This window comes from Tachypleus tridentatus, chromosome 9, assembly GCF_004210375.1.
Source record: "Tachypleus tridentatus isolate NWPU-2018 chromosome 9, ASM421037v1, whole genome shotgun sequence".
Taxonomy (NCBI): Eukaryota; Metazoa; Arthropoda; class Merostomata; order Xiphosura; family Limulidae; genus Tachypleus; species Tachypleus tridentatus.
Genome location: NC_134833.1, coordinates 70,175,859 through 70,306,658, shown reverse-complemented (window position 1 = coordinate 70,306,658; position 130,800 = coordinate 70,175,859). Strand labels below are relative to the sequence as shown.

Here is a 130,800-nt window from a genome sequence, read left to right as displayed (position 1 = left end):
CATGATGAAAGAAAGAAGCATTCTTCAAACATAGTCTGAAGGACATCCCTAAAGAGTAGATCCTTGTAGTAGAAGATCAATAATGGGAGACTGCACCACTTCTGTACCAGCTATACTCTTTATCCATTGAGGAAAGATGTTGCATATATAGGCAGAAAGACAAAGGAACACATCAAAGTAGCAGAGAACTATAACAGGACAGGTATTTGAATCATACAGTATGATTAAACTCAATCCCAGGAAACATAAAATTGGGTAAAATGAATAGAATGGGCATCTTGATGTAGAACGACAGCACATCAACTGTATATCCCAAACCCATGTTACTGGGGACTGATGCCCACACAGGTTTATTAGGATGAGTATCATACCACTGTCAAGTTGACTGCAGTTCAAAATCCAGATAACAGAGAACTGACATTCATATGGGAGGTAAGAAAGAGGGTCATGCCATCTTCACCTCAATTTCAGGAGACCAGAAAGAATCTTATATCCCCCAAGCCATAAATGGGGCATATGATAACCATGTGAGAAATTAATTGGACAATCTGGAACCCAACATATGGCATAAAAAAGATATCTGTGTGATTTAAACCATCATATTCAAATTTCAAATGACAGGAACTATCCCAAATGCAGTAACATCTTTTAATAAGAAGAACATCAAGGAATAGCAAAAGGAAAGAACTGTATTAATCTGAAAGTACCTTCGTCATGCAACACAACATGGAGGTAGTAACAATAATATAAATTAGTGAGGTAATAGAGAAATATGTGATACTTGTTCAATGACTTATGTTGATTGTTTTGCTCTAAATCAAAACCCAGCCACGGGGAAACAACATTCACGTAGGTATAGAATGGGGTTTTCAATTGAAGGGGTGAACTACAATTTTGATGGCACACTCCATTGTTACATAGTGGAGAATATCTCATAATATGCACCTGCAGAACACCACTGCATATTTTATAATCATTTATAAGTGTGTATGTGTGTGTGTGTGTGTATATATATCTGGATTTTATTGACACATTCAAGAAAATGCCTTCATGGTCCACCATCCCAGCAACATGGAACTGAAAAGTGGTAAAAACTTCCAAACTCCACTAGAAGAAATGGGGTAAACATCGTGGTGGAAAGTTCAAAAGAACAACAACCACACGAAAATGTGACTATGAAGACCTGTTTTGAAAAACACACCATAACAATTTATTCAATACAAGGCATGGGCAGATATCTTCTTTTTCTTTACCCTTGTAATCCATGGATGAGTACAGTCCAGAATGGGCAAACTAATAAAACAAACATATCATGATAATAAACACAAGCGACCTTGTGAAACACCCTATCTTAGCAGTATGCATATTTTGGCCAGAGAAAGTATATGTAAGTCGACTTGACTTTACAGTGCAAATTTAAATATTATGCCTGTACAGTAACCATTAATCACAGAGTGGGATTCAGAAATAAAAAGTGGAATATACTCTGAAAAATAAGGCATGACTTATGACTAAAAATTATAGTCTCATAAAGGAGTGAATGATGGCAACAGGTGGATGAATGTACCCAGACAAGGAAGAAACAGGTACCTAAACCAGAGAATGAGATGTGAATGTGCCTGAAACGAGAAGGAGACAAGGAAAGAAAGGCCAATACAATCACAATTCAAACCAAATGGCTAAGGGAAGAATAAGTGGAGTAAAAGAAGGAAACCGTGGAAAATTAATTTAATGGGAAAAAAAAGCATCGAATACAATAAAGCAACCTACAGCATGTACTGAACAGAGAAGGTCGTCTGTATCCCACCAGGAAAAAAATGGAGAAGATGGTAAGAAACGAAAACGTCAAATGAAATATAACACATCAGCCACGAAAAGTAATGCAGAAAAAAGAAACAAATTGAGCTGAAATAGTTAAGGAAACTAATATAGTGCTAGCCAGGAAAGATCAATCAAAAAGGCCTGAGTTGGAGAAGTGGAGTTGAACAAATATTTGGAGAAAAAAGAAGGCTGATGGAATGAGAAAAAAATAACATTACAAACTGGATGTAAACCTGTCTGAACTTAATGACAGTCAGGGCAAGTGGATGATGAGCCACAGACCAAAAACAAAAAAGGTAACTAACTGGAAAGTGATAAAAGATTGATAAATATCACATAGAGGATATTGCACAGAAGGCAGAACCAGCAAAAATAAGGAGAATCAATTGTCACTTCTGTGGAGAAAGTACCGCAACTAGAAAGTAAATTAGAAATAAGGACAAAGCATATGGAACACTACCCTCCAGAAGGCGTATGTCAAAGTTTTTGGTTCAAAAACGGAAATCTACTGCTTACAACAAAGAGAACAAGAATGAGTGTTCCCTGGCGAGTAATATAAGCCACTACCGTCGAAAAGAAACAGGATTAGTCAAATGCGGACAGCAGGAAGAGAGTGAACTAAAGCACCTTGGACTTGTGAAAGTGTCCAAGTGTAAAGAGGATAAAGATAAAACCTTTCGTCTGTAACTATTGTCTTGCAGCCTCCTATTGATCAAACCACACACCCCATCTTTGAAGATGGCATCAGGAAAGAGATACAATCCATAAGCAGCAAAAACCGATGTCGTGGAGGATATGTTCAACTCTCAACGAATATATTTGAAAAGGGATGGACGAAATCTAAGAGGATAACTAATAGTTTCTAAAATCAAAAACTCCCTCGAAGCCATTCGAGAAGGAAAAGAATGGATGGTCTCGATGGAAAGAGTGTTTACAAATACTCCCGAGAGACTAGAATGTGAGGTATATAACAGAAATATTCAACTATACAAGCTGACAATGAAATGTGTATATGAGTATGTTAAGACTACCTGTGTTTGGAAGGAGCTAACCAAAGATAGACATCCAGTGAATGGTACAGATAAAATCTTCCAAAATGCGGAAGGCAGGTAGAGTGCAGACTGCCCCACAAAAGACATATGGAATCAAAACGAGTTGAGAAGTCAAGGCGCGAAACTAGTACCCAATCACATGATGAAAAAATCTTCAAAGCTTGTGGCACGCAAAAAATGTTTTTGCATAGAGAGACCAGCACTGATTGAGAATATCTATTTAAATGAGAGGAGGTTATGTACCGTATCGGAAATGCAGAGTCTTCAGATTGTCAATATTCCTTTTTGGGTTTCCAGAGTCCATCTTGTGTACAAGAGCAGAATTTTTCCACCCATTTCAACAGTCCACGTTTACTGAAATCCATGAGCTCTGCATCCAACAATTTTACCAGGATGTGATTTTATGGAGCAGCGTAAATACACACCTTCTTATCTAACTTTTTAAGGTTTAAATAACATACTTAACCCTCTTTATGGCCAAGCGTGTTAAGGCGTTCGACTCGTAATCCAAGGGTCGCAGGTTTGAATCCCGGTCGCACCAAACATGCTCGCCCTCCCAGCTGTGGGGGCCTTATAATGTACGGTTAATCCCACTATTCGTTGGTAAAAGAGTAGCCTAAGAGTTGGCGGTGGGTGGTGATGACCAGCTGCCTTCCCTCTAGTCTTACACTGTTAAATTAGGGACGGCTAGCGCAGATAGTCCTCGAGTAGCTTTGCGCGAAATTCAAAAACAAACCCTCTTTATATTTGTGACGGTACTTTTGTGCCAGCACAAGATCTTTAAAAGATATTTAATGCTAATTTAACACAAATTTTATACTGAGCATGTCTGAATATACAAAATTAAGTTCAGTGAAATAATATATCTTATTTTCTCTTATAAATAATATTAGGTATTATAAAACCTTTTTTATATTTGCTTGTTTTTGGAATTTCGCACAAAGCTACTTGAGGGCTATCTGTGCTAGCCGTCCCTAATTTAGCAGTGTAATACTAGAGGGAAGGCAGCTAGTCATCATCATCCACCGCCAACTCTTGGACTACTCTTTTTACCAACGAATAGTGGGATTGACCGTGACATTATAACGCATCCACGGCTGAAAGGGCGAGCATGTTTGGCACGACGGGGATGCGAATTTATATTTGCTTAAACAACAGTCGAATTCAAATTTTTTTTCCTGGTTTTTGTTTTTTTCTTGATATAATATATCCGATGGATAGGAGGTTTGTGGCCTTAAGCCGTATAAGGAAGAACACCATGCCACCTTTATGAAACTTCGGGCTTTATTGTTATTTTAAATTTTGTTTTTAGTTTTTCATAAATTCACATTAAAAAGCTATTTTTTTATCAATAATCGTTATATGAAAGAAATACGAAACAAAAAATAAACGTGTCTATATTATATTTTAATTCTCTTTATACCCAGCATACGGCTCAAAAGGTGAAAACTTAAAGTTGACTTTTAATACAAACTTTTATTAAATAGAAATAAAGTAAGATTTATTTGTAAAATAACTTATTCAGCCCAAAGGTTTTAAAACAAAGATTTTGTACTTTACGTGAAAATACTAAAATACATAATTTTATTCCAATAAAAAATAAAACTAAAGAATAGGGTGTGAAATTCAAAGGTGGTAAATATGTGAAATCCTTAAAAATGAGTTAAACTTTATTGCAGTTTTTATCATATTAGCATATAAAAAGTAAAATAAAAATATTAAAACTTTGCTTATAAATTTTCGTATATTTTTTTCATGAAGACTAGTAGTTTATGTTTGATACTTTAACGTCAGTTTGACCACGAATTAATTGCAAGTTGTTCACAAACACAGATCTTTGGGTTGCATATAATACTAACAATATCACCCAGTGACTTTTCTTAAATGAAAATTACATATACGAGAAACATCTGTATATTAGGTTGTATAAAATAACCATACAGTGTATTTGTTGAATAAGAACTAAGGAGCACGTGAGATTTTGCACATAGTATGCCAGTATAAATAACTATATACACTGTTTATTAATGTACTGAAGTATTGGCCTCTTTTATCGTTCTTATGAAACGTACATTTCTTGAAATATTTGCAAGTACATGGGAAAAACGAAAATTCTGGGCATCCTGCAAGATAAAATATTTTACTTAAAAGTTTGTTGTTGTTTTTATTTAACATCATTAAGCAATTAACCGATGAAATGATAACCTGAAGTTACATCCATAAATGTTTTTATTATTTTCAGCTCTAATGGTTAAGTTTTTAAATAATAAAGTAACAAATAACAGTACCAAATTTAATAAGCATGATTGTTTTTTTTCGCGTTTTTTTTCATTGTTATTTATAACGTTAGATTACTTCTTATGGTGGTTACCGTGAGATGTCAGGACTATAATTGACAGTGTTACCTGTGGCTGGTGTTTATGGTATTACTGAATTGTAACAAATAGTATTTTATATAGAATGTTTTAATGTTTTGTTTTTTTCAAAAAATATAAACATGACAATTTTGCAAGATACTTTAATTATTTCGGTCAGTCAGGTAATAACTGTTAATTCTATAATTTTATAAATGAAATTGTATTATTTAAGGTGTTAATTTAAACGTTGAAAATATATTAACAATTATGGATTAAGGAAATATTTAAAGTATATTCACTTAGAAAACATAAGTTACAAATCATACTGCAGTGCTCTCTTAATTTATTCACGGATTACCAAAGCTTTGAAGGATGGGAAAAGAGCCAGTTTCATTTCAGGATTTAAGCTCTTGGAGAGAAATAAACTTATATTATTGTAGAATTAGAATATTTTGGATGCAGTGAATGAAAGAGCCTCAAACTTTTAACTGAATGTTTGAAAGTGATGAAAAAGAGCAAATAGGTTTCTGGGATTTTTTTAACATAATTCTTGGTGATAAATGGAATTTTTTAAGAAATTAATTTTAATGTTCTTTAATTAATTACATGCATCTACTAAATTATTTTTCACATGACAATTGGATAGCTGGAATAATCAAGAACACTAATGGGTCATGCCATGCCAACTCACTCAGGAAAAAGAACTTTTCCCAGTTCATGTCATAGAATTTCTTGAAAAAATTCAAGCAAAAGCTTCATTCTAATTTATCCAGCTATGCAAAATCCTAAAGCTCTACTGCATGGCTGAATAAATCAAAATTAAGTTTTTGTTTAAATATTTTTTCAAAGAAATCTATGACAAGAACTTGGAAGTTCTAGGGAGCTAGCATGGAATGATCCTAGTTTAGATTAGTTGATTATCTTTATGGTTTTGATTGAGTGCTTTATATGACTAATCAATGCAATTGTAAGTAACTGATTAATCAAATTTATCACCTGTGAAATTCAGAAGTGCAAAACTTTGCTAAGGTCTCATTAGTGAATTGTGTTCAGTTTCTTCATTAGGGGCTTGGATAAACGTAGCAGGTTTGTTGGATAATTTTGGGGAAGAAATTCTTAGTGTTAGAGGAAGTAAGAACATATTATAGAAGCTTTAGTCTAGGCTGGTTATTTTGAAAAATACATTTTCTAATTAGAACTAATAACTAGGAATAAGTTTGTCCCTGAAGAAGGTGGTTTGTCTTTTGTCATTTTGCATTAATTTTAGTTACTTGTGGCATTGGATTAACAGTTCAACCACTTTAAAATATTTTGCTTCACAACAATGGACCATTTGATCCTTAATGGCTGCTCTTGAAAAAAAAAAGTAAAAAGTTTACAACTTGCCTTGTATTTTTTAGGAAGCCATCAATACCCCTTTTAAACTATAAAATGCTGGCCTCCACCACTGCTTATGGCAATAAATCAATTACCCTGTGAAAATAAAACTGTAATCCTGGCTGCTTTTTTTCAAATCTGAAATTTGTGGCCTTTTATCCAGATATCTTCTAAACACAACAGAAAGAAACCAGAAGCATTTGTGACATGCTGTCTTCTGAACACAGCAGAAAAAAATTGGAGGCCTTTATCATATCTCTACTGGAAAATATTTTGAAGTTCAATAAGATCATTTGTTTTCCTTTTCACAAGAAAAAATGAGACCTCAACCTGTCCTTATAAAATAACCCTTCCATCTTCTGAACTTTTTTGAATGAGTCAATATCCTTTCTCAGATAGGGACACTAAAACTGTTCACTGTATTCTCAATTAAATCTAACTAGTGACTTTTACAAAGATATAACAGGATTTGAAATTTATGTTAGCAAATCAATATGTTGCTGTTACTGTTGTAGTAATGCTAGTAAAACACATTAGAGAAACAATTGCCAATACACATTTTTGAAAGATTTGCAGGTTCTCACTGTCAAGTATCTGTTTACCCATGTACCCGTGTCATTTATATTGCAATATTTAGTAAACTGAGGGTTACTAATGACCTGATTAACATGTACACCATTTGAGTTACTTGGCAGTGCAGTTTTGTCAACATCATGGCTAGAAATACTATGATTGCACATTAAAGGTAATAATAAAAATTGCAAATTGTAGATAGTTTATTTTAATATTCTTTTTAAATTTGTCCATGATTAATGTAAATGCTAAGGGGTTTATAATACTTCACCAGCTTTCAGTATTTATACCATAACTTTTATAATGAAATAATGTTTTTCAGTATGGGATGGCTCTGTCAGCAGTTGGATACTGTTGACTGTTGATTCAGGTGTTCCTGGACTAGAAGATACAACAGTTTCTGCCCAAATCAAATATCTTTTTTGAAATAGTTAAAGCACTGTTATATTTTATTAAAATGGGTTTTGATATTCAAAAATATTTGAAAAGAAAATGGAAGATGTGTACATTTAAGTACAATGTAAAGGATTCCCAAAAATTATAGAACCATGGATACTTCAAATTTTACATAATGTGTTCTATGTGCTGTCGTCATAATTAGAAAGAAGGTTGGATTAACTGGATCTCATACTGAGCATCAGGGTTGTTGTGTTTTATTCAGAATGCTACATTTGGTTGTGCTGGAGAACTGATGCATTATTTGTGAATCACAGTTAGCCGCAAAATGCTGTATTTGTTTGTTTTGAGGATCTAGTGTCCACTGTTTGTGCATCAAGACCATAAATTTGATTGGTCTCAGTTGATCATGTGGCCAGAAGAGGACTGGCCTCAGTTGGTTGTGTAGCCAGTTGCCACTTCTCTCATACTTTATTTCTATAACACTAATGTATGAAATGTATACTTTGTAAAATATTTTGTTTTTTTGTATTTTTAAAGATTGTGTTCTTTGCTGGTGGATGGGTGTTCTTTATGAAGCAGCTGTTTAAGGATTATGAGGTCAGTGCACATTCTAAATAAATTAGCTGCATGTATTACACTTAGTTATAAAATTGCAAATTGAGTACATTAAGTGATTTAATAATAAGTGATGTAGGATATTTAAAGTACTGTGTATAGACACTATGGTTATTAATCTCACGTAAGTTATTTTGATAGGTCCATCATCGACTAGTTCAGTTGATTTTTTCCATCACCTTTGCACTTTCCTGTACAATGTTCGAATTGATTATCTTTGAAATACTTGGAATTCTGGAGGCAAGGTATGCTTTGTAATTTTATGTGATGTTCTGAACCTTAACATTTTAATATTATCATGGTATTATGCCATCTTTCACTCGTTTTGTAAACCATTTTGAATATTAATATTAAATTTGTAACTTAAAAAATTGTCGTATTTAACACAGATTTTGTTCTGACAGAGTCAGGGTTATTTGAAGATTAAAGCAAATAGCTTTTTGATAAAATCCTCTAAATATGCACAGATATATTAATTTTTATCTGACACAAAAAGTAATGAAATACAATCTTGATATAACCTTTTACTTTTCCTTAACATGTGAGCAACAAGGAAACCTTTGTTCCTTCAAGGTTGTCATTGCAGTTTTTACATTTACCCTTGGAGAACAAAAAGCATATAAAGCCATCATTTACTCTTCAGGATGTCATGGATTACCTTCTTAAGCTCCTGTAATATGTTGGCCTCCATTACAGATGACAGCAACTCATTCCATAAGTCAGCCACCCTGTTAGAAATACAACTTTTCTTAACTATATTTTAGTCTGGGTTTCTTGATTCTTAAAACTTGTGTTCCCTCATTCTGTTTTCACAGTATAGCCTACAGAATGAGAGATGTCAATTTTCATTAATCCTTCTCCTAAATAATTTTGTCAACTTCAATAAAATCCCCTTTTACATTCTTTTCTAAAAAAAACACACAAAAAAACCATTTGTCTATGGAACCATCCTAGTAGCTCTCTTCTTAACATCTTTTTCTTCAATAATTCGGTATCCTTTTTCAGATAAGTAGATCAAAACTAGATAGTGTATAGCAAGTGAGGCCTAGGAAAAGGATCCAGTCATTCATTTAGAAGACCTCCCACACATGAATATCTAGGGTTTTGAAAAACATATCAATACATCTCTATCTTTCTATATCTTAGACGATTATATAATCCATGCATATGACAGCATTTTAATCTAACAATATAAAACTGATGGGTTTATTTTCAACTATTCTAAACACATACATTATAGAGTTGTTTAAATATATGTATTCAGGTTTTTCATAACATCTTTATACAGTTCCAGGCTTTTACACTGGAAGATTGGACTGTATGCCATGCTTTTTACACTTATCTTCCTGTTGCCTTTTTACATTGGATACTTTATCTTAAGTAACATCAGATTTGGTGAGTGAAATAACAGTTTTTTAAATCAGTACTGTATGTGTGAATGATAATTAGTGGATAAAGAAACTAGATAAAAACGAATGAGGGACTACTGGAATGTGAAAATTTTGGGAATGAACTTTGGGTAAATAATTAGTTTTGAGATTCTTGTGGGTACAATTGTGAGAAGAAGAGTCACTTGGAGAGCTATATTTATTAATTATTACTAATTATTCAGACTTTAGAGGACACCAAAATTTACTGATTGCAATAGAGAGATAAAACTGTATTTAAGGTTTTTCTGTGTGGTGAATTATTTATGAATACATAACAAATAAAGTAATAAATTCAAAGAAAAAGAAACAATTTTACTTCTGTATATAGTACATTTAATAGCTTACTTTTATGTATTTATTCTATTCTCACTAATTGAATTAGTGTGAGCTCCATTTGTGTAGCCTGAAAGATAGAGATATTACTGTTTATTGAAAGAGTATTTCAAAGTTTATTTATTAGTTAAAATTATAATGTTTGATCTTGGTTTAAACATCTTTTCAATGATGATACTGCAAGCAGATGTTTATATTTTTCTGGATGTAACTGTACAAACATCTTCTTGTGTTTTCAAATTGTTCTTAGTCAAACAAAATGTCCTCAAACTCCTGTCAGTGGCAGCTTGGTTATTTTTCATGTACCTCTTTTGGAAGATAGGAGATCCATTTCCAATTTTGAGCCCTAAATACGGTAAGAACTATTCCTATAATCCATGAATTATAAACACATGAAATCGGCCAACAATTCTACAAATTGAGTTTCAAGATTAATCAATGATTTTCCCAAGTCTTCAAATTTAATGTAACAAATATTTAGAGTGGAAGATTTCAAACAAAGTAAATTGTATTTCTTTAGTTGTACAGGTTGGATCATACGATTGTTAAATTATTAGGGAAAGTTTTGTATTGAATTATAAGATCATTAAAATTATCTTGACGGGTTTTTATGATAGACTGTAAGACTATTAGATTACCAGGACAGGTTTATATGCTGTAATTATAAAATCATTAGATTATCAGAACATATTTATTTGTTGGATTATAAGATCATTAGATTATCACAACAGGTTTATTTGTTGGATTATGAGATCATTAAATCATCAGAACAAGTTCATATGTTGGAATATAAGATCATTGATATTACTACCCCAATATTTGGGTCAGATTATAAGAACGCTAAATTAGCAATATAGATTTGCTGGACAAATTATAAGTACATCAAACTAACAGTATAACTTCTTGAGACAGATTATAAAAATATAAACGTGCCAATAAAATAATTTACACTGTAACAGAAATGTTACTTGTAAACACTTCAGTGTTTTGGGTAAAACAGCTAGCAAAGAAATGTTACACACCAATCAATGTTTGTGGATACACAAGATGCATCCAGAATTAAATGTATTTGAAGATCAATACAACAAATTTATTCCCTGGTTAAAGGTTGAAGGAAAATATTAAATTATAATTTTAATACTAATTTAATCTATAGAATAAGTTATAATTTATAAATAGTGATTCAGATGTTGACATATAGATTATTATGGTTTATAGGTAGTGATTCAGATGTTGATGTACAGATTGTTACAGTTTATAGGTAGTGATTCAGATGCTGATGTACAGATTGCTAAAGTTTAATTCTTCTTGGTTAGATTTTGTTCTGTTGCTAAGGCACACAGAATAAAGAATGAAGTTAGTGATTTACCCTTGCACTTTGTGTGTGTGGATAATTTAGCCTCATACTCTCTTACTAGGTATATTCTCTATTGAACAAGGTATCAGCAGAGTTGGAGTGATTGGTGTGACACTCATGGCATTATTATCAGGGTTTGGTGCTGTAAACTATCCTTACACATCAATGACATACTTTATGAGGTAAGGTACTGATCCAAAGTAACCAGAGCTAGGGTGCTGTTTCACAGTAACTAGAAGAAAGATGCTGATTCACAATAGCTAGAGGTAGGGTGCTGATTCACAATAGCTAGAGGTAGGGTGCTGATTCACAATAGCTAGAGGTAGGGTGCTGATTCACAATAGCTAGAGGTAGGGTGCTGATTCACAATAGCTAGTGGTAGGGTGCTGATTCACAGTAACTACAGGTAGGATGCTGATTCACAGTAGCTACAAGTAGGGTGCTGATCCACAATAGCTAGAGATAGGGTAGTGATCCACATTGACTTGAAGTAAGGTACTTAGCCATGATAAAAATTAAGCAAGGTACTTAGTCACAATATCTATTGTCAAATAGTTACTTGTATTCTATTTTAATTGATGTCTTATTAAGTTATATATTTAAAGTGTTAGTTTGTTTAAAGTTTTCTACGTATTTGTTTAATAACTCCATCTGTGAAACTAAAACAAAATGCATGTATGTTTTACCAGTTTAAACAATTTAAACAATTCAATAAAATATGAACTGTACTATCCATAGCAAGAATTGTGATATTTTTATATGTATTTTGAAAACAGTTTCAAAACTGAAATATTCAAGCAGTGTTTTACTAATTTTTACAGATATTTTTAGAGGTTAAAACAAATGTATCAGGAAACTGCTACATATTTAAGTACACTAGATCAATAAAAATTTTTCTTTAGAAATAATTAGCATTTTTATATGGAAAACATTTCCATTAGAATGAATTTGGTTGTACTCTAAAGTAAAGGTTAATTACATGCACTCAGAATTTATGCATAAGAATTAAACAGTCAATAGTCAATTATTTTTCTCTGACTCTGTAAATGAATATTGCAAAAGTTTATAATTAACATAAGATTTATTCAAGTTTGTAGAATACATATGCAACTAAAGTTTTCTGTATTGTTATAGAAATTTGAGTTTGTAAAAGTTCGCAAATGTTATCTCTACATGAGTTTTCAAATGTTTTAACTTTTAACTTTCTTTTTCCAGACCAGTAACACCAAGTGATACTCAGTGTTTAGAAAAGAAGGTGTTACAGACAGTGGATATGATAATAATGAAGAAGAAAAGGTTTGTGTTAGTGTTAATGATATAAATGTGTATGCTCAACAAAAATCCAAATATATGTCTGTAAGCAAATGCTATGTTATTAATATTATTTGTAACTCATTTCAATTTACTAAATATGGGAGGCCCAACTGTTAGTGTCTCTAGACTGTGGTTCACATCTCATTAACACAAAAAGAGTGCTCCATGTTTTGAAGCCATGGATGGATTATAACAGGGGTCATAAAATTTCCCTGTTTGGTGAGATAATCTGGTTATGGCTATTCTTGATTGTCTGCTTTCCATCTAGTCTGTAAGATCTAAATTAGGGACATTCATAAGCAAGTAGCCCTTATGTAGCTTTATGCAAAAACTTTAAATGAACTAATAAGAAAGTAAAAGCAGTACCTCTTATATAGTACAACTAAACAATGAAGAGATTGAAAAGATAAATAACTTACATTTTAAAAAAAGTGAGATATGTTTAGTATTTTCAACTTTATGACACCCCATAGAGCCTCCTGTGGGGTTTTGTTTGATAGTTTGTGAATCCTACACAAATCTATCATTTCCAAATTATGGACAACTATACACATATAGCCCATTTGTAGGTTTTAATAAAATTCTGAAGCAAATATTAATTTTGTGGTGGATTACAAACCTCCCACTATTTAAAAAAAATATATATATAAAGTTATTTCTTATATACAAAGAAAATGTATCAATTTGTTATGAAACATCAATAAACTGGATATTTTTAAAAATTATCAATGTTAAGAATGTTGTTATAGTCTGTTTTCATCATTATAAATTTGTTCTTTGTCATAACTTCTTGTTTAGTTCCATTACTAATACAACCTATGTAAGAATGGTAACTAATTAGTTACCTTGCTAGCAGAGTGTAGTTACTGGATGAATGTTTTAGAATTAGCATTATTAAAATGTCCATGTTGGAGTTTACAACTTGGCTGTGAACCATTGTACAGTCCCTCTAGTATTCTCATAAAAATAACTATTTACTCTAAGGATAATTTTGTGTAGTTAAAAAACAGCATTAACCCTCTCACCTCCAGGTATCTTTTACTGCACATGACACAATATTTTAGTGTCTTATATTTAAAATTTTATTAAACTACTTTGTTTATATTATATCAATTAGTATATCATAAAACCTGAGCTAATAATACATATTTTAATGGTATATAAGATTTAAATTCTTAATTCTACAAGGCAATATTTTAAAAAAATCCAGAATTTCTCCTAGCATGAGAAATGTGATATATTTTCTTCAGGCATCCTCTCTTTAATTTATTCATCACCCCTTCAAAAATGTATAAAAAATGTATTAATTATGATAAAAATCATCATTGCTCAGACAAACCATATTTTTTATAGTTTTCAAGTTTGTTTTAGTTACAGAGCTATCAAAGAGAAAGTCAGACAATTCCTGCTACACCCACATGTCACATCCTCTCTTTTAGGACTTGTTAATTCTCTCTTACGTTTAATTTTATATTACTTTTAACCAATAGAAAATCAAGGTTTTCATGTATCCAATGATTTACCATATAGCATGGTGTTCTGAACACAGAATAGTCAATTTTACTTGACTCTACTTTGGTTCCTATGCTAATGACACTGGCTAGCTTGGATGCACTTGTAATGGCTCTTGTTGCTTAAGTAGAAAGTCAGAAGAATTTTGATTGTCTGAGGAATTTATCTGCTTTTTGTGTGTTATTAGTCTATGTTCTTTGGTGCATTATTTAATTAAACGAAAGTGATTTAATCACTACTACCATTAGTTTTAAAAAACTAGGTTTAACTGTAATTGATAGCTGAGAACAAACAAAAAGAACACTCAAGTAAGTACTTTATCTCTTGTTTTTTATGTTTATTCTTTACTGATTATATAAAAGTGACTAAAATGTGAAAATAGAGATCCCTTAGGGTTAGATAAGGTAAAACAAACAATAATTATAATCATGTATTACAAAGCACACATGAGTTGCTAGTAGTAGTGGGTAATGTAATTTGATAGCATAATGTGAGCTGCATGTTACCCAAGTGATTTACAGTGTATAATGGTGTGGATAGTAGTAAGACATGGTTCAGAGAGCCAAGAAATAAAACAATAAAACTTAATTTTAAGTAGAGCTTATGAGCTTAAAGCTACTTAGGATAAACAAATACAGTTTCATGCTACATTTGAAGTCATTCTAGGAAGAAAAGGAATGTAATTGAGATACTTACTAGGTCATTCAAATTGATCAACCTAGTATGGAATTAGGATAGAGAAAGTAACATATAAAATATAAACTTTTACTGAAAACAAATATTTGAAATGGATTTAGGAGGTTTTTAGAGTGTACAAATGGAAATGAAAATCACTTTGGCTATGGACTATTCAACACAAATACTCAATATATTAAAGGACAAATCTTTTTTTAATTTATTAAAAGTACTTCACTAAAAAATATGGTTGTTGAATGTGAAATACCTATGTTTACTGAAAGTCTGCCAAATTTCATGAAGATATACACTCTATATCAAAAGTTAATAGTGTTAAACTTATAAAGACTGAGTACAAAGAGGTCACACAGCCAATCAGACTGACTGAGCTCATGTAGAGAAAGCTAATATTAGACATTTAAATTTAGAATATCTTAACGATTATAATATTAATATTATATAGAAACCATGTCTGTGTATAAGTTAGTTTCTCTTACCAGTTTAGGAATGTTTGTTTGTGTGGTCAAAACTGATAACATATAAGAAACATGAACTACCAGTAGTTTAGAACCAACAGTATGTGAGAAGTATGGTGAGTTTAAACTGTCCACAAGTTAAAATTTATATTCCTAATCTGTTAAGATTTGTGGTAAATATAATTAATCAGGACACTTTACAAACAAACCATAAAATAATCTGATTAGTTACTGAAGTAGTGCAAAACTATCTACATCTTCTTGAGATATGCTCTCCTCAATACACTTAAAAACTTATAATTCTAAAAATTGAGGTTCACTAGCAGTGTTTAACACAGCACAGATTGTGTAACTTAGAGCTTAAAAACAAAGAAACAGTAACTAGTGAAGAGTTTCTCAAACCAGAACTTCATGCCTGTGTCCTCAAGTATTGCTTCTATTTTTACATTTCTGAAACTAAGTCATTACTCTTTTGATGGTAATTTGTTGGAATTCAGTTTTTTCAGGTAAATTCTATACAAACTAGAATACATATAAAAGCAATAACACCAAGATGTCATGAAATTAATATATTGTGATAACTAAACTCACTTGCCAGTCAATGAGAGTATTTAAGTTCTACTCTTTTAACTTTTTATTTCTGTAATCTTTATAAACTGTCCTTTCCAGTGTCAAGTTTATTTTTAGACAATAACAAATTAGACATGTTTTGATAGATTGTTACATACCTGGAACTGGTAACTGTTGATAAGTTTCAAGAGGAATACCCTATCTTCATGGTAAAACAAAATTTACAGCTTACGTGATGGTTTATATCAGATTGTTCAAAGCTAAAGTAAAGGTAATATAGTGAGTTCCATGTATGTGCTTCTAACACTGCCTAGAGGGAAAGCGTGTATTCATGATGATGTGAGTTAACCTTCAGTATTTGCTATTCTGCAAATGTACTTCAGAAGAGTAGCCAAATATAAATAGCTGAGAAAAAATGTTCTCATTTTCAGGATTGCTCTAGCAGAACGCGAGAAGCTTCTACAACCTGGTAGTGGCAGCCAGGGATCAGTTATATGGAATATGCTGAAGAGTGTGACCACTTCACAGTATGGATCATCTGAAAGTATCCTTGTTCATGTTGTTACTAGGTCTCATATTCCACTCAACCCAGCTTGACTTGTGTACATTTGATATTTAACAATATGTAATGCTAACATGTATTATTTGACATATGCTGTCTTGTTACTTGTCCTGATGTGATGCAGTATTATTTCAATGGTGATTTTACACTCTATACTGTGTTTAAACACATACATCTGAAGGTTCATATACTAAATGGTGTTGTAGAGCTGATGTGGACAGTTTGTTTTAATGAAACATACAGGGTGGTTATTAATACTGGAATATCTTGGTTGATTTTGATACATATCATAATCGGTATAAAAACTTAATTTCAAACTAGATGTCAGTCAGCTGAAACAAGAAGTTGCTGCATTAGAAGAATTAAGTAGACAACTGTTTCTAGAAGCTGTTGACATGCACACAATGCAGGCAGGTATTTTGTATAATATGTCTTATTATACAAAAGACCAGTGTGTACCTAACTTGTTGATACAGTCTTAGCTTTACTGTCCAGGTGGTTTTAGTCTGTAGTTACTTATTCATACAGTCATGTTATAGGTATCCACAGGAGGCAAGGATTTTTAAACACTTCAGTATTAAGAAATGTGTTGCATCTTTATGTTCAGATGAAATTTGAATTTTAAATTGTAAACTATTTGTTTTGATGTTGTTAAAGATAATTTTCAATGTTGAAATATACATAATTTGTCACTGTTTTTGGAGATAAGACCCAGTTTTACACATTGATCACTTGTGACCTACTAAATAGCTTCAATGAAAAACAATATTTGCCTTAATAATGAGATAAATGAGGTGTTGTCTAGTTTGGATAATAACTCAATCAGAAACACTCAACTAATTAGAAAAAAACTGTATATTTAGTGTATTGTTAGATACTGGAATTATTATGTAAAAGGACAGGCTTCCTATGATATTGTTAGACATTGGAGTTACTACATAAAAGGATAAGCTTTCTGTAATATTATTAGGCACTGGAGTTTCTACACAAAAATACATAAGCTTCCTGTGATATTGTTAGACATTGGACTAACAAGTAAAAGAACATAAGCTTCCTCTGATATTGTTAGACATTGGAGTTACTACATGAAAGGACATAAGTTTCCTGCGATATTGTTATCTAAAACAGAAGGAACAGTACTCTCAGTTGATATTGTGTTTGTTAGTTTGGTTTTGAGAGTGTCTTTATATTGTGTAACAAGATGTACACTTGTTTTAATCTACTGTTTAATGTTATTGTTATTAATAGATGAAAGTCATGTTAATGTTAGTAGATTAAGTATAAACTTTATTTTCAGCTAAACATGTTTTAAGAAGCCTGCATATTTTAATAGTCAGAGAAACAGTGATACTGTATGAAGCAAATTACTAATATTGTGTGTTTCACTAACAGTTCTGTTTAAAATGTTCGTTATATACATGTTATTAAGCTTAGTTTACAAATTTAGGATTAATTTAAATATCCTAAAGTGGTCCAGACCTTATGAAATATTACTGGAATTACAGCAAGAAATATTAATAGCAGTAAGAGAACCAAAATGTTAACTACAATATATTAATTATTGTAAATTTTGTTTAAAAATATTCCATAATCACTTTAGGCTTGTACATAAAATTAGCACCATTATTTACTGAGTTAAGTTTTAGTCTATGTAGGTAGCTTGCTTTGATCAGAAGTTATTGGTAATAATGGTTAAATATTTGTCACTTGTTTCAAGACTACAAGGTGAGATATGGATATTTCTTCTATTGTTATAATTAGTGTTTTTCTTTTTGTATTCCAGGAAAGAATAGAATGGTCAAAAACCTTGAAAGGAAAGTACTTTAACTTTCTTGGATACTTTTTTTCCTTGTACTGTATCTGGAAGATATTTATTGTAAGTTTTATACTAGATATCTGTCTGTTTCCATTAAAAAGTAATAATAAATCTGAAATACGCTTTCATACATTTAATGTAAAATAGTTCAGTATCTTGTAATAGTATTGTTTTCATATTTTCTAACTTTTAAATAACTTGTATCCCTATTCTTAACATGAACATATTTTCCAATCTTTTCATATTCAAAGTGGCAGCCAGTGTTTAATGTTTCAGCTAGAAAATGTCAGATAGTAAAGTTAGAATATTTATAATTCTTGTTGTTTAGATGAATATTGTATTTAAAAACTGTTGCTGAAATGTTCTAACATTGGTGTGTAAAGAAACAATAGAATGGTAAGCTTGAATGGTTTCCACTTTTGTTATATAGCTAATAACATTCTATCAGCTTATTCAGGAAACATAGAGTTGTGGGTTATTAACCCCATTAATAACAGATAATAGGAATAAATTTATTTGGCTGAAATAATATTTCTCTCTTTTAGTCTACAGTAAACATTGTATTTGATCGTGTTGGCAAGGTGGATCCAGTGACACGAGGAATAGAGATAGCTGTAAACTACATGGGGATTAACTTTGATGTAAGTGTAATGTATTACCTCATATCTACCATTGTACTTTGTGTGCTGTAATGTGATTAAAGTGTAATGTATTACTTTATGCTTACCACTTATAACAAGATCAAAGTCATGTGTATTACCCTACATCTACCACTATACCATGTATGCTTTAACATAATCAATGTATCATGCATTATGCCCCCCAGTGGCACAGCAGTATGTTTATAGGCTTACAACACTATAAACCAAGTTTTCAATACCTGTGGTGGGCAGAGCACAGAAAGCCCATTGTGTAGCTTTGTGCTCAACTTCAACACAATCATGTATTACCCTAAGTGATTTCATTCATGCTGGACACTCCATGTTCAATTCTTCTAATAGCTCTTCTTGGCTATCTCAGTTGTGGTTTCCACATCTTTTCCTGCTCTAACTTCATCCTCCATTAAGTTTTTCTTGCAAATTGTTATGGTTCTTTTCTTTCCACTATCTCTCAGTGTTTCTTATTCTAAGAATATTAATATGCTTGTGGTGGTTCTTATCCATTTCATTTTTGAGGGAGATGGTTTACATTATGCAGACATCTTTTTGAAATCAGATGTCAGATCTATCAGTTCATCTTATGTGCACTCAGTTCATTAGTCAAGGGGTACAAGGTTCCCTCTGGTCTCAAGAACTTCAAGTGAAGATGGTATGATCCTCTTTCCTACCCCCATCAGATGGCTGAGTTTCAGATTATAGTTGACTTATTGAAGGTATGATCTTCAACCTACCCCTGCATGGATGTCAGTTCCCAGTGGCATGGGATTTGGATATAGTTGACGTGCCATGTATGGTATGTCATGCCCTGACCACTTTAGGGGCACATATTTTTCATTTTACTCATTTTGTAATTTTTGAGATTGAGTTTCGTAAATGTTGCCTGGTATGGATCACTTTCTGACCATATATCGCTCCCCTTTGGATGTGCTTCTCTGTTTTCTTTCCATATATGCAACATCTTTCTATATTCTATAACAGGCAAAACATATACCTGGTTCAGAAGTGGTGTGGTTCCCCACATCATATCCTAGCATCTCTCTCTCTTATCTTAGGGAGTGTATTTTGGATGCTTTTTTTTCTTTCTCTTACATTGGCCTCTCCACTTGTTCGATATGGGATTATAGCTATTTATGTGAGAAGAGGTAATGCATCATATCGGAAGTTATAATTTTCCTATGCTTAAAATGTATTTATGATAGGTACCTACTTCCTCCTCACTGAAAACAAAAGCTTCCAACTTCTCCCTAAAGTAAAAGCGATAATTCGGTAGAATTGAATAGAGGAAGTTAAATGCATCAAGAGAGTATGTCACACCTTTATTGGTGGAGGGTTGATGCATGAGAGATGCATTGGAATCAGTCATTTCTAATGAAGGGGAGATAGAAGGCTTATCTATATAGAGGGCAGCACTAAACAAGAATAGCTAATTATTTCAGCAGAGGATAAGTACTTATTGGAAATAAATATATTTTCAGTGTAGGAAAATTATAATTTGTGGGCTGTAACCTAATAAAAAATACATGTTATTACCCTACATCTACCACTATACTCTGTGTGCTGTAACATTATAAAAGTATCGTGTATTACCCTACATTTACCACTATGCTTTATATGCTGTAACATGATAATTGGCTTATTCTTTTTATTCATATAAGCAAAACATAACAAAGCAGTTTAAAAAATGTTAATATCATTTACATCAAGGATCAGTTTTGTAGCTACATTAATTCAAAAGCTAATTTTTCATTGCATGATATTTGGTTTATTCTAGAATTCTAATGGAACAAACTATTCCATGATATAATTTCTTTTATTAAATATATATTACTACTAAGGTTAGTGATGAATTATAAGTTAGATGAGTTCTGACTTGGTGTATTTCTTCTTTACAGGTTAAGTTTTGGTCACAACATATATCCTTTATTCTGGTAGGCGTTATTGTTGTGACCTCCATCCGTGGTTTGCTCATCACCTTAACAAAAGTAAAACCTACTTCTTAACTTCAATATTCAAATTGTTATGATTATTTTAGTAGAACTGAATTAATTATTAGTTATTTCATGATCTTTCTAACCTTAAGATATGTTGTTCTCTGTTGTTGAAAGACTTTACATTTTTAGTTCTGTTGGTTTACAATAATAAATTTTTCTATTATTTTTTTCATTTCTGTAATGCACAGAAATAAGTTTACTACCTTTTTGTGTCCAAATGTGTTTTTAAAGCAGTTAAAACATAACCAGTATCTAATGGTTTTTTTTTTTAACAGAAAAGTCCTGACCTTGTTTTCTAAACTTCTCAAACTTTATGTAGGTTAGTTTCTCTTAATGTGTAGCTGTCTGTAATCTTTTTTTTCTAAACTTCTGTCCAAGTTAGTTTTCCTTAATGTAGACACCTATAATCTACTGTTTACTAAACTTCTTTGCTACATGTGCACATGAGTTAACATCAGTAATAATGTCATTATTTCTCTATTCCAGTTCTTCTATGCTATTTCTAGCACCAAGTCTTCAAACATAATAGTACTGGCTTTAGCCCAGATAATGGTAGGTGGTAGTTTATCACTTTGTAGCCCTAGCTTCATCTTTTAGCTAGTAGATAACATTTGAGCCCTCATATTAAGCCTCATTTTCAAGAAAAAGCTACTAGAACTTGAAACAAGTTGATGACAACATGTGACACCAGTGTTTATACCCACTTTAAACAGTTTCAGTAAATTGTTTTTGTACCATGCTGCTACAAGACAAGCAGAGTAACAACATTAAATTTGCTGTAAACATTGTGGTTATAAAAACATTGTTAAAGAAGAGTTTGTCTTTCATGATGTCATATGAACATATTAGTGACATCTGTATGAACACACTGGTGAAGACTTAACTAAATATTATGTAAGAACCAATATTAATAATCTAGTAATACTTCTTTGTTAGCAGCACAGAAATAAATCTATTTATTTATTTTGTATTGGTTCTTGATTTCATTCAACACAGGAATATATATTGTAGAAGGACTTAAAATTAGAAATCAAATCAGTATTTCTAAGGAAACAGGTACAATTGTTGTGGAATAAACCTATATTTCTTTTAATTATTTCACTCACAAACACTTCAGAAATCCTATTTTTATTACTATATATTTTCTTTGGAGCAAAAACTTACCAATAGAGGTTACTTGAAAATTCCAAACTAATAAGACTGAAATCAGTTAAACATAGATTTTAAAATATAAAATAAATATCTGTTGCATGTCATATATTCTCTCAGGATGTTCTGCGTTTGCTCATTTACGGTACAGATCAAAAAAGAGAATTTTAACATAATGTTATTGTATGATTCGCAGAATAAAAAAGTAGAGCTAATATGCCTAAAAAAACCTAAAAAGTAAATAATTTATAAAAGCCAACAATTTTGACAGATGTGAAATTGTTCAAGTGTAAAAAGCATCAATGATTTCTTTATTCCCAAAATAATTTTTTGATATTAGTTATATGGCAACATATAAACACTTCTGGTTTCTATACCTTTTGATTGTTGAACTAATCCCTTTCTATTTAGGCCCGATATGGCCAGGTGGGTTAAGGCACTCAACTCGTAATCTGGTCCCATTGCACCAAACATGCTCGCCCTTTCAGCCATAGGGGCATTATAATGTGACGATCAATCCCACTATTCGTTGGTGAAAGAGTAGTCCAAGAGTTGGTAATGGGTGGTGATGACTAGCTGCCTTCCCTCTAGTCTTACACTACTAAATTAGGGATGGCTAGTGCAGATAGCCCTCGTGTAGCTTTGCATGAAATTAAAAAAAAAAACCTTTCTATTTATTTTCTTCTTTCATTCAGAAATCTTTGTCATTGAAAAAATAATAAGTGGACTAAGTTACATGAAAGAAGTTTTGTTCAGGCAAAAGTTCTTAAAAACAATCTGTTTAAATTACTATAATATAACTGTCATATAGTCAATTCCCTAAAATTTGTCAAATTTTTATTTGATATACATTAAAATGGTAAAAGTAGTTGTGATGTTTTATAAGTACTTACACACACACCCATCCATGCATGTACACAACTTAAATGTTTTAAACAAAGACAATCACAAAATTGGTGTTAGAATATATATGTAAAAATATCTGGTATGGGTAGAGAAAACTCTATGTAAAGGAGCAAACAATGAAACGTTTGCTCCTCCACATAGAGTTTTCTCTATCCATACCAGCTGTTTTTACATATATATTTTTCTCTACAAGTGGGTTTTCTCATCATCATGCAGTGTTAGAATATTTGAACTTTATATAGCCCCTTAGATTAATCTAAAAACTATATTGTTTTATACCCTTATTTTCTTATTATTGTTTACCAGAATGGAAACCAACTTCTCCCTCCTAAAGCAATATTTGTTGAGTGAAAGTATTTTAACACTGTTGTATTAAGGTTGGTGTGTTTTACAGGGGATGTACTTTGTATCATCTGTTCTTCTTATGAGAATGAACATGCCTCCAGAGTACAGGTAATTTTTATTGAAACTTGCTACAATAGTTTAGGGAAAGTAAGCAGTTTTACTCTATTCTTGAATTATTAGAAAACTGTTCAGCATATTAATTTACTGCTGAGAATCCCAGTGTGATAATGACATCTACATAGCATGTATACATTTGTGTTTCTATTATTAAAATACCTCGTTTTACACAATTGTGTTCCTTCTCACTGTAGCTTAGTGAGCTACAGAGATAAATTTAATAACTAACATGATTTATCCATAATTGGATTTAATAAAAGTAGCTTCTATTCAATGGATGTTTGTTAGCAAGATGACATATCTTATCTTTTGAATTAAACTGAAGTATATTAAAGACTTTGGAGAGAAACATAAACATTATATATATATATATTTAGGCACTCACGTACACACGTATATAACATATATACACATAACATACTGTGTAGATGTACATACCTAACATATGGATATGATTATGTATATATAGACACACACATACACAACATACTGTACAGATATAGCTACCTAACATGGATATGATTATGTATACACACACACATACTGTGCAGATATACATGCCTAACACATGGATATTATATATATGTAATCTCCTATGTAGATATACATACATAACACATGAATATTATATATATACATTATATAGGAGTAAATGCATAAAACATGAGTATTATACTTACATAGCATACAGAAATAGTACATACTTGGCTTCTTCAGAAGAATACATGACACTAGAAGAGGCACGTACAAACTAGTTTCTACAGTATCAAGATTTCTGACACTTTGTTCCATTTACACTAAAGATTTTGAAATTATCTAATAATTTTAAGGAGTCTGTATCTATATGCAAAAAAAAAACAAATTTAATTAACTGTGGTAAGTTAAAAAAAAAGTCTAAAGATAAAAATATGTAATGTTTGAACAGGATTTATGTATGTACTAGTTTTATGCTATTCTTATTTTAAATGATTTTTTATTTTTCAGTGTCGATAACAGTAATACGGTTTTGATTTCCTTTTCTAAGGTCTATTATAACACAAGTTCTGGGTGAACTGCAGTTCAACTTTTATCACCGCTGGTTTGATGTGATATTTTTGGTTAGTGCACTATCAAGCATTGGATTTTTGTACTTGGCACACAAACAGGTTCCTGAAAGAGATCCATTTTAAAGTTTAAGAAATTGTTTAGGTTGCAGCATTATTGTGCATCTAAAATCTTTGTTGTAAGGTGAACTAAATATATTGGAGAAACTACAGTGTTGAACAAAGTCATCAATGGTGAATTTTTGTGGTATGTTTAGAAAATGGGAACATTGTTTACTGTATCTGTATATATATATATATATATATATATGAATAAAATATATTTCTCTCTTTCCAAATGTAAGGCCAGTGTACTTTGTTGTAGTTTGCTCATGCTCACCAAATGATACAGTGATAATCCCAGTACAAATATGGAATGAAACATGTTACTGTACTATTCATTTTGCCTCAATTGTATTTTTATCACTTTTTTTGTGAAGAGTGACTAATGAGTAGTCTGTTTGTGTCATTTGTACAACCTTCATAATATCTGTGCAGAGAAAGTGACCATAATCACTAAAGTGTCGACTGTGGAAGTGTACAAAGATGGATAAAAACCATTGTAGGGTAGGCAAGTTTTTGTATTATCCAAACATTGCTAAGGCATGTTCATATAACAGATAACACTTTGACCTAGTCCCTTTGTATATATGTTGGTAGAAGCTGTTTGAGTCCATGTTGAAAGAAATATAATAGTATGTAATTAAATCAAAACAATAGGTTACCTGCTCTACATATAGGTAGCATTTAATATTGCAAACTAAGCTTAATTATGTACTAACTCATGATTCTAATAGCGTGTTATATGTTTCCCACCTTCACACCACACCTACTGCAGTGAAACAGTTCTTTTGTGGGTGTTTCAGTTCTTGTATGAATTATCACACAGGTACTGTTAAAATTACTATGTTTCTCTAACTTAAGCCCAATTGTACAAGACTTTATTGAATCTTGTATGCTCATATAAAGTAGAAAAAAGGATATTTGCACTGATAAGAATATCACGTAATTCTTAATTGTTTTATCTTAGCTGTAATTATCTGTTGACTTTTCAAAACATTTACACATATGCTCTCCGGTAAAAACGGAAAGGAGATGTCTGTTTTATCATTGTGTTCTTTTTTTTTTACAGTAATTTATAGGCTCTTCAGTGAAACTGTGATGAAACACTTTAATTTTCTAATTAGAAGTATTTTATTAAGTTGTGAAATTAAGTGATGAAACACTTTAATTTTCTAATTAGAAGTATTTTATTAAGTTGTTTTAAAACTTCCTTGGCACTTGTGTAATGTTCAGTGTTAAAACTCACGATTATTTAACACACAATTCCAAAAATAAGACAGTTTTCAATTTCAAAAGTACAATAAATTATCAATGAGTTATTACAGAAGATTGAAATCAATAAAAACCTGATGAGACTAAAGAAGTCTAATCACTCTATACATTTGACTTCAGATCGATGCGCCATCTTCAGGAGTGTAATGTTCAGTAGAATATAACCCTCATTTATACAATTACCAGCCAATCAATTTGCATATTGAAGAGTTTCACGCCATCTACTGGCGATATTTTCTTCAGGTCCATCATCTCAATTTAATGGTTTAAATTTACTCTATTTTTAATTATCTCAATAAATTAGCATATATTTATGCAAATTAAATTTCCATATTGTGCTAAAATAAGTTTTTCCCATTGAATTGTATATTTAGTTTCACTTATTAGTTCCGCTAACTGTGAAATAGTAATATTGTTTTAGCATTTCTTTAGTGTTCGTTAATTCTGAATTTTAAACTTCTTCTACATTATCTTATGAAAGCTATTTTATATGTGCCAAATTTTTATATTAAATCAATCTTACCTAACTGTATAAGAATTTGTCTTTGTTTATCAATTTGTCTACCCCAAAAATATTCATTTATTTTGTTTTCATTGTTTTATAAGATAAGTTTGGTATAAATGTTTTGTTTTCATTGTTTTACAAGATAAGCTTGTTATAAATGTTTTGTTTTCATTGTTTTACAAGATAAGCTTGGTATAAATGTTTTGTTTTCATTGTTTTACAAGATAAGCTTGGTATAAATGTTTTGTTTTCATTGTTTTACAAGATAAGCTTGTTATAAATGTTTTGTTTTCATTGTTTTACAAGATAAGCTTGGTATAAATGTTTTGTTTTCATTGTTTTACAAGATAAGCTTGGTATAAATGTTTTGTTTTCATTGTTTTACAAGATAAGCTTGGTATAAATGTTTTGTTTTCATTGTTTTACAAGATAAGCTTGGTATAAATGTTTTGTTTTCATTGTTTTACAAGATAAGCTTGGTATAAATGACAGTACCAAACACTTTTTTTTTTTTTACTTTTGCAGCATATAGTTTTAACTTAATACTTTTATTCCTGTTTCTTATGTTTTCAACAGCTCTGTTAACAACAACAGGATTAAAACCTCTTTCTACAGTCATGTGTTTAAGTAATAATAACTCATTGTGAGTATTATCCTGCTTACAACATAATTTTAATATCTTATCCATACAAGAATAAAACTAACTAGTTTTTTTTTAGATTTAGTGTGACACGATTTTTGATGTGGCAGAATGATTGTAGAAAAAGGTTTGTGATAAATAGTAATTTCCAATTTATCCTCATTTGTACTCATTAGAACATCCAAGAGAGGTAAACCACTTGTTTCAGTTTTCTAATTAAATATTACAGAATTATCAGTGCCGTTAAGTAAAATTAACTAGTTCATCTATACCATGCCAATAAATCAAAGCTATGTCGGTGACACATTTTTTTAATCGTGAGTTTTCAACATTGATTAACTTATCGTTAATATTATATGGTGTGAATATACATACCATGTACATTATTGTAACCATGTAATCTAGTGCTATTTAAACAACCGTTATATCGTTGTTTGGCTAACATTCGTCAACAGGAAAATCGCAGTAGACCGCTGTTTACCGAGTAGAAGTTGTAAACTTTGTAAAGCTTCAGTAGAAGAGTTTTCCACATTCACATGTACCAACTGAAACTCCATTAAAAACAGCAAGAAAACGAAAATGATATAAGTCCTTCAACAGTAATTTATTATAAAACCTTAAAAGCGTCTTTTTTTTTGTGTTGTTGTTGTTACATGTACACATCTTCTCAAATGCGCTTTATCAACTTTCTTGAGTGTTCTAGAGTTTAGTACTCTACCACGGCTCGATATAATTGATGTAACGTAATTTTAGCAACTCATTATAAAAGAAATTGTAACGAATCGAATACAAAATCATTCCGGGAAAAGGAGCTTTGAGGTTATTTATCGTATTCTGGACAAGTCATGAAACATATATTTCAATTTAAAAATAAGTTTCGCATATTGAATTACTTTTAAAAAACTGTTTACATAATTCAGCCAAAAATCAAGGCCTACCAAAATCTGAATAGTTATACATACGTCACATTTTGACGGTGTATGGGCATGGCATGGTCAGTCTTCTATGTTATTATAATTGATTATAGTTTTACTAGCCGCTACAGAAAGGAAATAGCTACGAATATTTTACTGAAACCTGGAAAACAGTAATAAACACAGTATTGAGTATAGTACAGGTAGTTTTAAAATTAGTTCAAGTGCCTTAGTTTTTTCTCCCCTAGGCCCGGCATGGCCAAGCGTGTTAAGGCGTGCGACTAGTAATCTGAGGGTCGCGGGTTCGCATCCCCATCGCGTCAAACATGCTCGCCCTTTTAGCCATGGGGGCGTTATAATGTTACGCTCAATTCCACTATTCGATGGTAAAAAGAGTAGTCCAAGAGTTGGCGGGGGGTGGTGATGACTAGCTGCCTTCCATCTAGTCTTACACTGCTAAATTAGGGACGGCTAACCCAGATAGCCCTTGAGTACCTTTGCGCGAAATTCAAAACAAATGATCTTGACGGTGGACGAGTTTGTAATTACGATTTAAATCTTTTATGGCGTACTTTTCCTCGTAAAAACTTGCGAATGGGCAATAGATGTTTTTTTATTTTTTCAGTTGTCTTTTATTAATTACATCAGTTATGTTTCCTGGTGGGACAACGATAAGCGTTCTGATGTACAACGCTAAAGTCAGGGATTCGATTCCTTTCGATGGAGATAGCAGACAGGCCGGTGTGTTATGTTACGGTTCCATGGGTGGCAACAAAAAAGCAAATAAGTGTGGTTATTTCAGGGGTATTACTTAATGCAAGAAGTAAAACAGAAAATATTGGTAAAAACTAACTAGATTAAAATGATTTTATTAGCAAAACACAGAAACGTTGTTTTAAAATTAACAATTATTTTATTACTATAACTGTTAGTAGAACAAAAGGGGTGAAAAAGAAAAAGTAGTACGTGGCTCGAGAACAAGACCCTTAGCTACAAATGAGGGAAGTAACGTACAAAGATGATTAAATAATTGTTAATTATTCGATACAAATATAATAAATAGACATCGAAGAGAGTATAACATGTAAACAGACAACAGTGTAAGTCTTGTAAGAAAATAACTCAAAAGTTATGCGAACAAAATGTAAGTGTGACAAGATGTATGTTGGAGAAATGGAAAACGTAGAGTCATTATCAAAAAAACATTCATTCCAAAGGGAAATACAGTGCTGAATTCAGTCATTTTTTCCATCACATTAGATGAAGCAAACGGGAGTCGACATATGGAAAAGTCGGACATGCATTGTGAAGGATTACAAATGCAGATTATAAATCTGTGTTATTAATGGGATAAATAGAAAACCATCTTAGCCCTAAGTGTAATTGTCTTTGTATAATTGTACTTACACAGGCCCGTTAGCCGCAAAGAACATTTAAAACTAGTCACAAACAACTTTTAAAATAAACTTAAAAAGAGAATCTCATCAAAGGGAAGGGTTACAGTAACGGGCTTGAGCAATATGCCCATAATATTTTGGTAATCACAATGACTAAAAAATGTCATATTAACTGTTTCCATACATGTTAGACAAGGAAAAGTTAGAGAGGACTTGTTCCTAATACATGTGCAAGACTAGAAGGTCGATGTTAAGCCTGACATAAAAATAATGTATTAAAGGACATAATTAAAGCTATTCAAGCATTATTCGATAATTTATTATTATGTATATTTTGATCTCGATACGATATAAAAGCACAGAACTAGTGCGTTTTGTCTTAATAGATTAAAACCAAATTATTGAGAAGCTAAACCTCGCAACGGTTGTTTTATTTTTGTGGCTACCAAGTTAATTTACACAATACAAATGTAAAAAAAACAAACAAAAAACATGCCTTAGGTTTTGAAATCAACTATATCGTGAACATAATAAGTATAACTGTTTGTCTTAAAGGTTATGGACAACCCAAAAAACTTTCATATCTCAATTTCGACAAGATTGTTAAAGAAATAAAGGAAAACGATGTTTTAAATATACAAAATTTATTTGAAAATTGAGTTTTGAGGCTTACAAACGCTTACTATCAACGTGAAATATATATAAATATCTGTGTTTTATTTTTATCTTGGAAGTTGATTTATTAATCAACGGTTTTGTTATATAAATACCAAAAGAACAATGATATCCAATTAATATATTATGATTATATACTTTATATAACTAAATAGTAAATTAAAATGGCCTACAGTTTTCTACCTGGAATTAGTTTATATTCCAAATATACGATAACTAAATATTACACACATACTAATTATCATGTAAAAAACTCCACATTTTAGTATAGTTACTGACATCTCTTTTAGATTTCAAATTAATCATCACCAGCAAAGGTTGTGTCTCGATAAGAAAGACTTAATAAAAGCTAAGTCATGTCAACTGGTAAATAAATACAATATTGAAAATTACAACCAGTGGGCCTTAACGGTTCTCACAATTTCCACCTACACCTTTATTGCTAATTTCTTATATTTGTTCATTTTTCTGTAAACTGTCTAAAATATTCCTTAAAGTAAACTGTCAGTTCGTTGAAAGTGCAAGTAAACAGAATGCCCATCTGGTATGAGAAAATGTTATGAAATACAGTTGGTAAATTTTGTAATCTGAAAACTAAACGTCATCACATGTATTTCGCTATTCTCGAACATCAGAAATGAACAAGAATGAAACAGAAACCCTATAATCGAAAGTCTATAGGGTTTTTATTTCATTTTTATCAAAACTTATTGGAAATACTTACTTTTAGAAAATCACGAAGAAACGAACAGGAGTTATTACCCACAGCGCAAAGCTACAAAATGGGCTCTCTGCATTAAATACTTATTATTTAAAAGTAGCAAATTTATAATACGTATTGTTATATCAACGCAAAAATTAATGGTGTAATAGTTGCATCTACTTGTATTTTTTCAGTCTTGAAATACTTAATGTGACTAGTTTGTTACGACTCATGTATTTTGTAGAGAATATGCTATTACACTAATATTTATTAGTAGTAATAATTAAACTTTATTTAATTTTTATTTTATGATTCAAATAAAGTAATGTAACAATAAAAAATGGTAGTAAGACAAAAAACAATTTGGTAAAATGTAAATTCCCCAGGTGAGGCTCGAACTCACAACCCCGGCATAACTCACAAGTACTGTCTTATAAGTACCGTGCGCTAACCAATTGCGCCACTGGGGATATTGTCATATCTTTCAGTTAATATTATACATAACAAATATTATTGAATATTATAATATTATATAATTTACTTTATTTTTTATTTATTGTAAGTACATTATTTGACCGTTTACTTGTTCAAAGTATATTAACTAGTTAATTCAAGCACAGAAATTCAGGAAATACACCCGTCTGTTGAAGGTATGTCGATAGCATAGCATACTTTATTAGCATGCTAGTATTACCGTTCCAAGCTCTTAAAATTAGCACTATTACAAAATAACTATAAAGTTATTTTAGATGTAAATAACACAGGTCAAATCATATTAATGATCATTGACAAGTAAGAGCTAACTCAACAAACACGTACCGACGTATCTATATTTATACTAGACACTAATGAATATCAAATGATGGCCCCTGTAAAACATGATTTAGTGAAGTATACTATTACACATTTTACTTACTCAGAATTCTAGGTTTAACTTCTTTTTTTTTTTTTTTTGATAGTTTGTTTATCTCCGTGTGACTTTAAAGCAAGTTAATAATAAATATTTTGTATAAAACCCAACTCTGCAAAAATCTGTTCTTGACTGGTAACACCGATAAAACATTGATTTTTCCAGCCAGCATTGTTCAAGTATCTTGGGGTTAGGTAATTTTTTTAACGTTAATTTAAAATATCTTTTGTACTTACGAGCTTTTGGTGTGATGTGTTTTCGCCAATAACTAATTAAGTTGCGTCAGATATAAACAGAAGAAAAAAGTTGAACGATATATGTAGTTTTAAATAAACAGAATAAAAAAGTTGAACGATATATGTAGTTTTAAATTATCTCATTGCACTTCTTTTAAAGCTTGGGCATTATAAAAATGAAATGTAACAAAAGGATCGTCACTAGTTTAAAAAGTTCCATCGAAGGTCATTAATTTTTCATGTAATACCACCAGAATCCATACTCATTAATAAACGAATATGTCGGCTTTTAATGTTGTTTAAAACCCTTCACATTTTATAATCTACCATACTTTTTTTTTGGCGATTTTGTAATTAAAATACATTATGTGTCATAAGGATTACCAAAAATACTTAAATTAAGACATCAATTATTATTCTTTAATTTTTTTTTCTGCAAAAGTTCTCCGTTGGCATAGAAGTAAGTATGCTGAGTTATAATACTAAAAGTATTACTTTACTAATACTTTAGTAATACTTTACTACAAACAAACAAAGTTTTTTGTTGTTTTTTTTTGCAAGACATAATAATCAAATATGCATCGCTAAAGAACATTTGTGACCTGCATATCTCTGCTGAAACCAGTTTTATTATTGTAGTAGTAGAGTGATTAAGCTAAATTCTGTTTTATCTTTGGCCAACATACACTACATGGCCAAAATATGTGGAAACTCGACCATCACAGCCATATGTACTTGTTGAACATCTCACTCCAAGGCCCTATCCAAACTGTTGACACAAAGTTGGAAGCACACAATTCTCTAGAATAGCACTGTATGCTGTAGCATTAATATTTCCCTTCACTGGAACTAAAAAGCCTAGCCCAAACCATGAAAAACAGCCCCAAAAAATTATTCCTCCTCCACAAAATTTCACAGTTGGCACAATGCATGCAGGCAGGTAGAGTTCTCCTGGCATCTGCCAAACCCACATTCATCCTTCAGACTGCGAGATAGTGAAGCGTGATTCATCACTCCAGAAAACGCGTTTCTATTGCTCCAGAGTCCAATGGTGGTGTGCTCTACACTACTCCAGCTGATGCTTGGCATTGTGCATGGTGATCTTAAGCTTGTGTGCAGCTGCTCGGCCATAAAAACCCATTTCATGAAACTCCTGATGAACAGTTCTTGTACTGACGTTGCTTCAAGAAGCAATTTGTAAGCCGGTAGTGAGTGTTGCAACTGTAGATAGACGATTTTTACGCGCTTCAGCTCTCAGTGGTCCCATTCTGTGAGCTTGTGTGGCATACCTAACAGCACTTACTTACAGTTGACTAGGGCAGCTCTAGTAGGGCAGAAATTTGACGAACTGACTTGTTGGAAAGGAGGCATCCTATGACAGTGCTACGTTGAAAGTCACTGAGCCCTTTAGTAGGACCCATTCTACTGCTAGCGTTTGTCTATGGATATTGCATGACTATATGCTTGATTTTATGCACCTGTTAGCAATGGATGTGGCTGAACTAGCCGAATCCACTAATTAGAAGAGGTGTCCACATAATTTTGACCATGTAGTGTATATGGTGTTAAGGTGCAAGATGGTTATACTAAAGTTTTGACTTTTTTGGTTCTACTTATCAGTTTTGGTTTCAGTATGGCAACTTACATGGGAATTAGCTCCATTGAGGTAACAGGTCCAAATTAGGGTCAAACAGGCAATCTGACCATTTATCATTTCGTTTATTGTTTGTTTTGTTTCGTTTGTTAAGATTGAAATGAAAGGGATGTCAGAGTTTTATGTACATAAGTGGGCTGTAATTCCTCTATAGTAGGTGTTTGTGACTCGTTGGCGATAAATTTCAACAATAAACGGACAGCACCAAATCCACTTGTTTTAAAATAATGTATTCAAAACAAATCCAATGTATGCACAAACGCATTTCGCTAGTGTTTACCAAAGCTGTATCTAAAGCTTTATATAACTGTCAAAAGTCCACGCAGAATGATGAAATTACTTCAGACTACAATTGAGAAGAAAAAATATTTTTCCTGTCTCTGTTTCTTGCTTTATAATTTGCGACAGATTCACTTACGTTATTCCATGGGTTATCACATTTGTATCTTGAACCTTGAATAATTGTATCCTTTTCGTCCAAATCTATGCAGATGGGTTCTATTACTTTATAACACTCTCTACAAGACAAATTATTCTCATAAACTCACTTTACAATATTACCTGTTACAGTTAAATTAATAATCATGTACTTTACTTTTTCTGACTAATTTTATTGGTTACCAGAGTTGTATTCAGTGCTTTAAATAACTATCTGTCTTATTTTTTAGCCAAAACTATGCACAGGCTGATTTAGTTAGTTTAGAATCAAATTGACAAGACACGTTATTTTTCTATCTCCGTTGTTGCAATACAGTTGTGAAACACACTATAGAAGTCACCTGTTACGGCTATTCACTAGCAATCAAGTTAAAGGTTTTCTTTCACTAACTAATTTTTTCTTGATTGAATTTCAACTGACTTACGCTTGCTTGGTCACCTATGTATATCTGTCTTACCCCACTGGGATATGGTAAAAACTGTCTGCTCTTCCTTCCTGTCTTTCTGATTCTGTGCATTCATACAGCACTATAATTTCTTATAAAAGTTTTATACTGGAATCACGGATCACTTTTATAAATAAAGTCTGGCATGTTATATTAGTCAGGACGCTCGATTTGAAATCTGAGTACAATCCCCGTCACCGAAGACGTTCATCCTTTCAGCCATGAAGACATAATAATGAACGGTCAATCCCGCTTTTTGTTGGTGAAAAAGTAACCCAAGAGTTGACGGTGTGTGTTGTTAAATGAGTGCCTTCTTTCTACTCTACTTTAAATTAGGGACGACTAGAGCAAACAGACGTCTAGTAGCCATGCGCAAAATTCAGAACAAATGAAACTATTCTTAATAAATTTTATACAATTGACATGAATGCCATAAAAAACATTGCCAACATGAAACGTTTTCTGGAAAGAATAAAAATAGTTTGGCTAAAAAAGAAAAAGAAAAGGAAACTACGATCATTCACTTACGGCACGTGTAAAGTGAAATAACGAACGTAAGAAATATCTAAATGTAATCAAATAACGTCAGAAATGTGTTATATTTTCAATATTCTGATTAAGTTTTAAGTAATGTAATTTGTAATATAACTATGTCAGTGTCTAAAAACTGTTTTTCATTTCATACACCTTTAAGGAAAGTGTACTAAACTCTCTGTCTTCTTAAGCGGTTCATTTTAGTTTGTAATTATCTTGAAATAATGCTTCTAATAATAAAATTTACATGTCAGATGTTTTTGTGGAGTTTGATATTTATCTAATAGCTAAACGTGAAGGAAGTTTATTTCATTATATTTTGTAAGCGTATGAGAATATAACGCATTATAATATATGCACGTAGAACTATCTTCATTACTTTCTAATTTTATAAGTGTATGTTAATATAATTTACAATATACACAAAACTGTTTAGTTATTCCCAAATTCCAATAAAACATCTAGATACCAAAAAGAGAAAAAAGGTTTAAATATATTCAGTGCTACTAGACGTGACTAGGATACCGATTGTAAAATATATACATATATATAGGAAAAATGTTTTTCGCTATTACAAGATACCGCTGTGGACAATCAATGGCCACATAGAATGTACACTAATAACATAAAGTTTAATTCACTGTTACCAGATGTAACTAAATAAGCTAAAAGCCAGCGTAAAATACGAGCATGTAACAGAGGTTCTTTGCACTGTGAATAAAAAAACGGAAGTGGAATAACACGATAAAAGTGCAAAAAAAACAACAAAAAAAACGTGACAATACCTCAAAATAGACTCAGACTTAGCTGCTATGTTGTTCAACATTGTATGTTTTATTTTCTTCGAGAAGGCATGTGAATGTGTTCTTTGAACTAAGGATTTTTCAAATATAAGTCATACAGTTTTGGCACTAGGCCTACGTCAGCTAAAGTATAACGATTAACACTTGAAATACCAAGCTCTCTCCAAAGTTACAATTCCCATTACTATTGTTTATGTAACAATAGAGTACCATCAACAATAATTTCTCTTTTTTTTTGTAATTTCTGTATTTACACATATTAATGGGCGTGTTTAGTGTCGTACCTATTCTCCTTTCGCCAAAGTAAAATAATACGCGCATCTTAGTGTTATAATTTCAATAACGTAAGATCGTTTTCACTTCCCCATGTTCAGTGGCAAGTTTGTAGAGTTATGACGATAAAAATCAGGTTTCGATGCTTGTGGTGGGCAGAGCACAGACAGCCCATTGTGAAGTTTCGGGCTTCACAACAACTAGAATTGGTTTCATCTCCACAAGATGCATTATGTTAAGGAAACAGGACATAATGAAAAATACTGTCACACCCACTACTGTCAGTTAATATTATTAGTAAATCAAATACAGCAAATCCTGTCTTAACAATGTAACATGGTTTGTTGTTGTTAAGGTGTCGCGCATAATACGTGTTTACCAAGGTGTTTAGTTTCTGATATGATTCATATTGTGATTAGCCTTCGTGTTTCCCTTGAAATGAAATAGGTGCTGGTTGAACACGATTTTATAAGTCACAAAACTGAATAATACATGTATGCATATATATTCTACATTATATAACATATAACACTGTACAAGTTAGTAAAATTAGTGTGTTACACTTCTATACATAAGGGTTTAGATTACTTTACGTGTCAGCTTTTTAACCTCAAATAATATGCATCGTTTCAAGAACAGTTACTTGTCTTGACCCGGATAAAGGATTTCGAAGATAAGAATGTTTTGAGTAATGTATTTTGAAAACCAGAAACGAATTATTCATTTTCACTCTTTTTTTCATGCTTAGGGTTAAAGAAACATTTTTAAAAAGGGTAAAAAGCGTTCCCTATGATCTAAAAAGATTTATTTATTTTGTTTCCTAGAGTATTTTACATACAGATCGTAAAACTTTCAGAAGATAAAGACAAGACCAATCTTTCCTCATATTTACTCTCTTTCTGGATGTGCGAGTTTTAAACAGTTTCTTTTACTTTCGACGTTTTTATTTTATTTTTTATATTCAGTCTCACAGCGGAGCTCACAGTTTTGGCACAAAGCCAAATGACCATATTCCGCTATGGTTCCTATGGTTATACACTTCGTTGGAACCTTATAAAATTTCCAAAGACACACGAAACAGCCACAAATAAGGCTACAGCTTTTTCACGAAGCATGTACATAATCAACATTTAAGTGAATGTGATGGGAAACAAATTGTACACAGCTATAACTAATAAAGAAACTGTACACACAATTTTAACTAACAAAGAAACTGTACACACAATTTTCACTAATAAAGAAACTGTACATACAATTTTAACTAATAAACAAACTGTACACACAATTTTAACTAATAAAGAAACTGAACACACAATTTTAACTAATAAAGAAACTGTACATACAATTTTAACTAATAAACAAACTGTACACACAATTTTAACTAATAAAGAAACTGGACACACCTATAACTAATAAATAAAGTGAACACACCTAAAACTAATAAAGAAAGTTAACACCTACAACTAATGAAGAAACTAGACTCACGGGTAATCAATAAAGAACTGTATACACCTATAAATAATAATGAAAGTTGACACACCTATAACTAATAAACAAACTGTACTCACCTGTAATTAATAAAGAAACTGGACACACGCCTATAACAAATAAAGAAACTGTATACACACCTCTAACTAATGAAGAAACTGTACACACAGCTATAACTAATAAAGAAACTATACATACACCTATAACTAATAAAAAAATTATACACACACCTATAACTAATAATGAAACTACACACACCTATAACTAATAATGAAACTGGACACACCTATAACTAATAAACAAAGTGGAAACACCTATAACTAATAAAGAAACAATACACACACCTATAACAAATAAAGAAACTACACACACACCTATAACTAATGAAGAAACTGTACACACACCTATAACTAATAAAGAAACTATACACACACCTATAACTAATAAAGAAACTATACACACATCATATAACTAATAATGTAACTGTACACACACATATAACTAATAAACAAAGTCGACACACCTGTAACTAATAAAGAAACTATATACACCTATAACTAATAAAGGAACTGTACACACACCTATAACTAATAAAGAAACTGTACACACACCTATAACTAATGAAGAAACTATACACACACACCTATAACTAATAAAGAAACTGGACACACCTATAACTGATAAATAAAGTGGACACACCTATAACTAATAAAGAACTGTACACACCTATAAATAATAATGAAAGTTGACACACCTATAACTAATAAACAAACTGTACTCACCTGTAATTAGTAAAGAAAGTGCACACCCATCTATAACTAATAAAGATACTATACACACACCTCAAACTAATAATGAAACTGGAAACACGTATAACTAATAAAGAAATTGTAAACACCTATAACTAATAAAGAAATTATACGCACACCTATAACTAATGAAGAAACTACACACACCTCTATAACACAAATACACAAATCTATAAATAATAAAGAAATTATATGCACATCTATAACTAATAAAACAAACTATACAAACACATATAACTAATAAAGAAACTGGACACACCTCTAACGAATAAAGAAACTGTACACACCTGTAACTAATAAAGAAACTGTACACACCTGTAACTAATAATGAAACTGGCACACTTATAACAAATAATAAAACTACACACATCTATAACTAAAAAAGAAACTGGACTCACCGGTAATCAATAAAGAACTGTACACACCTATAAATAATAATCAAAGTTGACACACCTATAACTAATAAACAAACTGTACTCACCTATAACTAATAAAGAAACTATATGCACACCTCTAATTAATAAAGAAACTGGACACACCTGTAACTAATAAAGAAACTGTACACACACCTATAACTAATGAATAAACTATACACACACACCTATAAATAATAAAGAAACTGGACACACCTATAACTGATAAATAAAGTGGACACACCTATAACTAATAAAGAAACTGGACTCACCGGTAATCAATAAAGAACTGTACACACCTATAAATAATAATCAAAGTTGACACACCTATAACTAATAAACAAACTGTACTCACCTGTAATTTATAAAGAAAGTGCACACCCATCTATAACTAATAAAGATACTATACACACACCTCTAACTAATAATGAAACTGGAAACACGTATAACTAATAAAGAAACTATACACACACACCTATAACTAATAAAGAAACTATACACACACCTATAACTAATAAAGAAACTATACACACACCTATAACTAATAAAGAAACTATACACACACCTATAACTAATAAAGAAACTATACACACACACCTATAACTAATAAAGAAACTATACACACACCTATAACTAATAAAGAAACTATACACACACACCTATAACTAATAAAGAAACTATACACACACCTATAACTAATGAAGAAACTATACACACACACCTATAACTAATAAAGAAACTGTTTTCACATCAATAACTAATAAAGAAACTATATGCACACCTGTAACTAATAAATAAACTGGACACACCTGTAACTAATAAAGAAACTATACACACCTATAACTGATAAATAAAGTGGACACACCTATAACTAATAAAGAAACTGGACTCACCGGTAATCAATAAAGAACTGTACACACCTATAAATAATAATCAAAGTTGACACACCTATAACTAATAAACAAACTGTACTCACCTGTAATTAATAAAGAAAGTGCACACCCATCTATAACTAATAAAGATACTATACACACACCTCTAACTAATAATGAAACTGGAAACACGTATAACTAATAAAGAAACTATACACACACACCTATAACTAATAAAGAAACTATACACACACCTATAACTAATAAAGAAACTATACACACACACCTATAACTAATAAAGAAACTATACACACACCTATAACTAATGAAGAAACTATACACACACACCTATAACTAATAAAGAAACTGTTTTCACATCAATAACTAATAAAGAAACTATATGCACCTATAACTAATAAAGGAACTGTACACACACCTATAACTAATAAAGAAACTGTACACACATCTATAACTAATAAAGAAACTGTACACACATCTATAACTAATAAAGAAACTATATGCACACCTATAACTGATGAAGAAACAAAACACATGAAACTATAAAAGAAACTGGACACACCTATAACGAATAATTAAAGTGGACACACCAATAACTAATAAAGATAGCTAACACACAAGAAACTAATAAACACACTGGAATCACCTGTAATCAATAAAGAACTGTACACACCTATAAATCATAATGAAGTTGACACAGCTATAACTAATAAAGTAACTGTACACACCTGTAACGAACAAAGAAACTGGACAGACCTATAACTGATAAATAAAATGGACACACCTATAACTAATAAAGAAAGTTAATACACCTATAACTAATAAAGAATGTTGATACACCTATAAATAATAAAGAAACTGGACTCACCTGTAATCAATAAAAAACTGTAAACACCAATAACTAATAAACAAACTGTATTCACCTGTAATTAATAAAGAAACTGCACACACCTCTAACTAATAAAGAAACTGGACACATGCTTATAACAAATAAAGAAACTGTATACACACCTTTAACTAATAAACAAAATGTACACACAACTATAACTATTGATAAAACTAGATACACCTATAGCTGATAAAGAAACTGTAAAAACATATATCTAATAAATAAAGTGGGCACACCTGTAACTAATAACGCAACTACACACACCTATAACTAATAAAGGAAGTGTACACACACCTATAACTAATAAAGAAACTGGACACACCTATAACTAATCAAGAAACTGTAAACACGTATAACTAATAAAGAAACTGTACACACATCTATAACTAATAAAGAAACTATACACACACCTATAACTAATAAAAAACTATACACACACCTCTAACGAATAATGAAACTGGACACACTTATAACTAATAAACAAAGTGGACACACCTATGACTAATAAAGAAACAATACACAAACCTATAATTAATAAAGAAACTGGACACACCTATAACTGATAAATAAAGTGGACACACCTATAACTAATAAAGAAAGTTATTACACCTATAACTAATAAAGCAACTGGACTCACCGGTAATCAATAAAGAACTGTAGACACCTATAAATCATAATGAAAGTTGACACAGCTAAAACTAATAAAGTAACTGTACTCACCTATAATTAATAAATAACTGGACACACCTGTAACTAATAAAGAAACTATACACACATCTGTAACTAATAAATAAACTATACACTCACCATATAACTAATAATGTAACTGTACACACACATATAACTAATAAACAAAGTGGACACACCTATAACTAATAAAGTAACTATATACACCTATAACTAATAAAGGAACTGTACACACACCTATAACTAATAAAGAAGCTGTACACACATCTATAACTAATACAGAAACTGTACACGGATCTATAACTAACAAAGAAACTATATGCACACCTATAACTAATAAAGAAATTTCACACACCTGTAACTATAAAAGAAACCAGACACACCTATAGCGAATAATTAAATTGGACACACCAATAACTAATCAAGAGAGTGTACACACCAAAAACTAATAAAGATACTGCACTCACCTGTAATCAATAAAGAACTGTACACACCTATAAATGATTATGGAATTTGACACAGCTATAACTAATAGAGTAACTGTACTCACCTATAATTAATAAAGAAACTGCACACACATCTAACTAATAAAGAATCTATACACACATGTATAACTAATAAAAAACTGTACACACATCTATAACTAATAAAAAACTATACACACACCTATAACTAATAAAAAAGTGTACACACACATATAACTTATAAAGAAACTAAACACACACCTATAACAAATGAAAAAATTGAAAACACCTATAACTAATAAAAAACTATAAACACACCTATAACTAATAAAGGAACTGTACACACACCTATAACTAATAAAGAAACTATATTGATACCTATAACTAATAAAGAAACTATATGCATACCTATAACTAATAAAGAAACAAAACACATGAAACTATAAAAAAAACACAACACACCTATAGTGAATAATAAAAGTGGACACATCAATAACTAATAAAGAGAGTGTACACACCAAAAACTAAAAAAAGAGACTGCACTCACCTGTAATCAAAAAGAACTGTACACAGCTATAAATCATAATGAAAGTTGACACAGCTATAACTAATAAAGTAACTGTACTCACCTATAATTAATAAATAACTGGACACACCTGTAACTACTAAAGAAACTATAAACACATCTGTAACTAATAAAAAACTATACACACACCTATAACTAATAAAGAAACAACACACACACCTATAAGAAATGAAAAAATCGTAAACACCTATAACTAATATAGAAACTGGACACACCTGTAACTAATAAAGAAACTGTACACACCTGTAACGAATAAAGAAACTGGACACACCTATAACTGATAAAGAAAGTTAATACACCGATAACTAATAAAGAATGTTGATACACCTATAAATAATAAAGAAACTGGACTCACCAGTAATCAATAAAAAACTGTAAACACCTATAAATAATAATAAAAGTTGACACACCAATAACTAATAAACAAACTGTACTCACCTGTAATTAATAAAGAAACTGCACACACCTCTAACTAATAAAGAAACTGGACACACGCTTATAACAAATAAAGAAACTGTATACACACCTCTAACTAATGAAGAAACTGTACACACACCTAAAACTAATAAAGAAACTGTACACACACTTATAAGTAATAAAGAAACTGTACACACAACTATAACTATTAAGAAAACTAGATACACCTATAACTGATAAAGAAACTGTAAAAACATTTATCTAATAAATAAAGTGGGCACACCTGTAACTAATAACGCAAATATACACACCTATAACTAATAAAGGAAGTGTACACACACCTATAACTAATAAAGAAAGTGGACACACCTATAACTAATAAAAAACTATACACACACCTCTAACGAATAATGAAACTGGACACACCTATAACTAATAAACAAAGTGGACACACCTATAACTAATAAAGAAACAATACACACACCTATAATTAATAAAGAAACTGGACACACCTATAACTAATAAACAAAGTGAACACACCTATAACTAATAAAGCAACTGGACTCACTGGTAATCAATAAAGAACTGTACAAACCTATAAATCATAATGAAAGTTGACACAGCTATAACTAATAAAGTAACTGTACTCACCTATAATTAATAAATAACTGGACACACCTGTAACTAATAAAGAAACTATACACACATCTGTAACTAATAAAAAACTACACACACACCTATCACTAATAAAAAACTCTACACACACCTATATCTAATGAAGAAACTGTACACACACCTATAACTAATAAAGAAACTATACACACACCTATAACTAATAAAGAAACTATACACACACCATATAACTAATAATGTAACTGTACACACATCTATAACTAACAAAGAAACTATATGCACACCTATAACTAATAAAGAAATTTCACATACCTGTAACTATAAAAGAAACCGGACACACCTATAGCAAATAATTAAATTGGACACAGCAATAACTAATCAAGAGAGTGTACACACCAAAAACTAATCAAGAGAGTGTACACACCAAAAACTAATAAAGATACGGCACTCACCTGTAATCAATAAAGAACTGTACACACCTATAAATGATTATGAAATTTGACACAGCTATAACTAATAGAGTAACTGTACTCACCTATAATTAATAAAAAAACTGGACACACCTGTAACTAATAAAGAATCTATACATACACGTATAACTAATAAAGAAACTGTACACACATCTATAACTAATAATAAACTATACACACACCTATAACTAATAAAAAACTGTACACACTCATATAACTAATAAAGAAACGACACACACACCTATAACAAATGAAAAAATTGTAAACACCTATAAGTAATAAAGAAACTGGACACACCTGTAACTAATAAAGAAACTGTACACACCTGTAACTAATAAAGAATCTATACACACACGTATAACTAATAAAGAAACTGTACACACATCTATAACTAATAAAAAACTATACACACACCTATAACTAATAAAAAACTGTACACACTCATATAACTAATAAAGAAACGACACACACACCTATAACAAATGAAAAAATTGAAAACACCTATAACTAATAAAGAAACTATAAACACACCTATAACTAATAAAGGAACTGTACACACACCTATAACTAATAAAGAAACTGTACACACATCTATAACTGATAAAGAAACTGTACACACATCTATAACTAATAAAGAAACTATACACTCACCTATGACTAATAAAGAAACTGTACACACAATTTTAACTAATAAAGAAACTATATTCATACCTATAACTAATAAAGAAACTTATCTCACCTGTAACTAATAAACAAAGTGGTCACACCTATAGCTAATAAATAAAGAGGATGCACCTATAACTAATAAAGAAACTGTACACTCATGTATGAGTAATAAAGAAACTTTACATACACTTATAACTAATAATGAAACTGGACACACTTATAACTAATAAAGAAACTGTAAACACCTATACCTAATAAAAAATTGGACAAACCTACAACTAATAAAGGAACTGTACACACATCTAAAACTAATAAAGAAACTGTACACACATCTATAACTAATAAAGAAACTATATACACACCTATAACTAATAAAGAAACAAAACAAATGAAACTATAAAAGAAACTGGACACACCTATAGCGAATAATTAAAGTGGACACACCAATAACTAATAAAAAGACTGCACTCACCTGTAATTAATGAAGAACTGTACACACCTATAAATCATAATGAAAGTTCACACAGCTATAACTAATAAAGTAACTGTACTCAACTATAATTAATAAATAACTGGACACACCTGTAACTACTAAAGAAACTATAAACACATCTGTAACTAATACAAAACTATACACACACCTATAACTAATAAAAAACCATACACCTATAACTGATAAATAAAGTGGACACACCTATGACTAATAAATAAAGTTAATACACCTTTTACTAATAAAGAAAGTTGATACACCTATAACTAATAAAGAAACTGGACTCACCGGTAATCAATAAAAAACTGTAAACACCTATAAATAATAATAAAAGTTCACACACAAATAACTAATAAACAAACTGAACTCACCTGTATTCAATAAGGAACTGTACACACCTATAAATGATAATGAAATTTGACACAGCTATAAGTAATAAAGTAACTGTACTCACCTATAATTAATAAAGAAACTGGACACACCTGTAACTAATAAAGAAACTATACACACACCTATGACTAATAAAGACACTGTACACACAATTTTAACTAACAAAGAAACTATATGCACATCTATAGTAATAAAAAACTGTACACACACCTATAACTAATAAAGAAACTACAAACACGCATATAACTAATAAAGAAACTATACACACACCTATAACTAATGAAAAAATTGTAAACACATATAACTAATAAAGAAACTATAAACACACCTATAACTAATAAAGAAACTGGACACACCTCTAACTAATAAAGAAACTGTACACACCTGTAACTAATAAAAAAACTGGACACACCTATAACTGATAAATAAAGTGTACACACCTATAACTAATAAAGAAAGTTAATTCACCTATAACTAATAAAGCAACTGGACACACCGGTAATCAATAAAGAACTGTACACACCTCTAAATAATAATGAAAGTTGACACACCTATAACTGATAAAGAAACTGTACTCACCTGTAATTAATAAAGAAAGTGCACACCCATCTATAACTAATAAAGAAACCATACACACACCTCTAACTAATAAAGAAACTGTAAACACCTATAACGAATAAACAAAGTGGACACACCTATAAGTAATAAAGAAACAATACACACACCTATAACTGATAAAGAAACTATACAAACACCATATAACTAATAAAGTAACTGTACACCCACATATAACTAATAAACAAAGTGGGCACACCTGTAACTAATAAAGAAACTATATACACCTATAACTAATAAAGAAACTGTACACACATCTATAACTAATAAAGAAACCATATGCACACCTATAACTAATAAAGAAACAAAACACATGAAACTATAAAAGAAACTGGACACACGTATACCGAATAATTAAAGTGGACACACCAATAACTAATAAAGATAGTGTACACACCAGAAACTAATAAACAAACTAGACTCACCTGTAATCAATAAAGAACTGTACACACCTATAAATCATAATGAAGTTGACACAGCTATAACTATTAAAGTAACTGTACTCACCTATAATTAATAAAGAAACTGGACACACCTGTAACTAATAAAGAAACTATATACACCTATAACTAATAAAGGAACTGTACACACACCTATAACTAATAATGAAACTGCACACACCTATAACTAATCAAGAAACTGGACACACCTATAACTAATAAATAAACTGTACACACCTATAAGTAATAAAGAAACTGTACACACATCTATAACTAATGAAGAAACTTTATGCACACCTATAACTAATAAAGAAACTGGACACACCTATAATTAATAAATTAAGTGGACACACCTATAACTAATAAATAAACTGTACACACCTATAATTAATAAGAAGCATCGATGCACTTATAACTAAGTAAGAAATTTGACACACCTATAAGTAATAAAGAAACTGTACATACCTATAACCAATAAAGAAACTGTTAACACACCTATAACTAATAAAGAAACTGGACACACACCTATAACTAATAATGAAACTGGACACACCTATTACTAATAAAGGAACTGTAAACACCTATGACTAATGAAGAAACTGGACACACCTCTAACTAATGAAGAAACTGTACACACCTGTAACTAATGAAGTAACTGGATACACCTGTAACTAATGAAGAAACTGTACACACTTACAAGTAATATAGAAACTGTACACACATCTATATTTGATATAGAAACTGGACACATTTGTAACTAATAAAGTTGACACACTATAACTAAGAAAGTAACTCCACACTCCTATAACTAATAAAGGAACTGTAAACACCTATCACTAATGAAGAAACTGGACACACCTATAACTGATAAAGAAACTGGACACATTTGTAACTAATAAAGTTGACACACCTATAACTAAGAAAGTAACTGCACACTCCTATAACTAATAAAGTAACTGCACACTCCTATAACTAATAAAGTAACTGCACACTCCTATAACTAATAAAGTAACTTCACACTCCTATAACTAATAAAGAATCTGTAAACACCTATAACTAATAAAGAAACTGTACACACTTATAAATAATGAAGAAAGTGGACACATCTATAACTAATAAAGAATGTTGACACACCTACAACTAATAAAGAAACTTGGCAAACCTATAACTAATATATATCACGTGTATTTGTCCCTGTAATGTTTAATTTACATAATGATTTTCTCTAAATGTAAACCAATCTGTATTTTCTGTAAAGTATGGCTTTTAAGGAGCTCAAATACACGTATACAGCATTGCGTAATTAATATGAAATATATCTTTACAGGTGTTATGTAAATCAGATTATACATACCAGACCACAATATACATAAAAAGACATTTTCTGATCTTTAGAACAAACAAACAGTTTTTTAAAATATTTTTTGTAGTCTTCGCTGGAACAATCTTTCTACTCACGATGCTAATGTCAGGGGTTCGAGTTTCCTCGATAGGCGAAGCAAATAGACACACGTGCCCTTGGTATAAGAAAAACACACACACACATCTTTTCGTTTCGTTTCTAATTTAAGAAATATGAGAGAAACTGCCCACTCACAACTGGCTGTAGACAGTGAAAGATGGTCGGAATTGAGACGTAGTGGGTGTAGGTGTCAGCTTCGTAACTTTGTTTAATTTTCCATGACGGTTGACTAGATAAACATCAGTGTTGGATGTTGTCTGATATCCCTAACGCACTTGGGTCTTATTACCATGGACATTTTACATTTTGACAGTAAGCTTACAATCTGGACCAATAACGGTAATGTAATATTTAATTAATTATTGTTTTATTAGCTGATTCAATCGCCTATTGGGCCTGGCATGACCAAGCGCGTAAGGCGTGCGACTCGTAATCCGAGGGTCGCGGGTTCGCGCCCGAGTCGCGCTAAACATGCTCGTCCTCCCAGCCGTGGGGGCGTTATAATGTGACGGTCAATCCCACTATTCGTTGGTAAAAGAGTAGCCCAAGAGTTGGCGGTGGGTGGTGATGACTAGCTGCCTTCCCTCTAGTCTTACACTGCTAAATTAGGGACGGCTAGCACAGATAGCCCTCGAGTAGCTTTGTGCGAAATTCCAAAAAACAAACAAACAAAAAAACAAACAATCAATCGCCTATTAACAACTATCGTAACTAATATTTTGAAAGCTATAAGGTTGAGGAATAATTCGTGAGCGTTTTTAAATAATTTCATTCAAGCATTACATGCAAGACTATACAATACTTCAATGCATGAACACATTACACCCAAAACATTTATTTTGATACTTTATTTCATGTAATACCTAGGTATATAGTATGCATTGTTTTAAACAAAATTGCAAGAAATTAAATGCGAAAAGCAGATGGTGTCGAAAATGCTCGATTTTGTCCACTTGACAGTCCATTTAATGAGCTGAAAATGAAAGCAAAAATTAAAGACATATGAAAATCAAACACACCATCTATTAGAGCAAAAAATTATCTACCAAATGACATGAAATATTTTGCGAAAGCGTTTCATTTATGAATATATTTGTTTAACTTGAAAAAACGCTCACGAATTATTCCTCAACCCAATATTTATATATGTGTGTGTCCATCAGTCCTCAATAAATATAAAATAAAACATCTTTCCAGGTGTTATATGTTGCATATATAGACACCAGTCTACAAAATAACATGTCTTTATGTTTTCTACTTCCGATAATTGTGTTTATGTTGTGTAAATCAGTCCGTAATAAACTGTTTTTAATTTTTACAAGGTACATCTTTACACGTGTCAGGTATCTAAACTAATTTTTTATACATCAGTGCACCTCCTATACAAAATTCATTTTTACGTACAGCTCAGTTCGTGTTTTTTAAGGGATCCGACTTCCCACCGTAAAAAAAAAATATTTGGTTTGTAAATTACTTTCTTACTAATCTGGGGAATATACAAGATATGGATTCTTTCTGTCACTCTAAAACAAGCTTGAATTATAAAGTCACTCACTGTACACTCACACAAGGAACAAGTGAATCAAGTAATATTAGTTTCCTTTCTTTGAAAACAAATTTGTGATAACAAAGACTTTTCCCAGAACAAACGATTTAGAAAAATATATGTTATTGGAAGTTCAGAAATTATACTTTTTGTTGTGTTGTGATGTACATACACAGAACGTTGTAGTTACTGTATACTTTTCTTGTGTTGTGATATACTTTGTTTGTATTTGTATTTGCTTGAAGTTAAGCACGAAGCTACACAATGGGATATCTGTGCTCTGCCTACTACAGGTATCGAAATCCAGATTCTAGCGTTGTAAGTCTGCAGACTGGAGGGCACTGTGATGTACATACCCACAAAATATTGTGGTTGCTGGATGCTTCTGTGTGTTCTGATATACACATACACAGAAAGAAAACATTGTGGATTCTATATACATCCTGTTGAGTTGTAATGTGCACATTGTAATGGATTTACTATTGTATGTATTTATATTTTAAAATCGATATTTCTTTTACTTAAATATATATTTAGAAATATACATAACTTATACTTTTAAATGTGTGTTGTGAAATTCTCGCCCATTCCTTAAATGTTTAGAAGATTCTCGAGTGTATGTAAATATCAGTACTGTTAACAAGAACAATTTCAAAAATCTCACCTGAAAGGTAGCCATCCCACATGTGGAAAGGCAATGTATATTGTTAGTTTGCTGCAGTTGGTATACTATAAACCTCAGAAGTTATAACCATGACAAACGCTTATTAATTGGAAAACCACAAATATTTGACCAGGAAAGTTTATGTGTCTCGAACATTACTAACCGTTTAACTTCAGACGTTAATATTCTACGAAGACATCGTATAACTTCAGCAGTGAAGAACTCACGTGCGATCAGAAAAGCTAGCTGACTTCCCATTAAGTGAAGTGTACTAATATCAACTCAGAATTAATTTGATCATTGTGAACCGTCGATAAAATATTCAGTTTCAGACCAGATAGAAGGCTCAGTATTGTTTGTAACTTTGTAACACTTTTGTATATGAACCAATATTTGTAATAGCCGTTATTATAAGTTGTATTGTTGTTTGTACATTAAAATATATTTGTGTTAAGAAAGAAAATTATGTGTATCAATCTTGTTGTCAAATATTACAAATCTGATACATATTAACATCTAAATTCAAATTTCGGCAATTTGAAATCTTAATATGTAACATAATAAATAGGAGACTCGTTCGGGATAGATTATGATACCTAGCAACACAGACAGAACCTTGTAACTTTTGTGTACTTTTTGTTATGTTGTGATGTATACAGACAGAACATTGTGAGTTTTGCATACATTATTTTACGTTATGACACACACACGCACAGAACATTTTGAGTTTTGTATACTTTCTTTTACGTTGCGATACATGCACACAGAACACAGATCATTTCAAGTAGAAGTGGTATAATCATGTTGATGAAACAAATATTGAAAGGAGTATTTTGAGGTGAAATATTTTAAACAAACTATTAGAATCCACTGGAAGTGTCTTTTTTATGATCCAAATATAGTAATTATCGTTTATATTTTGACCTTTAATATTCTAGGTTAAGGATCTTTAAGATGACAAAGACAGAAATGTTTGTTTTTAAACATGTAAAGTTTAGTTGCTTATTACACATGTAAAGTAAAAGTTATGTTCATTCATTTTAAAGCTTCCAGGTTAGAATGTGGAACATTAGAAGAAGTTATTTTTATTCTGTCGTTAAAAACAGTGTCGAGACATTTCCTAACGTCAGGCTTGTCTGATAATGCGTGCATGTCGTTTTGCGAGGCGTGACGTCAGGGACATATCATCTTATGTACTTCACGCTGGAAGAATTTGGTAGTGCCGCCTTGCTGCCTCATGTCGCAGACGTTGCAAGAGTGATAAGGAAGCCGAGAGTTTTGGACAAGTGATGCTGTGTGTCGTGAACTTTTATTTGTAAGAAACCAGGATGGAAAGAACAGAGGAAATGTTTAAACTGATCGAAGGAGCATACAAGGTGAGAAAAGGTTTTTTGTAGAAACCGAGGAACACACGTCAATCAACTGGCGCCAAGTTCTCATATAGAGTTAAGTTTGTAGCAACACTTTAACTAGTGTTAGTTCTCTCTCTATAAATAGTAGAAAAGTAAAGGATTGTCATATGTTACAACTATTCATACTTGGGTAACGTTAGAGGATTGTCATATGTTACAACTATTCATACTTGGGTAAAGTTAGAGGATTGTCATATGTTACAACTATTCATACTTGGGTAAAGTTAGAGGATTGTCATATGTTACAACTATTCATACATGGGTAAAGTTAGAGGATTGTCATATGTTACAACTATTCATGCATGGGTAAAGTTAGAGGATTATCATATGTTACAACTATTCATACCTGGGTAAAGTTAGAGGATTGTCATATGTTACAACTATTCATACATGGGTGAAGTTAGAGGATTGTCATATGTTACAACTATTCATGCATGGGTAAAGTTAGAGGATTATCATATGTTACAACTATTCATACCTGGGTAAAGTTAGAGGATTGTCATATGTTACAACTATTCATACATGGGTGAAGTTAGAGGATTGTCATATGTTACAACTATTCATACATGGGTGAAGTTAGAGGGTTGTTTTAGGTTAACTAAATGTCAAGTACTGTTAGTTATCCACCTTAGAAAGCTCTCTTAAGGAGATACAAGTCAAGTATAATTTAGCAGTAAGTACTGCTATTATCGACCTTGGTCACCTCTCCTACAGAGCTAACAAGTAAATTGTATAATGAGAACTCGTAGTTATTGAACTTGGTAAGCTCTCTCACACAACTAACAACTTAAGTGTAATCTAGTAGTAAATGTATCGAGCTGCTGCTCGAAAGGTCCAATATACGATGCGTGACTTTAGTAGTGGATGCAATGAAAGGAACAATTAGTTTTACTATTCTGTTTGTTAAATTTGGCAGTGGATGCTGCTAGCTGCCTTTTCTCTTATTAGAAGTTTAAAATTAGGAGCAATTATACCTGAATGTTAAAGGTCTCTGACCTGGTTGTTTAGTCCGCGTGCTACTTAAGATGCTGTTGAGGTTAGGAATTTCGGTTCCTCATCAAACTAATATTAAAATAAAATAGTCTTTTGTCGATATTGAAACAAAGTACGTAAAATCACGAAATCTCTTGGCGGGACAGTGTAAAGTCTACGAACATACAACGCTAACACCCGGGTTTCGATTATCCACAATGAACTTGTCCGATAACACAATATGGCTTTGCCCTAAGACAAACAACCAAAGAACCTACAAGCGCATTCATATATTATATCCCATAATCTTATGAAAAATTAAAGTATAGAAGAGTACTTTTCTAAAATGTACTCAGTCAGATACGTTCTGTAAAGGTGGTCGTATTCACTAAAAACGTTTGAGTGTCACGTGGAACACTGAACAAAGTGAATTAACGTAGTGAGTTCACTGCTCTTAAAATCTAGGTATTGTTTTGAATTTCGCGCAAAGCTACACGAAGGCTATCTGCGCTAGCCGTCCCTAATTTAGCAATGTAAGACCAGAGAGAAGGCGGCTATTCATCACCACCCACCACCAACTCTTGGGAAACTCTTTTACCAACGAATAGTGGGATTGACCATCATATTATAATACCCCGACTGCTGAAAGGGCGAGCATGTTTGGTGTGACGGGGATTCGAACCCGCAACCCTAGGACTGCGAGTCGAGTGCCTTAATCCACTTGACCATGCCAGGTCCAAAATCTAAGTATTTTTAAAACCTGCTTATCGAGTTCTTTGTTGAGAATGACTAAGCCTATTTTTTTTATCACGCATTATATTTATTCGTGGCTACTTAACGTTTACAAGTTATTGTAATGTAAGTTTTATTAGCCAAGCTATTTTTTTGCAGTAGTTAATGTTACGTTTGTATTATACAGTTATAAAACGAAACAAAAACAACAAACACTGATGATTAACCACTTCCAGACTTCTTGGTTAAATTCCAAAAAACGTTTCCTAATATTTCCTCAGTTTAAATATTTGACAAAGACTATACTGTACAACATGAAACTTTTTAATTCTTTTGAATCGTTGAAAGATTAAATATCTTACTTGAATGAAAAATATACAAACACACAATTTAAAGAAGAAACATGTTGAGTTGAGTGAAATATCTTTAAGCTATAAAGAACAATATATAATTTCTGATTTATTTAAAATAAACTACTGCCATCTGAGAAATAAAACAAGTCGTATCAGAAGAAAATATTAAAGAAGTATAAATTATCTTAATGATATTGAGGCTAGTATTCAATATCCGGTTTGGGAAACTGATTCTTAAGACATGGTTAACGTAAATAAATTGGCTCAGTTAGAGGTCATTGTGCAAATAATGCAAAATGTTTGTAAAAAAAAAAAATCTACAGGTTTCAATACGTAGGCATTCTTATCAAAATTCAAAACAGTTTCTGGTCAGACGTAATTTACATTTAAATTTCATAGTTCCTTATCGGGCATACGCTCAGGTTTCATTCAAACACTGAACTGAAACTTGATTTATTTTCAGACCTCAACGGTTTTAATTTTCAAAGTATTTTATTATCAGATTTTGTTGTTGTTTTTTATCAATGAATACACAGACAGTATACAAGATTCCAACAGTATATATGTGTTATGTGCTATTTATTTGTGTTTTTTTCAGAACATCTTAGACAGATTCAACCCTTGTGCTAGACAGTTGATTTCAGCAGGGAAGTCCTACCTGAAAGCTTTACACGGTAAGTTTTGTTATTCAGGTATATGTTAAACTGTAACAACTAACAATAAATTTAGATATAAAAATATTTCTTTTTCAAACTTGTTATGGTACGAATAGCACAGCTTTGTCTGAGTATAAAGTTTTGAGCTCTAAAGAATAGATTTTTTTATCTTTTAATTTTTTTACATTGTGAATAGCACTTGTTGTACTTTAAGTTTTCAAGTGTGAAGAATTTTTATTACATCTTTGACTTTTTTACAGTCTGACATTCGTAACAAAAACGTGCAAAAAGACAAAACTTGTACAGTTTTAGCAAATGTCGAATTAAAAATACAATTTTAGCTAAATTTTTTAAGACGAACAAAAACCTGTCAAAATCAGTGTTTCCTACGTTAAGCAATTGGATCTTCCCAAACTTTGGCGTTTCGTTACGTTCATAGTAAAATGCTTCGTTCAGTTAAACATCGGTAGTGTTTTACATATTACTATTTCCTACAGACAGTGACGTAGGATTAAAAGTTGTATGATACACTTGTTTTCCTCCTTTTTTCCGTCCATGATATACATTTTGGCCAGATTTTTCAGAACTTCCTATTTCTCTGAAGTCGATAAGTACATGTGTAAGTCTCTCTTTGCTAAGTGCAGTTTCAGCATGGATTACTAGCGACGACTTCGAGTACATTAACTTCTACAATCGTAGTGGAACAATTGATGAGGCTGGATTAGTTAGCAAGAACCAGATGGCGTTGCTCAGGAGTAGAATGAAGAATGATGGCTAACCACTGCGATCAGAAACTGCAGTAACTTTTTATTTTGCAATAAAGATTTGAAAGGTAATCTCCAAAAATAACAATAAGAAGGTAGGCGTCAGGATGATGCAAAATGTAAAATAAATGACGTGCTAGATACCAGGTGATGTATCTTTTCCTGTCAGACACTACATTTAAAACATCGTATTAAACTATAAGACGAAAGAGAAAGAAGAAAATACTTGCTGACACCCTACGTGTTGAAAAAAAAAAAAAAGTGAAGAGCTGTTAAAAGATAAGATACGTGAGGTACTTTACTAAATCTATAGATCGGTAAAGGTTTGCAAGAGATAACAGTGTCTTAACAAATGTAAATTGAAACATGTTATGTGACACATTAATCACAAACAGAGTCAAAATTAAAATATTATTATGGAAACTTTAATAGCATGGTGCCCTTAATATTAAAAATAAGCTATGCAAAGCTGGATTCCACATTAACCATACTAAATTTTTGAATTTTAAGGCCTCCAGTTTTGTTTGATGTTGATGAGTTGCGTGTTTCCATGACATGGACTAAACACCATATAACACTGTAATGATCCCACAGCATTGATATCTACACTAAACACCATATAACACATTAATGATCCTAAAACAATGATATCTACATTAAATACCATATAACAATATTAATGACGCCACAACACTGATATGTAAACTTAAAGGCCACATAACACATTAATGATCTGGTAACACTGATATCTATACTAAACACCACAAAAAATATTTATGATCAGACAAACTGATATGCAAATTCAAATACCATATAACACATTAACGATCCGATAACACTATTATGTGATCCGACAATACTTATTTTTAACCTAAATATACAGTACTAAACAAAAGTAGTAGGACAAGAGAATAGTTTCTCATTCTTTCCATTTTATGTTGCTAATACTTTCATACCATTACAGAATGTAAATTTCAACACTGTGCTAATGCTTCACTGATCTATGTTTACAACTGAATGAGCCAGGGTGAGAATATTTATCATTCTTTAGAATTCCCATATACTTGTACCAAGGGCTTGTCATAAGGGTTCTGCTTGAATGAACATACTAATCAAATTTAACGACTGAAATAACTGTCATGGTACCCCATGCAGTGTCTTAACTGTATAGAAAAAAAGTCAGAAAGGAGCTAACATTTGGTACCAGTTCGTGTTAGAAGAAATCAGTTTAATAGTACTCCACAAATAAAGCTTGATAAAAATAGTGTTTAACACTATATATTAAGTTCTGTTATCATGTTACCCCATGCAGTGTCTTAACTGTATAGAAAAAAAGTCAGAAAGGAGCTAACATTTGGTACCAGTTCGTGTTAGAAGAAATCAGTTTAATAGTACTCCACAAATAAAGCTTGATAAAAATAGTGTTTAACACTATATATTAAGTTCTGTTATCATGTTACCCCATGCAGTGTCTTAACTGTATAGAAAAAAAGTCAGAAAGGAGCTAACATTTGGTACCAGTTCGTGTTAGAAGAAATCAGTTTAATAGTACTCCACAAATAAAGCTTGATAAAAATAGTGTTTAACACTATATATTAAGTTCTGTTATCATGTTACATTTCAAAAATTGCAAATAATTGTCATTGGAGCAGAGAACTAATATAAAAGCTTTACCTAATGTTGATCAGACAAGTAACTTTGAAATTATGAAAGGAAGAGGCAGAAAAACTCAACTCAACGATACTGATGTTTATACAGCCTTCAGGACAGAAGGAAGACTGCCACTGATCTCAAGCATGAGATAAACAACCATGCACCAAATGACAGAAACGTGTCCAAATCTACAGTCTCAAGAAGACTCAACAAGAATGGATTATTTGGTTGCGTAGCAGTTAAAAACCTTTACTTCGATCTACAAATATTGTCAAGAGACTGAAATGTGCTAAAACGTACAAAAACTAGACAATTTATAACTGGAAAAGGGTACTATGAACGGATGAGTCCAAGTTTCAAATATTGGATTCAAAGTGTAGGTTGTACGTCTGGCGAAAGAAATATGAAACATACTTACGTCAAAGCATAGCACCTACCATGAAGCATGGGAGAGTGAGTGTGATGGTTTGGAGGTATTATTCTGCTGAAACGACAGGAGATGTTTTTAAAATAGATGGAATAATGGACCAATGCCAGTACCATCAGATACTGATCCGTTATTATATACCTTGCGGTTTGAGAATTATTAATAAAGGATTTTACTACCAAGAAGGTAATGACCCCAAACACTTATCCAACCTATGTAGAAATTAATTAGCTTAGAAAAAAGCTGCTGGTCATGTAAATGATACAATGGTCCCCACATAGGCTCGATCTCCATTCAAATCAGCACGTCTGGGATTCGACAAATCAAAAACTTTACAAACCAAAAGGTTACTTCCAAAGAAACTTTATGTAAATATATTAGATAATTTTGTGTACAATCCCAAAGGACACTTTGATTAATTGTGTTGCAGTAATGCCTGAAAGTCTGTCTGCAGTTATTAAAATATAAGGAGGCACAAAATATTAACTGTTTGCTGAACTCAAACACTTCTCACAAAGTTTCTGTTGTACTAAATATGAAGAATAAGAAAATTTTGATGTTTCACCTGTGATTTATCTTTCACTGTTCTTTTAAGATATTCTGAAATCTAATTTTTGACTTTATCCTAACATAGTACTGTAATACATGGCATATTAATGATATATTTTCCTTAACTGTAATACAAAGTTTGTGTGAACTAGTATCAAATAATGGTCCTTATGCTATGTAAAAGAATCCAAATTAAACCGATGTCAGTACCTAGAGACATCAATAACTCTTTTATATAACCTTACCTATCACCGACAGGTATTTCAACAGCAATAGAAAAGACTTTAATATGAATCATGTTTGTTAAAGGGCTTTAACATGAAACGTGTTTGTTGATACTGAAGAAATTTAGCTGAGAAAGAGTCTTTTGAAACATTGAGCATATATTTCCCACTACCCACTTAAGTAGGTCTAGAATGTTATATATTACTCATTTTATAGTTACATGGTAGGAGTTATATCTATATTTTTACTGACTATATACTGAATATTTTCTGGTTTAAATGTTAGAAGTTTAATCTCATTAACACGGATACCCAATCCACATGTCGTTAAAATTTACCAGATTCGTGGGTACTATTTGATGTCACTAAACAAAGATAACCAACCCTCATCAATGTGTACAGAGAAGAAAGACATGTTCTCAACTGAGAAAAAAAAATTTGATAAAATTTCAGCGTCTCTCTGCTAGGTGACAGGTCAGATAAAACGACTAGTCCTACAGGTGTGAAATCATTTTTATCCAGCGTCTCTCCATTATGTGACAGGTCAGATGAAACGACTAGTGCTACAGGTGTGAAATAACTTTATCCGACTACACATAACTGTACCTTAGATTTTAGAACCGAAATTTTAGAATATCTTTTTCAATGAGATTTTTGTTTTCTTTAGGCTCTGTGGAAGCTTCAAAGGTTTACATTGATACCATTAGAAAACTCGGAAGACAAGCGCAATTTGGAACTTGGGGAGGCTACACAGACATTGGTTAGTATTCTGTTTCTGTCCATATCTTAACATTATCAGTTTATTTCCTCTTACGTTTCAAAATGTTTGCGTAGTTACAAAAAGGACATCTGTGCATAGTCGTACCTAATTCAAAGCTGATAGTCTAACGGGATTGGATCTTTACTTTTAAAGGCACTCACGATCCCAAAGCAAGGAGTTTTTTTTTTCCTTTTTTTTTTTTTTTGCAGAAATGGGTCTTGAATATGGTGATTCACAGTCGGGACACACAAACTACTAAGCCACGCCCGGTCCTCCAGTGTACTTAAAATGGAAAATAAAATAAACTTAATGTGTATAAACATTAAACAAGTGTCATAAACAGTGAGTGATTTTAGAGTAAACACTATATAAGATGTGTTTTCTATTGATGAAATAGCAACAAAGGTATGTGCATCCAGTAGATCTTACTGCCAAATTGTGTTTTATATTATTTATCACTTGCCACCAAGCAACAGCGTTTTTCATGTTATGTTGTTTGGAATCTTATATCCTTGTTCCTTTCATAAACTGTTGAATGTTCATATTTCTTAGATCTGTAAGTACTATAGTTTTCTCGCTGTTTTTTTTGTAAAATGTGATAATGTGATGACAAGCATTTAATTTGGGAGGTTGTGTTTTGGTTCATAGAATTAACTTAATTTTTGGAGTACGTGTTTTGGATTGATGAAACCAACTTAAAAAATGAGTAGATTGATAGAAGGAATATATTTTTTTCTAATTTTAATATATTGTTTGTTTGTTTTTAATTTCGCGCAAAGCTACACGAGACTATCTGTGCCAGCCGTCCCTAATTTAGCAGTGAAGGAAAGACAACTGTTGGGTTACTCTCTTACCAACAAATAGTGGGATTGAGCTTCACTTTATAACACCTCACGGTTAAAAGGGTGAGCATGTTTGGTGTGACGGGGATTCGAACTCGTGAGCTTCGGATTATTTTAATATAATATACAGTATCGTATAATATAATTTTGAATGGTTTGGTAAAACAGGTCTAGCTTTGAGGTTTAAGTTTTGTTTGGTAAAAGAGGAATAACCCTAATATGTGTTTTGGTTTTATATAAGGGATTTAAATATGTTTGCTTTGATAGAAGGGATAATGTCTGGGGATGTTATGATTTTTATACAATGGCAAGGACTTAAGTAGGAACAGTAGTTTTTGGATTGATTAAAGTCACTAAATCTTAAAGAGTTGTGTTTTGATTTCATGTGAGAAGTAAAACTCGGTGTGAAGATATAACAATAAGTTACTTTCTTCTACTAGTTATGGATGGTTTGAGCTGGACTTTACACGATAAAGTTATTTAGATACGTTACACTTCACCCGTTTGATAGGTCACTGCTGTTATGAACTCACCAAATATCCAAATTTGTTGTGGACCAGTAAAAAACCTTTCTGAAAACATTACAGAGTATTTTGTCAGCTTTGGTTCTTATGTTTGATTCGTAGCACTCGTTAATACCAACGTATTCTTTCTAGCTATTCTACCCGTGATTGTAAACTCAAACATTCACTTAAAGGTTGTGGAAACCATACATAAATGTGTTTACATTTTAACGAAACGAATACAAATGTTTTATGAATCGACCGTCTATTGAAGTGAACCATTTATCTTATGTTTGCTTTAGAAAGCCTGGGTTTCTTGAAAGCAAAAGCTAGCTATTCACAGATTGTATTGATTGCGAATATCAAGGTATGAAACTTCGGCAAAGGAAAGAGACATATGAACCAGTTGAAATGCAGGGTACGGTAGCAGCGTTATTAAACACATGTCTTGGTATATGAACCAGTTGAAGTGCAGGGTACGGAAGCAGCGTTATTAAACACATCTTGACATATGAACCAGTTGAAGTGCAGGATGTGGTAGCAGTGCTATTAAACACGTCTTGACATATGAACCAGTTGAAGTGCAGGATGTGGTAGCAGTGCTATTAAACACGTCTTGACATATGAACCAGTTGAAGTATTTGTCTTAACTATACTTAGAACTACCAGGAGACGCTTGTTGTAACTACCCATCTTTCCGTGAATGATCTCTTGCAATGTATCTGTATTGAAGTGAATACAAGAAACAGAAAACTCACGTTATGTAAAACAAACAATAGTTTGGACTTAATATTTATCTGTTGTTGTTTGTTTGTGTTCTCAGCTCTCCAGATGCTCATTGTATAGATTTGCGCTGAATAATAAAAAAAACAACTTATTCGTGAGATAGGTTTGATGTTTCAAAGGTGTAAGTTTAGAAAATTTGTTGTAGCAACTATGACACATTCATCCACGTTATTATTTTCTTATAAATCAAGACTATTAAACATTTGTCATCATCCAACACTAACTGATGGAGGAAGTCAACATTATTGGTTCGTTCTTTCAGAAATTCTGGTTTGTTTGTTTTTTAAGGAAAAGAAACAAAAGGTTCCTGTGCACAGACATTTTTTTTGAAAGTCATAAACCATACAGATTTTTTTTTCTGTCTAAGAATTCCTCCAGTAGAGTCCGATTATAAAATGTGTTCAGTGTGAGCGGAATCAAATGCCTGTATTAATTTTTCTCATATTAAAACTACACAACACAAATATTTACCGACGTTTTTATAAAAATTTAGTTTACTCAATTTTGAAGTTCAGTTGTTATGAAATTTTCACCCTTACTGAACCAAAACGACAAAAGTTTAGTACGTTATACAGTAAAACCTGTCTAAGCCGGAAACTGCAATGAGGCGAAAACCTGTACAAGCCGAAACTATCAAAATTTTGCAGTATTATCGTAAGATTTCCCTTATAAAAGGCCCTCTATATGGCAGAACCTGCGTAACGCGGACTGAAAACTATCTTTCACTTACCTCATATCAACAAGTAGGATTAGAACCTAAGTAAGGCGGAAAAATGTTTTTGATTAAATATTAATTTCTTATTTAATTAACAATTCTTTAAATATTAATAAATTATTGTTTAATTAATAATTTGTTTAAAATTTCAAATGTTCGTTTAGTCTTTCTATCTTCATGTGCAACATTAGTTTCACAGCCAATAGATAATGGAATTATACAGTGTATAAAATTGAAATACAAAAAACTGATGCTTCAGCATATTATTGCAAACATGGACGACTGTAAGAGAGCATCTGAAATGACCATGAACATTGACCTGTTAGATGCAGTTGCATTTTTAAGTCATTCAATAAAATGCATAAAAGATTAATGCATAATAAAGTGCTTTTGAAACTGTGGATTTATTCTTGATAATGGAGATTGTGGAGAAGTTGTTTGTTATAACGATTCAAGTGAAATTCAAACTCTGACTGAGAAGATTAATGCAGATGATTCTGTGAACACGAAAAGTTTTGTGAATATTGACAAGAATGTTTTAACAGAAACTGATGAAACTGATTTAAAATCTATAACAGAATCACAAGATGGTAACAGTGTGAGAGATTCAGAAGATGAACAAACTGGAAAAGTGTTAAGTTATGTGAATGCTATCAACTTGTATACAAAAATGAACTTCATGAAAAGGCCATAGAATTGACGTTCTCTTTTAACCGCATGAGAAAGTCCATTAAAAAACGAAACAGTTGAAATTGGACACTTTCTTCAAATAAATTTAATTGAGATTTTGTAAACCTATTTATATTTTGAATGTCTATTTTTGTTCTTATTCTAATAAATATAGCATAAACAGTATAATAATTTTATTCACAAACGTCTTACTTCTTTTGAGTCAAACAAGTCTAACGTTCCGCTCACAAATTATATATAATTAAGAAATGCATGTTTACTATGTCTAAGCCGAAAAATCTGCTTAAACCCGAAATTTTACTCAGTCCCGTGCGATTCCGCCTGAGACTGTATTTAAATGGTTGTAGAGCCTCACCACGTCATAACAGTCTATGTCGCCACGCCCAAAAAGATTGTACTTCTGGGCAATATCCTTTGCAGCATAGTTTCTATTGCACAAATCTTCGTCTTAAAGCTTTCATGTTCAAAGCAAACCACTACTTCCTGTTGACTTTCCATAATTCATTTAGTTTACAAGAGTGACGTTTTCTAGCTCCTTCTTCAACAGTCTGATTGCATAGCAATCCACAGACGTTTCATCTGGCGAATTGACTGGTATGTTTCAAGGTATGAATATCTGTTTCATTCTTCAAATTAGCTGTGTTTGAACTGGCATATCTTGGATGACATGTCGCTTTTCCAGACCCATATTCTTCTGGATTACCTGTGTGCTGGAGACTTTCTTGCCATTAGTCTTTGTGTTCGTATATTCTCATCTGTCACAAGACGCTCCATTTTGCTTACCTTAACTCTTTTCTGGATGGTCCAGTTTCCTAAATTAATCAGTATCCCTTTTTTTTACCAATGTCATTAATAAAAGAGGTATATCTGTATTGGAAATCTTCATTCCGAATGCATCTTTATGATATGAATGTAAGAATATTTTGTATTCATCAGGTATCTCTGGGACAAATTTTGTAACATGTTTGTTTTATATAAGTTTATGTGTATATCTTGCGTGTATGGATAGCAAATTGTTTGATTTGCTTCAGATATTAGCGCAAAGCTACATAAAAACTATATGCACTAGAACTGCACTAATTTTGAACTGACAGCTAATAAGGTTTTGTTTGTTGTGTTTTTCTAATTTCGTGCAAATCTATACGAGAGCTACTTGACTTAACCATCCTTAATTTAGCAAAGACAAGAGGGAAGGCAGCTAATCATCACCACCCACCGCTAACACTTGGGCTACTCTTTTACTAACGAATAGTGGGATTGACAGTAACAAAGAGCGAGCATGTTTGGTATGACTGGGGTTCAAAGCCTCAGCCCTCAGATTACGAGTCGAGCGCCCTAACCATCTGGCCATTCGGGGATTTAGCCAAGCAGGAAGAAGGTCTTGAGCTATTCGAACCTAATAGTTGGATTTGGCCACCTTTACTCTTATAATGAAACCAGGTCTAAAGTTCGGAGCGCATTTAGGGGCAACGAGAACACGAACAATCATATTGCGTTAGAAAGTGTCCATTGTTTTGTAAAGTGTTATACTTGAGAAAACTAAGATAAACCTTTGCTTATTTCTTTAGTTTTTTCTAAGATATATCCATTTCAATACCATCTTACTTATTTCTTTAGCTTTTCTAAAATATATCCGTTTCAATGCCATCTGACTTATTTCTTTAGTTTCTATCTAAGATGTATTTATTCCAATATCATCTGATTTTTATTTGGTTGTTTTATTACTTATTGTAATTAGCTCCACATATTAATCTTCAAAAATATAGGGTTTTAGTGTTTAATAAAAAAAATCGTTAGTCAGAAAGAGTCAAATGCGACTTACTGACCCAAGGTCAGAAGTCATGATGCTTTTCCTTTTTTTTCTTCTTCTCAGCTGTGGGTGCGATACAATGATAACGGTTAATTTCTTTATTCAATTCAAACAGAAGGGAAAATCATTATAGTTACATGGTGGTGGGTACAACTGTTGGCTAGTAAAACATTATAGTTACATGATGGTGCGTACAATTGTTGGCTAGTAAAATACTATGGTGATGGGTATGGCTATCGACCAACAAAACACTATAGTGATGGGTACACCTGTTGGCTAACAAAACATTATGGTAGTGAGCAAGACCGGACTAAGGATTTTATTGGCCCTCGGCTTTTCAACTTATAGAGGCCTCCTTGAGACAGAATCTCTTCATGCAATGGATTTCTAGTTACAGCTTGAGGCCTCCTAATTAGTGTGAGGCTCTGTGCTACAGCCCGGTAAGCCCATGTCTTAATCCGGGTTTAGCAGTGGGTACAGCTGTTGGTCAATAAAACATTATGGTAGTAGGTACAGCTGTTGATCAGCAGCAGTAGTTCAAATTAATTGTCTGAATTCTAGAGGACTATGATCAGGTCATTTAACCCACGTGAGCTGATGGTGTTTTTCTTGTACTGTTTTTAAAATATCGTTAAGATCACCATATCTCGTAATAGTTATTCTTCCAGACGTTCAAGTGAGATACAGGTCTCACTAGTATCGTTCCTAACATCATTAAACTTCAGCACTGGTAATTCGTGGTTCACATGTAAAATGTTTTCATCTTCCAGGCACAGCCCTGATGCAGCTCGTGGATGTGCAGAAGGAAATGCAAAACCAGCAGTTAAACATTGTAAGTAACCAGTTCAGTAATGTTGAATTGTTCATGAGCTTAACTTTGAAGAATAAATAAGTTGTCAGTTGAGCCTAAAACAATAAGCATGTTATTAATTGAACTTATAACAACAAAACTTTGTCAATTTAACTTATAACAACAAACTAAATGTCAGTTACACCTAGCACAACAAACTGGTTTGTTTGGTTTTGACGCACAGTCCAGTCCTTTATTCACTATACTATAAATCAAAACGAAAACAGAAAAGTACTTACTTGCCATCGCTATATTAGGTCTAATATGTTTACTTTGCTCTTTCAAGCAGCACTAATGAGATGTGAATTCAGCAACACTTGTATGCTGTGCGAAAGTAGCAAACTAAAGGATAAATTAAGCTTCTGCTGTCTTTTCTTTATTTAAATTTACGTTTTGATAGGGAAAAGAAATTTACAAATAAATTCAACAAGCTTTCAACTTGAACTTAGAACAACAATCATTGTTATGAAATGCAGTTACTTAACCCACAGGTTAGATGCTTATAATCTTTTTTATGTATTTACTTTCCAGTGTTTTTTTGTGGTTTAAAATTTTTACTTAAGATATAAAATTCTTTCAAATATCTAAACCCTGAGGATTGGAAATGAAACGGTTGCTTAAGTGATGTGAAACCGATTAGTTCAGTTGTTCATCACGTGGTGAGAAAGTTTTAGCTGTAAATTTAAATATGCCATTTTACATAAGTAATGTGCATTTAATATGAAATTAAATTATATTCTGAAGATGTAGGTTTATTTGAAATGTAAGAACACTAGTACGACATTATACATTTTAACGTTTTTAGAGAAACAGTGAAAATGCTCTCTGTCTAAATGTAATTTTTAATAAATGTATCTATTTCTTATTAGTTAAAAGCATTCTATGTTGACTTGCTGGTTCCCCTGGAAACGAATTTAGAGAAAGACACAAAAGTGGTTGTGGTAAGTTCATTCCTGATTTTCGTTAGTTTGGATCTGTAGAAAGCTTAGTAACTGAAGCGAAAGCTTGTGCATTAAATAAAAGTCTATATACAAAAAAAAAGTGGTAGTTGTCCAAATATAAATTATTTAATACAGGTACGAGTATTTTCATTAAAATTGTTTAATGTCTTTTAATTGTAGTCAGCAGCAGCGTTATGTATTAATTACGTATTTAGTTCACGTGGCAACCAGATAACTATCAAGTTAAATATGTGCTGGATTTGTACATGCTGTATTTTTTGAACAAACTAATAGCTTAATTTTAAATAAAAACATAATACTGATCACAAAATGTTTTTAAACAATACATTTAAGTAAATTTATTTCTTTTACTTTCAGGTAACACTTGATTTGCTACCATTATGAATATTTTAAACAATTTTCTCAGAATTGTTGGGAAACTTCTAATGCTTTATTCCTCTACAACTACAAGGTTATAATCATTTCAGTAGAGACAATAATTTATAAACTTTCACATTAGAATAAACTTTTATTCTTATTTAACATTTCAGACATTATTTTTAACTTTATTTTATTTAGATATTTCAACAAAGTACACTGAAATGGTTGTTTTATGCTAAAACACATAGGCATTTACATCGAAAATTATGTATTAGTTAAAGTAATACAGCTCTTTAAAAGTTCACTTTTTGTATGTGGATAGAAAATGCCATTATCTGTTTCAGAATGAACAAAAAAAGTTTCAACACTCCTATAAAAATCATCATGAGGCCTACGTTAAGGAGGCTGCTTCTGTTAAAAAACACAGAAAGAAAAATCGTGCCAGTAGAGGATCCAACATAGACAAAGAAATAAAGGTAAACACACCCTCCAGTGATGTTAGTTTAAATCTTCATTTAAGTCTTTAAGTTGAAAGTTTAAGCCTATGAATGTTTGGTTTGATTTAAATTTTGCGCAAATCGTTGGAACATTTTGGCAGACCAAAAATTAGCTAGTAACTTTACTGTTCTAATATTTCTTGTGTGCGTTTGTTCAATTTCATGCAAAGCAACTTGAGAGCTATCTGCATTAGCCATCCCCAATTTAGCAGTGATAGACTAGCGGGAAGGCACCTAGTAAACACCACCCATCGCCAACACTTGAGCTACTTTTTACTGACTAACAGTGGGATTGACCATAAATAATAACGACTTCACGTCTGAAAGAGCGAGCATATTCTGTGATGGGGATTCGAACCTGCTGCGATCCTCAGATTGCTAATCGTCCACTTTAACCATCAAGCCACACCAGGCCTAAATGAATAATAAGAAATGTTTAGACGAGTGTATGTGTGTGTTTCCTTATAGTAAAGCCTCATCAGTGTATCTGCTGAGTCCAACGGTTTAGATGTGGAAGTAAAGGCGAAGGCCCTTGTGATTTTAGAATAAATCTATGTCTAATTCTTTTAGTTGAAAGGTGAAACATAAATTTAAATGTGAACATGACAGTAAAAACAAAAATATTTTTAAGCACCAAAATGCACAATGAGATAGCTGTGTCCTCTTCTCTCAGTTTTAGTGTTATAAGCCATAAAACGTATTGCTGAGCCGTTAGGGAGCACCCAGAACAGGCAGTTTTTGTGAATATAGTACGATTTTTGTTGTTGATTTTTACTTACTGCTGTTTGTGTGTTGTATATCTAATTAGAAATTTATTGTTATTCTTCACCCTTTCCAGTATTTTTTCTGTGGATAAATTTTTTTGAGGAAAAAATGGCTTTTTCTATTAACGTTTTTGTTTCCTTAGCTCCAGGTTGAACAGCTGAAGTGGTAAATTGTTTGAGAGAGATGAAAAATAAATAAATAAATAAACTTGAAATCACTCACAATTCTTCATGCATTAACTAAAGAGCAAGTTGAGCAGATATTTATAACATAATGAATTAAATTTTACTTTTAATTTTAGCATATACATGCTTTGGAAGAGGAAAAATTTCAGTTGCAAGGTTTTTGTGACACTAGTCTAAAACAGGTAACTATGGATATTATTTACTTTTGTAACTTTAGTTTCTTAATAAATATAAAAACATTCTTATTCAGCATACATGTTTCATAAATTTCATAAAATTTTAAAGGAACAAAAAGGTGCTTATTAGGTCATCAAGGATGTTCCTTCTAGTTTCAAACTATAACCATTCTTTTCTACACATGTATTCATCCAATCTTTAATTGAACTCAGTTATATTTTCTACCTCCTTCCAAAAGTCAACCACCCTGTTTGAAATATAATACTGTCTAAATTGCAGATGATTCCTATGCTGTCAAAGATTGAATTTATGACCCCTTATCCTATTATTATCAGTGCTAAACACAAAAATGTTTCATGTTTCTATATTAGTAATACCTTAATAATCTTAAACACTTCAGTGAAATGCCCTCTGACCCTTTTCCTCTCTAAAGAAGACAAGTTTAAAGATCTCTCCTCATACAACAATCCCATGATTCCAGATATCATCCTAGTGCCTCTTCTCTAAACCTTCTACAACAATTCATTGTCATTGTTGAGGAAGGGAGCCCAAAACTGTACACAGTACTCTAAATGAGGCCTTACAAGTGATCTATGCAGTTAAACAATAATATCTCTTGTCTTATATTCATTATTTTTATAGATGCTACTTAAAATCCTTTTAACCTTGTTGCTAGCTACAATATGAATGCTTTTTCAGTCACAACACAATGATTTTCTTCTTTAATTACAGTTTTTAATGTATTCTTGTTTAAATTGTAACAATAATTTGAATTGAGAAAACCTACATGTATCACCTTACATTTTGAATAGTTAAACATCATCTGCCACGTACTGGCCAATGCATTGAATGATCTAAATCTCCCTATATGTCTAGACCATCTTTGACACAGTTAGCCACCCACAAAATCTTAATGTCACCTGTAAAATTTAAAATTTTGTAACAAATTCCAGAGTTAATATCATTAACATAAATCACAAACAGCAGTTAGGTTTAATTCTATTTATTACTACTCTTTGCTTTATACTCTCCAGTCAATTTTCTATCAAATTTAATAACATTTATCCCCACACCCACAGATTTAACTTTGGTAACAAGTCTTTTGTGAGATACCTTATCAAACACTTAACAAAAATCAAAGTAAGCCAAATCCACAGTATTTCCTTTATCAACTCTTGCAGTAACATCTATAAAGAATGTGAAAAGGTTTGTTAAATAAGACTTTCCCTTAATAAAACCATACTGGATCTTTGATCCTATATCAAACTGCTTTAAGTGACTCTACAATGGAACTTTAATCACACTTTCCAAAACTTTCCCAACCACTGATGACTAACTGGCCTATAATTTCTTGGACAATGGTTATCACTTCCTTTAAACATTGGACTAGCATTAGCCAACTTTTAATCTTCTAATACTCTTCCACTACTCAGTGTCCTATAAAAAACATTAGCTAGTGGTTCACAAATAAAATCTTTAAGGTCTTTTGAAACTCTAGGATAAAAGTTGTCTAGTCTTAGGATTTATCTATTCTTATATTTCCCAACTTTTGTCTTGCAGTTTCAGAGCTTAAAATGATATATTTTATATCAGTATTATCCATGCACATTAAGTGCTCTGATTACTTGTTGCTTGTTAAGATACTTGTATCTTCCTTCATCAAAACTGAAGAGAATATATAATTTAATAATTTTACTATCTCACAATCTTCTGAGACCAGTTCCCTACCATCATTTTTAAGAGGCCCAATCCCCATCCTAATATTGTGCTTACCCATGATATACCTAAATAATTCCTTATTGTTTGATTTAACTCTCTCATCCAACCCTCTTTCATATAAAGTTTTGCCCTTTTAACTTTCATTTCAACTAGCTCTCTAGATTTCCTATAGTACTCTGGGTCCTTATTATTTCAAGTAAGTTTAAATTTCTTCAATTTATTATGTTTATCTCTTATATATCTCTTAAACTTTCACTACTCCATTGCCTTTTCTTTTCTGTAGAAAATATTTATGTACTGTTTACATATCAATTTCCCTAAATACTTCCCACATCTGTTCAAGATCCCAGCTATTTAGTCCTATCTACAGAAATCAAGTGATGTTTCCTGCCACCAAAACTGACTTTCCTAAAATTTGGAATAGGCTACTATTCTCTTCAATTCTACATGGAGTAAAATCCCAAACATGACAGTACAATGGTCACTTGTAATTAAATGCTTGCCAGTCACAACCTTGTATCATATTAATATCAGATGCTAATATTAAAAATATTATAGTTTTCTCTCTTGTGGTCTCATGATCGATTGGTGTATAGACGTATTCTCATCAATTTTTATAACCCTATCCCCTTATAGTGAGACTCAAATTTTCCTAATCAATACCCCCTAAAATTAAAACCTCCAATAATAACATCTTTTCAGCTACCATTCTGATCTCATTACACATTTTCTCATTAACTTCTGCATTCTGACCTAGTAGTCCATAACAAGTCCCAATTACAAGACTTTTTCTTTTATATCCACTAACACTAACCCATACTAACTCACCTTTATTGGAGTTATCTTTAATATGCTCTAACTAAACATGACACAATTCACTCCTCACATATAAAGTTACTCCACCCTGTTGTTCAACATTCTATTCCTAGTAAATAATCTGTAGCCTGGTACTTCAAAAAAAAAAAAATCTCTCATCAAAATTGTTCAACTCCAAATTTCAGTAATATCAAAATCTTCAGTTTCCACAACTGCGTTGAACTCATCAGTTTTATTTCTAATACTCTTAGCATTATAATAGTAACAATTAGTCATAGATTTTTAAATACATTTATTATGTTTTACTCCTTTTGTACATGTTTTTCTGTCAGATATATTTCCTATTTTACCAACATCATTGCTCTTACCTCTGTCTAGCCCTAGTTTAAATCTACTACTACAGCTGAGTTATTAACCCATACTGTTATGACAATGAAAACAAAATTCTGTTAGTTTTCTAACTTCTTTATATAAATATGTTTGTTCACTTTTAACTCCAGTTAAGCAGAAATATATTTATTACCTCTTCTAACTCCAGTTGTAAAGAGAAATCTCCATTTACTGTACTCTCATTTCTCTCCTAACTGTAGCAAGCAACTTCTACTAAATAAACAGAAAACTATTAACTCATTCCTCATCTAACTGTGGCAAGAAGCTTCTACAAAGTAAACAGAAAAATATTAACTCATTCTTTATCTAACTGGAGCAGGCAACTTTTACCAAGTAAATTGACAACTCATAACTTATTCTTCATGTCTAGTTAAAAACACAAAGAACCCTGTTCACTTTATTCACTATTCTTCTAACTGTATTTACTAAATAGGAAACTTTATTTTCTAATCTGATTAGTTTGTAAAGAATAAAACCTGCTTATCTAATCTTCTCTTTGGCTTATCTTTCATAACTTTCTTATAACTAGTGTGGTATTAAAGCTATCATTCTAATTATTCACATGGAGTTATACTTTAAGAACATACAAAAACGTTAATAGACATTATCAATGGATAGAAAGAAATATATGAAAGACCAAATTATATAAATAATAAAATGAGTGTTATTTAATTAGTACTAATTCTTAATTATGACACAACTATTATTTAATGAGAACCAGATCCTCACTGTGAGATAAATAACTAATGTTAAATTAGTACCAAGTCATTATTTGGAGATAAACAACAGTTCTTCAATAAGTGCAAGATGTTTACTATTGGATAACTACCAGATTTTTACTGTGTGATAGCAACTATTATTTAATGAGTACCACATTTTTACTATGTATTGATTAAGAAACTAATGTTTAACCAGGGTCAGGGCCAAATTATGGGCTAAAAACTATTGTTTAATAAGTGTCATAACTTGATTATGAGTTAAAAAACTAATTCTTTATTCTAGATCATAGCTTAATAATAAGTAAAAATTAATTTTTAACCTGTGTCAGGACGTGACTGTGGATTAAGAAACTAATGTTTAACTAAGGTTAGGACTAGATTATAGGTAAAAATATTGTTTAATCAAGGTCAGGATCAGATTATGGGTTAAGAAACTGATGTTCATTCAGTATCAGAACTAAATTATGGATTAAGAAACTAATATTTAATTAGGATCAGGACTAGATTGTGGGTTAAGAAACTAAAGTTTGTTCAGAGTCAGAAATTGATTATGAGTTAATAAACTAATTTTTAATCCATGTCAGAACTTTTATGTGGGTATTAAGATGTTATACTGAACCTATGTAGTATATTAAATGTTTATCCTAATTATGAATCATTTTTTTATTATTCCAGGCTATAACACAGGAAAGGCGACGTTATGGTTTTGTGCTTGAACGGCAATGTTCCTTAATGAAACATTATCTGGCATATCACCAGAAGGTAAAAATAAGATGTAGTTTATGGAAAAGGACATAATTGTGAGGAAATACAATAATGTATAATACAGATTCTACTTTTAGTAATTGTTGATGTCTTAGTTATCTGTATTAAATTACATTGTGAGAAAGATACTACATAGATAGGACAAATGGCATTCTGGGAAACTTACTGTACAACAACTTTACAAATAGTATGATATTCTTACAAAGTTTATCAGACTTTACATAAACTACATCTGTTATTCTGATACATTTACTCTGACTTCACAAAACCTGCAGCCTTTATTGTTAAGACTTCAACACATATCAGACTTACAAAGAACAAAATACTCCTCACACAGTCATTAATATTTATACTGGTAAAAAATACTTTGTAACTCATTTTGCTGTCGTCTATTTGATTTCAAGTCCATCACACTTTCTAAATGATAAATTATAAAATTTTATGTTATTTCTTTATTCTGTGTAGGGTCAAGCTCTGCTTCAACACTGCCTAACAGAATGGCAAGAAATTGTGAACACCAGGGAAAAACTGCCTAAATCAATTGAAAAGATGTTTTCTTCAGATACTGATGTTGAGGTAAGAATAGAAAGACTAAGGAAAAAACAAGCAAAGACATTAGAGAATGGTTAGAGTTGTGAATGAAAAAGTAAAGTATTACAGAATTTAATCAAGTTGAAAATCAAAATAAGAAACATTTAAAGCATTGCCATTGCTATTAGAGTTGTTGGCATTAAATTTGTTTGTTTTACTTTGTTCCAATTGCATGCTTAAATGATAAAACAGCTTTAGGATAACTTGCCTTATGAAATTTTATGTTGTTTATAGTTTTGTTTTGAATTGCACCATATTTACAGAGAGTATGATAACATGACTCAGATCTTCAGGCTTTGCTTAGCCTACATCTGTTTTATAGAGAGTATTATAACCTGACACACTTCTTCAGACTTCAGTTAACCTATATCTGTTTCATAGACTATGATAACCTGACACACTTCTTCAAGCTTCATTTAACCTACATCTATTTTACAGAGAGAATGATAGCCTGATACACTTCTTCAGGCTTTACTTAACCTACATCTGTTTTATAGAGACTATGATAACCTGATACAGTTCTTCAGACTTCAATTAACCTACATCTGTTTTATAGAAATTACAATATCCCAACACAGTTCTTCAGGTTTTACTTAACCTACACTTGTTTCATAGAGGGTATGATATAATGTTGCTACTATATCTCCTTCAGGGTTAAAGTCTACTTCAGCACTTAACCTGTAAAAAAAATTCATGTAATTAGTCTTATTTTCTCAAACTTTGAATTATTATATACTGTAAATACACAAGTACCATGTTTATAATTATACTTTTCATCCAAATATTAATATTAGGCCTACTACAGTTTTTAAACACAAAATGCTTTATTATTTTTGTATCAAATAGCTTATATTTATAAATATGTTTTTGCCACTACTGTAGTTGTTGAATCCAAGCTGGTTTCAAGAGCTTTGAATTGAGTGAAACAAATATATAGGTTTTTATAAAACTCTTCTTACTCTTAAAAACCCTAAAGGACTAAATAGATAATGTAGTGTTTAAAAATGCAATAAGCCTAATATTAATGTCTTATGACAAGTATGATTGTAATCATTCTTTTCCAATTTGTAAAAAACGTACGCACCATAAGTGCTATCTTGTTTGTACTTGTTCTTCTTTTGGAAATGTTTCATATTCTGTAGATTGGCACTGATTGTGGTTTATACATACTTTTAATTTTTTATTTTCAAACTGTTTCACCTTATGTTAGTCATATGTCAAAACCTTGTTGATAGTGTTTTCTCTCTTACACTCTCTCTACCATAATTGTAACAATGAATCATTGAGTTTATTCCCTTGTTTAGTCTCTGAGTTTAAATATTTCTCCTTCACCTTTAATAGATTGGGAATGAGTATGCTAGTTCCAACATTTTGATCCGATTTCAAGCTGACCAGGAAGATCGGATGAGTTGTACATCCAGAACCAGTCGGTTGAGAAAAACTCGCAGCATTGATTCCAGCTGTTTAGATATTCGGGAGCTGCATGATGATCCCTACCCTACTCCCCTCTCTCGTACTAAATCTGATGTCAATTTAACTTCATCCAGTGCCAGTTTACATGATAACGACTATGGTTAGCTAAACTATATTCATATTTCTTTGAACCTTAACATTGACACATTTAAGGTTTTTTTAATATAACTTTTAACAGAAAAAACCTTAGGAATGAGATACTATTTAAGTGAATTATAATCCTCTAGCTGTCAATCGTCTGAATTATTTAAATTAATGAAGTAACTGCATGATCATTTAGAGAATAATTTCATTACAACAACCATATCAGTATTGTTCTCCTCTCTATATTTGAGTGTCACATCATCCACTGTGAAGTTTCTTCTGAATAAAATATCAGGCACAAGTCTCCAGAACTTTTACAAGGTAGACTAATTATGAATACAAGTATTACTATATCACTCAAGATCCTAAACTTACACTCATATATGTGTATGTATGTGATGTTAAAATGGTTTTAGGGCCTCATTAATTCATTACAGTCCATGATTTATCTGATGACTTTGCAGTGTAGTTTTTATTGCAAAATGATTACATCATAAGGATATTATGTTCCAACCATGACCCCCTCTCTGCTGGCTTTCCATAATCCATCTATTGTATGAGGAAAATGATTTCCAGTGCATATTTCAACATAATTATCACATATAAATTTATAGATGCTACACCCAATAAATTGACTTGTATGTTTTATTATGAAATAGCATAAATATTCTTGTCACTTTTGCAGCTGCTTGAAGTATGTGGCAATTTGGCAGACATATCATGAAAACAACTCGTGTACATGTTATTTGTGACTATTTTTCACAAGCAGGTTCTTGGTTAACCTCCATGCTGTCGCTTGATATACATGGACAGCTTTTACCACTGACCTTAGTGTTCATGAATTATCAACTGTCACTAGATTTCACACTTTTCTTACTAGGGTAGGGTAAAGCTTGTAGCACATCTCTTTCTGGATAGTTCTAGTGTCCTAGGCTGATCCATATTCTTTTGTTTTTCAATGTCATTAAGTGCAAGAGATAGCTCCATCTTGAAAATTCTAAATCCCCAGCCTGAACACATTTTATGATTTAACTGTATGAAAATTAAATTGGAAGAGGCCTGTTTACAAACCCTTCTGAATAGCAATTAATTTTTGGTGATATCATAGTAACTACAGAAAGCTAAATAATTCTAAAATGTTTTTGTATCGGCTCTGTTTGTCACGTGGCATACTGATTTACATATTCAATACTGTCTTTATATAATGTACTCAACTCTCAATATAATCCTGTTTTAATATAACACTCTCTACTGTACATTGATTGTAAGTGTGAATTAGTTAATCAGTACTTATATCTGCATTTCTTTCTTCTTCTCTCCATCTTTGTGTATACCATAAAGTAATATTCCAAGACAGTAAGCAATTCATTATTAAGAGAAGTAATTCTTTCTTCAACTTATTAAATTGTGTATTTTTTTATTTTTTTCTCCTGTTGATTTTAAATGCTCTGTCTGTTTTGCTGTGAACTCTTTAAGTGAATTAGATGTATTACCTATTTTCTTATTTGTAAACAGGCAGTCCACAGTCTTCTAGAAGATTGCTGGGCACAGACGATGGACAGTCTGGAAGACGCCAAGTTCAGGCAATCTATTCTTATTTATCAAGTGGAGAGCATCAATTAAGTTTTCACGAAGGAGATATTCTTGTTTTGATTGGCCAAAGAAACAAGGGTTGGCAGTATGGTGAAAACCTACGAAATCACAGGTATATTTATTATAAGGTATTTACAGATATCTATACACTGTTAGTTACTTAAAGGAGAATAAAACAGGAGACACATTAAAACAATATCTGAACATCTTCCATGAATGAAATTTCTAGGACTTAATTTTACATACTATGTCATTTAAAAATGATTATCGTTTTAAATTATTTCAGGTTATTTTGAAAGCTATCTTTAAAGATTCTAGTGCAAAATATATGTACATTGTAGGTCTATTCTCTGTTTTGTTTGTTCTACATAGCTTCAGTATTAATAACAGATTCTAGTTCAAAGATATGTACATTCAAGCTTCTAGCCAGTGTAGTTTGGATGGTGTAAAAGAACCCCACCTCATTTCTGTTGGAGTTCCCCTTACCTATTAATATTTATTTTTTCCCTTTCTTTGCTGATGGCCACTCATTATGCAATTGATTTTGTAACACAGTGCAAAAATGTGCAACTGGCATTTTCACTCTTATCAGATGAAGTTTTCTACAAATATTTATTGGCAATAATAAAAAAAATCCAATACATACTTCAGTAATTTATTTCTTCATCTCTGGGTATTAAAGTTACAAATAAAACAAGTTCCATTTTGGACCAAAAAACCTTCTCATTTCCAGACTAGATAACATGGTTTCTGTACATTGTAGGTCTATTGTCTGTTTTGTTTGTTCTACATAGCTTCAGTAACAATAACAGATTCTAGGTGAAAGAATTTAACACATTTAAGAACTTGAAAACTGTAGTATCTTAGCCTAATTTACAGTGTTTGAGATGAATAATATAATTAACTGACTAATATGGTTAGGTGTGGCTGGTTTCCTGTGGCCTACACGACCCCAGTCTCTGACAGAAGTGACACATCAAGGTAAGAGGTTTTTGTAATATGTTTAACCTTGTTTAACCATGCATTAATTCATTAACTTGAATATATTATGTAATCAGATTTTGAGCAAGAAGTAATTAAGCGTCTTTTAATATAATTACAATTATCTAAAAAAATTCTAGAAGATTTATGATGCAATCCTGGTTATATAGTGCAGAGTTATGTCTAAAAATCACATATATCCTCATGCTGCCATTTTTTACATACATTTCTTTCCATCTCATGAACTTGTTGTGGCCTTGTGATTAGTGTACTTTGAATTCGTGGTTTATGGTCCGTTTCAATATAAATTCACTCCACCCTGTGTGATCAGATCCAATTATTCAGATAGTCAATAATGCAGCCCAAAACTGGGTCTGTACTGATCATAATAGTCTTTTCTATCAATTCATAATTAGAGATGACTATACATAGACAGCTCTTTGTGTGACCTTGAAAGAAAATTCTGAAAGAAATATAATTTTTAGCTCAACCATTAAAACATTGAACTTTCATGATAGCATTCACTTGAAGATTTATACTAAAAGTAAAACAAAAACATCTGTTATAAATATACATTACTCAATTCGAAAATTGCTGTCTCTTTTTTCTCAAAGAGTACATTGTCAGTTATTAAAACAGGATTGAAACATTTGTATATATGATATATATATAGAAAATAAAGATACAAATCACACCTTTTTAAATATATATATAGTTCCAGAAACAATATTCATTTAGATAAATAACTATATGTTCTGTTGTTCTGGATCACATGTTAGTTCTTCAGAAGGCAAGCGTAGAGCATCAGACTTATATATGACCTCTAGGGAGGAAGTATCCAACAATGTGCCTTGTACAAGACCTTTCAGCAGTTCTACCTTGCATTCGGGAAAAGAAGTGGGGTCTCCACCTCCTGCCATCTCCAGTGGAATGAGTACTTTTGGAGATGGTTTCCACATTAAACTGACTGAAATGTGCAAGGTGAGGTTTGTTGCAATCAATAATATTATATTCATGGCTATTTCTTTAATTCTGTAGAGTGTATGCTGACAATGATGAATTTTATTGTTGCCAACTGGTAGCTGTAAAACCAGACATATTATAATTTTTACAGCTTTTTTTACAGTGAGCTTACTCATAAATGAATTTAACAAAATTTTTCTGGCCATTTCAAATTGAGATTTGCAGGCAGTTTTACTCAAACAATCACCCCCATTAAATGATTAAATATTATAAATATTCGTTAGTTATGTATACTTCTTATATTTTTCTAAATTCATACATACACATAGTTGCAGACATTCTGTGTTACTTCAAGCTGTAGAAAAGGCATTAATAATCCACTTTTTTATTAAACTAGGCTGTATGTATGTTATTTTAGTTACACGTTGCTTGATTTATTATGTAATCAAGTACAATTTATGTTGTTACTCATTAAACATTATATTAGTGTACTGATACTAAATAGTAATTTACATTTCTCTCTTTAAGACTCCCACTGCTTCAAACGTCCCAGAGAATCATGATGGTTTGAACAATGCTCAACATGAAAGATTTATTTTTCAGCCCATCTGTAGATCTTTAACATCTCCTTTCCCACAGTCTATGCAACCATCCTCTCCTTCTCCTGTTGTTCAAGAAAGTGGTGTGAAGACAACAGCTTTTGGGTCTGAGGATATGAAGCAAAAGTAAACCAGTCACCTACTTTTCTTTGTGTTATGTTAAAGAAACGTACATCAGTTCCCTACTTTTCTACGTGTTGTGTTTAACATAATAAGTCAGTCACCTACCTTTCAATGTGTTATTTTAAACAAAAGTAACTCAGTTACCTACTTTTCTATGTATTGTGTTAAACAAAATAAGTCAATACCCTACTTTTCTGTGTTGTATTAAACAAAATAAGTCAGTCCCCTATTTTCTGTGTTGTGTTAAGCAAAATAAGTCAGTCTCCTACTTTTTTATGATATGTTAAACAAAATAAGTCAACTCTTTACTTTTATTTGTGTTGTGTTAAACAAAAGAAGTCAATACTCTACTTTTCTATGTGTTGTGTTAAACAAAATAAGTCAGTCTCCTACTTTTTTTTATGATATGCTAAACAAAATAAGTCAACTCCTTACTTTTATCTGTGTTATGTTAAACAAAGAAGTCAATACTCTACTTTTATATGTGTTGTGTTAAACAAAATAAGTTAGTCCCCTACTTTTTTATGATATGTTATACAAAATAAGTCAGTCTCCTCCTTTTCTACGTGTTGTGTTAAATAAATTAAGTGTATATAGCTTCTAGCAGATTTTATTACAAATTATATGAGAGAAGTATATGAAAATATCCCTGTTGAGCCTGGTATGAACTGCTTTATAATTGGGTGTATTAGTTTGGTAGTCCTTTTCTGAACCAACTCTAGTTTTATAATTGGGTATACAACTCTAGTATCACTAACTGCCTATATAGAATGAGTATGTTATACTGAAATGAGCTTCAATATGCAAATTAGCAAGTCATGTAATAACGTGGCTGATATAAAATTGCAGTGGAATCTTATGTCTAAGAAATCCTTTCTTTATATTCTTTAATGCTATGTAGTTAGTGTGATATTTTCAGAAAGTTATATAATAACCCTTTGCTGTGCTAGAAGATTTTGAGTTCAAACATGGGGATCTAACTCTTACTTAATGGAGAAAAAAAAGGATTATTGATCAACGTGGGAGAGAAACATCGAGAGAGAGATCTGCAACATTTTATATCTACGCTGTGAGATGCAAAGTGTTGTACCTTCTAACAGGTGAGAATTCACAAGTGTCTGTGGTAAAATCTATCCATGTGACCCAGGTAAGAGTATGTAATCAGGAAGGATATTAATTTGGAAGATTGACACAAATGTTGTGTACACAAATTGTTTCCATGACATATCCAGGAGAGAAAGATCATCTGTATGAAGGTCTAGGTGAACTCTGGGATACTTGTACCACACAGAAATACTGACTTTGTACAGAAATGAGGCCAATAGGTTAGACATTCACCAAGATAATGTTTTCATTCATACTATACAAATACTTACTGGTCAAGTTACCAAATATAGAAATATAAGATTTATGTGCAATCACACTGTTGGAATAGCCACTTGGAACCATCACCTTCATACACTATAAAGATTATGGAAAACATGCAAGGAGGAGTGGTATATTTTGATCAAGACAGTTTTAGGAAAGAGACTATTGCGATGGAAACTAAACTACTGGGTTATGTTCCAGATTTTTAATTGTCAGATAAAGCATGATCAAATCTGATGACATGAATATAGTAAAGCTTCAGAATCATTATAGTATAACATACCTAACTTTATATAAAACTGTTAAATACTCTCCAGCTCTCTCCTTGATAATTTTAGAAAAACTTGTGTAACTCTCTTCAGTAAATTAATATTTTCTGTATAATAACAGTCCCAAATCTGAACTAATGTTCTGAATATGTGCTAACAAACTATAGCCTAAAACAGCATCTTTTAATTTAATATTTTTTGTAAAATGCAGCAGCTTGGATGAACTAACTCTCAGATTTTTTTTTATTACAAAAGAACTTTTTCCATTCAAGTTATAATCAACATTTCTTAAAGTTCATTTGCACCCTCAGTGGTTTAGGTTTCAATGCCAGTGTTTGACACATAGCCCATTGTGTAGCTTTGTGCTTAGATACAAACAAACAAAATGAAATGCGTGTACACGTTCATCTGAACTTCAAATTTCATATTAAACATAGCTATTTAATAAACACTCTTTTCAACCTTATTCAATAAAATCCAAAACTCTTATAAAATGCCCCAGACTTCGAATGTTTACAAAACCACAACCCTAAAATCCGTGGTTCAATTTCTTGAAATGTATAGAGCAAAGATAATTCGTTATGTAGCTCTCTACTAAAACAAACAAACTTCAGTATCCCATCGTGAAATGTACATGTAGGAACTTAAACTCAGCTACTTAAAATATTTATATTAGGGGATAAAAGGGTTTACTTACTTGAATGGGTCCATGCTCCTTACTTGGAGATACATTCATATTAGAAAATCACACAGTCGTTCCCCGTTTGCCCATGAAGAAGGAAGGACTATCTTTTAAGAGATCTCTGACTACAGGTATTTTATTATTAACTTGATTTCTTCTTCGAAGCCCTTATGTAGCTTTGCGTGAAATTAAAAAAAAATTCTTTAAACTACATATTTTCTAAATGCCCTGAAAGAGGCCTGAGTAAGTGTGTGTTACTCTGGCCCTCGTGTACCATATATAAATGCACTCAACAGTTGTAAAACCAAAATTTGAAGGAAGGAGGAAGAGGTTAACAAAACCTGACCCTTCTGGGTAAATAAACATCAATACCAAATACCGGTACAAGAGAGAGAGGCATTTTCTAACATTATAAATGTAACTCCACCTAAGGAACATGGACTCTGAGATAAGTATACCGTTCTATTTCCTAACATAACTATTTTATGTGATTGTGTGTTCAGTTTCCTACATGAACATTTAACATTTCTTAATAGACACTCAAAACTTCTCTTTCCTATCATATTAGGGCCCAGTATGGCCAGATGGGTTAAGGCATTTGACTTAATCTGAGGATCGAGAGTTCAAATCCCCGTCGCACCAAACATGCTCGCCCGTTCAGCCATGAAGGTGTTATAATGTGACAATCAATCCTATTATTCGTCAGAAAAAGAGTAGCCCAAGAGTTAGCGGTGGATGGTGATGACAAACTGCCTTCCCTCTAGTATTACACTGCTAAATTAGGGACGGCTAGTGCAGTCAGCCCTTGTGTAGCTTTGCGCGAAATTCAAAAACAAACAAACCTATTATATTATAACCACCGCTTGTTGTCCTTATTCTTCACCTAAACAAACCCTTTTGTAACCCTTGTATGAGTTTGTTTTGTTTTGAATTTCACGCAAAGCTACACGAGAGCTATCTGCCCTAGCCGTTCCTAATTTAGCAGTGTAAGACTACAGGGAAGGCAGCTATTCATCACCATCCACTGCCAACTCTTGGTCTACTCTTTTACCAACGAATAGTGGGATTGACCATGACTCTATAACGCCCTCACAACGAGTATGTTTGGCGAGACGGGGATTCAAACCCGTGACTCTCAGATTCCTTGTTTGAGAAACACCTAAATCCAATCCATGTTTATCTATAAGTAGGTAAACAATCACTTGAGTGATTGAACGAAACTTCTGTTATTTGTTTTCTTAGTACACTGTTTTCTCAGTTCGTTCTATGTTTACATGTTTTAGTGCAAAGCTACATAACAGGTTACCTGATTCTGTCAAACACCAGGAATCGAACCTTGGGTTATAGTGTTCTAAGCTCAATAAACTAACTGTTGACCCACTAAGGTACTGCTTCACTTCTAATTAATTGTTTTGTGGTATTATGTGGAAATCTCATATTACTATTGTTTAAGCTTTTCCCAAGTTAGTGCCTGTTTTAACATTTTACACCCTTACTTTCAAGTTAAAAGGGCTCGGCATGCTTAAAGCACTCGACTGGTAATCTGAGGGTTGCAGGTTCGAATCCCTGTCACACCAAACTTGCTCGCCCTTTCAGCCGTGGGGACGTTACAATGTGTTGGTCAATCCTACTATTCGTTGGTAAAAGAGTAGCCCAAGAGTAGGCGGTGGGTGGTGATTAGTTGCTAAATTAAGGAGGGCGAGCGCAAATAGACTTCGTTTAGCTTTGCTTGAATTCAAAACAAATAAACTGAATCAATTTAAAATAATTAAAAATGCAAGTTTGTAACACTAAAATTACTTTATTATTGGCAGGATGCTGGTTTCAGTATATTCATGAATCCTAAAACCTTCATCGATGTATAATGGACATATTTTTTCTTACAGCGACAACGTTTTTGGCAGTGTCAAGCTGCGACGAATCATGGGCTCAAAAAAGACCGACAAAGACCAATCGTAAAGTTAGCGATATTTTATAATACACAGTTAATTATCTGTATCTTTATTAAATGTTATTATTATTATTATTATGAGTGTTTGTGCCTAATATATTAGTCAATAATACTCATGAACAGTGCTTTACATATTATTACCAAAAATAATTTTGTAACCAACCACGTGCTACGTACAGAAAGAAACTAAAATCTGTGTAATGGCAATGAAATAGTAACAACCTGATTCTACAAAAATCAAACTTTAAAATATTGGTAAGTGTTCATACAATAAAGGTTTCACTTATCACATCTGCACATCAAAAGTTGGATAATGTATTTGTTGGAATAAGGCTATATTTATTTATGGAGATATATGAGGTATTTATTGGAATATGGAGGAAGTATTTGTTGAAGTATATTGGCACATACTTATTGAATAATATGGGTATACGTCTATTGGGATGTCAGATTACATGTGTATTAGAATATAGGAATACATAGTTATTGGGACACATGTGGAGTTGTAGGGGCACATATATATTTTAGAATTGTACATGTTTACCGGAATATGGGACACTTGTTTATTAGAACATAGGAATACATGTTAATGAGATATAGGAAGCATTACGTCCATACAATTTCACCTGGTTAAAGATCACCGAGAGCACAAGAGGTCATTCAAGTGAACTTGAATGTCTCAATGTTGTTGGTGACATACATTAAAGGCATGCATGTTTCCATGACTAGAAAATCATTGCTAAGCTCTGAAACACAATAAAACATGTGATATTTTAAGTATGAAAATATTAACTGTTCAAGAGGTTAAATATTTACTATGACATTTTAGAACTTGCCGGTAACTGACCAATAAACATTTTGCTTAAATTCCAGCATTCTTAGTGCATCTTACCATTTTCGTAATTATTATTATTTTGTTATTGCTGCGTGTGAGAACAATAGGTATTTCTTTACTTGTAGTTGGCTTATAGACAGTTTTTATGGTCGTGTTGTTATTTAAACCCCATCTGCAGGCTGCTTTGTCATTACCCCCCTACAGTGTCAGAACGATAAGTCTGCGGACTTACAATGCTAAAATCCGGATTTCGATACCAGTGGTGGGCAGAGCACATATAGCCCATTAATTAACTTTGTGCTTAACTTCAAAACAAACAAACGAGTTTTGCCATTATCTTTGTAATATTAAATCACCATTACATATATGGAGACGTGATTATTTGATATCTACGTCTAGTTTACTGTATCAGCTCACCCAGTTTTTCTTTGTTTTTCAAATGTAAAACAAACAACAACAAAAAACAGTTGGTTAGCTGTAAAATTGTGTTCATTTAATTTCACAATGAGATATTCGAGGACAACATGCTGGTACAGAGAATGTCATTATTTTATTTCATACAGTAATAATATTCAGAATCAACAACGTGCTTGGTTTTACTTGGTTTTAATAAACCAGCTGAATTGTAACTAACGCTCAGTGTTATATAACAAAAAAACCATTATAAATGTTATTTCATATAACATTAACAGGGGATAAATTATTAGGTCACTAGTAAATAAATACATTAGCTTAACCTTTTGAAATAGTGTCTCGTTCTTATTGTATAAGCATGCATCTCTTCCACAATTCTATAACCCTCGCTCCCGCTAGTACAGCAGCATGTCTCCGGATTTACAACGCTAAAATCAGGGGTTCGATTCCCATCGGTGGGCTCAGCAGATAGCTCGATGTGGCTTTGCTATGAGAAAACACCCCCTCTAGTGGCTCAACAATAAGTCTGAAAGCTTATAACGCTAAAAACTGAGTTTCAATACCCGTGATTGGCATAGTATAGACAGCTAGCTTATTGTGTCATTTTATGCTTAACAATAAATAAATGAACGATCCAAAAGAGTGACATTTAAAAAAGTGGAGTATGTGAGAAAATTTTCCAACAGAAATTTCTGAATATATTTTAACTATTTATTGATTTTATCAATCTTAAATAACATGGGCAAATAAATAAATAAACAACTGAAATATATGTTTAACAATAATTAAAACAAACTATTCAGGCACGTTAGTTTCATTGCGTGAAAAATAAAAAAAAAATGTTGAAAGTTAATGCCCAGTGAAGATTTTAGTTACACAGAGAGAAGCTTCCTAAAGTTCATTATTAATTTTGTTACAACTTGTATTTAGTGTTGAGCGACTTTTTTTTGTTGTTGTTGTTGTTTTGTTTTGCTATTTCAGTCGATTGTTTAATTCGCACGTTTACGATAATCAACTATGTTAAGAAGATTATATATTGAGGCAATGGCTATCTGTGCTCTGCCCGCCATGAGTATTATACCCAACCTTTAGTTTTATAATCCCTCAAACATAAAATATTGTCAACAGGGAGCAATCTTCAAAGCAAAACAAAAAATGTTATTGATTTATTTTTATTTTGTATTTTTATAATCGTGCCTTGAGAAATGTTTTTACTCTTTCTCACTAAAGCCAGTAGAAACTGATAATTGTTTTATTGTCATGGTTACTTGTCTATACGGTCACCTAACTTTAATTATAATTATTTTTTTTAGATTTCGTTAAGCGAAAAGCTACACAAAGGGCTACCTGTGTTCCCGCTATTACGCGTAATGAAATCCGATATTTAGCATCGTAAGCCCAAAAACATACCGCTCAATTAAACTTTATTTTGAGGAGCTATAACATGATATAAAAATAGCTAAACACAACAAATTTTAACTAAATTTGATAAATAAGTGAAAGTAGTTTTGTATTTATAGCTTCTACTTAACAGCATTAGTTGTATCACATGTACCGAGTATCGTTTTACTTTCAAATCCTTCCATTGAAAATGTGAAAATCTGACAACTTCAAGTGTAAAATTAACCTGTCGTTTACTTTGTCACCTGGAAACAAACAAAACTCTGTTTTTACATATGTCCCAAGAAAAGGTCGCTTATCGTATATTAAATATTTTAATGTTTCTTTAGTGTTTCTTTCTTTCTGTAGCCGCCTACAGTAAGTATGTGTCAGGTCATGTGCAGGTGGCGTAATATGTAATTTCGAATTCCTTTTTTTTTTAGATGACTACAAATAACATCTGGCAAAATGTTTATGATATAATACGTTTCGATAGTCAACTAAGTTTATTAATTTAATTACATCGTATTTTAATGTTATTTTAAATTTTGTAATATGCTTTCACAGATATTGTCCCCGTGACTGAGCGTTAAGCTTAAAACTTATACCGTTAGACGTCGGATTTTGATCGAACTCAAAATTATCCGATATTCAAAACGACTTTGGGAAATTTAGACAAACTACAAACCACCTAATCAGATTAACTGAAACAATTAGCGATAGTTTTAATAACAACGAATACACTGTCGCTGACTTTCTCAACATTCAGAAAGTATTCAACACTGTCTGGCACCACGGATTACGATACCGCTTAACAGAAATGAATATACTCCAGGGAACTATTCGCTGGCTATCTAACTTTCTGGACAATAAAACGTGTAAAGTTGGTATTAATGGGGCCTAATCAGAGTCTTTTTCACCTGAGACAGGTGTCCCACAAGGATGGGTAGTTAGCCCTATCTTATTTATCACGTACGTGAGTAATATCCCACTATCGGACTTAAACTTAGGTTTTGCGTCACAATTTACTGACGATATAGCGGTCTGGAAAAGCGCCCCCACTCCTTCAATAATAGCAACAAGCCTCCAGCCAGCCATGAACAACTGAGAAGAATACTTTACATAGAAGCCGTTTTTGCATATAAATTTCTCAACAAGTGGGTTTCTCGTCATCACTGAGAAGAATACTGTCAGAAATATAGAATAAAAATAAACATACCGAAAACCAAGTAATACTATTCACCAGATTAAATAAACCAAAAAACGATCCACCGAAGTTATACACGAACGGATCACTTTTACAGGCTGCTACCTTGGCAAAATTTTAGGTTTATTTAACCTACGATACTAAGTTAACGTGGATACAGTATACTACTGACTAGAATCTGAAAAAAAAAAAAAGCAAATTATGCAAGAAGCCTATCGGGTACAAATCAAGGCACTTCTCCAGATAATATAATAAAAATCTACAAAACATACATTTGACCCATTACAGAATACGCATGATCAGCCTGGTTTAAATGTATTACAAAAACAACTACACAAAGTGTAGAAAATACCAAATTTAATCATAATCACAGCATATAAAGTATAACGCAACACTTCATCAACATTCATACACAAATACGGAAACTTAGAAACATTATTTGATAGACTCTTGCATAATGCACTAAATTATTTTACTGAAAATTGGTATAAAAAATATTTATTGTGTGATCTCGATAGTTACCACGTACATGACGATTATAGTCCAAAGTACCTCTCTCCTGTGAATGTATACTTAAGAAACAGAAATTAGCAGGCCACCAAACACAATACTTTTTTTTTAAAATATATATATAGTTAGATCTAAGGATTGTAGACAATATATGGACATTGCCCTGAAAGGGACCGGAGTAAGTGTGGGTTACTCTGACCCTCAAGCACTACAACTTCATTATAGTAGTAGCTGCGAATTAAAGTTAGAGATGAAGGAAGAGGTATTTTTGCACCTGACCCTACTGGGTATATACTTATCAACATACTCTAATACCTATAAAAGAGAAGCGAAGCGAATTTTGATAGCCAGGTGGTGTAGTTTTGTGCTTGATAGTAAATTCAGTAATATCAATAATATTAGTAAATATAATAATTTTAAACTTCATTGAATAATTCACCAAATTGCACATGTATGTAACAAAATATTTCAATAAAAACAATCATAATTCAAAATATAAATATACATATTTCGAGTGGTTAAATATAAGAACTACTGCTGAGAGAACTATACATATATAAATGATATTTACTACATGTTTGTATCCGTAAACAAAGAACAAGAAAAGGAGAGGGGGCTACGCTCTAATAATTTTACCTCTTGAGCAACAACCAGTAGAGTAAGTACGCAAATTTTTTAACCTAAGTTAAGTAGTCATAGTTGTGCAAACTTCACATGGATAAGCGAAACTTGCAATAGAAAATTTATGTATCCCTGGAATATGCATTTATAAGAAAAATGAATACAAAAATGATATGATAACTACCGACTAATTTAATTTGTATTATGCTTGTGGTGGGCACTTTCAGGTTTTATTAATTTCAATGTACGTAGAGCCTACCTCATGATCTGTGGCGGTCATTATATATTTTTGAGGTCAGTAATAGTATCTGTCTCCTGGTGTTTTTGACGTTGAACTAAAGAATTGTACCAATCGTTTATCCTATAGGTTTGAATACAGTATTACTATTCATTTCAACATTTATCGCTTCACCCACATTTTTTAAAAAAAATCTAAATACATATATTAATATTATTTGTAATAGTTAATTACACTACACTCTAGGACAAATGAAATTGAAACTCAAACTGTGAAGGCCGAAAGCCGTTATCAAACTTTTGGGATTTTAAACAATTTAATTATTTTTATTTTAAATTTAATTCTGTGTTTATTGATGGATGTATTTGACATACACTTTGGATTTTCCTATGACTTTTGTACTGAACTGTTCATAATGTACATAAATGTTTTAAATTTTAAAATATAAATTAATGGTCCTGGATAATTCCTTACAGTGCAAGTTAAACTGCAACGTAGCCAGTTATAATATCTAGTTGAATAAATAAAATAACAATGTTAGTTTTATTAACCGTATCCATGACTAATAATGTGCTTTTAAAAGTACCTATCTTAGTTCACATTAACAAGAGGTTACTGTTATAGATACTAAGAAACCATTTGTTCCTTTAAGGCTCTCCTTGCTTGTTCACCTTTATGGTAATAATTTACTTCCTCTCTTAATCTTCTGCAAAAATATTGGTATTTGTATTGCTGATGGCAATTTGTTTCATAAGTCAATTACTTTAGAAAAATAAAATTGTTTAATAGGAGCCTAGCTTTCTTTTTCCAAATCATAAACTAATACTGCTTCTTATTGTTATCTTTGGAATATAGCACAAGGTAATCAAAGGCCTTTATCCTACCAATACTCCAGATAATCTTCAGTAAGGTTATCTCTTAGTTTGCTTTTTCAAGGGAAAATAAGTTCAAAATAATTGTAACTTTTCCATATCAGATAAACCTTTCATTCCTGGTTTCATTCTAGTAACCATCCTCTGAATTCTTTCCATAACCAGTTATTCTTTTAATATAAGGAGAATGAAACTGCATAAAAGGTTTTGAAAGTGAAGCTTAAAATAAAATCAGTTTTTTCTGGTTCTTGTAAAAAAGTCATCTAAATGTGTTTATCATAATCTGTTTGGAATATAACAGGTGATATTGGAACGCTGTTCCCAAATGAATCGTAACTTTGGTACATGACAATTTGTCACACATGTTAGGGGTAATTTTGGTTGATACAATACATGTGATAGTTTGTATTCTCAAGACAGCTGGTATGGGTGTAAGTATTTACACTCTTGTTCCTAAAACATGCACTCAGTAACAGTTAATTGCAAACTCACTTTGTTAACCTGAAGATGACCTGAGAAGGGCAAAACGTTCTGTTCTTTATTTTCATTGAGGTGTACATACCCATACCAGCCATCTTTTTACTTCAGGTAGGTTTCTTGTCATCACAAATATGATGGCTTGTTACACGAGTGAAGGGTAATTTTGGTTGACTCAGTACATATGATGGCTTGTCACATGAGTGAAGGGTAATTTTTGGTTGATTCAGTATACACGATGGATTGTCACGTGAGTGAACGGTAATTTTTGGTTGGTTCAGTACACGTGATGGCTTGTCACACGAGTGAACGGTAATTTTTGGTTGGTTCAGTACACGTGATGGCTTGTCACACGAGTGAACGGTAATTTTTGGTTGGTTCAGTACACGTGATGGCTTGTCACACGAGTTAAGGGTAATTTTTGGTTGGTTCAGTACACGTGATGGCTTGTCACACGAGTGAACGGTAATTTTTGGTTGGTTCAGTACACGTGATGGCTTGTCACACGAGTTAAGGGTAATTTTTGGTTGGTTCAGTACACGTGATGGCTTGTCACACGAGTTAAGGGTAATTTTTGGTTGGTTCAGTACACGTGATGGCTTGTCACACGAGTTAAGGGTAATTTTTGGTTGGTTCAGTACACGTGATGGCTTGTCACACGAGTTAAGGGTAATTTTTGGTTGATTCAGTACACGTGATGGTTTGTCACACGAGTGAAGGGTAGTTTTTGGTTGATTCAGTTCATTTCAGATGAAGTAATTAAATATTTCAGATTATTAACACAGAATAGAATGAAAATGAGATATTACCTCTGTTATTATATATCTATTATTAAACAAGAGACATCTCTCTTTATTGTTACTATTAATGAGCATAGAATTCAAAATCTCAGATTTCTGGACTTTGGCTTCAGAAAAGAGAGAGAGAGAATTTAAAACACATGCAGTGAAACTTAACATTTTATTCACACAACTAACATTTCTAATACTTCAAAATTTTGTTAATAAGATTAGATTATCATTTTTATTTTACTTTAGACATAATCACAATATACCACTAACACTGAAAATGTAACTTTCTGTACCAACTTTGTCTTATTAATGTGTGATGTTTTTAAGAATTTTTGTAAATGGTGTGTGTTATTGTGATATATCACTGGACTTGTACTTTATTGAAGTATACGTCATCACTTTCCTATTAATGCTTCAAATTTCAGTTGTTCATTATCTATTTTTAATAGGATTAATACTGTTTGTCTGCTAAAGTGAAATTACTAATGCCTAATTATTATTTTTATTGATTGATTTGGTGGTTAACAGTGTGAAGTAACTAAATTACTATTCACGTGTTCATAGATAGTGTGAAGTATACGACTTATCATCTGAGAGTTTATTTCTTTTTAAAATTTTAATCGGTCAAAAGCAACATTAGAAAGCAGTTAGCAACTGCAGTGAGCCACCTGTAAACACAAGAATTGATGTTATGTCAAAGGTAGTAAAAGCACTGTAGTATTAGAAATAATAATACAGCAAAATAAGGAAGACTTCACAAGTTTAACCAGCATAAAGAAGCTAAGAAGTATACATGTTTCCTGTAGGGGTAAAGGAACTTGTGTTTTGTAAATGAAATTGGCCTTTTTCTTCACCTACATTTTGATGCAGTCAATATTTTGGTGATGTATTGTTATTAGTCAGTTTTCTAATTATACTTTGGAAGAGATTTAAGAGTTGTTTGCTTTACTGTTGAGTTTCCTTGCTGCACTTGTGTACTTCAGTGACTTTTATTTATTCAACATGTACAGTAATGATTGTGATTGTTATGTGTGAATGAAACACTTAGTTAATGACAGGAATTAAGAATTTTATTTGCTGTTAAGCACAGACTGATTCAGTAGGCTGTCTGCAGAAGTAGTGAACAACAAACTCTCTTGTTTCTTGTAAAATTTCTTAACACACCAGATACAACACTCAACTTGTGTTTCTTTTGAAATTTCAGTGCAAGATTTTTAGGATTAGACATTTAGCTATTTCTTCTGAAAGTCCAAGACTAAATTGTTACAATACATTGGGTTTTCATTTATCTATCCTACTTACTTTCTAGGTTTGGCACTAATCAATTTGCCATCTACCAAAGGTAAAAGATCCAACAGAATTCTTATTTATAAAATCATGATTTTAAAATTATATTTTATATAATATGCATTAAAATAATTTTATTTTCCTGTGCATCACTATTTCTCCATCATTCAGTCATCAATTTGCCATCCCTTTCCTTTGTCTATCTCCACCAAATACACTGATTTTTTTCTATTTTGTCACAAAGATAAGTTCTTTGGTTCAAGTCACACAACTACTGAATTTTTCTTGTTAAAATATCCATTCTCCAACTTACCCATACAGTGTTACCTTTTTAGTATGTGTAGTTACATGGTCTCTGTTCAGCAATGATGAGCTTTCTTCTAATTTCTCACCAGTATGCCACACTTTATATCATGATACATTATCACCTTTGGTGGCGTACTACCTTTTATCATTTGCTGTTAATTATTTTTCATCTTGGAAACTATATTCTATATCTAAAACTGTTTAAGTAGTAACATGACAATCCATTTTATTTTGTTATTAAACATTCTAATGTCTTTTTCAAATATACATTTGTTACACAGTTTTGATTTTTTAGTGTTCTAATCTTACAGTTTAGTATCAGTCACTTCTCCTGGGTTCTCTAGTGCTTTTTTTCGTTGTTCCAATGCTTGCCTCAACTTTCGTCTGGGACCCAACGGCAAACCGAGGTCCTTCAAGTCACTGTCAGTTAATAGAATGAGAGACTCTAGGTCAATTTTTTCCTTTGTGAAAAGAGGAATGTACTCAGTCATTCCATGTGCTGCGAGAAACAGGATGATTGGTGTGGAATCATGTGCAACTTCATCATCATTGTTCAGAATAACTTCATCATCCCAGGGTGCGTGACGTCTAGCTAAGCTTCCAGCACTGCCTATGCTGTCATTAACACTACCATTTCTGTGGTCTAAGTCATTATTTTTAGACTTGTCATCTTCGTAGCTGTTGTCTTCGTAATCAGGTAGGGACAACAATGCTCCAGTCAAGGAGCCACGAAATGCCATGCTACCAAACCCAGGTCGCTCAAAAATGCTGGATGGTCCTAGTTGACTAAATTCTCCAACTTGAAATATATTTGGTTCACTATGAGAACGAGCAAAATTCTTCTGGCCATCAAAAACATTTTTCAGGAGAGGGAACTGCTTAGCAGATTCATTGTTCTGAGTTTCGTATCTGGGAACGTACAAAACCTCAGAATCTCTACGAAGCCCTGACAGTGACCTTACAGACTGTTTTCCATTACTTTCTATTTCCCTTACCTTAAAGTCACTTTGAATAGCTTTTCTTTGTTGAATCTTCTTAGACACAGCCCCCTGTCCTCGTTTCAAGACCAAAGTGCTCTGTGCTTGGTTAATATTAACAATATCTGAGTATTTTGGTGAGGTAGTATAAAGAAGCTTTGAGTCCTTTCTGAGAGTCTCACCAATACCTGCAAAAGAGGGCCTAGATTTACTCTGATCAGACAGAATATTAGTACTAAACATCTTCTGTTGCTGTCTCTCTAACTCTTTTTCAGACTTTTCAGCTGTTTTGATTGCTCTACATTGGATCTTCTGGAGATTTTTCACTCTCTTCTCTGTATCTTGTTTAGCCTTTTCCTTCATCTTAGCAATATTCTTGCTGCTTTTCTTCTGTTGTGTGTCCATGACCTTGTCCAGGTATTTCAAGATCTCTTTTCTATTGTTGTTGGCTGCTACATCCTTTGCAGACAGATAATTGTTATCTAAGGTCCACAAGTTGGCACCAAAGTTCACGAGAAATGAAACACAATTTATGTGGCCTTTTGCTGCAGCACAGTGGAGAGCTGTATTTCCAAAATAGTCACATTTGTCTGGATTTCCCCTAGACAGAACAAAAGTATAGTCTGTATTATGGAACAATATTTCACAGATGAATGCTAGTTTGTGTGTATTAAACCTATTCATTCCACTGAAGTTCAGAATTAATTGTGAAGAGGGGTGCTTATGATCCATAATAACAGTTTGCATATTCAGTGATCTTGCTTTTGGCCAGTGCTGTGACCTGTAATTATAAAGATCAGAAGCCCTAACCATGATATTGATTTGTAAGGGCAGGTGTCAGAAAACTGACCCTTTCATAAAGATTTATGTTACGGGTTTGCTAATGCAAACTTCTATTTCATTATCATAAAAACATGTGAGTTACAAAACTTTGTTATGCATTGCATCAGTAAAGTAATGTAACTAGTGGATCTAGCAGGGAAAGAAGAGGCCTGTCTATAGCTGACTAACAGCTAAAAGAAAAATAATATATGTTAAAAGAGCTTCTAAAACCTAGAACACAGTAGTTAATTATTGCTAAAAATAGAACCCTACTGGGACTAAAGATAATTCACATGAATTTCATTTTAAAAAGCAGTGAAAAAGGTCTATGTGCACAACTTGTACTATACCATATAGTTAAATGGAGACCAAATATCAGACATGAGCTAGCCCTAAAGTACATAGCCAAATGGAATACCAACCATCAAATATGAGGTTGTCCTAAAGTGCATAGCCAAATGGAATACCAACCATCAAATATGAGGTTGCCCTAAAGTGCATAGCCAAATGGAATACCAACCATCAAATATGAGGTTGCCCTAAAGTGCATAGCCAAATGGAATACCAACCATCAAATATGAGGTTGTCCTAAAGTGCATAGCCAAATGGAATACCAACCATCAAATATGAGGTTGTCCTAAAGTACATAGCCAAATGGAAGACAAACCAAGAAACATGTATGAGCGCATAATTGGTTAGCATTTTGCCAGTGGTTTAGCATTTCAAAAATGGTTGAGAATATTTGAAAAAAGTTTATTCCAAGTATTGGTGGCATTTACATGTTACAGCTATAATAGTAAGTTATCCATCTTGAGAATAGGCAAAAATATAAGAGTAAACTTTGCTTGACACTGGCATATCTAGAGGAATTACTATCTTTGTTTGGAGTGAATAACAATATGTATCCTTCGTCAAGACAAAATATTCAGTTACATGTCCAAATTACTTGAGGACATGCAAGTGCGATAAAAATACATGCTTTGTTTCTAGAACTTTCTCATATATTTCAGTGCCTCTGGATTATTCAAGTAGAATCCTAGAAATCACTCTTTAATGGACTTTGAAATGTGTGTAACAGGGTTGGCTGGGTTGACATTGATCTCAAAGAAATTGTGTTTGTGTTTCAGAGAAGTTTGCTATAATCAGAGCTATCACGTTGAGCACCATCAATGTTGCAGAAAGGGTTTCTAAGGCTTAAGTGGTTATTGTGCTGTTGCTCTATGTCATTAACTCATCTGTGTAGAATTGTAGAGTACTATTGTATCATACACATTAATTATCTTGATCAGTTTTCATAATAAGTTTGTTATTATGCAGCAAATAATCATTCACCTCAACCTTTTAATTTGTTTTCTAGTAAACTTGTTTGATTATGGATAATGTTATGCATGAGTCACAAGAACAAAACTCTGTACATACATTTTTCAAGTATTTAAATATTGTGTTAACTCAGTTTCAACCACTTCTTGCTTCTGATACTGAGCATTCTTTTATAGGTGATTGATTGTGGCATAAAGAAGTGTTTGCATATTGGAATGTTAAAGGTGTGAAACTTAACAGACTTTTACAGAAGTCCCATACTTTCTGCTATGCTATAACTGTAATAGTCAATCCTAATACTAGATTAAAAATAATATGTAATTGGTATGTACTTCTGAGTGTTCACTGTAGCTTAGGTCAACAGCTCTAAATTAGGAATGGTCTGTAGTGTGGCCCTGTAGTCTATGAGTGCATAGGGTGCCATTCATTTTGAAAATACCAATGATAATCTGTTGGTTGAAAATTATTGTTGTTATTTTATATTTTAACTCTCAGTACAGTGCCTTGATTTTCTACTGATGGGATCAAAATACTACATTCAGTGCAAAGAACTGACCAAAACATTGATGAAATTTCTAATTTTCTTTATGAAATACATTGGGAACCCGAGCATTAATAATTAGGGTTAATTTCAGTATTTATTGTCTTTTTATTTACATTTCTTTGTTTGTCTACTATCTTATTAGTAACCTTGTAACAACAAAATTTAGAGCCCACATATAGTATCATTCTTAAATGTTTATAAAATGTGTTTAAAAACCAGCTGGATTTCAACTGGAGTTATAGAGTTATCATCCTGCTGATGCTTTTTTCCAAGACCAGCACAGATTACAATGTTCCAAATCATGTTGCAAGTTTATTAACAATAATGCTAAATATAGGGTATGTCTGTGGATTTACAATAACAAAAACTGGGTTTCAGTGCCCATAGTGGGTATAGCACACACATTGTTGTGTAGCTTTGTCCTTCACTTCAATCAAACAAAATCCTAAATATAGTTCTTTAAAAATGATTATAAACAACATTACAAGATTAGTTTGATGTAATAATATAGTAGAGTCTAATAGCTTGTTCTGCATGTTGTTTTTTACTAATGTAATAAGGTGGAGTCTGATAACCTTCCCTAACTCTTCTTTTGTCCTAATGTCATATGGTAGAGCCTGATAACCTTGCCTATCTCTTCCTTTGTTCTAATGTCATGGTAGAGCCTGATAACTTTGCCTATCTCTTCTTTTGTTCTAATGTCACATGGTAGACTTGATAACCTTGCCTATCTCTTCTTTTGTTCTAATGTCATATGGTAGAGCCTGATAACCTTGCCTATCTCTTGTTTTCTTCTAATGTCACATGGTAGAGCCTGATAACCTTCCCTAACTCTTCTTTTGTCCTAATGTCATATGGTAGAGCCTGATAACTTTGCCTATCTCTTCTTTTGTTCTAATGTCACATGGTAGACTTGATAACCTTGCCTATCTCTTCTTTTGTTCTAATGTCATATGGTAGAGCCTGATAACCTTGCCTATCTCTTGTTTTCTTCTAATGTCACATGGTAGAGCCTGATAACCTTGCCTATCTCTTGTTTTCTTCTAATGTCACATGGTAGAGCCTGATAACCTTGCCTATCTCTTGTTTTCTTCTAATGTCACATGGTAGAGCCTGATAACCTTGCCTATCTCTTGTTTTCTTCTAATGTCACATGGTAGAGCCTGATAACCTTCCCTATTTCTTGTTTTCTTCTAATGTAATATGGTAGATATAACTTTGCCTGTTTTTTGATTTGTTCTAATGTCACATGGTAGAGCCTGATAACCTTCTATAACTTTTCTTTTGTCATAATGTAATGTGGTTGACAATTTTTCTAACTCTCTCCTTTGTATAGCAGATTGATTTTTATTAATGCAATGTCCTTTCAGATAACATTTTTCTGTTTAATATCATTTTATCAAAGTTACTTGATGATAATGTGTGGGATAATTCCAACAGGGCTTTATAGAAAGAGATAAACATGTTTATACAGCTGCTAAACATCACACACACACCGAAGTATCATGAATGTCACTTGTAATGAGTACCTTTGACACCTGCCAGTGTTAAGAGTGGACTGTGGACTGCTACACCATTGTTTTGTAATAGTTTTTTCATAGATTTTATTGGTTGTATATAGTAGCGGTAAAGGAAGGTGGTAATATAAAATAGAATTATTGAAAATGAACAAAATAAATTTAGTGAAATTAAATATTTAAAAATATTATCTTGAAAATAAAACTTAGATGATGTTGAAAAGAATAAGTACATAGATGTTAAATATTTGTTGCATTTCACACAGCGTTAATATTTTATGAACAAATTCATCATTGAGTAAGTACTGTTGTATTTGTAGTTCTACTGTATAGGTTTTATTTCTCTAAAATTCCACATTGTGTTGTGTTGATAACTTAAAAAAAGGCGTATGTACTGAACGAAAATCTTGAATACGATAAACACCAAAAACCTTTGTAATAAAGTTTAGAAATTGATCAGGCCTTGCATGTACATTAAATGCCACTAAGGATATTTGTTGTGAATGCTGTAGAGGGCTCTGTTATGATGTATCTGCCTCATACATATAATTTTTATTTGTTGAACTAGGGAAAACTATAGAACACAGATATGGCATACATGAGTGTAGGTCTACAGAACTTAGATATTATTTTATTTGATATATATATATATATATATCTTATCAGAAGGCTTGGATCTAATGATGTACGAATCTTAACAATTTTGATATATTCTATAATGCTGAAGATTTTTGATGCTGAGAAATTTATTTTAACTGATAGGATTGGGAGTGAAAAACAATTTCTTTTTAAACAAAATATGCTACTAATTAATTTGTTTTATTGTCTTAATGCTCTGAAAATTACTGTTGTGAAACATGTACTGTTATCATGAGTGGATTGGTTGAATGGAGTGTTGTTTTAAAGGTTACTGTTTTTAAATATGTTTTTACAAGAGGTGGATTGGTTGAAAGGAACTTTGTGTCAACTCAATATAAGCTTAGTATGTGTCGCCATCTGGTGATGAAATGAATGTACATGTTATCATTGCACATTCAATAAAATGGGGTTCATGTTTGTGTTTAATCAAGGAATATAGCGTTTAAAGGACCTTCTAAGTGGAAGATAGTTCCACTCCTCTCGAAGTGATTCAGTTAGTAATGTTTTGTATGTTAGAACAACGTTTTATCTTTCAGTTGTATTTCTAAGGGACACTGCTTCAGCATTTTTTCCTCCAATCGTACGTGTAACGAACACTGGTCCAACGTTTCCTCCTTCGGTCTTATATATGAGGGACACTACTTTAATGTTTTGCACTTCAGCCGTAAATTTAACGAAAACTGGTTCAACGGTTTGCTCTCCAGTCATATGTGTAAGGAACATTTGCCTTGTAGTAGTCATATATGTAAAGGACATTGGCTCATCTCTTTGATCTTTAGTTGTTTGTGTAAATGTCTAAAGGGCAAGTCACACTGGTCGAACCTCAGTCTTTGCATCTAAAGCAGTGGTTCCCAACCAGGGGTGCTCACACCCCTTGGGGGTGCGAGATAACATTTGTTTTGGCCACCTTCACCTTTATTCTTAAATAAATAATTACTGTGAGGGGTGCAAGAACATATTAAATTTTTTTAGAGATGCGGGGTATAAAAAAGGTTGGGAACCACTGATCTAAAGGTTGTGCCCCGTCTGTTGACCAAATGGGCATGATCTGTAAATTTACTGTTCAAACGTTTTGTTTTTGTTGTTTTATTTCCTTAGTTATGAAGAATTATGGTCAGGCGTGGTCAAGCAAATGGCATATCGGACTGTACATACAATGATCTAAGGTTCTAATTATGATATTCTGTGAGAACTTTATAACGGCGACAGGTCAATATAGCTGTTTGGTTAAGAGTATCCATACAATAGGCAGTGAGAGTTTGTGACCGGTTAACTTACATTGGTTAGTAGTCTTAAATTAGGAATGGTTGTGCATGTAGCCAAAGTTTCAAATATGTGGGAATAAAACCTCTCCACGTGAGGTTGGAGGGATTCTAGTTATATACTGTTAAGAAAGACTCAAATAAATGTTAAAGTGACCCCACGTTTTTTTAAATATGTTTGTTTTCTGATAGCAAAGCCACATCAGGCTATCTGCTGAGTCCACTGAGGGGAATCGAACCTGTGATTTTAGCGCTGTAAATCCGTAGACTTACTGCTGTACCAGTAGCGGACGTTCTTTTTTAAATGCAAAGATTAAAGCACTCGAGCTGAATCTACATGATTTGCTATCGAATGTTTTTCTAAATATTATCCTTTTTCTTTTCTTTTTTACGGTTAAGATTAGTTCAAGTACCCAGTTACATGTACTCTTGTCAGCTATCTGGTGGTGCTTATCAGAAGTAAACAAATTAAGAGTACAGACCAACGTTTTTACAAAGACACGGCGTAAAGGAAGTTAATGTTGCAGTCCAAACACTAAACGTATATTGTTTAGGATTCGGCATTAATTTTGTTATCAGAGCATGTATGTTGTTTAGAATTGAGTATTACAAAAAATATTGTACATATTTTTTACATAATACATATATTGCTTAAGATTCGGCATTATCAAATATTGTTATACACAATACATATGTTTAGGATTCGGCATTATCAAATATTGTTATACACTACATATGTTTAGGATTCGGCATTATCAGAATATTGTCATGGAGAATAAGCGCTTTATTTATTAATTTCTTTTGAGTAACCAAGACCTTTATGATAATTTTGTAATGATCAAATAATTTCTTTATATTGGTTTGTTTGTTTTCAATCTCGCAAAGCTACATGAGGACTATCTGTGCTTGCCGTCCCTAATTTAGCAGTGTAAGACTACAAGGAAGGCATCATTACCACCCACTGCCAATTCTTGGTCTACTCTTTATCAACGAATAGTGGGATTGATCGTAACTTTATAACACCCACATGGCTGAAAGGACGTGCATATTTGGTGCAAGTCGAGCGCCCTAACAACCTGCCCATGCCGGGCCCTACTTATATTGATAGAATGTGCTTTTTAGGTTGTACCAATTTAAAAATTTTCTAAACTGCTTTTATTTGAAAAGTATTGCGTTGAAAGTGTACAGACAGCTGTAATTGGTATTATTACTTATTTCAATTCAGAGCCAGTAGATAAATGTAGTCAGTTTTGTTAGGATGAACTATTTTTGTACAATTGTTCTGCAAGTTATTTTTTACTTTCAAAACAGATCAGTAAACAGTGACATCAAGAAACGGTTACGTCTAGAAATATTAAGATATTAAATCAGCAACATCTATAAACGGTCACATCTGTAAATAGTGCCATCAAGAAACGGTCACGTCTAGAAATATTAAGATATTAAATCAGCAACATCTATAAACGGTCACATTTGTAAATAGTGCCATCAAAAAACGGTCACTTCTAGAAATATTTAGGTATCAAATCAGCAACATAATAAACGGTCACGTCTAGATATATTAAGATATTAAATCAGCAACATCTATAAACGGTTAAATTTGTAAACAGCGACATCAAGAAGCGGTCACGTCTAGAAATATTAACATAAATCAGCAGCATCTAGAAACGGTCACATTTAGAAAGTCGTGTCTAGAATGATTCACACTTAGAAGCAGCTATGTCTAACTTCAAATTCATCGAAAGATATTGAGGAAAAAGTAGATTTAATTTAAATTCAGAATTTTATTAATCTAAAATTTAACTTTTCATGTTAAATTGGTTATGTGATGGCATTTTTTTGCACGTTAATATGGTTGAAATTAATATTTACGAGGATCTTTTGAAATTATCCAGTTGCCTCAGTATTTGTTTGCTTGTTTATATTAATAACAAAGCTCTACAAAGGGCCATCTGTGCTTTGCTCACCACGGATATCGAAACCCAGTTTTTAGTAGTTTAAGTCCTGAGACATACCACTCTGCCACTGGGAGGCATTTACTCAGTAGATGGCATAAAATGTAATTAACGTTCGATTAAAATAGTGGTAGGGAAAAATAATACAATATCGGTAAAAAAAATCGAATTTAAAACCTGCAAATAAATATCGTAAAAAAAGTAAAGAAACAAGGTTGACGATAATGTATACATTGTTTAATAAAATTACATGATTTCGACACTATGCTATTACCTAGAAGTACATTTGGAGTCAAAATATAAATTCGTAGTTTGTGTAAATAGTGTATTCAGTATCACCAGCTTTCTTTCCTTATTTTTTTCTTTACAATCACTGTTTGTAGGTTTTTAAATTCCCAAGTTTTTATTTATCTTGTTTATTAGCTTTTTTGTACTCAACAATGGATAAAAAAGATTACTTAATATAGTAGCTAACTCTATACATTGTAATGGAGTTATAAACACAGCTTGTAGCTAGCTGAAACGGATCATGATGATTTACCCTAGCTGTTGACTACTTGATCACATATTAGTTTGCAGATGTAAAATGTTAAACTACAGCTGGAGGTTTGTCTGAAAATATAGCGAGTATTTATACCTTCTGTGTAACTAAATTATTTACATCTAATGTATAGCAATGGGCAAATATATACCTAGACTAAGACACAACCCCCGTTAAGTATATGTAAAATATTACACAAAATTTTTACTTTTTCTTGTTCCTGGGTAGAAAGTGTTATTTTTCAATTGCTTTTGCCTAAAGTAAATCGAAAAGACTTATTTTTTTCTTCAAACTTTGCTTTCGTGACCTGGGAGCGTATAACGAAAACATGATGGGAGACTATATTTAGGGGCTGATACGTGAAATTGATTTACATTACAGTCGCAAATCTCGAAAAACTACTCACATCTAAACATTTCTATATAATTTTAGTATAAATACATGTAAATATTGATTCATGTGTTATTTTATTCAGACCTTATGTATAAGAAAATGTATTATTTATATTTTTTATTAACTCTTTCACTTCATACATAATGTAGGGGTTGGCTCCCTAAAGACACTCATTATATAGTGTACAAAAGATTGAGTAGCTACATATTACAATCATGTAATGTTCATCGAGTAGTGACTGATAATTCCTGTTTTACGCTGTACTTAAGCTTTTTGGAAAAACACCAGATATATATGAGAAAGACAACTTAAATGTGCAATGAGTATATCGTGCACAGTATATGATGTTTTCTTAGCTGATATAAAATATAGAGCACTATCTTGTTTAGTATTGTACGAAAGGTTTGGGTGCAATATACCAATAAGGTTTTGTTGTAGGCTGGCAAAGAATAATAATAATAATTACAAACAGGCTGATTTGAATGAATTTCTTTTATCTGTAAATTTTACATGCATGATTCTTTTTAATGTATGTACAACCTTAGCAGTCAATAGTAAAAATTTTAAAGTGTTGTTTGAAGTGAATCTTTACTGTTTAATGTGCTTTATGTCCGAATGTTCATGATTAAATTATTTGAAGAGTTGAGTGATTTAACTGGTCATTTATTTATGTACAACCAGCTAATCAGGAATCAAATTAGTATGAGGTTGGACGGATGGTTCAGGTGGTTGAACAAAGATCCGTAACGCCGTATACAACAAAGTACTGACAAACCTAGGTTAGGTAACTGATTCTGCCTGTTGAACATCAGTTCACATACAAATTGATGATGAATCTAACGTTAAATAATTGGTTCTGTCAATTGGAGAATTCCGAGACAATTTCATTGTGACCTGAAGAGGGTCCCGTTTTCGTTGTCAATTTAGCCAATATGATCTATTGTATCTCTCTAAATAGTACTATTAAGTGATACATGGGAAAAAGGTGTCAACACGTGTTGCGTACAAAAGAAAGCGTACTCTACTTCGTTACGACTCTTGTAATTAACTTATAAAGTGTTCGATTTGGAAGATATGAAATTTTTTCACTGTTGCGTGTGAGCATTGAGCCAGATCATTACCATTTCCCATGTTTTTCTCAGTAATTGAAATCAGCGTTTCCAATAAATTGAAATGGGTACCATATGTATTTGAAGCATTATTTTGTTTTTCTGTTTTAAATTAAGACATAAATTAACTATATAAGTGCTTAGTGTAGGAAACTGTAATGTCTTATGTCATTTAATACGTTCGCATCTATATTTTTACATGCATTTTTTATCCACAGAAAATCTCTATACAGTTTTAGTTACATGTCTTTCACTTAGAAAACTTTTCCGCCTTAATATATTGCACTGTTTTATTTTTGTAACTTTTCATACCTTTTTCTGGGAACCAACGTAATAATTTTTACCCAATATACAGATTATTTCATTCTTCCGGATAAACTTGTATTAGCTCAGTGACAACTGTTGTATAGCAATGTTGTATCAGCATGACCATACGACATTAGCTCAGTGACCAGATTTGGTGTTCTAGTGACACAGGTAATGTAACAGCTGCGAAGAACCAGGATTGTTGCTATAGTGATAAAAGTAATATACAACTATGAAGAACCATAATTTTTGTTCTAGTGACATTCTAGCTACCCAAAAGAGAAACTGCGATATTATTTCTTAAAATACCAAGATACTCTTAGATAAACTCTTTATAGAATAAAGGCAGATCAACTTATGTGTTAGAGTAAATATGCTACGTGTGTCAAATAAAAACTTTTCCATTGATCTGTAGTTTTCGTATTCATTGTTTAATGTTTTCACACAAATGATTTAAGAATGCCCCTGCTGTTTAACACGTTCGAAATCCGCTTATTTCGGAACTGGAAAATGAACGAGACAAAAATAGAAAACGAGGTTAGATAAATTGCTTAATGATAATAGATTGTCGCTGAGTCTACCATACTTGCAAACTATTCTTTATTCTACTTATTTGTGTACAAATGTTCCCTATGTATGGATATTGATAAAGTGAGAGATATTGTACTACAAGTGTACAAAAATATGGGGACAGCATGTTAACTGCGTGGTAGAACCTGCCTCTATTTATAATCATACCAGCTGTTAATGAACCAAGCTTAGTGATTTGTATCTAGTTTATTATATGTGAAAACAGAGAGATGAAAGTGGAGTAGCTCGAATTAGAAGTTAGAGAAAGAGAAAATAAGTTCTAGGGAACAAGTTTAGTGTTTGAGACATTCATAATGTACTGTATAATCGAAGCTGGGAAATACTGTGACCTACCCTCTGCCAGTGAGTACACGGAGCGCGTTTAGGTGACCATGGTAAGCTGCCCACAACGTTGGTGTCATGCCTTCTTCGTCTGGCGCATTACAGTCCTTTCTTGTGGCTTGATGTAAAAGGTCAATGCAACCGTCCTGGGCAGCACGGTGGAAACGTTTTATGTCCGCAGTAGACATACTGAACTTTACCTTATCTAGGACTACAAAATAAACTTTAGTTATTGTTTTTTCCTACTTACTACGTCGAACGACCAGTCTCATAGTCTGTGAAGTACTATCTTGCTTTATTACAGGTGAGCTCTCGTGTGACGTCATGGTCACCAGGTGCCGCGAGTGCAACCCCACGTGGTGCAACATTTTTATTCATATTTTAATTGCTTTAAGGCATGTTTTTATAACCACCTTTAGTAGAAGTGTAATATTGTTAGTAATTACCAGGTTCAACATTGAATATTAATCTTCTATGTGAAAACTCAAAACTAGAAATAACGCACAAAGTTTCCTACGATAGCATTGATTACCTGTTGTGTATCAATTACTGAATCTTTTAACCTTTGTATCTCCGTGTTTGTAACAAACTGTTCACCAGTTCATCTGTTTGTGTATGTTCTCATTGTCTTTCTGCATTTGTCGTACAGTTATTCAGTCTCTCTAGGTGAATGGGTGTTCTCACTGTCTGTGTATGTCATATTGTTCAGCAGTACCTGTTTGTGTAAATGTCTGTTCCCACTGTCTGTGTATGTGTCATATACTTTTCACAAGTTTCTCATTGTGTTTGTTTGTCTGATTGTTTGCCAATCTGTACATCAGCTTGTCAGTGTCTTGATGTATGTGTCAGTCTATCAGTTTGTCATTGTTTGTGTGTATTGTCAGTCTTTTCTAATTGTTTCTGACTATGTCTGTCTAAACCACTTTCTTACTCTGTGTATGTGTCAGCATTTGTGAATCTGTTTTATAGTGTCTGTCAGAATCTCTATTAATTTCTTGGTGTTTGTTCTTAATGTTATTTTGTATTTGTGTGTATGATTCAATGTATGTGTATGAATGAAACTACTCACTGTCTCTGTACTTAACTACACTTGTTGTTTGTCTCTTATTTTGTTTGTGTCTTTATTTCAGTTGTTCTCAGTAATTGTTTCTGTACAATTATGAGTTTTTTTTTCTGTCTTTGTGTGAATGTGTCAATACTTTTGTAATTCTATCAAAATTCATCACTACACCCATTGTACATTCTTTATTGATTAGTATAATGGGTTTTGGAGTAGGAGGTCCAAGACTCATACTGCCAAGTCGTTAAAGAATATCCCCGACTTTAGGTTCGAGTACTTTGTAAGAGTGACAGTCAATCCCGTTATTTGATTCAAACCCAAACAGAGCCGTTTATCTGCTGACAAGGAAAGGTATAAAGGTAGAATGTATAAATTGTTAGTCGCCACCTGAGCAGAATAGGTATAAAGGTAGAATGTATACATTTTTAGTCGCCACCTGAGAAGGATGGGTATAAAGGTAGAATGTATACATTTTTAGTCGCCACCTGAGAAGGATAGGTATAAAGGTAGAATGTATAAATTGTTAGTCGCCACCTGAGAAGAATAGTAATAAAGGTAGAATGTATAAATTTTTTAGTTGCCACCTGTAAAGAGTAGGTATAAAGGTAGAATGTATAAAATTTTAGTCTCCACCTGAGAAATATTTGAGACAGGATTAATGAGTTTACTGTTAAGACCTTTATCGTTTAAACTGTTGCTCATGATTACAAAAAGGTTTTCACTTTGAGATGTACTATGTGTGTCTAATTTTATCTGTGTGCATGTAAATGTATCTTATGGTGAATTCACGTGCTTCTTCAGAGCTCATCTGATTCTGGTGCAGTTGGATTATAACAAATATACACTACAAGAGCACTGAAGCATTGATACAAAATAAAATATAGAAATCAGTTGTAAATTATCGTCTCGAAATTCCCAGAAATATACTAATAAATTCAATGGTTCCAGTTTCAAAAGAAATGGAATCATATGATGTATATTTATCTTGAGTACAAACAATGGTGTCACCATTAAAATGAAAATTCTAGTTTATCATAACAGATTACCATCAGTGCATTGTCTCTTAATTCGTTTTTGGTCGTTTAAAAACTGTGTTTTTTCAGACAGCCCTTCTATTGTATCATTACTTTTACTAATAAACTTAAGTAAATGCTGATTTCTCAAACTCTACTTTAAAATGTGGTACTAATACCTGAAAATGAGTAGCTGTGTAGTATGGTAGTGGTGTATCATCACTATCTGTGTAGTGTGGTACTGGCATATCATCAGTGGCCGTGTATTGTGATACTGGTATACCATCAGTGTCTTTGTACTGTGATAGTGGTATATCATTGGTACCTGTGTAGTATGATATTGGTACTTTAACAACAGTACCTTTATAGTGTGGTACTGGTGCCTTAACATCAGAACCTGTGTAATGTGATACTGTTATATCTGATTCATGGGAATAAAAAATGATGGTATATTTAGTCTTCTAATTAAGGATTTCATATTAATTTGTTTTTAACAGATGTGGAAGTTTTACTTGTCCGATAAAGATATTGATCTGAGACATTCCATTATAATAAAAGTGCTGAATAATAAAAATTAAACTATTATGTTCGTTGTTATTACATTTGAGTGGAACAATGTAAATGCCTACAAGACAGGAAGTTTTGTTTCCGTTCCACCGCATTTTAAGGATATTAATCTTAATTGTCATGCTTAATTTGATGCAGTAAGTAAAAGTTCTGTGAAATCTGTGTTACACAAAGCATAACTTATTTACATATACCATCTACAACAATAACAATTGTTGTGAGAACTTTAATCCTATGGATAAGTAGCTTCTTGTTCCGAGTGGAATTGATAAGTTTTATGTGTTATCTATACTCAAGTATCTGGCTAACTAAGTAAAGATATCTTTGTTTTCTTGTAACCAATGAAACTTTAGTGTTTCAACCTATGCTGTGAGTAAAGATTTGGGAAATTTGCAGAAATAGAATTGATAAGCTGACCTGATCAGGTTGTTGAAATAAGTTAAATCCTTTTATTCTTTATAGATATTTTGTTCTTGAACAGAAACAGACTGTGAACTAAAAGTTTGGCCGACATATTAGCCAACCTCTAAAAAAGGTCTAAAAACTGTTTTGGAAAATTAACTTGAGTTGAGAACTAGATGAAGTTTCCAGAAGTTGTGGTGATACTTGCCGACTCCTTATGTGCAGGTCATTTGGATGTAAAAACATTCGTATGCTGCTGTTACTAGTTACCTTATGATTGTATACTGTCCTGTTAATTTACCGTCTTATGCCTTTCTTAGCTACACTCTAAAGTACTCTCCATTATTTTCATTTATTCTGAATGTTTATGAAGACCTTCCATGATTGCTGTTTGTGTTTTATTGGTACATATGTTGTCGATATCCTGCCAGTATTGTGCTGGATTCGACCTAGAGGATTCTCAGTCGGGCGGTTTGTTAGCTTTCTCTTTCGGTCTGTATTTATTGGCACTACTTCCTGGTGGTGGCCTCATGAGTGGCGTTGCTTTGCTTTATATGGGCCAGCTGAGGGACAAACCATCCTGAGTTTTACACAGACAGTTGCAAGTATTAATACATCTAAATTCAGCTGGCATGGGTATTAAAACTTTTATTAAATTAAAGTTTTGATACCCATACCAGCTGCCTTGAGATACATTTTTACTTTCAAGTGAGTTTCTCGTCATTACGAGTTGCAAGTATTATGTTTTGACTTCTGCAAGATTATTGAAGTTGGAAATTATTACACATTATGGAGCTGGAGCCCCATTTTAACATATATTTGTGATTCTATCTCTTCAAAGCTAAAGATAGTTTTTGTATCCGCAACCAGTTATATTTATACGTATGGTAAATCTAAATGACATAATGACATACTTACACACTATGATAGGATTACCTACACACTGTGATGATTTACAGGCTACACTAGTCTATTAAGTTCTAGTAAAGTATGTACACCAAACGACGTTCCTTTTCATTCAGTAGGCAATTTCAACATTCTCAGACCTACAGCATTTGCCCTGCCCAATATTTCATTGAAACTTAAATTGTTGACAGTAACTGACTTATAATTGTCATCGAAATAAATTTTAGTTAACTGGTCTTAACTTTAGGATAGTCAATTATAAGAATATGAGTATTTTAACGAAATGTTAATAATCTAATGCTTGTCAAGTGATACATCGTATTTGGAAGGTAGAAATTAAACCCACCTCTAGATATTGTGACAAGATATCACCACGTTGCACGTGGCGCTATCTCATGGTGCATTTTGAAATGTGTACTGTTAAAAACTGCTTGTTTTATTGTATCATGTACTCACAACTACCATAAATATTGGCTAAAAATGTAAAAATACATTGTTTAGAATTCTGAAGAATAGTTTGGGCAAATGTATGGGAACTCATAAAGCTTACATGGGTCGTTGTTTCGTGGTTTTGAAGCGCAGAAAACATTACCATGACCCACAATACTCGCTTTTTTGTAGCGTGTGGAACATTGCCACGAAAGGAAATGCTCTGGTTTCGTACTCCATAAAATGTTCCCACGGAGTATTATGCACTAGTTTTGTAATTTGTGAAACCTTTCCATGATCCAGGTTACCTTTGTGTTTTATGGTATGTTTTCACTAGTACACTTTTTCTGGTACTTTGTTTTACTTATAAACATTTACTTAGCTAGTACTGAAGAAGTGTTATTAAAAGTACTCATATTTGAAGCTGAATAAAATACGTTTCATGAACTTATGATATCTGGATGTAATATATCAGCATATAGGAAGGTCATTAGATTTCACGTGTAGCAGATTATTGAAATGATCGTTCATGTTGCTTGTTGATGACAGCCCGAAGGATCAAAGTTCTGAAGCCACTTTATAATGGATAATTTAAAAGTTAAACAACAGGTGGCAGTGTGTATAATTATCAGAAATTTTTTGTTATCGTGAGAGCTCTCAATGTTTCACATGAAACGCTTGTACACCTGTATTCTCGGTATTACGTTCCACCCAATAAAACGAGGGCTAGCATGGCCAGGTGGGTAAGGCACTTGACTCGTAATCTGAAGGTCGCGGGTTCGAATCCCCGTTACACTAAATATGCTCGTCGTGAGGGCGTTATAATGTTATGGTTAGTCCCACGATTCGTTGGTAAAAGATTAGCCTAAGGGTTGGCGGTGGGTGGTTATGACTATCTGCCTTTTCTCTACTTTTACACTGCTAAATTAGGGACGACTAGCGCAGGTAGCCATCGTGTAACTTTGCGCAAAATTCAAACCAAACTAAACCCGATGAAACCACGCAATCTTGTTTTAAACGGACCTTTCAAATTTAGGGGCGCCATTAGTTTACCAGCAGTCATGCCTTTAATATAGAATTTCTTTTTCATATTTCATTTGACCTGAACCTTTATATATTAAGAACAACATCATTTTGTCTGTAATATTCACAAACTATGGATATGAGATTGCAATATTCAGATGCGTACTAATAGTATGACTGTCAAGCAGTTGATTTCACATATGAACAGTGCCATTATGTTAGCAATATACACACAAAGTTATCAACAGTACCGCTTTCTCAAGAATATTCACAAAAGTACCAGTAGTACTTGCACAGTTCTTAACAGTGACACTAAACGACAATGTTCACAAAGTTATTAACAGTGACACTTTATTAATAATATTCACAAAGGTATGGATAGTGCTTCTTTATCAAAAATGCTCACACAGTTATTAACAGTGCCACTTTATAAAGAGTATCGTTATCATTGTAATTTTATTGACAATTTTCATAAAGTTATTAACAATGACACTAAAAGAATGTTTACAAGTTATTAACAGTGTCACTTTATCAACAATGTTCATAATGGTAAATAATCACTGTATATCAAGGAAAAGAGAGTAATATAAATATTTTAACAAAGAGAAGAAACATTTTGTAAGCAGTTTATATAAAAGTCGTGTGTTTGAGGTCAAAATATTAAAACAAAAAACAATTATTTGAATAACAATTTTGAGGAAGAAGTCATGGCTACAATGTCTCAGCTTGATGTAAACTGAATGAATTTAAAGTACATAAAATTCTCAAATAAATGTTCAGACTTTTAATAATTATGTGTTTAATAGATTCTATGTTAATTTAATGAAATTAGATGTTTAATTTCTTACTTTTTAAATTATTATTGCTTTTTTTTCATAAAATATATAATGAATACTTTGAGCATAGGTTTCTCGTAATGGTTTCGAAAATACACATCATTGAGGTATATCCCCACACCACACACAGTAGCACAATGGTAAGTCTGAAAGCTTATAGCGCTAAAAACTCAGGTTTTGAAACCCAAAATGGGTATGACACAGTTAGCCTATTGTTTAACCTTGTGCCTAATGACAAGTAAACTTTAACGTAAGCAACGAAAACCTATTAGAATGAACAAGTATCATGTCAGAAAAAGAAAATATGCCATAAAAAAGTTTATTTCGTAGATACAATATAAATAGTTGTTAGTTTTTGATGATTAGGCAGGCCTGTGTTCACACGATAATAAAGTATTATTTCTGTACCTACCCACACACTAAATTATGTTCCTATAGAAATTACCAGTCAAAGGAAATATTATGTAGCCAATTAGTCTATAAATGAAGAACTTCGAGGGACGAGCACTGCCAGTAGTTCGCTTTCTCTGATGTGGATCCGAAATGTGTACCCTGTCAACGGCCCCTCTAAAAGGAAATCTTGTTTCATGTTTTGGCAATGTAGGTGCATCATAATCACGAAGGTTACATCCTACTATTCAAATATCCATTGCCAAGCGATGAGAGTGGTTGGTGTTTACCAGCTGCCTTCCCTCTAATCTAGGGGTGGGGAACTTATTTTTCATAGTGGCCACAACTGTGGTTAATGAAAACAACGTTGGCCACACTATTAGAAGAAGGCCTGGCATGGCCAAGCGCGTAAGGCGTGCGACTCGTAATCTGAGGGTCGCGGGTTCGCGCCCGCGTCGCGCTAAACATGCTCGCCCTCCCAGCCGTGGGGGTGTATAATGTGACGGTCAATCCCACTATTCGTTGGTAAAAGAGTAGCCCAAGAGTTGGCGGTGGATGGTGATGACTAGCTGCCTTCCCTCTAGTCTTACACTGCTAAATTAGGGACGGCTAGCACAGATAGCCCTCGAGTAGCTTTGTGCGAAATTCCAAAAAAAACAAACAAACTATTAGAAGAAATTGAAAGATGTTAGTTTAATCAAAATAATTGCATTTCAACTAATCTTAAATGTGAAAATTGATGGGGGTTTTCATCAACAAGTTTTGTGAAAATTTGCTTAATATTTATGCTCAATGAACATCTTAGCTCTGCCTCTAAAGGTTTGTCAGTAAGCCGAGATTTGTATCTAGACTTGAGAAAATCTAGAGTAGAAAATGTTGACTCACACACCCATGTGGATCCAAACATGGAAAATAATTTTGAAATTGCTATATTTAAATTTGGAAGACTCATTTATGTGAGCCACATCTCTCTGATAAAACATTTTTGTTTACCTTTTACGTGTTCTACACTTTGCAGGGTAAGCATCTCGTCTTCAAAGTCACACTTATCCAAAGACAAAAAAAGATGTAATTTCCTTACTGAAATCTCCTGAGTCAAATTGAAATGAATCATGCAAAAATTCAGATATCAATTTCAAGTTTTTTAAAATTCGGAGTAACGTTATCAAATTTTTGAGATAGATTTTTGATCCAGTTTACAGAGAGATCATATTTAGCATCATAGAAATCATAGTCCTTATTATTCTTTCGAAAACTATTCAACTTTGCAAAATATGTCAAATCATTCTTTTGTAATTGTTCCGCAAGGAGGTTTAGCTTTAATTGAAATTCATGAATAGACTGTGATTGCTCGCTTATTATTTTATCTCTTTCCTGAAACTTCGTATTCAAATTATTCAAGTAAGCCATCATGCCACACACAAAGTTTCATTTTCAGGGAAAATTTTTCAACAAGATACTCTTTTATTTGAGGAAATAAGGAAGTAAATGGTTCTAAGACTTTTCCTCTACTTAACCATCTTACATTTGCTAAATCAGTAAGTTCATCAAAAGTATAGTCACTGCTTTTCTTTAAAGACTCAACAAACTGTTGATTCCACTTTTAATATAATTCACAATTTTTACAACAATCTCCTATTTTTTTCCATTCATCACTTTTAAACATCTGAGCACATAAATTTTCCTAATACAATGAAAAGATGGCAGCTTGAACTTCACATTATTTTCAATTAAATGCTGCTTCAAAGGAGAAACAAATCCTAATTTTTACCTAGTCATGGCGGGAGCACCGTCTGTTGTGACAGAAACCAGTTTTTTTTTAAAAAATCCAGGTTGAATGTTTTTAACATTTCAATAAATTTTTCAAAGATGTTTTTCAACATGTTTGATCTCGTAATCCACAAAGGCCAAGCATTTCTTCCCTCACTTGAAGAACTGAAATTACATATCGAACCCAAAATATCAACTGTGCAGTGCCACTAATATCTGTTGACTCATCTAGTGCTAAAGAAATATACAAACAGTCTTTTAGTTGTTCAAGCAACTGATTTTCTATGTCTTTCACTAACTAGCATCCTGCGAACAATTGTTCTTCGACTTAATTGCAAATTATTTACCTTTTGAAGAATGTCAACTTTTATTTTTGAATCATAATTCTCCGACAGAGTTTCAATGACCACAACCAATATTTCGTATTATAGTTCAGCATCAGAAAATGATTTCTTTTTTTTGAGCTAGAATCCAAGCTACTTTGTAACTAGCTAACGTAACTAGTTCTATCGATGATAAAAATCTTTTTAGGCCTCCCTTTTGTTCATGAAGTTGTGCTTTCAGACGGCTAATTTCATTCATACGATTTTTGCTGCAAACTGGAAATTGTACGAGGTCTGTTCAAAAAATACGCGGACTGACGTCATAAAACAAAATGTACTTTATTTAGAAGTTACAGGTCTGGGACCCCTTCAAAGTACTCTCCTCCCCAACGCACACACTTATCACAACGGTGTTTCCACTTGTTGAAACAGTCCTGGTACGCTTCTTTTGTAATGTCCTCCAGCTCCTTCGTCGCATTTGCCTTAATCTCGGGAATCGTCTCAAATCTTCTTCCTTTCAAGGGTCTTTTGAGTTTGGGGAACAAGAAAAATCGCAAGGAGCAAGGTCAGGTGAGTAGGGGGTGGGGAAGAACAGTGATCGAGTGTTTGGCCAAAAACTCACGAGTTCTGAGGGCTGAATTTCGCAGCAACGCGGTGCATCTTCAATTTTTCGGTGAAAATATCGTAACAAGATCCAACTGATATCCCACACTCTTCAGCAAGCTCCCTGACAGTCAGACGTCGATTTGCCCGCACCAGGGTGTTGATTTTGTCGACGTGTGGATCGTCAGTTGACGTGGAAGGATGTCCAGGACGCTCATCATCTTCAATGGACTGTCGACCATCCTTAAAACGTTCATGCCACTTGAAACATGCCGTACGCTTCATAGCAACATCACCGTAAGCCGTGTTAAGCATAGCAAAAGTTTCAGTCGCAGATTTTCCAAGTTTAACACAAAATTTCACAGCAAGTCATTGCTCCTTCAGGTCATTCATTCTGAAATCCGCCAAACGTTAATACCGAATGAAGATATCTGCAATCGAAAAATCGCACTTCACTTAAAACCGCGTAGTTAATACACGAATGAAGATATCTGCAATCGGGAAATGGCGTCGAACCTAGCGACACCAAACGGATTCCCCTGGAACCAACTGGAGCCGCGCAATTCAAACAGTCCGCGTATTTTTTGAACAGCCCTCGTACATCAAATTCGTTGTGAAAATTGTTGGTGTTGCTTAAGGTTGTAAATTTTATTATTCCTAAAAACTTATACCCAAAAGACACACTGGCTTATTTTTTGCTTCAATCATTGCAAATTTCAACTCCAAACTTTCATGAAATTATCGTTTCACATTTTTCCAGTCACGCGCCATGCTATTTTCGGCAGTAATGCCAGAATCAATTAAATTGTCTTTATTTTCTGAGTGTTCACCATCATCTGGAATCTTTCGTTTTCGAATTGTCCACTTACCCATATTATGGGATTAAAAACAAAATATACTTAAACACTTAAGTTGCATTACAAAAATGTTTGCGAACGCATGCAAAACAACGCACACTTGATAAAACACGTCTAAACCAGACTGACGTTCAAAATGGGTGAGTCTGTGGCAGTGATGAAGCGCGCGACATTAGCGATGACGTGAGGCAGTGCAGTTGCTGAGTACCAAATTTGCGATAAAAAAAAAATGATAGAAAAGGTTGATTCCTAAACTCGAGCTGGCCACAATTGTGCTATCCACTGATCAGATGTGGCCAGTGGCCATGGAGTTGCCCACCCCTGCTCTTGTCTATCACAGGTAAGGTGGAGACGGCCAGCGCATATAGCCCTAGAATAGCTTTTCGCGAAATTCAACAAAGAACAGATTGTACAGTAAAGTTACCTAGTTACGTTTAGTCTGCAAAAATATTCAAATGCAGAGTAACACTTATATGCATAATTTTCTAATGCAGCTGAACATAATTTGTCTGTAATAAGCATATATTTTGTAAGTCATGTCGCGAGTAAGTGTGAGCTATGTGCGGTGTTAAGTGCACTTTCACTGAAACGACCTCATACCAGATAATGGGTGTATACTAGTATTGAATGAACTAAATAAATATCATTCTATTGAAAAGATAAGATATGAAAGCTATCTGAATGACCAGGTCTTATGAACTCTCTTGTGTGATTTACTTCAAGTTGATTCAGTGAAAAGTACTGGAAACATAACTCGGTTACCAGGCCTACAGATTACTCTGTCTTTAAGTAATAACATTAAAACCTGATACTGTAACTAGATCGGTAAGTCTGTAGATTGTTTTATCTCATAACATTAAATCCTGATATTGTAACTAGATGATTAAATCTGTAGATTGTTTTAACTTAATAACTTTAAAATTTGGTACTGAATTCTCTTTGTAAGTACACTTTTATAATAATAATAATAACAATACTTAAAATAATCCCTTGGTGTGTCATTTTACGGATTGACAAAGCTAAAATCTGGGGATCAATTCCTTGCAGTGAGCAGAACGTGGATTATCCATTGTGGAATTCTGTGCTAGGATAAATAAAAACAAAACTAAAACTCAAAATAATTATTGATTTTGTACTGTAACAACAACGGTCATAACTTATAATATTCTTTATCTTAAAAACTTTAAGTCGGAACTGCAGTTACAAAGGTATTGTTTATGTAAATTTTCTGTTAAAATAGCTACATACGTACTGGGAAACACGGGTATAAAAATCGCATATAAACTCAATATTTGACGTACACCTAAAAGCGTATTAATGGCAAATAGTGTGTCGTAAAATAGTGCATACATTTATCATTCATCCACCATAATCAGTGGGATAACTACATACACGTGTTTGTTCATTCACTTCAAACTGTGGTAAAAAGTGCGTACATCTGCCATTCAAACTAGTATACGTAACTGTTAGTATGTAACTAGGTCAGTGATCCACTGAAACTAACAATAAACTATTGGAAATATTCGGAGGACTTCTCCGCATACTTATTTAACAGCGGCGAAAACATTTTTACTTTAAACCCTAACATAAATATATAACACAAAATACGACTTCAACTAGGGAGCTGGAAATGAATTAATTTATATCGTATTACTTCACATGACGGTTGTCATTTGAAGTTTGTTTGCTCTTACACACGACTCGCAAGATTTTCATCTTAAAAATACCCCTGGTGACTTAGCGATAAATCTGGAGGATTATAACACAAAACAGGGTTTCGATACCCATTTTGGTCACTACAAAGATAACACATTTGCATAGCTTTGCATTTGACAATAAAGAAATGTCACCTAAAACGCATCATACTAAAGATGCGTTTTACGTAAATTTTTCTGATTTGAATGTTTCAGTTTGTTTGTTTGTTTGGAATTAAGCACAAAGTTACACTGTTGGCTATCTATTTTTTGCCCACAATGGGTATCGAAATCCGATTTCTCGCGGTGTGAGTCCGAAGACATACGCTGTGCTATTAGGGGGAAAAGTTTCAGTACTGTTATGGTGTGTATATTTTTTCAGGCTATCATATAGCAGAATAAAATAAATCCCTACCTACTAAAAATTGCAATTACCAGATTTATCATCATTAGGCTTATCTCTGTATTGGTTAAAAAGTCAAACGTTTAACTGATTTATCATCACTATATCATTGAGCTTAGCTCTGCGTTCACGCCCACTTTTTAACCCAACAAAGAGCTGAGCTTATTGTTTTAATGTTTTTCAGCTTTTAGAACAAGCCATTGTCACTTAAATGATCAGTTTACGTTGTGATGATAATCTCGGATACACTTTATGATCCACTGTTAACTTTTATGAGTATTTTTCAGAAAATGTGGAAGTTTGATTTGGCTGCTCTTTGCACTGGAATCTTAAGGGGCGAAACACCTATCCTAACTACCACGTTGTTAGCAGTAGTTGCTTTGGTCCTCTACAGGCGATGGCAGAAATCACGTGAGCAGCTTCAACCAAGTGGTAAAAGTGTCTTGGTAACCGGCTGTGACAGTGGTATAGGATATATTGTTGCCAGATGGTTGGATAAATTAGGCTTCACCGTATTTGCTGGATGTCTCTTTGCTGAAGGAGATGGAGCTCAGAAACTAAAAGAATCATGTTCGTCTCGCCTTCGGATAATTAAACTTGATATCACTGATGCCGAGCAGGTGGCGAAAGCTGTTGTCACAGTTAAAGAAATCTTGTCACCGGCTGAAGGTAGGAATCATATACAATAATATCAATTTTTCATCTTTCTTTATAATTACATGTATTGCGTTATGTCGTTTTGTCCTCCAGGATCAGTGACTGTATTTTATTTTTATATCATCTGATATTTGTAGACTTGCCTGAGTGTGGTTTGATCGATGTAGTTTGTTGTGGTGACATACTTAACCTTTGTAGTCTAGCCTGATATACAATCCAGCTTGAAAAAGAAAAGTATTTTAACATATATTCAGAAAGTATCATTAGTGTGAATTGGGATGATGGACTTCATGGAAATGTGGTTAGATGATATCTTGATATTCCTTAATGCGACATTATCTACATTATACTAGTGGCTCTCTGTGTAAATATATTCCTTAATGTGACATTATGTATATTATATTAATGGCTTTCTGTAAGTGTGTAAATTGGTCTCATTCTTACATAAAATTGCATTTCTCAGAATAACTCAGTAAGATGTCGAAAATAATCGAGTGTTGGAGAATGTTTTCAGTCTTGGCTATTTTTTTATCCTGTGGAGTAAGTTGTTCAGTCTCATGTTTGTGACTGTTGTGTGTAAGAAGTCGTTTTTTTTTTGTTGATTTAATTTGACTTTGGTAAGTGTTGTAAGTAAATTGTAATTTGTTTTACTTAGAAAATATAAATTTGCACTCTAGGACTTTATGGGTTGGTGAATAATGCAGGAGTCCTCAGCATGGGGGCGCTAGAGTGGTATCCTGAGGCTCATTGGACTCAAGTGGTGGATGTAAATATTAAAGGAACTATTCGCGTAACTAAAGCATTTCTGCCGCTCATTCGAAAGGGGCGTGGTAAGTATGTCCAAGTTTGTCTGTTGTTTTGTCCTTGTTACGGTACTGGTTGTGCTCTTTGGATATTATGTCTACAATCTCTGACAGTTTGTTTACAGTCTATACTAGTGTACCTACAGTATCGGATGTGTTGATTATGGTCTATATGAGGGTATACGATCTGTGACAGTATGTTTGTGGTATCTACAGTCTGTAATGGGTTGTTTACAGTCTACACTAGAATATCAACAGTCTCTGATGTGTTGATTGCACTCTATACGAAGGTATTCAATCTGTGACAGTTTATTTATAGGCTATACTAGTGTATTTACAGTCTCTGATGTGTTGATTATGGTCTATATGAGGTATACGATCTGTGACAGTTTGTTTGTGGTATCGACAGTCTGTAATGGGTTGTTTACAGTCTACACTAGAATATCAACAGTCTTTTACAGGTTGTTTACAGTCTATACTAGGATATAAACAGTTGTTTATAGTCTGTAGTATGTTGCTTATAGTATATACTGAGATATAAAAACTCTGTAACAGGTTACCTACAATCTCTACTAGGATAACATTACTTGTTTATACTAGGGTATCTATAGAGTGTAAATGTTGTTTATATTCTATATGAGGATGTTAACACAAGCTACAGTTTGTACAATCTTATAAATATTGTAGTGGAGTATGTAGTGAGGGCTGAAAGGACCTTTTATAAGAATTTATCAATAAAAGAAAATAGTATTGTAACTTTGCAACCATCTTATCTACATCAGATATATCCAGGCCTTTTGTGCAATAATAGGGCTCATTATTCTATCCGAAGTAGGATGTTCAAAATATTTGTTATGGATGTATTAATTTCATTATTTTCTCAAACAGTGGATTGTTCAGGATGAACTGGATTATGTAATTTTTTTATCTATTTACTTAAGTTTTCATTAAACATCAAAAGTGGGTTTGTTTGATTTATTTTTAATTTAATGCAAAGTTATTCAAGGACCAGCCCTAACTTACCAGTGAAAAGGAAGGCAGTTAGTCATAACCACCCACTACCAACTCTTAGGCTATTATTTTATCAACAAATAGTAGGATTGATTGTAACATTATAATGCCCTTACAGCCGAAGGGCGAGCATGTTTGGTTGAACGTGGTTTGAAAGCCACAACCCTAAGACTGCAAATCAAAAACTCTAATCACCTAACAATGCCATGGTTTCAGAAATAGGTTTCACAATTTTATTAATCCCAGTTTATTTATTTATTTTTACTTCAATGAACAGTTAGATCAATTAACAATCCAATAATCTAGTCAAGTGATCACCTGTGACTACATTGTCTGTACAAACTGCGATCAAGGAAAAACAGGATCTAATTCCCATGTAACAGCAAATGTACAACCATTCGAAGATGTTGGTCAGCTACATCATGTGTATTAGATGAAATACGTGTATAGTATTAGTCAGCTTGAAGATGGTCAGTTTCCTAGATACAAGTTGTATGTTACAAAGAAATCCCTGTGGAAATCAGATTAAGTTGTTTGTTAATACAGCATTCATAGGATTTTTATTTCGGGGGAAGCAATTCTGGGGAGTCACTTAAAGGCTACATCGCAAATAAGGGCTGCTGGAGGACCATGGGTGTTCTGATTCAAATATCATTCCTCTTGGACTCAGTCATTCCATTTAGAGCAGTGTGGGAGACCTAGCACTATATCATTTCATTGGAAAAACATCTTGTATAAATAACATTAAAACAATCATAGTATTAAAATATGATATACAATAAGAAATGCATTAAACCCGCTTAAACATCAAAAGAAGCAAAGAGCTAGAAAGAGAAACAACTTTGTATGTTTTAACAACTGTACGTGTGCTGTGTATACCAAAATACAAATATCGTAATATAATTAACAAACATATTACAAAATAAAATAAATTGTGTGCACAAAAATACAAGAAACATAATTAGCAAACTTGTTATACCTTTGTATTTACAAAATAACTTTTTAAAAATTAATTTCTACAATACTTCAACTAAATTTTTACTTAGAATAATATTATAATTATCTTATGATTTGTACATGTTCTCCAATATTCAATGATTCATTTTATGATTAGGGAAATTAACTAAATTGTGCGTTATTCCAGTTAATAAAATGAGCAGTGTTCATCACGTGTTCAGCCAAATATGGTTATTTAACTTTATGTTGATAATATTCCTGAGTTTTATATAATCTTAATATTTTAAGTTATATGTCCAGAAATAAACACAGAATGAAAATAAGAAAACTCATGAGAAAATAATTCACTTTGAATTTATTTACATTTAAATAAATCCTTGATTTAACTGCACGAACCCAGTATATACTTTTACCACTGGTAACTCCTTTCTTCTCATGATAATAGGGAAGTAGGTATCATTAACAAGTGTTGAAAATATTAAATGCCCTTTATATCCTTTTTATTAAGGTTTTCGTTGGCTTTATATTTAACGTTGTAGAGCCTTTAAGTTTCAAATACCTTTTATTTCAATAAAATATTATTTTTAAAAAGGTTCCTTACTTTGATCCAATATTACATTACGCATTGAACAACAAGCAAGTTTCAACATATTTTTAGATTTGGGTTCGGCAGTAATGGCAACGTCGGGTTTCAAGTAGTTCACTAATACAAATTAAATATAATACGGAGTTGATAAAGTACCTGGTATAGAGGTCAAAATTAAAGTATACTAGTTGATAAAGTACCTGGGATAGAGGTCAAAATTCAAGTATACTAGTCTATTTTTTCCCTTTATTTTTTGTTGGGGTGGCATAGCCAGGTGGACTCAGGCGTTCGACTCGAACCCGTGACTCTCAGATTACAAACAGTGCGCCCTGGCCATATCGGAGTGAATCAATAATTTGTTTCATTCGTTTTTAACCATTAAACGACGGCTATCATTAATCGATGCTTGTATCTACAATATTCCCGCTGTTTAACGGTTAAGTATTATGTTACGGATACCCAATGGCCGGAGTTTTTTAGTAATTTAATGTTTAAGCTCGCCAAAAGTCATGATTGTCGGGTGTTTATCGTGTTTCGATAGAAGCTGGAAACATCGGTTGTCAAGGTTTTGTTGTTGGTTGAAATAAGGCGAGTCGTATGTTTGGTTGTTAGTTGGCTAACATATCGGTGTCTGTTGTTGTATTTGATGTGGTGAAAAATTCATTGTCGTTTCTCGCGGATGTTAAAGATTTAAATTTTCGTGTGTTACAAAATGTTAGCCAATTGTCACTTCTCAGAACTTTCTATTTTTCTTTTAATCAAAGCATGTATTCCATTTATATATGGTTTAAGTGATATGCGTCTCGTATTGCCATGAATAACAGCCTCATGCAACTTGTTGCTAAGGGGCGGGTAGATATTTAGGTATTTACATTATCATTCATCAGCTCGGTGAAAGTAGTTGCTAAGGGGCGGGTAGATATCTAGGTGTTTAAATTATCATTCATCAGCTTGGTGAAAGTTGTTGCAAAGGGGCGGATAGATATTTAGGTGTTTACATTATAATTCATCAGCCTCGTTTTCGGCGTACGAGAATATATTTTTTCTTAACAATTGTTTGTACCTTATCTCTATGTATTTAAAGTTATTTTAAAAGGGCCCTAACGTGGCTTCTGTATATTATTTCTAAGTTTTACATAATTATGATATGACAATCTGGTCCAATTGCAGGTCGGATTATCACAATAACGAGTATCGCCCAGGGAAGCCCTCTACCTCAGTTCACTGTGTACAGCGCCACCAAACAAGCATTAGAAGCTTTCAGTTTGTCATTACGTTATGAGGTGGATAAGTTCGGGGTTCATGTGTGCGTTGTTCGGCCAGGAAACTTTGCTTTGGTCACTAACGTAATGAAGGTTTGTCAGTATAGGTGTTTTATAATGTTATATGTCCTCGTTTGACACACCTCCGGGAATATTCTTGGTATTTATTGTGTTTTATATGTGTAATGATACACTGTGTGATTAGCTGTGTTACCTCACGCCTACTAGAAACATTGTTGGTATCTATGGTTTGAAATGTGGCAGTTGGGGTATTATGGTGTGAATTTAATGTTTAAAGTGTTTGTTGTGTAAAATGTATTGGTTGAGGTATTTATGGTATATAATGTGGCAATTGAGGTACATGTGTGAAGTGTGTCAGTTGAGGTATCAGTAGTGTGAAACGTGTCAGTTGAGATGTGTATGGTGTGAAATGTGTCTGTGAAGGTAATAATCCTTTACATATTAATTCACATTGATCACTAAACTATATATATATTTTATCGACGTTAACCAGAAATTAAATCACTTCTTTTTCGGGAAGATATCTATTCTAGAAACGTTTATTATTTGGCGTGGCATGGCCAAGCGCGTAAGGCGTGCGACTCGTAATCCGAGGGTCGCGGGTTCGCACCCGCGTCGCGCCAAACATGCTCGCCCTCCCAGCCGTGGGGGCGTTATAATGTGACGATCAATCCCACTACTCGTTGGTAAAGGAGTAGCCCAAGAGTCGGCGGTGGGTGGTGATGACTAGCTGCCTTCCTCTAGTCTTACACTGCAAAATTAGGGACGGCTAGCACAGATAGCCCTCGAGTAGCTTTGTGCGAAATTCCAAAAAAAAAAAAATGTTTATTATTAAGTTTACTGAATTAACTCTTATTACATTGTGAAAAAAAATGTTTCTTCATTAAAGCTAAGGTTATTCTGATTCAACAAAAAGTCTTAAGAAATGATATTAAAGAAAAATAAATGTGTGTGTGTGTTTCGAATTTGTATGTTTTCTTATCTGCAAAGGCTATTTTTGCTTAAGATTTCTGATTTGAATTATGTCAAAATTAAATATCTTTCAAATTTGTTTTAAAACAACCTTTGTTTTAATTAAGTATAGATTCAGCCCTGATATTTTCCCCTCTACTAATTACTCTAAATGTTTCTAAAGTAGTAATATCATATACGATTATTGATTTAAAGCACAAATATTTTTTTTTTACCTTCAATAGTTCATCAGTGTTTTAGAAAATACTGTTGTCATTAAAATTCTTATAAAATGTTGCTGGGCTTAACGACAAGACTTGTTATTAATAACTATGAGTCAGCTATCAATAATCCTTTTATAATATTTACAAATTATTAATTAATTAAATCTTTGTAAAATAGTTTTAAATACAATATTTTTAGAATATTGTATTTGGTTTATGCAATGCCTAAACAAATTATTTTATTAGTAATAATAATAATCATCCAGTTCTACCTACTTTTTTAAACTTGTGTTTTAATTAACTACATAGTGTAAATATACTGCTCAAAAGAATTAAAGGAACAAGTACATATTTCAGTATATTTTTATCATTTATGTATGAAAAACATATCCTTTCTTCTACAAGTGTATTTTTTAAGCTTGCGAGTGAAGTTTGAAGCAACTCAAACGAAACTCAACTCACTCAAGGAGAATACAACTCAAGGTACCCTATATATGGCTGTTACGTGAAACTATGCATTCCTCATTAATTCTCTAAACAAACACCAACATGGATCTTTGTGGCTCGTTTTGTCAGTGTGTACCTTTATCTTGTGTACCCGAGCAGTCAGGCGCCATCTGACACAGAACGAGGTGGCCAGGGCGGTCCAGATGCTGGAGGATGGCCAGACCCAGAGGAGGGTGGCACAGCGCGTCAGTGTGTCACCAAGCGTCATCAGTCGACCTTGGCGACGCTACCAGGAGACGAACTCTTATGGCAGGAGACCACGGTCAAGACCGTCATCGCTGCACAACAGCCAGAGAGGACCGCTACATCGTGACTACCGCTCTGCCGGACAGGTTAGCTACGGCTCGGTCACTGCGAAATGACCTTCAGCATTCCACTGGAACCCGTGTGTCGACCCAAACAGTTCGCAGTCGTCTGCACGAAGGACGTCTTAGGGTCCAGACGGTCTGCAAGGGGCGTTATTATGATTGCGCATCCCGGTGCACCCAGATTGAAGTTTGCTCGTCAGCACCTGGACTGGGAACTTCGTCAATGGACCACCGTGCTGTGGACAGACGAGAGCAGGTTCACTGTGTCTCGTGATGATGGACGTGAGAGTGTAGAGACGCCGAGGAGAGTGATTTTCCGCTTGTAACATTGTGCAATTCGACGCTTATGGAGGAGGTTCTGTATTGGTCTGGGCAGGCATATGCTTGGGTGGCCGCACAGACTTACTCATACTCGACAGGGTTGCTCTGGACGCACGACGATATAGAGACGAAATTCTGGAACCCATTGTGAGGCCTTTTGCCGGTGCTGTCGGCGATAGGTTCATTTCTTGCAGGTTAATGCGTGAGCCCACGTCGCCAGACTGTGAATGGACTTTCTTGATGAGGAAGGAATAGAGACTTTTAATGGCCATCCAGATCTCCAGATTTAAATCCGATTGAGCATTGGTGGAATATGTTGTCCAGGCGTGGTAGTGTACGCCGGCACCCTCCTTAGAACGTACAAGAACTCCGAAAAGCCCTGGTAGACGAGTGGGCTGTTATACCCCAAGATAACATCGATAGACTGATTCGAAGTGTGCAAAATCGGTGTCAAGAGTGTGTCGCAGCCCATGGAGGACACACTAGATATTGTATGGTTCAAACATTTCTTGAATAAATGCATGTAAACTGTTTAAAGTGTTGCTTCATATAGGATATCAGTTTTGGTGATATTTGTCATTTCTAAGAATTTCATTTATCCATGTTTTACCGTTCATCACATATTAAAAAATGGATACAGATGGAATTGAAATGAGGCAAATTACCTAAAAAATAAAAATATCACATTTGGAACACTGAGATAAATTATATAAGAAAATGTACTAGTTCCTTTAATTTTTTGAGCAGTTTATGTATCCACACATAGCTTTGACTGATTTATCAAGAGTTAATTGGTTAGTGTTTAGATAATAGTATGGTGAGTGAAACTAGAATAAACATTTACTGAGCAACTATATATAACTTTCCTCAGTTTGTATTTGTAATAATGTTTTATGAATTGAGGTATTCGTATACTGATTGGCATTCTTGTGAGAACTATTTATCTAAAGTTAGGTTCGGCATGGATAGGTAGGTAGGTGATTAGGGCACTCGACTCGTATCCCCGTCGCACCAAATGTACTAGCCTTTTTGGCCGTGGGTATGTTGTAATGTGATGGTCAGCCCCACAATTTTTTGGTAAAAGAGTTGTTGTTTTCGAATTAAGCACAAAGCTACACAATGGGCTATCTGTGCTCTGCCCATCACGGGTATCGAAACCTGGTTTTTAGCGTTGTAAGTCTGCAGACATACCGCTGAGCCCCTGGGGGGCTGGTAAAAGAGTAGCCCAAGAGTTGGCAGTGGGTGATGATAACTAGCTCCCTTACACTTGGTTTTACACTAGTAAATTAGAGTTGTCTAGTGCAGATAGCCCTCATGTAGCTTTTCATGAAATTAAAAACAACACAATTATATGTTACTAATATTTTAATTGTGTTATTATAATTACTTTTCGTTAATTGATGAGCTCATCGTATCTCAGGACGGCTGGTATGGGTATTAACACTTTTACTAATAAAGCATAGAACGACGTTTTGACCTTCTTAGGTCATCTTCAGGTTAACAAAGAGAGAGTTTGCAACTGACAGTTACTGGGCACATTTCTTAGGGACGAGAGTATAAACGGGTACGGGATTGTAGGGGGCGTTGCAGTTACATGTTAGGTTATTAATTAGTATAGGTATAAAGGTGTACCTTTATATTGGTTTGAGTTGTACAAGTAGGACTTCTTCGATATTGCATTTGTTTTCCTAGTTAGTATCTGGGAGTTTTCTATGGTTATGTTGTGTTTATATGATATGCAGTGTTCAGAAATGAGTAAAGGTATTTTTCTGTGTTATTTGAATCTAGTTTCCATTTTCTGCTTGTTTTTCCAGTATAAAAGTCTTGGCAATTGTTGCATTGTATTTTGATAATAATGTTGGTGTTGTGTTTGTCAGTGTAGTTTTTAGATAGTATGGACTTTAGTTTTGTACCTGGTTTTGAATAAATTTGATGTTTACTGGAATGTTGTGTTTTGTTATAAGTTTTTTCCAAATGTTGGTTATTTTTTCGCTGATGTCAGGAACATATGGTATGCAGCAGTATAAGGTTTTGTAGTTTGTTGTATCTTGGGATTTATTGTTTTTGTTGTTGGTCTAAGTTTGTGCGTATAATTTTTCCACGGTTTTTTTGAGGAAATTTGTTGATGTTAATGAAATATTGTTTTATTTTGTAGATTTCATCGTTATTTGTTATTCATATGTTGTTTTATTCAGACCGTATGTAAATGAAAATGCAAATTTGCCCGTTTCTACATAGAAAATAGGTTAATTTCTAAATTTCATTATCCAGGTCACAAAAGCAAAGTTTTTGAAGGGAATAATGACCATTTTCTGTTCTTTTACAACATAAGCAATTAAGAAATAACACATACTATCCAGGAACAAAATATGTGCTACATAGTGTTATTCATATGACAAATATGATTGAAAGTTTACTACTTTTGTTTAGTGCTCCACTTGAAGATTACAAAAAGTGTTTAACATGTTTTTTTAGCGCATATACATTTACCTAGTTTTAAGGATCAGTTCTACCTTAAATATTCCCTCATTTACAATTTTTTACCATTAGTATTTCAAACATCCCTTGTTTGAAAATGCACCCACCCATTTCTAAGGTAACCGATGATGGTACAGTATTGATTAATCTAGTCAGATATAATGAATAATAAATATTTTACCCTTCAATGTGCCAAAAAACATCGTTTTTGTGTTGTTTTTCTTACTCTTAATATAGTAGCGCATTGTTTCTGGAAAAAATTCTTTTCCTCGCCCGGTTACCATGTGAGAATTCTAAAAACTTATAACACCAAAATTCGACTTTCGATACTTAGTTGTGTGGCACTGAGTTTGGTAATACGTAAACACACAGTATTTATTATTGGACTCATATTGTTGATACAGAAATGCAAATTAGAAAAGATTAACAGCGACTAGTTGTTGCAATTCCAGTTAGCTGAACTCTGTTCAGGTAAACTGGGTGGTAGATAGATGGGCTGAGATACTGTACATTTTTTAACACAAGCAGCATCTGATTCAGCGTGAACGTATGTGAATTAACCCTGAATTAAACAAGGTTGTGTAGTTTTATCCTTCGTTGATAAATGTGTTCACAGATTTACGTTATAAGGATAGGTAAGATTTGATTTATATAATTTGATTTCAGTGTTGTGGTTTTTTTTAGGGGGGGGCTTATTTTGCAATTCGTATTGTGAGGTTAATACCGTTACCAAAATCATTCGCGAATGGAGAATAGTTGATCATCTTATGAACTTATAGCTTCTAGTCCTTACCTCTTCATTTACAACTCTACTTTGGAACTTTTAAAGATAATTTATGGTAGAATTCCATCTAATGTTATATTAGGTAGTTGTTAAAGACACCTTACTACTGGCGAAAGAAACAAAACGATTGAATAAGATGTAACAAATGTCAAACTATATTCTGGTTAGCCGATTTGTAAGATAGATATCAGGCTTGTAACATATCTGTTAATACCCCTAGGATAACGTTTCAAACATTGTCACGTGGCATTTAATAACTAGTTCGGAAATAGGAAGCACTGCCTTAATATTCAGTTTAACATAAATTGTAGATATTGAAAGACTGGAAACTTCTGATGTGGTCTGTTGAGCCACTTTTCACCTTTTCGCTGCACAAACAATTGTGCGAAAATATGTCGTAATCACATGAAGTTTTTCAGTGTAAGCTGATGGAGGTGGAGTAATAGTGTGGGAGAACGGGCTCGTGACAGGAATGAATTATTTGATTTTTTACAGGGGCAAGTCGCTAAACATTTATTCATTCTACAGCAATTGAGCACGCCATATTCTTTTATTAAATTGGTTTCCTCCCCACAGTCACTCATTGATAACTATGAAGGCTTATAAAACTTAAAGGTCCCCAGCTGGGACAGCAGTAAGTTTCGGATTTACAACGCTAAAATCAAGGGTTCGATTCCCATTGGTGGACACAGCACGTAGCCTGATGTGGCTTTGCTGTAAGAGAAACACAAAACACACACATAACGCTAAAAACAGGTTTCGATATATGTGGTTAATCCAGCACAGGTAACCCTAAGTTGATTAGAAGAGCTTGCCAGTCAAATCAGTAATCTTTTGGTCAACACAGTTAGTACATTTAATCTGATTAAACATCTTTGAGATAAAATTGCTGACACATATGAACCAACTGTATATCTCTTATCTTGTCAAGCCTCTGTCGTGCCAAATTTAGGTTATTATTTCTTCGAATAGTAACACAAAGCGATAATAGGGAGGAATGTTAATAAAGTGGCCAGTTGGTATAGGACTTTTCTTTTAATCATGTTGTATAATTATATTTGGTGCAGGACTTAACTAACATTTTATATGTAGCCTGTCCTGAGAAATCTTGACTTAATGGAAAAAGAAATATCGGACGAAGTTCAAAGAGCATACCAAAAAGAGTTCGACGTTTTCAGAGCAAAGTTGAAACGGACATCTGTTCGGCTTCAGGCACATACGGATGACCACACGTTCCATAACATTTTGACCAGCGTTCAGCATGCCTTGTTGTCCACCAAGCCACAGTGGTGTTACGTAGGAGCTTCTACTATCTACCGCTTGATGTCTTCCATTATTGGCCTTCTTCCATTGGACATCCAAGGTCAACTAATGGCTAGAGTTTTGAAGCGTGGATAAACTAAATATTTTATTTAGATAATTGTTTAAAGAATATAATGTTTTATTTTATATATATTTCTTCAGTAATATTCTTTTACCTGATAATTAGAGTTAAAACATTTATTAATTATATTTACCGCCATTGAACCTACTACGGTATTTGTGGAACCCAATTCCTAGACATTCCAGAATTTTGCCAAGTAAATTAAAAACCTCTAGGCCTTCCAAAAGGTCTCCCGGTGGGTGGTCAGCAATAAATTTATAAATGTACAACGCTACCATCTGTACTATGATTCCCCATTGTCGACGGAGTACAGATAGAACATTGTGTAGTTTTGCATTAAGAAGCCAATAACAACAACCGTCGGTGCGTGCTAAGTTTCTTCAACCCCGTGGACCGTCCAAGTGTTTGCTAAGCAACCCCCCAGGTCATAGATCTTAAAATTTAGACCTTCAAACCTTTGCCTAGCTCTATATTCCAAAACTTGATTTCAAGAACTTCGAGGACGCTATGATTTCGAGTGTATCTCTGTACAAAAAAATCATTTGCAAATGATCCGGGCATCTAACAGTGGGTATTGTTTCCTAAATAATCTTGATACCTGAGGAGCACCTGTGATAACAGCGTATATTCTTTCCTTAGTGACCCTGACGTTTGAAAAAGGTCTTGCTAACAACATATACCATTATAACGGCAAAAGGTTGGCTGGAGTTCTAAGAACAAATTAACAAAAGTAATGTAAATGAAAGTTACTTTATAGAGAGTGAATATCTAACGTTACAAGTTATCTATTGGAGAGGATGTATAACAACTTATAAAAAAAAAAAGTGGATCTTTAATGAAATTGATGAATCTTAATTCTAGGACTTTCCAATCTTGCTAAGCCTCTTCATTCCCTGCACCTGTCATCTTACTGTATATTTACTATGAAACCTTTTAACAGACCTGATTTTATTTTTTTAAATGAAATAGTGAACATGTTTCAATACGCCAAAGATACTTCAGTTAAAATATGTACTTTAAATATAAATTAATCTTATGAAAAGTATATTGTGTGTGTTTATTGCTCTTCTAATGAATATTTTTATATTGTTATGGAGGTATCAAAGTGGAGATTGTGTTTTGAATAATAATAATTTATGCATGGGTGACTTTTTAAGCTGTTACTTTCATTATTTGTTTATATCATAAGAGTACCAAAAAATATTTCTGTACCTGAATATTAAAACTGTTGAGTACTTTGGGAACGATGTATATAGGTTACTTTATATTTTAATAGCCGGCAAACTGTTCGATTATTAAACAAATTGTAATGTTACTACAATCGTTGTGTTTTTTATGTTATTTAAGATTTTGAAATTTTCGATTTTAGGTTGTTACTGATGGTTGCTGTGGTATGTTCAACTTTTATGGCTTTTACATAAAAGAAACAAAACCAGATGAAATGCGAATTCGGACACCAAACATGCTCACTCTTTCAGTCGTGGGGAGTCCGGCATGACCAAGTGGTTAGGGTGGTCGACTCGTAATTTTAGGGCCACGGGTTCAAATCCCTATCACACAAAACGTGATTGCCCTTTCAGCTGTAGGTTGTTGTAATGTAACGATCAATCCCATTATTCGTTGGTAAATAGTATCCCAAGAGTTAGCAGTGGGTAGTGATAACTAGCTGCCTTCCTGTAATCTTACACTGCTAAATTAGGGATGGCTAGCGCAGATAGCCCTTATGTTGCTTTGCGCGATGTTAAGAAAATAAAACCAAAAACTAGCTCTCAGTCGTAGTATATTATAATATTACGGTCAATCGTACTTTTCGTTAATTAAATAATTTAGCCTAAGAACTGGCGATTGTTGGTGTTGACTTCCTTCTTGTCCATCACTTCTAAATCAGGGAAGGTTAGATAGATAGGCCTTATTTCTTACTTTTGAATTTCTTGTTTTGATATTCCATCTCTTACATTTAATTGGCCATCGTCAACACATATGAAAATAGACTTTAAACTAAGTCCAACTATTAGATTAAAAGATGTACATGTATTTGTAATTAAACACAAAAGTTTAAATAACAAAAAAATCCACTTCCAAATCAGATGATTTATTTTTCACAATGCATACTATTCTATTTGATCAGTTTTACAGAATTCCTGAAGACTTGCAAAACCCTAGAAAGATACTTGTTTCTGCAAAAGGTGTCACATATCTACATAAGTAATAGACGAAGACAAACCGTTTTTATACACCTACTCTGTTTTTCTCATACATTTACTTTGTCTCACCAAATCGGAGTTTGTTTGGCATAATGTTCAATAGAAGCATATCTGGCTTTAAAGAAGTTTGG

At 32.8% G+C, this 130,800-nt stretch overlaps 4 protein-coding genes and 1 non-coding gene across 7 annotated transcripts; 3 read left to right on the top strand and 2 right to left on the bottom strand.

Annotated features, from left to right (window-relative positions):
* Positions 1–5,247: 5,247 nt before the first annotated feature.
* On the top strand, positions 5,248–24,787 carry GPHR (Golgi pH regulator). 2 transcript variants are annotated; one of them, XM_076454898.1, is made up of 15 exons: positions 5,248–5,412; positions 8,117–8,176; positions 8,336–8,439; positions 9,483–9,589; positions 10,208–10,312; positions 11,376–11,496; positions 12,530–12,610; positions 16,293–16,405; positions 16,745–16,833; positions 18,207–18,299; positions 18,785–18,880; positions 20,791–20,880; positions 21,376–21,441; positions 23,339–23,397; positions 24,431–24,787. In XM_076454898.1, exons 1-15 carry the CDS (start codon positions 5,371–5,373, stop codon positions 24,573–24,575), a joined length of 1,371 nt encoding a protein of 456 aa, XP_076311013.1. In that variant the 5' UTR covers positions 5,248–5,370; the 3' UTR covers positions 24,576–24,787. The 2 variants fall into 2 exon arrangements, with proteins under 2 accessions (XP_076311013.1, XP_076311014.1); XM_076454899.1 differs by lacking the exon at positions 23,339–23,397.
* Positions 24,788–31,035: 6,248 nt separating this feature from the next.
* On the bottom strand, positions 31,036–31,127 carry TRNAI-UAU (transfer RNA isoleucine (anticodon UAU)). Its single transcript is given in 2 exon segments — positions 31,036–31,071; positions 31,090–31,127. It is a non-coding gene; the product is annotated as a tRNA-Ile (tRNA).
* A 68-nt stretch (positions 31,128–31,195) lies between these two features.
* Positions 31,196–82,775, top strand: LOC143225450 (BAR/IMD domain-containing adapter protein 2-like). The gene is made up of 16 exons (XM_076454894.1): positions 31,196–31,307; positions 51,077–51,346; positions 54,038–54,113; positions 58,380–58,472; positions 64,589–64,650; positions 65,538–65,609; positions 66,335–66,466; positions 67,554–67,619; positions 71,934–72,020; positions 72,489–72,599; positions 73,956–74,187; positions 75,687–75,876; positions 76,686–76,745; positions 77,525–77,726; positions 78,237–78,433; positions 82,636–82,775. The coding sequence occupies exons 2-16, from the start codon at positions 51,299–51,301 to the stop codon at positions 82,706–82,708; spliced, it is 1,701 nt and encodes a 566-aa protein (XP_076311009.1). The 5' UTR covers positions 31,196–31,307; positions 51,077–51,298; the 3' UTR covers positions 82,709–82,775.
* Positions 82,776–87,616: 4,841 nt separating this feature from the next.
* On the top strand, positions 87,617–129,780 carry LOC143225453 (D-beta-hydroxybutyrate dehydrogenase, mitochondrial-like). Of its 2 annotated transcripts, none has more exons than XM_076454897.1 (5): positions 87,617–87,704; positions 116,499–116,880; positions 117,546–117,698; positions 121,396–121,580; positions 128,174–129,780. In XM_076454897.1, the coding sequence occupies exons 2-5, from the start codon at positions 116,502–116,504 to the stop codon at positions 128,477–128,479; spliced, it is 1,023 nt and encodes a 340-aa protein (XP_076311012.1). In that variant the 5' UTR covers positions 87,617–87,704; positions 116,499–116,501; the 3' UTR covers positions 128,480–129,780. The 2 variants fall into 2 exon arrangements, with proteins under 2 accessions (XP_076311012.1, XP_076311011.1); XM_076454896.1 differs by lacking the exon at positions 87,617–87,704 and adding an exon at positions 114,784–114,939.
* LOC143225452 (pre-mRNA splicing regulator USH1G-like) lies at positions 90,206–104,262 on the bottom strand. Its single transcript, XM_076454895.1, has 2 exons — positions 103,948–104,262; positions 90,206–93,216 (listed from the first exon to the last, which is right to left on the bottom strand). Exons 1-2 carry the CDS (start codon positions 104,121–104,123, stop codon positions 91,944–91,946), a joined length of 1,449 nt encoding a protein of 482 aa, XP_076311010.1. The 5' UTR covers positions 104,124–104,262; the 3' UTR covers positions 90,206–91,943.
* Positions 129,781–130,800: the final 1,020 nt, after the last annotated feature.

Bases quoted from the DNA above. Each gene is read 5' to 3' on its own strand.
- GPHR (XM_076454898.1), top strand. From the start codon at position 5,371: ATGACAATTTTGCAAGATACTTTAATTATTTCGGTCAGTCAG. The intron at 8,440-9,482 runs GTATGCTTTGTA...ATCTTTATACAG, and splicing joins CTTGGAATTCTGGAGGCAAG to TTCCAGGCTTTTACACTGGA. The intron at 18,881-20,790 runs GTAAGTGTAATG...TCTTCTTTACAG, and splicing joins ACATGGGGATTAACTTTGAT to GTTAAGTTTTGGTCACAACA.
- LOC143225450 (XM_076454894.1), top strand. From the start codon at position 51,299: ATGGAAAGAACAGAGGAAATGTTTAAACTGATCGAAGGAGCATACAAG. The intron at 51,347-54,037 runs GTGAGAAAAGGT...TGTTTTTTTCAG, and splicing joins TGATCGAAGGAGCATACAAG to AACATCTTAGACAGATTCAA. The intron at 75,877-76,685 runs GTATATTTATTA...TAATATGGTTAG, and splicing joins GAAAACCTACGAAATCACAG to GTGTGGCTGGTTTCCTGTGG.
- LOC143225452 (XM_076454895.1), bottom strand. From the start codon at position 104,123: ATGTCTACTGCGGACATAAAACGTTTCCACCGTGCTGCCCAGGACGGT. The intron at 93,217-103,947 runs GTAGGTCACAGT...TGTTCTGTCTAG, and splicing joins CGTGTACTCACTGGCAGAGG to GGGAAATCCAGACAAATGTG.
- LOC143225453 (XM_076454897.1), top strand. From the start codon at position 116,502: ATGTGGAAGTTTGATTTGGCTGCTCTTTGCACTGGAATCTTAAGGGGC. The intron at 116,881-117,545 runs GTAGGAATCATA...TTTGCACTCTAG, and splicing joins AATCTTGTCACCGGCTGAAG to GACTTTATGGGTTGGTGAAT. The intron at 121,581-128,173 runs GTTTGTCAGTAT...TTTTATATGTAG, and splicing joins TGGTCACTAACGTAATGAAG to CCTGTCCTGAGAAATCTTGA.